The following is a 142,947-nucleotide window of genomic DNA, read 5'->3' as shown; positions in this document are numbered from 1 at the left end:
GTGACGAGCACCATGGAGCCGACGGGGGGGAGGGGGAGTTCCATTTCTAAAGCGCAGCCACGCTCCGATGTCTTAAAGGCTGGTTAAAAAAAGAACAACCTGAAAAAAGAGAGAAATTCTCAGTGGAGACTGTGGGAGGGCTTTGGCCCGGCTGGGGCTGAAATGGCAGCTCATACAAACACATGCTTGCGCCTGTAAAATGGCTTCATAAACTGCAATTAAAACCCCGGGCACTAATTTAGTGGAAATGGCAGCCTATAAAAGCTGAAAGTGAGAGAAGGAGGGACTGAGAGATGGAGAGGAGGAGGAGGGAGGGCCCCTAACTTAAACTGACTTCATCTACTTCTTCTCCCTCCATCACACTCTCCCTGGCTTTTGTTTCTCCCATCTCTTCCCTGTCTTCTCGCTCTCTCCTTTTCCTGCAACCCCTCAGACATCCCACGTCCTCATTAGCCGCTCGCTCACTTTTCATTTCCCCTCCTCTCCCTTTTCTCTCCTCTCTTTTTTCCAGTCCCTTCTTTTCAGCGCTGTGCCTTGGCCCCCACGCGAGGCCGTCGTCTGAGCAGGGGAAACGGTGACAGACACGCCGCCTGACGAAAGGCGTTTTCCGAGCCGCCTGTCAGAGCAGAGGATGACAGCCACCTGTCGGCGTTCGGCTGAGTGACACCCCGTGTGCACCCCCACCCCACGCCTTTCATTTAACTTTGCAACCTTTGTCTCTGCCTGGAGGGTGGTTGTGTCAACGAAGTGGCGATTCTGACCAGTGATTACACTGAAAGTGCCAGCGTTCTTCTGTTCCAGGTGACAAGGTGAGGGCACGGCTCACACCCCACACTCAACACCTCCTGCGCTTGAATAATACAGCACGGCGCTGGGGGTTCCTGCTGATTGTTAAAATGCGCTCCTGGCTTAGCGGAGCGATGACGTACCTGGTGTACATGAATCATTCCCTCAGCTGACTCTGCTCTATTTCATTCAGATTTGTCTTATGAAAAATGATACAGTTTAAAAGAAAGGCCTCTGGCATGCACAATTGCGACTTGGCCTCCAGAAAATGTACCTTTAAAATATATTAAAGTGCTCAGTGGGGATATGTGGTTTCAGGGCCTGGGCTTGGAAACATATTTTACCATTTAAGAGCAGGGCCTAGAATGGGACCAAGAGGCACACCTTTCCATTCATCTGACAAATGCAATGTTGGCAGCTGCTCTCTCTTACAGACCCTGCCAGTGGACGTCTCCCATACATTCTTTGCTGTCTCATTAAGAGGATGAATGTCAGAAGAGAGCATTTTCTGCCTCAATATTTGAGTTTTTTTCCAAAAGCCTCTCGATATTCTGGAGATTTAGTTATACCTCCTGATTTTCTCTGCTTTCTCCACCACACACACAAAGGCACTGCAGTTCCCCAGCTTGTGCTGATATACTGTAGCTTCTACCCCTACAGGGGAACACACTATGCTTTGGGTACCACTAGGCTGGAAACTCCCCAGGTCATGCTTTTGTGGTTCCTAAACTTTTTCAGCCAGGTCCTCTTTTGGTAATAGGAAATTATTTTGTCTCTGTTGTCACTGTTGTCTCTCTGACCCTGGGGGGGGGCACACCCCCACCTTGGGACCCACTGGTATAGCTAATTTTGTATCAGCCAGTGGGACTCCTAGCCACAATCAGAATCAGGATTTGTCTCCAAACTTGCGGTGGACCTGCTAACAGACCTCTCAGCCATCTTCTCACGCACAAGGAAAAAGACCTGAGTCTTCCACCCTTTAATCCTGGATGCTTTCAATCCCAGAAGCCAAGCTGTTTAACTTTCACCATTTTTAATTGCATATCGATCACAGTCGTAGGTGGAGAAGTCTGAGGACCAGAAAGATAAGGGGGCCACGGGCACCAGGAGTTTAAAATGCAACGGGGGCGGTTGTCACTGGCCAATAGACAAGGCTGGGAGATAATTGGGCCGAGAAGCAGGAGTGCAACCAATCAGGAGCTCGCTGGTGGAGCTGCAGCCGATATCCGTTATCCGCCTGTCACTGTGTTCGGTTCAGAGAAATCATGAGAAAAGTGTGACCAACAGGGAAAAAAAACATCTCCAGCTTCCCGTTACCACTTCTACCGAGTGTCCGCCTCCCTGTGAGTTTCTGCCATAACACATCAGATTACTCCACCAGCCGGAGAGAAATAATACATCACCACTGTGCCCGATGATGATCAAACTATGCTCCTCTAAGGGAAGAGAGGGTGAGAGCCATGCAGGAGATACTGAAAATAGACTCTATTTATGGCCTGTGTTTTTATTGGGGTTTTCTTTCTGTCAAACGCACTGGGGATAACGGTCCAATCAAGTGACAGCATTTAATTTAACGATATTTGTGATATAACATTTTCGACAGCGTATAATAGTCATAATAACAGAATGAATGAGACAAACCGAAGTAACAAATTAAACCTTAAAGGCCTCAAGGCATCTTGGGCAAGTGCAGCTATTCGGCAAATTAAAGATATACATCACGTATAAAAAGCAGTTGTGTAATGGAATCGTAGCATGCAGCTCCTGTGTGCGCCTCCTGAGTTTAACTGCTGAGGTCGGGTGAATTCTGACAAGGTCGTCACGTGCCGAGTATCAGCCAAAAAACATAAGGAGGAAGCAGGCACTCGAGAGCCATCCATTACGGAGGGTGAACAGGAAGTGAAACCTGACTTTTTTCGTGATGGAAGTGTGAGAGGCACAGGCTTTTTGCAGCCAAAATGGGGACTAATCTTGTTGCCATTATATTTGTGTTTCCTGCACCATTAGGACTCTCATTAAATCAACCCCTATGCCCACCCCAAAACTCCCCCCCCCCATACCCATCCACTGCTTTGTAAGACTGCTGTACCAAAGAAGTCACAAAAGCACTGTCCTACAAGCTAAGCAGTGTTGTCAACTTAAAGCATCACCTTATGTCATAATCTTATGATGGATACTGTTTGCTGTTCATTTTTTCATTCGCAAGAATGCTGGACACTGGAAAATGCCTGATGGGAATTTAACAGGTAGGAAAGACGGTCTGAGGGAGAAGTTAATTTAAGGAGTTGATGGCAACTGCCTCAGTGTTAAAATTAATGGACAAAGTATTCAGGAAATTATTACCTGAATTTTTGGGGGTTGGACTTGGCCTTGATGTTGCTTGCGATCATCTCACGATTTAAGACAAGTCTTCCTCTTCCGTGAAGAATAAAAGAAAGGTATTTCAAAAAGCCTTTTTCTCCTTGGTCTCAAAAATAGCTTTTTCCTCCTCTAACCGACAGGAGTTTTCAGGAAGTAATGTTTTCTCCTGTGCAGAATATCCAATGGGTGGCATCTCCATTAGATGCACCACAAGCTGCTGGATAGTGCAAGGCAATAAATCATTGTCAATGGGATGGTATCCCTGGCTTTCAAAGGTACATGTAAGCCACTTGTTTATACTTCTTTTTGGCTTGGGGCCACACCACTCCGCTCAAACTGTTTATGGCATTACTGTGAATTATGTTGTTTTTTTTACCAGCATACCTCTGTTCAATTTTAGGACTACCATATCTGACAATTCTAACATATTTCTTAACTTACTGATGCACCTAAAACATTGTGTGGTCCATGGTTTCAAAAAAGGACACCGGAAGATTCAGAACCTTGACAAATTGTACTTTGAAATACAATTACAAAGCAAAATGTGATGTTCAGAGAATACTGACAGGCAGGCTCGTTACCATTTACATAATATTTATTCAACACAGCAAGTGTACACTACTCTCCTACTGGCATGCAAACACTGGCATGTTTTTATAGGGAAACAGCAATTCTGGAATTCAGGTTTTTATACATGAAGAAACTCTCTTACTCAGGCCTTACAACTCTACATATCTGTGCACTAAATGTGCAGAAGTTAGCTTAGCCTACACATAGCAAAGCACATTGTGAAGCCCTGCGGCATTGTATTTTAGTTATTCATTCTATAATATATTCTGGTGCTTTGTAAAAAGTTGTGAAGGCTGTCATGTTGGAAATGGAGAAAAGGAGAAACAGTTCTTGTGTGTAAAGATATCTCAGTGAGAGGCGGTGATTTTAGCAAAGTAATGTTTCTGACATCTAGAATTATTTGGCGGTGGGAGAGAAACGAGACGACATACAACAATGCTGCTCTGCAGACTGCAGTATGGCTACAGGAAGATCTATCACTCACCACTGCTACAGGAAGGCTAATCTCTCGTCACGGCTACAGGAAGGCTAATCTCTCGTCACTGCTACAGGAAGGCTAATCTCTCGTCACTGCTACAGGAAGGCTAATCTCTCGTCACTGCTACAGGAAGGCTAATCTCTCGTCACTGCTACAGGAAGGCTAATCTCTCCCCACTGCTACAGGAAAGCTAATCTCTCCTCACTGCTACAAAAAGGCTAATCCCTCCCAATGATCACCTTAATAAAACCAATACAGTTATTAGTTAAACAGGTGTAAGGATATGCAACCTTTCTTTCCCATTGGTGATGGTCAATTCATATGGTTGCCATAGTATTGGTATATTACAATATACAGCATTTATATATTATGTGTGTCCCAATACACGCTGATATATTCACAAGAGTATTACCTTACCCTAATAATGCAGGTCTACGCAGCCCCTTGGTCACCTTACATTACACAGTCAGATTAATTTCTGTATTTGTTTTATATTATATTTCACAGCACTATCTGTTCTAGTAATGAATGCGCACAGGTGTTTTCAGGCTGTATAAACAGTGTTTTTTGCTTCTGCCGAGAGGGAAAAAAAACATGTATTGAATTGCTTGATGCTGGCTGGCATCCAGAATGACTAAGCGGGTCAATTGATAATGATTACAAACACACGAGTAGAGATTTACACCGTACGGCCTGCTGTAAGTTTAGCAAGCATTTGGGCTTCAGTAGTGAATGCATTTATTTAGGAGCACTCCTCTCAGGACTCAGTTAACTCTTGTCTGATCGTTTTTTTTTGCTTGTTTGTTTATGTGACCAAGACACAAAATGCTTAAAATGATAGATTTGATGTATCCTTGATTTGAAATATCAGCCTTCAATATAAGTGGGTTTGCCAATGGGTTTTTGGATTGGGGTTATTTGTCTGGGATCCCCGGTGAAATCCTCACCCTTCTGTCAGTTAGGCAGCTGACCCACATGGATAGGGGAAGGTCTTTAGACGAGGCGAACATACGGACAGACAGAGCACACTGGACAGTGACAAGAAAGGCTACAAAATCAAGGACCTCCCTTACAGAAAAACTGGGAATTTGCTAATAGAAAATTCCTACTGTACTCTGGCATAATTAAATGAAACATGTGAGCCAAGTGTAGCAGTTTATTAGAAGCGAAGGATGTTTTGCAGGCTCCAGATGAGGCGGCAAGAGATTAAGGCTGCGGCGGCTCGCATTTAATTGGTTGGAAAGGTGCCACCAGCAAGCAGAGGGAACGAAACTACAAACAGCAAGAAGAGATAGAATGGTGAAGTGAACAAAGAATTATTATTACACTCAACCTCATACACATACACACACACACACACACACACACACACACACACAAAGTATCCAGCAGCCTACTGAATGCAAAGGGAGGCCGCTGACTTGGTGTATCGCAGGAAAAAGGAGAAAGTAAACGCTTTTAATGAACACAGGTTTGAACAGCCAGGTTTCATGACCCAAGTGGGCGGGGCCATGAGGTGAATGAGGAGGGGGGGGGGGGTTGGAATCCTCTCCACCTGCAGACACCTCTGCTGAGGGGGCCTCTCTGGAGACATCGAGTCACAGGAAGTCCACTCAAGGTGCCCCCTTGGCCTCAGCAGGGACAGCTTTCAAAGCCACAGGGTGCAGAACCATTTCTGCTTAACCTCGCTTCCACAGCAATCGCACTGATCAACCCAGGCCCCATATAGACCTGGACAGGTGTCACTGACAGGTGTTTACATGCGGAAGGACCATTGTGACCAGACTGGGATCTATTCTGCCTGACCACCTTCACAGGTGAACAGGGAGGAGTCAAGTTCACATTTCTTTGAGGTGTCAACACAATCAAAGTGACAGTTGTTTGGGAGTCAGTGAAACGGATTGTTGCTCTGAGTCCACACTTACCAGTGAGAAATACCACAAGAGAAATCCCTCAAAAGGGGACACGGTTGTGATCTACTGTGAATCCAAAAACCCATTCCCTAAATTCTCTCATGGGAGCATTTATGAGCGGAATCAAGGTTTCATTCCATAGGAAGCACCCCAAAAATGGGGACAGCCGCCAATTCCCCGCAGACTCTCCTCCTGCCATTTGACAAAACTCAAAGTTTTTTTGTTTTGTTTTCTTTTTGTGTTTTTAGCGCACGCTCCCCCCCCCCACCCCATCCCCCCCCCCCACCCCCCCACTCACTCCAATATTTAGACTGCAGCTCACTGAAGCATGAAGCCATGAAGGTTGGCTGTCATCTTGCATTACGGTGAGCGGACTGCAGCGACATTTGGGTGGAAAGACCCAGAAGGAGGGCAGAAAAGGTTGTTCTGCAGCCTCTCCAGAAAATGGACCAGGGGTTGCTGGTAGGGGGGTGGCAGGGGGCTGCTGGGGGGGGGGGGGTTGTCCTTCTTCACCTCAGTGAACCAAAAGTAACATGATCGACTGCACCAAATGAAAAAGTTTTGTGAAGCCAACCAAGGACAGGACAGAACGGAGGACATTTCAAGGGCCCATATTATCATATATGCTCTGTTACTTTTTTCTGTTTCTTCTTTCTTTCTTTTCCAGTGCCCCCCCCCCCCCCCCAACCTCAATTCGTGTTATTCTCTTTTGGTTTTACATCTTTCTTCCCTTTTTTGACGACTTGTCACCACCTGCGAGAGCCATGATTTCTGCATTTTCTCTCTTTTGTTCGGGACAGATTCCCAGGGCATTTTCCATGACAAAACATTCAAAGCTGAAACGCAGGCACAAGCGGAGCCTCTGAAATTCTCAAACACGACCCTTTAAATGTGGCTTTTCACCCCGGAGAGGCTATAAAAAAAGGCAAGCAGGCAGCCATCCATGTCCTTAAAATACAGGAACATCCAATTTTAATCAGCTGGGGGAAATATTCTCACGCCATACGCTTGCCTTTGAAGTCATAATTTGTTAATTTGACTTAAATGAGAGAGCAGTTTTTTTGAGCCATCAAACAGGGCTTTGTGCCTGTCCATTCTCAGATTGGGACCGTTAATTTCACCGGTAATCTCCAGGTCCTTCTGTCTCCAAGACCAACATGGCGTTAGCGGTTCCTCCCACGCTCCCCCCACCCCCCACTCCCTCCCAAATTCCCTCCACCCACTCCAACCCCCCCCCCCCACACACACACACACACACACATACACACACACACAACGTCAGCCCACTTCCCTCCACCTCTCACGCAATGTTGAGTCTCAGCGCTCCGACTGCGGTCGTTCCTTCCTGATGTGTGATTGGTGCTGAGCCGCGGCTGTCGCTGAAGGGAAGTGAAACCCGGGAGGTCCCTTTAGGTCTGACAGGAACACGCTGCCTGGGGCCCTGGCCTGGCCGCTCGGAGCACGTTTGCCCCGCTGGGGAGGGCATCAGGGGGGGAGCACAGAACAGGACTCCCATTAATGTACAGCTGCATTCGGCTCTCCCGTCACGGCCTTGCTGAAGAGGAGTGGGCACGTGGAAGTCTTTTCAGGTAAGGGGCTGACGTCCGCTGGTAAGGGAGAGAGAAATGTTCCGTCTTTATCTGCAGCCTACAGGCTCGAAGGGAGTACTGCAACAGGGAACATTCAAAACGTCAAATGGTTTAAGGACGATTCCTCAGTGTTTATCACAGTGGAGGGCGTAGAAAGTAATTCTACTGCACATGCAAAATCAACTGTCATCTTACAAATATCTAGTATAGTTCATCAACTGAAGACAGCTATTCTGAGCTGGCAAGGGCAACGATGGCATAGATTCAACGAACATTTCACTCCAAAAAAGGGACATTTTTGCTTTATCGTCACAACCATCAAAAATAAATAAACCCACCAAACTGCTTTAAAGAAAAATTCTATTTTTTCTTTTATTTGTCAGTCAAAAGTATGGACAAATGTTGATTGAATCCAGGCCATGGGTTTGTGACGTATTGAGAGCAAGTCATGGCCCATGCAGATCTTTTAGAGATCAGCCAGATCAGCAAAGGCTTCGTCTCGCAGTGAAGGCACACACGGTTTCAACTCAGCCATTACAACAGGTGAAAATAAAATTACAAACTGCACTGTGGCTGCAGTTCAAATATTTACATCTTTGATTTTTTTTCTGTTTGGCGCTACCTTGCCTCATGAAAACTGCTTGACCCGGTTTTCACACGTTCACACTTCCTCCGCAAGTCTTGCTGTTTAAAATTACATGTCGCTGCATAACAATCCTTTGTTGTTGTGTTATCTTGTACCTTTCTGTTGCCCTGTTTGCCTCCAGAAGTCATTACCATTGTGGTTTAATACTCAGTTTTACTTCCCTACGGTACACCATTACAGTACTGCCACAAGACATACATTCAAAATAATATGATTCTCACACTGACACGGAAGATAGATATAAACTTGAAAATATGTGCACCCACCCACGCGTGGACACACACACACACACACACACTAAAATGTTCAGCGTTAAATCAACTCTTACAGAGTACATACGGCCCCTGTTGGACTCAAATGTACTCTGTTAGAGTTGAAATAGCACTGGACATTCTAGTGCCCCTGAGGGACTGCAGAATAATCAGAGGGTAGAGCTTGTCTCTTCTCGGTGTGATTAACCTCAGCCATCACTGCGTCCGGCCAATCGATCGGAGCGAGCAGAGGCTGAGAGAAAAGCTACCAGCTCCAGGCCTGATCAATCCGACATATTGATCTAACACGGTGTGTGTGTGTGTGTGTGCATGTGTGTGCGTGTGTGTGTATGTGTGTGTGTGCGTGTGTGTGTGTCTGCGTGTGTGTGTGTGTGTGTGTGTGTAGAGGGATGACCGGACTGTGCAGTCCAATCACAGACCTCGATGCGTTACTTTGCTCTAAGGCAGATGGAAAGCTACCCTGTGCTCAGCGCTGTCAGAATGTCACATCTGCGCTGCAGCCATGTTACAGTGTCACCACAACACCACGGCCTGTCATCAGCGTAAGGACGGTCGTCTTGTTTTAACTGGCAACCTGCTCTGGCATGTGGACCCGCCGCCCTCCCCTCCCTTCAAATCTGCTAATTAAGGGTTGCTAGTGTTCCTCTTTACACCTTATTAGCTGTAGCGAAAAAGAGAGAGAGAGAGAGAGAGAGAGAGAGAGAGCGCAAAAGAGAGAAAGAGAGCGAGAGAAGGAGAAAGAGACAGCTAGAGAGAGTGCAAGAGTGGGAGAGAGAGGCAGAAAGACAGAAAGCCTGAGAGATAATGAAAGCGAGAGAGGGAAAAACAGAAAGAGAGAGAGAGAGAGAGCACATGGCTGCGCAGAAACCTCAGGAGCGGTCAATTACACTGTCACGAATGGGAAATGTTGTAAGATGCTCTCTTTTATGGGTTTAAGGAAGAACAATCAAAAGCACATGAGGCTTCTCCTTCCTGTAATATCCCACTGATCTCCTCTAATGTGGGGTACGGATGACATCACTCTTTAGATAAAACAAAGAGCCGTTAGCAGCTTTCCCAAAAGAACTTTGGTTAACTCCCAAACTCTCAAAAACAGATGCAATGGTAAGTAGAATAGTCACTGGCGTCCAAATGTGGCCTTCTGAGCTGTTTTCATGTGGCCACTCATATAATTAAAAAAAAATATTCCAGAGCACCTTATATATTAAACATTGTATAATTTCGCTTTTCAGAAAATTGTGTGTTATAGCAAAATGCAATGTAATGCAATTCAACTTGGAATGCCTTACAAACCTATATTACTTTTCTCCTATTTTGTTTTTTTTTCATAAATTTTATTTGCATTATACATTGCCATAAAATCTATAAGGTGCCTGTCAGTATAAACTCAATAACCTGTTGAGACTCATAGACGAGAATTTCAGAAATTCAGTCCAGGAAGTAAATATTGCCCAAATGGCCAATCAAATACAGAAGAGAGCCTTTTGGCCCAAAAAGCTATTTAAGACTATTATAATATTCTTAGACATTCTGCCAATACAATAAAGGCTTATAATTATAATATTTGGATAATCCTCCAAATTGCGCATGTTATGGAGAAAGGAAATTATCCAGTTGAGCAGGCGAAATTATGACATTCGTTTGTCAAAGTTTGTATTTTCGCACAACCACATAGAGTTTCCTGATACGGAGGGGCGCCGACAAGAGACCAAAGAAAAACTACGGTGCGGGATTATGCGGTTGAAATGAGCGCAGTTGGTCCCAGCGCAGGAAGTGACACTTTGACCTAGTTGCAGCCGCAGAGAGCGGCGGCGGTTTGGAGGGTGGTCAGCATTTGGTGACCTTCCAGCGGAGAGCGTTAGCGCATTGGGGCCGCCGCGGGCCAACGCCGGGGAAGAGGAAGCCGTCGGCCCCCTCTGAGAGACCCTGCCTGCCGGGATGGCCGGTCCGGATGGGACACCTCGCATCCTCTCCCTTCTTCCTGGAGCCTTGTGTAATAATAATTTAAAAAAAACATTTTTCAAACGTGAGGTCAAAGTTCACCGAGGGGGATTTCCTTGAAAACTTAAACTGGCTGGGCTGGATGGACTCGGCTATCCCAGGGCAGATATCCTGGACGAGGCTTATAAATGTTTGGGACATCGATCTAAAATCTTTCCCTGGGTTCGGTTTTCAGGGAAATGCCCTGGGCGTCATTTAAGTGGACTTGTGAGATGGAAGACATAAAGGTCACGTCTACGCAGGGGGGGTATCTAAGGGAGAGAGTGAAACTCAAAACCAGCCTGGCTCCTTAAAAAAAAAAACATACGCAACTGTGGGCAGAAGCCCTGGGTCAGGAGTTGGGCCTGGGCCTGGGCCAGGTCAGATTTAATGTGGAGAAGCCTTGGGATGGAGTGATGCGTAGAGGAACATGCATGGACTTTCTAAAAAAGCACAAACATTCAAATGTATTCAAAAATATATGAATTAATTGCTGAATTTCATGCCAGAATTTGATCAATACTGGGCTGTGTTAATTGTGTGTTATGTCCACAATACTGCAAACCATTACTAAGTTAGATAACTCACATAGGTACATTTTATTTGAGCATAAGCATGAACGCAGCCAAGTTGGGAAAACTAGACCAGGTCAAAACCTAGTATATGGCTAGACCGGGCAACAATGGTGTAACTTCATAACTAGGCCGACCAATGGTGTAACTTCATCACTCAGTCACTCAGTCAGTCACAGACATTCGTGTTTATAGGGCTGGCCCTGCTGTTGCGGTCCAGCCAAAAATAGATAACAGTAAAATTGTCATGCATTTTAATATTTTTGCTGTGCATGTGTACCTGCATACCATTTATGTCAACCCCTGTTCCTGTATCAGAAGTGGGGAGAGGCAACAAAGACATACTATAGTGGAATAGAGTCCACAAGTGAAATTATTCCCCTGGTGACACAGCCCTTACTGCAGTAGTCTGAGTGCACGGGTGAAATTATTCCCCGGGTGACATGGCCCTTACTGCAGTAGTCTGAGTGCGCAGGTGAAATTATTCCCCCGGTGACACGGCCCTTACTGCAGTAGACTGAGTGCGCAGGTGAAATCATTCCCCCGGTGACACGGCCCTTACTGCAGTAGTCTGAGTGCGCAGGTGAAATCATTCCCCCGGTGACACGGCACTGTGTACGGTAAAAAAACAGCGGTGAGCAGTGACTCATTACATACATCTGCTCAGATAGCAGAGAAACAGATGTCTGACTACAACGTGGAGGTAGAGGGGAACAGAATCTAGAGAAATGAGTGTGTAGAATGAGAAAGGAAAGAGAGGGACAGAGATCGAGAGAGGTATAGCGCACCGTTGAAAGGATATCCCTGATTTTATCCATCTGGTGGGGGAAAAAAGCGAAAAAAAAACAAACAGACCGCAGGGATAGAGACATAACATAAAATCGGTGGGGAGGAGAGGGACAATGCGACTGAACCTTGAGCCGTGGCACTTTATGATCAACGTCCAGCGTCTTCCTACAGACTATGAAACTGCAAACTCCCACTTTTCCTCCAGGTCCTCCCCCCTCCCCAAACTCCCACCCAGCTCCCCACATTAGACTTAAAAGGGCAGGGGGGCTGGTGAATGTGTTTTTTATGTGGGGGGTGCGTGGGGGAGGGGGACGAGGTAAGATTTATTTGCTGCTGTAGGAAAGCTCTGGCCCCAGAGCAATAAATCTGTCAAAGGAGTCTAGCCAGTCCAACAGGAAACATGCAAAAGAAAGTGAGAGAGAGAGAGAAAGAGAGAGAGAGAGCAAGAGAAAGCGGGACAGGGAGAGAGAGAGAGAGAGAGAGAGAGAGAAAGAAAGAAAGAAAGAAAGAAAGAAAGAAAGAAAGAAAGCAGATTCATAGTTTGGATATAGTTTGAGCATTGACATTGGGCTGAGGAGGCAGTTTAAGGTCCTGCTGTAATCTGTTGACCATTTGTTGCTGCGGCAATACAGGTCCACCTATCACCACCCCCGACTTCCCCCCCGTCCAGCCCCCAGCACCCAGCCCCCATACAGAGCACCCAGCCCCCATACAGAGCCCCTCTCTTCAGCTCGAAACAGGCATGAGGCGAGACCTGCTCCCTGACTGTTTTGTGCCTTCCTTCACCTCTCCAGTGGACAGGACGGGATAAACCTCACACAGTCATGTACGCGCACACGCACCCCCGGGCGCCAACACGCTCATGAATACACAGATATCAGCTACTCTGGAAGAATGGCTTACTGTCAAAGTGCGTACGAGAGTAAGAGCAGCTCAACAGTTTCTAGGTCACGCTTGTGCGTTGCGTTAGCAGCAAATTCCAGTGAACGCGTTCCTGTCGGAAGTGTTTATTCTCGTGCACACGCGCGTGCAGTGTTATGGATGCAGTTTCGTGGTGGGACAGCTAGTGAATGCGAGCCCAATACTGGCAAGGGGGAGTCGCGCATGCATGTAGACAGTGGGGTAGCTTTGTGTTGGATGTAAGCTATATGCTCCTTTTTAAACAAGCTTGTGACCAAATCCCACAGCTCCTGCAAGCTCTGGGGTGGGGGCTGTTGCGGGGATTGTGAGTGCTAGCCCCACCCCCCCCCCGCCCAGTACAGGGCTATACATTGGCTTGTCCGCTTACAGGACCACACAGCGTGGTAGCCCCAAAACAACAGCGCACATCCCTCGCTAGGGATGTCAACGCACCCTGCCACCCCTCAAACGCCCACTCCCTCCATTTCCTGTTGTTTTTCAGTTCCCATCCCCACCTCCAAACACCAAATGGAGCCCCAAGCCGACGGAGGCCCCTTCTCCGCCACGCCCGATTACCGACGCGCGTCGCGCTCGTCCTCGCTGCCCTGGCCCACATCTCGCCGAAAGTGGACCGTGGCACCGTTTCAGCAGGCCCCCCCGAGGGGGGGGTAGGGGCTAATTGAAAAGTGTGGTTGGGGAGGAGGAGGAGCCTGGGGCCTTTTTCTAAGTGGAGCGAAGCAGAGGGAACGGAGGCCTTTTTAAAAATTCCCCAGGGCGCAATGTCATAGCGCTACACACGCAAGCAAGCTTCCAGCCTGGGCTCCTCGACGAGGTTATGTGAGGTTATGACGAGGATTGACAGGATGTCAGAGTTGTGGGCAGAATGTGACAGGAAGTGGTGGATAATGCAGAAGGGGTGTAGGTTACAGTCTGCTGCAAGTGACTGGTAGTACGCTGGCACTTTGCTTTGAGAGGGAAATGAACACAACACCCTCTAGTTAACAGATTACTGTCACTGTTTCTCAGTTTCAAACTGAGCAGTAAGACAGCAAAAAAAGCCAATCAGCTGGCTTCAGGCAAGCAAGTCTGCTCCCATCCCTGCTGTCTGGAAGCTTAAAAAAAAAGTGTGTATGTGTATATGTGTGTGTGTGTGTGCATGTGTGTACATGTGTACCTGTGCATGGGTATGTGTGTGTACGTGTGTATGTACGTGCATGTGTGTGTGTGTGTGTGTGTGTGCATGTGTGTGAGTACGTCAGGAAGAGAGATCATGAGTCATAACCACCATTTCATGATATTTTTTTCAATTTGCAATAGGCTCCTCAGAATTTTGAAATCCACATGAATGAATGCTGTTCCTTTTGTCATTGAATATCCCGGTTAATTGTGTCCAAAGTAATTTCTCCCTGAAAAAAATGCTTTTATGCTGTGAATATTGAGAATATCAGCCACTTGGGTGGTGTTGGGAGAGGCAACAGCCTTTAAATCACTCACTCCTGCCCTCTTCCTCGTGTAGAAATGAATTTATTCAGTATGTAGAGGGCACAGCAGGTAAGCACTTTAATAGAGCGAAGAAACTGTTTAGAAGTGAAAGAAGCTGGTGCTAAATTGACATCCAATGTTCACAACATACCGGCTCTCACCATAACGCGAACTGAAAACACAGCCATGCAGGATGGTTCTGTGTGAATGAGGTTAGTAACACCACACTTGTGACCTTCACTAACCCCTTGAATGCCGGGTTGTGCCATGACTTGGCACAGCTCACTTCTCAGAGGGTGGAGTGAGAAGCCCAGACTCAACGTTGGCCCCGCGGACTGTAGGGTAAATCGGGGGCAAATGTCACAACTCCCCGATGTTCAAAACCTGCCTTTGTTTAACTCCGCATAGCATTTCTGTTAACGTGGGCAGGGGGATGCAATGGAGGGGTGGGGGTGGGGGTGGGGGGTTGTGTTTTAGGAGCGCACGCACGTTTTTTGTACAGGGGAACTTGTTGTGGTGACGAACGCGAGCACGGTTTTCGACAGAAGAGGGAAGCGAAACTTGGAAGCCGCGGCCCGTCTGAGAGCTAGCAGGGCTCCCGCCCACGCCGTCAGCTCGACAGGGATCTGACGCCAGAGGGGGGCCAGCGGAGGGCCACAGGGGCGACGCCCGCCGTCGGTTAAGCAAGAGCCACATCGGCCCGTCAACGGCGACGCCGTGCCCCGGCACGGAGGCTCTTACGCAACGCGCCAGACGGCAGCGATGAGAACAAACAGGAAGAAGGCCTACCAAAGCCTGACAAAAACATGGTGCACTGTATTTCCTGTGCTGTCCGGAGTAACATGGAAGACCAACATGCCCCTCCTGGCTGTGGGTCAAACTGCGCACGTCGGAGGTCAAAAGAAGGCACGTCGCGTGAGACGGGTCCTGACTTGGCTGTCGAGCCGCAAAGCTTGAGCTACACGTCTGCCCTGCTTAGAAGCTTTCTGGTGGGCAGGATGGATGTGAAAATGTCCTCCCCCCCAGTCCGTGCTGGGACAGGGTAATGGTCCTAACAGGAACACGGTTACAATGGGACAGGTGTTTACGCCCATAAAGCCAATAAAGATACAATAAAGAGGCCGACTGGCAAACAGAAGGTTTGTGGTTCGATCCCTCACGTAGTCCGATGGCTGTATTCCAGTTGTGGGCTATTAACCGAAGTTGGTGACTGGTGTTACACCTACGGTGCCCCCCCAACACTGTCGAAGTGCCCTTGAGCAAGTCACCGAACCCCATAACCACTCCAGGGGCGCTGCAGTCTGAGCTCTCTGATAATACTGTGCAAGTATGCAAGGGGACTATGAATGAAGGGGGGTCATGCATGTGTGTGTATCTAGGAGAGATATGCAGGGGAAATAATTCCAGTTACCTTGTGTCAACAGGCAATAACGTGATCTTAATCATTCCTTACTGTAAACTTGATCATTTAACAGGATAAATGATTCTTATGTTAATATGGTTATTTGTACAAGTTCCAATGTGATTTGTGTAGCATTAAAACACATGCACATGCATGCCTATGCCCATATGCTGAATAATCATAAGGCAAATATTTAATACTCAAAAAGGCAAGTGTTTAATATTCACTCATTACCCACTTATGACTCATTTGCACTTGACCTCAGGAGCACTGCCTCTCCCTCCCCCTCCCCCGATGTTCTCTCAACAGTGACACAGAGACAGGAAGGAAGGGTGACACACAAATTCGCACACAGTCACACTCGCACTCAGTGCCAAACAAGACAGGAAAGGGCTCCAAAATAAACCACTGTCATCCTCTCACCCACTCAGTCCCATAATTCCCCTCTCTGCCTGCTCTGAGCCACGGTGCAAGACTGACACCATCCAGCAGGACATGAAAGATCAACAAACCGGGTACAGAGGAGTAAGAGGAGGAGGAGGAGGTCAGGTACAGAGGAGGAAGAGGGGGAGGAGGAGGTCGGATACAGAGGAGAAAGAGGAAGCTGGGTGCAGATCAGGAAGAGGAGGGTGGGTACAGAGGAGACCGGGTATGTAGGAGGAAGAGGAGATTGGGTACAGAGGTGAAAGAAGAGGCCGGGTATGTAGAAGGAAGAGGAGGAAGAGGAGGCCGGGTATGTAGAAGGAAGAGGAGGAAGAGGAATGAAGCGGTCGGACTGTCTTTTCCGCACTGGACTCGAGACTCGCCTCCCCCTCAGGCTCCCTCTCATCTCTGAGGGAGCCCCTCCCAAAAAAAATACGCCCTGTTTCACAACCTTCCTGTGACACCACGGCAACCTTATCGCATTACGACAACACTGAGATGAGAACAGCCTGTGTTAGCAGGACTGGGCGTAGAAGATCTGCTCGATAAGGCTCAGGGAAGCACTTTCACATCACATACATATAGTTCCTTAACAGCCTCTTCTGTGAGCCTTTCAAAGGTCATTATAGAAAACGACACCAAGTGCAAATGACAAGGACTGTTACCAAGCTGGCACACAATGTCATTGCTTTTGTGTTTTTACAATGCTGCACCATGGTTGGTGGTGAATAAAAATATGGTAGTAAAGTTTTTTAAGTTTTTTTTAAATTTTTTTTACAACATTTCCTTTCGAGCACTTCACACCACTTAACAACTAAGTCGTAAATGAATTCTGCAGGAAAATGTTTTAAGGATGTGTTTGCGACCTGACGAAATGAAGCAAACTCGACAGATTCCTTAACTTGCAATAAAGACGCCTCAGGGGCAGAAGCACCAGAACAGAGCCCGCGGTAACACTGCTGATGTTTAGCACAAAGCTGCTCAGACACAGAGCTCACTCACACTCCAAAATATACAAACACGCAGAGGACCGATCCTCCCTTCACTGCACTAATACCCTCCCCTCACAAACAGACAAGAGCTTGGACAGCCTGATTAAATCCCTGGCCTTTAATCTTCAATCACAAATAAATTGTCCAAGTCGTCTTGCTCTTCCCAAGCAGATTTGGGAAATTGCTGAGCAAGACAAACACACACACACACACATTACATTACATTACATTACATTACATTACAGGCATTTGGCAGACGCTCTTATCCAGAGCGACGTACAACAAAGTGTATAACCATAACCAGGAACAAGTATGACGAAAACCCTAGAGAGAAGTACCGGTCCAAGTACAGGGAACAACCGCATAGTTCAACTTGGACCCTGATGGTTAAACTGATTAACACTAACAACGAGAACGGCAACAACGCAATCTATGGAAAAATAAAAAATAAATAAAAATACAATTAGTCGTTAAGACAGGCGCATCGACTAAGTCACACACGCGCATGCATGCATGCTCACACACACGCACGCACGCACGCACACACACACACTCCATTAAAATGTCCTTTATATTACTGAGAAGGACTGACATGTAACATGTGTTGCAGTCAGCAGCTGTCTTTAATAGGTGGGGTGAGGGGGGGTTAGCGATGGGAGATATCGTTAGCCTGCTGCACTGGCTCCTCGGAGCTAATGGGTCGATTTCTCCCAGCCTGGCATGAGTCAGTTCAGGTTGGGAGACATAGGGAGGATGCCTGTAGCAGGATGACAGATATGGATGTACGGATTATGTGGAGGGGGGTGTGGGAGAAAGGAATGCACTCTGTCCACATTACAGTGAGCACAATTGTTTTTGGCAGAAGGTTGGCCATCAGATCAAATTCCCCACAGTCAGCCTCTCATCTTATAGACACAGTCCAAGTGAGCCAGGCCTCAATCAGGTTGCCGTCTTCTTTGTGTGGGTGTGTTGCCCCTTTTTTATTTTCTGAATTTTTAAAATCAATTTCTATCCCATTTCCTTTTAGAAGGACAAATGTGCGTTTGTGGGCCTGTCCCATTCCCGTTTCTGGAGACAACTAGCATATAAGTTCCACACTACCCATGTAAGCTGCAAAGGCTGAATTTTAAGCGTATCACAACAAAAAGAACATTGTGGACTGTGCAGCTTTTTTTTTTTTTTTCAAGGAAACATAAACTGGGAAAAGACCCAGACAATGGAAGCCAAAGAAAACTTTAGCAAAAGAGGCCGATGTTCAGGGTTTTTCAGAGGTCTGGTGAACCTCCCAGTGCTGGTTGAATGTGGAGCGAGGAACGTGAACGCAGACCAAAGCGACAGTCACAGTGAAGGTCTGCAGGGACTTGAGCTACAGACCGCAGGCACATGGGCCACTGCTTCTGTAATTTCAAAACTCCCGGTATAAGGAAGATCCCTTCACCCAGAGAGAGACAACACCTTTCACCAAGACTCCTGATACATGTGCGGGGGGGGGGGGGGGGGGGGTGACTGTGCTGTGGGACATTGACACAATAAACGCTCACAAAAACAGAGAGAGAGAAAGAGAGACAGACAGACAGAGGCAGAGAAAGGAGGGAAATACAAAGAGAGACAGAGAGACTGTTGATGTTCCTTTATTGAAAGGCAAAAACTTTTTTTCTTTTTCTTTTTTTACCTTAAATTACCTTAAAACCTACCCAAATCTACTCTAATTTACAAACCCAAAACCCACCACCCGCCAAAAACAGTAAAGGAAAAAATAGAAAGCGGTGTCACAGAGAGATGTTTTTTGTTTTTATGTAGCCGCTGAGGGGGTGGGGGGGGGGGGGGCACAGTGGTGGCTGTCTGCTGTGTCTCCCACTTCCTGCTTTCAGACATTCACACGCAACGACGTCTGTCCAGTGGCTTTCCTTTCCTCTCTCACTGTCTCTCCTTCTCTTTCTCTCTCAACTCTTTCTCTCTGTCTCTTCCAGCAACCCTCACTTTTCCCTCATCCCCCCATTCTCTGTCCCATATTGTGACAGATTGTGTTTCTATAAAAGTTCTAACAGATTTTTGATCTTATAAATATATCCCCTTGACCTTTCCAACAATTTCCATGCACACTTGCCAACTGCAAAGAGCCAAGTCACAGATTAAAATATTAGGCAAGAGTTTGTTGGGAGGATAGCCTTATTGTAAAATAAAAGAAATCTCTTAAGAACATAGATGTCACAGACTGTTAAAGAAAACTGCAAACTGCAATCGCGCAGACTCAAAGGCAAACCCAAACTCCAGCACGAAGGCGCACACGCAGTTTGTTAACGTGGAAACGCGATAAAGCGCCACGTCTTTGTGCGTCTAAATCAATATACAAGTGAGGAGAAGCACAGAGCTCCCATTCACACTCTCTCCAGTCTGGAGGAAGCGCCCCATCCACATGCACAGACAGGCCTTTGAATGGTGTGATCTACGACTTTGGCCTCTGCCCCTGCAAGGTACAGAAACATCAACCGGCGGAAACAGAAATGGGAGTTTTGAGTTTTTATTCAGCTTTTTTCTGACTGGTCAGCTCTCACAGATCACCCAGCACCCCCCCTCCCAGCCACTCTGATTTTCGCTAATCCCCCGTGCCTCCCGGGGAGGCGGGGGCTGAGCTGTGGTGCTTTCTGGGAGAGATGTCAGACTAATAGATTTCTCTTTCCCGTTCTCCTCTCCTCGATCCGAGCACAGCTAAATATCTCCCTGTTGGAGGGCGCACTTTGGGCTAAAAGCAAAGTTTTCTGGCAGTAGGGGGGAAGGGGGGGGGGCAGGGGACAAATGTCCCCCCAGGTTTCTCTTTATGGTGTCTACAGCCTGTATACCCCCCAGCAGCGGCAAACCCACCACCTGTGTGTGTGTGTGTGTGTGTGTGTGTGTATGCACGTACGAATGCCTGTGCTGAAATATCCAAAGCTGCATGTGTGTGTGTATGAGACAGTGCTGACACCTCAAACTGTGCGGGTACATCTGTGGAACCCCTCTCAGTGTGTGACACTGCTGATTTCTACAGCTCTGAGTGCGTGTCTGTGTGTAAGCCTCTCAAACTATGTGTGAGACAGAGCTGATATCTACAGCTGTGTGTCTGTGTGCACAGGCCGACCAATGGCTGTTGCTTGGAAACATTCAGAGCAACTTGGCTAAGCAGGACAAAGTCACTTATCATACTTAACCTGATCTGTACAGCATCCAAACCGGGGATTCCATCACAGATTAAGCCATCCACCTCAGCTCATCTACAGTCAGTGAAAACCGCCAGGGTGGGCTTATACGGTATTTCAGCCATATTTCCACACAAGACCCATCTGGCAAATCTCGTAGGCCGATTTTGTGTTATTTTGCCTGTTGATCATTTATTTTTACTTATTTGTTCCACTGTTGCCAAGAAACCTGTCGTAATTTCTTCACCCTTTTGAATGGCATATGCTTCAGCACAGGTCCTCACAAATATATGTGCAACTGACAAGAGAGGTGTAAGTTGCCTTAGATAGAAGTGTCTGTCAAATGAATAACATTGTGACATAATGCACTCAAGGTGCAATGCATCAGAAGCAAGAGCATTGTGGGTTTTGCATGGACTGCAGGTAGGCAGTGCTAAGTAGTGGTCCTGGATCGGTTTGAGCTACTGCACAAAATGGCTGAGTTGAGCATGAGCTGAACCCGGACCAAAGCAGCGCTCCTAACAAGAACTTTGGTCCTCACTTTGTGGGGAACTATTGGCCAGAGGAGGTGGTGTGTTTGTGACTGCCCGGTATGAATGGCTATATTGATGATGTCTCACCTAGTTTTTTTTTTTTGGGGGGGGGGGGGGGGGGGCATGGTGTGCATTGGGGGTGGGCAGGCTTGTGGACTACAGGCCACCTCCCTTCCCTCAGTGTCATTTCGCACTTCCCAGAATGCCCTGGGACCTGCTCCAGGCGCTCTACGCACATGGCATCTGGGAGACCGCGCTCTCCGGGCAGAAACACACGTCATCCAGGCCGCACGGGCGGCTGTTAATTAAGGCTCGTCAGTTGAGCCCTGTGGCACCGAATCCTGGTCAACATGAAGCCGACGCAGAGATCTGAGAACATGAGGAGGCCAACAGCACCACCTAGTGGCACATGGGTGACAGAAGAAGAAGCTGGGTAAAACTGCATTATGATTTCTGCATTATCAGTTTTCCCCATTTTGAGCATTAACATCATTTTTTCCTGGGGTTTTTAGTGCACTTTCCCCTAAGCTCCTTTTCTGAAACATAAGAGAACCTCAGAGACTGCAGTAGTGGTCGTACTTGGCAATAAATGATCTAAATCACTCATCCCAAAGGGACTATTAGAGGTACACTCAGTGAAAATTGTTTCTGTTATTAAATAGAAAAAAGGTTCATCCTGGCATCTACAAACAGTACATCAGCTTGAGTGAATGGGTGTGAGCCAGCAGATGTGAGGTTTCTTCTCTAGACTGTTATTTCAGCAGGAAATTATACTTTTTTAGAGTCAGTTTGGAAAATAATCTTTTGTGCAACCATGCATTTTTGACATCTGCCCTTCTCCCATCACAAGGTTATTTCCTATTTTAAAAACATCTTAATGACACAAAGCCTCTATTTCTCCGCAGACATGGTTCTAAAGGGATTGTTCACTTTTATGGAGGTTCTTAAATATCTTAAAATCATTAATAAGCAGTGGTGTAGGAATTCAAGCCAGAGCATTGACCCCCAAGTCAAGACTATATGAGTAATTACATACAACCACAATCGTTACATTCATTCATATACGCATGCAGACATATGATAGAGAGAAAGGTGACATTAAATTACAACACAGTTTTGCTGAATGAGCATGCCACTACTGCAACAGTATGTTAGGGAAAAGGTGATTGGGGTACAGAGGGCAGGGATGTCATCTATTATACTGAATGTACAACATGGCCCTGCAGTCCACGTACAGCCTGCAAGTACCAAGCAGTTCCTGTGAGACTGTACTTCCAGCTCGGCGTGGAATAGCTGGAGTAATGGGACATCACATTCTCCACGGAACTGCTTCAAAAGCCAAGAGCCCTCCATTGATGGACTCCGTGTTAAACGTGTCTGGGGGCCAACCCTGGTCCTGGAAAGCCACAGAATCTACTGGTATTCACTCTTCAGTGTTCAATGAGAGCAATCGCAGACTGTAAACGCACCTCACCTGGTGTATTGGCCCAAATTGGCTGCTGCTGGTAAAGCCCAATTAAAAGCCAGCAGACTCTGTGGCACTACAGGACCAGGGGTAGGCCAAGCAGTCTAGAGCAGAGCCTTCTAAAGCCCACAGCCCATTTAAAGAGAGAACAAATTTCCTGTGGCCCATTCCTAACCCTAATAAAAAAATACATCCAAATAAGCCAAATATACATACAGTATTTGGAAATAAAATGATCTTAATATGTCAAAACAACTGCATGAATGCTGTAAAAAGCAAAGTTACATAAGCATGGTTCTCATTTGGCTTCTATAAATGGTAATGGGAAGCGCATTGTATACACGGAGTTATTTCCGTAGTTCATCTCGTGACCCTGCCTAAACCCCTCTCACGCCACGACTACATGCTACAACCCAAACTGGCAACCTTCGCACTGGAGTCTCTTGTGAACTACGGCCCAAAATGCCCCCCGGAGACCAACGGCGACCAGAGGGGGGCAGAATAAAAGCCCCCGGGAGGTGGGGTGGGAACAGAGGCGGATCTAATACTTAGAAAATCACTCGCACGGATGACCCACATTCCCCTCGACTGCTCCAAACCACATGCGCCAGAGGACGACAGAAAGGAGGTAACTCCAGGCTGTTCATCTGGGAGCTGCTCGGTAAAGGACGCCCATATATTTGTACCCCATCCTTGATGAACCAATGGCGTGCAGGGTTCCAGAAACAGGCCTTAATATTATTGTTTTATTGATGGTTTCAAATGAATGGCATATTTTAGACATTAAAGCAGCATTTTTTGGATTTGCACATGCTTGGAGTTATCACTTAATCAGTATTTATACAGCACTAAATACGCCCAACACTGACGGTATCCAGTGTTCCATTTTATACACATCCATGTGCTAGAGCGTCAGCTCCAGTGCCTTCCAGCCTGCAGGGCTGGATAAACGTGTTAACCCAACATTAAGCAGCGCACACGCGGGGGTCCATAGCCACAGGGTGCTCATATCTGGGATGGAGAAAGCTTGGGAAGCCCTGCTTTCCATTAAAGGGAGCACAGGGAGGACACTGCACATACTGTACCTGCAGTAAAGACAGCGGGAGGTTGGCCTCCCAAGCAGACGGCCGCAGACACACTCCATGTGGCGGGCGGCTACGCGAAGCATCAAAGCTTCGCTCAGCCGGCCACTCGATCCTGTCCTCCTCGAGGGCCCGCAGGAGCTTCTGTGTGAGCGCACACCCCTCAGCGAATTTTTAAAAATGAAGGACGGCCTGTTTGCAGCGATTCCCCTTAAAACGTCTGATCCCTTTACTCCCAATCTCCCTTCAAGCAGCTGTGGACTCGCTTATAAGGAACACCGATACCAGGCTGCCCTCTGCTGTCACAACAGAACACTGCAGCCTGAGAACAGAGACGCTGCATGTCTTAAACCCGATGCAATTAGTTTAAACTGGCCTTTTACAACTATCACAGAGAAATAAACTTTGTTTCTCCAATATCAGCTGTGCTTTACATGGGTTAAAGTATTTCACTGAAATTAAATGCATATCAGGATCAGTGTATTTAAAAAATATATATATTATCATCATTTTGTTTCTACTATAAAGACATCATCTTGGTCGTTGTATTCCTTAACCAACATGGCACATAACTACAATTATGCAGACATCTAAGAATTTAAATGAGGATTTACATATTTATTCAGAATGATACCATTTTTGAATTTAATACTAACACAAATAGTGTAACAACTGCTTTTAAAGTACAAGCCATGTTAGTATGCGTGAGAACACAACAGAGAATGGCTTTATTCAGCTCTAGTAAGTTTGCCACCATACGATGGCCCAATGTTCCAGGCCATTACGTCAGTGTCGATCTGAAGTGACAAGTGTGTAAAAACTATAGAAATCGGAGTTTAAAGGATTATTAATGAAGGACAAGGCTAAGCACAAATGGACTCGAAAACCAAGTTTATTTTAAACAGAACTAGACGTAAAAAGAAGGCAACGGGGGAATATTTACAAGACAAGACAACACTGAAAACGACATAGAAAACGGGCAAAATACAAGCTGGGGGTAACTATTACAATGCCAGTGCAATGCTCAAAACGTGGTCCGAAAATTTCTGCCAGCCAATGTTTTTTTACATCTCTAAAAACAATATAATTATTTTTATTTTATTTTTATTTTTTTTTACATAAAAGTGGTTAAACGTCTCATGGTGAAGTCTAATACAACACAGCGGACTGTGTTTCTAAATGATTAGTAACCCCATCTCGGGTCAGTATCGGTCTCGAAATTGTGAATGAATGACACACAGTGACACAGAAACGCCGACGCAAGCCGCTGTGCCGCTGATAGCGCGGATGCCTCGGATTGGCCGGAACGGACCGGCGAAACCGGCGGGGGAGCGCATGCAGCCTGCATCGCTCAGCGCGGCGAGCAGCTCGACACTACAATGAAGCAGAGGCCAAGCGGATGAGTGCAATAAAGAGAGCCCCACCGGCGCGGCCGAGCAGGCGCCCCTCTCGACGCCGGCGCGCCCCGCTAAAGTAAGGCCGCGCGGCCCGCGTATCAAAAAAAAACCGCCGCGGGACACATCTGAGGGCTGCTTTTCCCGGGACGCGCCGGGGGTGAACGATTAGTAGATTTGCTTAAATGCATGTGGTGTGAGAAGCGGAACGCGGGCTGCGGGGGAGGGGGAGGGGGAAGGCCGCGAGCCGTCCCCGTACGCACCCCGCGCCCCGGGAGCCCCCTCAGTAGTCCGAGTCCGAGTCCGAGTCCAGCCTGTACGTGACCGGCTTCCTGACGCGCCCCTTCGTGGCTCGGGGGGCCACCGCGGAGGACCCGCCCTCTTCGGGCAGCTGGAAGCTCTCGTCCTCGTCCGGTTTCTTCATTTTCTACCAGACAGGAAGAGCGTAAGGGAAGCAGGCCTGAAAGCCCTGAGGCTGTTCCTACTCAACGGACTTAACCAAATGCGGAGACATTACTGGCCTCCTGCAGGGTTTGGTAGGGTGAATAACAGGGCAGTAACAGGGTTTGGTAGGGTGAATAACAGGGCAGTAACAGGGTTTGGTAGGGTGAATAACAGGGCAGTAACAGGGTTTGGTAGGGTGAATAACATGGCAGTAACAGGGTTTGGTAGGGTGAAAAACAGGGAAGTAAGACTAACTGGGCCTCACTCACCTTGCCAGCGGTCTTGCCCTTGATGCGGGACATGAGGTCATCGGAGCTGCTGTCCGAATCCTCACTGTCCAGCACCGGCTTCCTCTTGAGGCCGACCTTGCGCTTGGGGCCCGGCTTCTCCTTGGCGGGCGGGGCAGGCTGGGAGCCCTCCGAGTCGCTGGAGAACACCCAGGCCGCCTTCTTGGGGTCTTCGGTAGAGGGAGATTTAGGGACGGCTTTGGAGGCCCCCGTCACGGTAGATTTGGAAGGTCCTTTAGGGGCTGGTTTGGGTTTGGGTTTTGACTTGGTCAGGGCATCCAGAATGGACGGCTGCTTGTTTTCTATTTTGTTTTGGAGGGGAGGGGGAGGAAGGGGGTAATGGTGAGAAAACATTACCTTATTCTGTTCTCGGCCAACAGTATTTCTCCCCGAGTTCTCCCTGTCCAAGTATATCCACAGAGCAGAATACGCAACCCAAACTTCATCCAATATTTAATGAACTATTTCTCCTCACACAACATGTTAACTTCTTTGATTAACCAAACAAACCGCAAATATTGGAATTAGTCTGCGTGTGTGCTCGCGTGCGGCTGGCAGTTACCCGACAGTTTCTTCTTGCCTGCATTGGCAGGTTTTTTAGCGGCGGCCTGCTTGGGTTTGGGCTTGGCTGAAACGTCAGAGGTCATGGTGACGGTCATCTCGTCCGGGCTGGACTGGGCTGTACGGGGAGAATGAGCTCTTTGAATGTTTTTTTCCCCCCATTCAACACCGCAGGTGGTTTCAGTCTCCAGGAAAAAAGGGCTAGGCTAACCTCAGGGGACATACTTACAGTCAGGATTGCTTTTCACCGTTTCCTTTTCAGTGGTCTTCTTTGGTTTGGCCTTTATGTCCTTCTTTCTGTGAAAGGTAACAGGCATCATTTCAGCTCAAACGTTCTCCTCGGCTAAACCCCAGAGGACCACTACAGCCAAGACAAAATAAAGATCATTTTTTACCAATGTAAAATACGGAATATTAAGATTTGTGCAGTGTTTGTATTTTCAGCCATATATGAACGCCCGGAGTGGTCCGTTCTCTGGCATGGGTGCCTAATGGCTTGTGTACACTAGGGCTTGTGCTGGCGCCAGGAAGAACAACAAACAGCATCTTTCAACGAGTGAAAGACTCTCCAGACAGAAGTGGACTGACTGGCGTTCAGTGCATCTGGGGACGTTAGCCTGGCACCAAACTGATCTGCTGAGATCAGCGGTCACTTCCTCCCACTTCAGGAGAAACGCACACGTTTGGTTGACGGAAAATTCCCTCTGATATCAACGTACAGTACGAGGCATGAAAACATTTAAATCTGAATTGCGGTTAATATTTGAAATAAAATACATTATTGGGAAGGAAATAAACCAGAGACTATCACGGTCAATACAGAAGTGACTGCCATTTACAAATTCTCGAAGGTCCTACATCTGAAATCCTCAGCATACATTTTAATACAACTTCCTGCAAATACAATTACCATTTAAAGAATGAATTTTCATATTTACATATTCACACCAACCACAGCAGTATTTCACAGGTCTTTGAAACGCAGACAGACAGACTGACGGTCAGGCGAAAGGCGCGACTCACTTGGGCGAGGGTGACGGCATGACTTCATCCTCTGATTCGCTAGAGTGTAGCGTAAACGCCTCGCTGTCACTTTCTAGAACCTTCTTCTTCTTGGGCCCACTGTCCTGGAACTCGTCCTCGCTGCTGGACATGCTGTACTTCTTATCCGATGCTACGAGGAAAAAAAAAAACCCCACAGACTTTATACTGGCTCAGCTGTGTTAGACCAGATACCAGCCCAGCTGTGTAAAACCCGATTCTGCCTCAGCTGTGTAAAACCCGATTCCGCCTCAGCTGTGTTAGACCAGATACCAGCCCAGCTGTGTAAAACCCGATTCTGCCTCAGCTGTGTAAAACCCGATTCCGCCTCAGCTGTGTTAGACCCGATACCGGCTCAGCTGTGTTAAACCCGATTCCGCCTCAGCTGTGTTAAACCCGATTCCGCCTCAGCTGTGTTAGACCCGATACCGGCTCAGCTGTGTAAAACCAGATTCCGCCTCAGCTGTGTTAGACCCGATACCAGCTCAGCTGTGTTAGACCTGATACCGGCTCAGCTGTGTTAAACCCGATACCGCCTCAGCTGTGTTAGACCCGATACCGGCTCAGCTGTGTTAGACCCGATACCGCCTCAGCTGTGTTAGACCCGATACCAGCTCAGCTGCATTAAACACGATACCGGCTCAGCTGTGTTAGAACCGATACCACCTCAGCTGTGTTAGACCCGATACCGGCTCAGCTGTGTTAGACCCGATACCGGCTCAGCTGTGTTAAACCCGATACCGCCTCAGCTGTGTTAGACCCGATACCGGCTCAGCTGTGTTAAACCCGATACCCTCAGCTGTGTTAGACCCGATACCAGCTCAGCTGCATTAAACACGATACCGGCTCAGCTGTTAGACCCGATACCACCTCAGCTGTGTTAGACCCGATACCGGCTCAGCTGTGTTAGACCTGATACCGGCTCAGCTGTGTTAGACCCGATACCGGCTCAGCTGTGTTAGACCTGATACCGGCTCAGCTGCATTAAACACGATACCGGCTCAGCTGTGTTAGACCTGATACCGGCTCAGCTGTGTTAGACCCGATACCGGCTCAGCTGTGTTAGACCCGATACCGCCTCAGCTGTGTTAGACCCGACAGCAGCTTAGCTGTGTTAGACCCGATACCACCTCAGCTGTGTTAAACCTGATATCGGCTCAGCTGTGTTAAACCTGATACCAGCCTCTCACCTTTGGCACTGCGCTGCGGCCTCTCTCTGGGAGGCACCTCCACCTCCATCACCATGTCGTCGTCATCAGAGGCTTCATCGTCTGACCACGGGTTCCGCTTCTTTACCGGCTGGAACTGCAGGGTGGTCTGCTTTCCACTCTTTGATGCTGCGCAAGAACACGTGTCCATGTGTCACGAGTGAGTGAGAGAGAGAGAGTGTGTGTGTGTGTGTGCGCGTGCACGAGTCTGTATGTGTATGGGTGTGTGTTTGTGCACGTGCCTGTCTGTGTATGGGTGTATGTGTGTGTGTGTGTGTGTGTGTATGTGGGTGCGTGCACGTATGTGTGTGTGTTTGTACGTGTGTGTTTGTGTGTGTGTGTTTGTGTATGTGTGCATGTATTTGTATGTGTGTGTGTGTTTGTATGTGTGTGTTTGTGTGTGTGTGTGTGCACGTGTGTGTGTGTGTTTGTATGTGTGTGTTTGTGTGTGTGTGTGTGTGCGCACGTGTGTGTGTACTCTTGTGTTCAGCGTTACCTTTCTCCTTGCTTTGGGCCTTCCTGCCCTTAGCCAGCCGGGCAGCCAGGCTACCACTGTGCCCTTCCTCCTCATCGAAGGATATCGCCACGGCCAGTCCATCACTCTCATTCTGTGCAAAAACATTTTTCAAAAGTTACAGAGCACAGTTTGTACCCTGGTGACATCCGCAATGCGCAATGTGGCCTGCCGTCTGAAACGTGAGGTGCAATCGATCGCCTAAATAAGTCTGTGCAACGTTTCCGCTGGTAAGGTTTTGCCGGAAGGCTTGCAGCGCGCAAAGGTCGCACTGTCTGTCAAAAGCGTCACTTTTTCTTCTTCAGCGACCGAAGGACAATGAAAAGGTAGGTAGTGACGCTTCAAATATTACAAAAATACCATAGTGTTAACCACTGTTTGAATTGGACCAAAATATGTGCCGGTACCTACTCCTCAAAATACAGACCAGTGTTTCCTGTGGAACTGACCTCTTGGTGTGGTGGTGGGTGTCTGGGGGGGGGGGGGGGGGGGGGGGGGGGTGTAGCGTGTAGCAAAGGCGAAAAAGTTTAAGACTATGAAAACAACCTCTTGAGACTTCTTAAAGGTTTTTAAAATATCTAAATCTATCTTTCAGCTCTGACGAGCTCTTAATACAAGGAATAGCAGTTTGCAAGAGCTAAAAAGTTGTTTTAGATGTACTTTAAAACCATAAAAGGTTTGTTAACCCTTGTATTGTTTGTAAATATTGAAGAAAAATAGGCCTGTATTCTGAGTTATGGTGGGGTGAGAACAACTAAAAGAGCACATGGTCCATCTAGAAGTTCTGTCTTCAAGAATAATGTGCTCTTTTAACTGTTCTCACCCCACCATAACTCAGAATACAGGCCTATTTTTCTTCAATATTTACAAACAGTTAACAAAGGGTTAACAAACGTTTTATGGTTTTAAAGTGCATCTAAAACCACTTTTTAGCTCTTGCAAACTGCTATTAAAAAAAAAAAAAACCTTTAAAAAGTCTCAAGAGGTTTTCATAGTCTTAAACTTTTTCGCCTTTGCTACACGCTACACCCCCCCCCGCCCCTTCAGACACCCACCACCACACCAAGAGATCAGTTCCACAGGAAACACTGGTCTGTGACTATTTCCAATCAACAGAGCTTGATTTGACTAGACTTGCAAATTAGAACTTGGTTTCCCCAAATAGTTTCTGAACCAAGAGCTGATCCAGAATTAGCATACAACTAATAAATCGCCACCAAGCAAAAAGCAAATGGGCGACTCACGAACAGTACTCCTGGACACTTTGCACCAGAAATCAGCGCAAGTGCAGTGTCTTGCTTTTCAATACAACCTACTACACACACACAGCAGGGGGAGCTGTAGGAGTAAAAACAGGGCGAGGGCCTGTAGAGAAACGCACCTTGACTCTTTTGGCCTTGCCGCCAGCTTTGCGGTTGGCATCGGCCTTCATGGCGCTGGTGACGCGCGGGACAACGCGGCGGCCCTGCGGGGTGGGCATGGTCTCCTCCTTCACCTTCACCGTCTTGACCCGCCCCGACTTGCCCTTGGCCGGCTTCACCTCCACTGTGGAGTTTTCCTTCTCCTTCTGCTCCACGCGCTAGCCAGGGCCAGAGAACAGCCGCGTTACACGCTGGGGAGCTGCGCCGTTTTAGCGGCTTACGCTCCGGGCTGCGGGCGATAGTTTGCAGACGGTCCCCGGCTTACCTCCAGCTCCTCGGTGAAGGCGGCCAGATCCTCCTTCCACAGGTCAGTTGGGCTTTTCATCTTCAGGGTGTTCAGCTCTGTCAACTGCACAGGGGCAACGAGCACAGACACATTAACATACGCCGCATAACCTCTTCATGCTGAATTCACCTGAGAGCAGTCTATACGGGGTCCAATTAACAGAACTGTATTACAAGTCGTCCTTTGCCGATATATCCTCTTCTGAACGATAATGACAGGCAAGGACAGCATTCTGACAGGTTAGGCCAGCGTTCTGACAGGTTAGGACAGCATTCTGACAGGTTAGGACAGCGTTCTGACAGGTAAGGACAGCATACTGAGAGGTAAGGACAGCATACTGACCTTGTCGTCTCTCTGCTTGCACAGTTCGTCCTTCTTCTCTTTGGTCAGGAACCACATGGGCATGCTCAGCAGGTAGTTGTAGTCTGGGCCCGAGGTATCTTCCTCCTTGTCCTCCTTGTCCTCCTCCTCGGTCGAGTCGTCCATCTCTGCTGCCTGAGACACAGAGAAGTCTGACTGGTCAGATCCCACCCTCCTGCTCATAACCCTCAATTTCACCAATTCCCCAAATAACCATGCTGAGTGGCAAACAGGGAATCCACAACGTGTAGCAAAACCAGCACATTTCCAGCTGAGCAGGAGTGCAGTTTAAATACAGTAAGACAAATTTAAGCGCTTCCCTCCTGTCAGGGAAGTGGGTGAACTATCACAGAGATGTGGGGGATTGTGAGACGTGCTCACCTTCTCCTGGGATTTCTTCCAGGCCTTGACAGGGTCTGAATCGTACCCCATCTCCTGCAGCATCCGGATCAGTTGTTTCTTGGGCTTATTTTCTGTTTGGGGGAAGAAATAACTTAAGATGCCCAATCAAATGCATGGTACAAGTAACCATATAGCCACCACGTTACCTGCTCTCTACAGGAAACTGTAAAGAGTGCATGCTCATCACCTTAAAGGAGTTTACTCTAGTCAACAAGAGGAAAGCTCGTAACCACATTAAAAGGTCATTTTGTTTTTGCTCGTCAGGAGCAAAACATACACGTTTGTATGTGTACACATAGAAAGCTTGAATCTCTAGAACTAGACATTGCTAAATGAACAGCGCAGTGCATGGTGGGTGTTGCTCGGGGCAGTCGGAGTGTCACTCGGGGCAGTGCAGGCCACGCTCGAGGCAGCAGGACTCACCGATAACCAGGGTGCCCTGGATCTTCTCCAGGATGAAGCGGGCCTGGTTGCTGAGTTTGGCACTCTCCGCCCCCAGCATTCCCAACAGCCAATCCTTACGCAGGACGTAGTACTTCATCCGCAGCTCAAAGAAGTCCTTCAGGATGTCCTGCACCATCTCGTACTTCTTCAAGCCGCCCGCATGGTCAAACAGCACCTACGGGTACAAAGCACGATCGCTGGCATCCTTATGCATATGCAAGTAAAATGGCTGCACTCGAGCCTTCAGACCAGTGCAGCACGTCAAATCACACTGGCCAAATACTGGCCTCATACTTTTAGAAGCGCTGCGCACACTAGCGTGTGTACTTTACTCTGCAGTGCGAAAGGAGCAGCAGATGTGTTGCCATGGCGGCAGACGCATTACCATGGAGTTGCAGGTGAGAGGGTTCTGCAGCTTGAAGACCTTGTGCAGCCCCGCGGCCTCGGCCTCCCGCAGACGCTCCTCGGTCATCTTGACCACGAAGCGGACGGTGGTGTCGGTGTGGTACTCCTTGTAGTCGGTGATGAGGGGGGGCACCTTCTCGGTGCCATTCAGCATCACTTCCAGAACATTCTCTTTGTAGGTCTGAGGAAGGGAGACAGGAAATAACAGGAAGTGAGAAATCGTGACGTCTCCGTGCGAGTTCCTGTGGGAACCGTGACATGGAAAATGCATTGCGAGGACACAAGCGTGACACACGCGCGTCACGGGAACAAGTCCTCTGTCTCAACTGGTGACGGAGCCACAGGCAGCCGGAGTCGCGTTATGAGTGAAGGAGACGGACAGAAACCCAGCGGCTGCACTCGGCGGACACTGACCTGCGTCCAGGTCTTAACAGGCAGCTCAGAGATCTCTATGGTGGTGGAATCGATGATGGCCACCTCTCCGTTGACGATGTACTGGTTGTTCAGCACTTGCTCGATGGTGCCTTTGAAGTTCTTGTAGTTTGGAAGCTATCGGATGAAAAGCAGTAGTTTGAGGTCACATAGTCAGGCAACTGGTCACATTTCCCCTAAATAACAGCTGGTAAAGCGATTTACCTTTTTATAAATTCTAGAGCAAGGTCAAATAACGTTCAGTTGCCTCCCAAAATTGCAGCAAAATGTAAGGAAATGGTCAAAGGGTCCTAAATAAATAAATGCAAACCATATCCATTTTTTAGTGGATCCACATCAGAAAAACATGACGCAGGTCAGATTTCTGTTTTAAAGGTGGATAGCCGTAGCGTGGCCTTCTATCCGGGTCAGAACCAAGCGAGCGTGCCACGTTCCGGTTAGACTCCCCGGCTCACCATGGGCAGCGGCTCGTCCCCGTCCAGCATGCGCTGCAGGTTGTGGACGATCTCGCGCACGTCGAAGTTGGGGAGGCGGCTGGCCCAGCCGGTGCCGATGCCGTCTGCGCCGTTCACCAGCACCATGGGCAGGATGGGCATGTACCACTCGGGCTCCACCCGCAGGTTATCGTCAAAGTTGTACTTGAGCAGGTTGTCGTCCACAGCGGGGAAGATCAGTCGGGTGAGCGAGCTGTGGCGGGGGAGGGGGAGAGAGACAGGGGCAGCTCCAGTCATCGTTCGGCACAAGCACATGCTTGCCAAGAGCTCCGAGAGCCCAGTATTTCAAATGAATGACCATTACAGCAAAATTGTGCGTCCAGGTCCATTTTCCAGACAAAAAAATGAAAAGTTGCAACGTCTCCCAGTTTCTCACGTCCAGCTGAAAAACGTGCTGGTCTGGGAGGAGGGGCCCCTCAGGAGGGGGGCGGGCGCTCACCTGAGCATGGTGAAGATGTATCGAGGGCTGGCCGAGTCCTTGCCTCCATGCAGCCGGGTGCCGAACTGGCCCAGCGGCTGCAGCAGGTTCAGGTTGTTGCTGCCCACAAAGTTCTGCGCCAGGCCAACGATGGTCATCATGAGAGAAATCTGAGGGGGACAGGGAGAGAGAGACAGCAGGGCTAAGGGTTGCGCATCCCATATCATCAGCCAAGAGTGTGCTAGCAGGCTAGCTGACAGCAGCTAACTCACCAGCTCATCCTTTATTGTCAGTCAGGAGTGTGCTAAGAGCCTAGCTAACAGCTAACCAGCAAGCTCATTCTGTATCGCACAACCTTTGTTGACCTATTTTCAACGGGAAAAAGTGTTGCACTACTTTTTTTCAGGGTCAAGCACCTCTAGAATTTTGTTATGTTGCGAGCTTCATACTTCGTCACACAGTGTTGATTGGAAAGTCAAACGGAACACCGAAATTCATTGTCATGGTTTATCTAAGTGACAGACACCTCCTTTTTCTCCATTTGCATCATTTTGTAAAACAAAAGTAAATATAAACCTGGTTTTTCCAGCAGTTTTGGATGGTAAGTCAACCTTAACCAAGCCAACAGTATTATTTGTAATAAGTCTACGCATTTTATTTTCCAATATTGCCAATATTGCAGTGAGCTCACCGCTCCATGGTGATTGGAGGAAAGTGGCTGTGTAAGGCATTCGCAAGCTCACCTCTCCATGGTGATAGGCAGACATCTCTGCCACGGAGCCAGCCAGCTGAGCGACCTTCACCTCCCTCTTATCGTTCCTCTTGAAGCAGCAGAACAGGACCTTCCTCTGGCCTGGTTTCAGTCCTGAAGTAAGGAGGCAGGTGGGAAAGATGAGCTCAAAATCACCATCCTCCCTCATCAATTATGGTTAACCAACAGACTTTTTTTTTTCTTCACATTTACTCTTGAATCAAACAGGTTTATTACAAAAACAAAAAAACAAACTCTGAGTAAACGGACAGCTACTAGCAAACAAAAAGTGAGCATTTCACATCACAGACTAACACTCAAATTCAGTTAGGAAAATGGCGAGCATTGCTGGGCTGAATGGCCTGTTCTTGTCATCATGTTATGGTATGCTATTTTAATGTGCCTGAATTGCATAACACAAAGGAACACACCTTGATGGACAAAATCTATTGGAGCTACCGCGGTCAATCAAATGTCGTTGGCTGATTAATCGACAGGTGAGTATTCAGAGTAACCACCATGACAACTGAACGATGACCCTGAACAGAGCTCCGCACTCCGCTGCAGAACTACGGGGAGAACGCTCACCGTCCACCAGGCAGGGAAGGGACCTCTCGTTGTCCGAGTTGGAGTACAGCACCAGCTCCTTGTTCACAAAGTCGTTGTAGGAGAGGAACTTGGTGGACGTGCTGTAGAGGTAGTCCTGGGGGGTAAAGGGAAAAGGACGGGGTTAGCGTGGTGGGAGTGGCCGGGGAGGGGGGTGGGGGGCGGGGGGTCGGGGTCGAAGGTCGGCTCACCTCGGGCAGGTTGTGTTCCCGGCGCTGGCGCCGATTGGTCATGAAGTTGGTTAGCCACTCCTTTCTCTCTTCAATCTTCTTCTTACTGAAGGCCTGGTGGGAAAACGGGAGCAAAATGTCCACAAAACAGGAGCTTGTTAAATGGCTTCTAGTCAGAGCTGTTTGACTCCCGCTGCATTTGTACCCTTGACCAAGGTACTTAAGCTGAATTGCTGAATGGATACTATGTAAAACGTTGCTCTGAATGTGAGAATTTGCTATATGCCAGTAATAATGGAACATCTTTTGAGGGTGCTTTTTTCTAAATTACGGTCACGTCACGGGGGGACCTGCTCACCAGGGTAATGGCCTCGTCATCCTCGGGACCCCTGTACTTGAAGGGGATGCGATGGCGGGCCATGTCGGAGAAGTACTCCTTCGCCTCCTTCGACGTGCTGGTACCCAGACCTGCCGAGGGAGGGGGGGAGGTAGGGGGAGAGGGGGGAGGGAAGCACTGAGCGCTGTGGAGGTGTTTTGTCCTAACGTTCACTCCCTTTAATGCATCGTAGCTCATTTCAGCTCAAAGAGGCTGCTTACTTGGCTGGCCGCACTACCACAGGGTTTTGGGACAAACCTTTGTAGTACTTTATTTTCCATGATTTGTAGTTGGGCTGGTTGTCCTTCCACTCATTGAACTCCGGGATGCTGTAGAACGGCAGCTCCTGCTTCTTGTTAGAGACCTGAGAGGACAGGGAATCTGATTGGGTAATCTGAGGCGAGGTTCGTTTCCGCTCCCAGAAGCGTAAAATAATGAACAGCCCCCAGGAGATGAGACGCCTCCATCGCTAGCGGAAAGCCCAACTGTTCCAGCCCACAAACTCTTAAGATTCAACCACAGATTCTCATTTGTGGTTTCGGTCATCCTGAAAAATCCTCTCAATACAGCACAGCAACCACACCCAAATAATGTGCAATATACACCAGAGGAATACCTGTACACTTCTGCCTACTGTGCACACACGCGCACGCATGCATGCATGCACGCACACACACCTTGATGATGGGTGTGATGAACTCCTCCAGGAAGTTGTGTCGCAGAAGTGAGGGCCAGTTGTGGTGGATGAAGTTGATGAGCAGCCCTTTGATGTGGGAGCCATCTTGATCCTGTCCACAAGGGGAAGACACAGAACACATCAACAGCCTGCAGCCTGAGTGGTGCTGCTGCACCATGGTCAGCTCGCAGCACATCACTATCAAACAACTGAAGAGGTCCTACCAACCGAATAGTCAAATAGTCACCCGGCTAAGATTCTCAACAAAATGCTACATTTGGCCTTCTCTGAACATGGCGGGGCACAGTAAATTTGCACTGGAGCCGGGTGCTCGTAGAGGAGCGTAAAGCGTGGGGGGCCGGGCGGGCCAGCGGACCTGGTCGGTCATGATCATCAGCTTGCCGTAGCGCAGGCTCTTCAGGGACTCTGGATCGCCGTAGTTCTTCTTGTACTGCAGGCCCAGGATCTTGATGATGTTGTTGATCTCGGCGTTCTCCATGATCTGCGGGGGGGGGGGGAGAGACAGCTGTGGTCAGGGCTTACTGCATCAGTGTACTCGTTCAGCTTCAGTACGAGTGCACTGCTTCAGGCATTCCGGGCAGCTTCAGCTTCACAGAGGGAAAACACCAGTGTGCAGCATACACTGCCTTTCATACACATTTCAGCCATACCGTTTATTCACAAGGGACCGTGTACAATTTTCTACATAAATCAGACTCATCTACGGCAGCAGGTTAAATCAAGGATAATTTAATATCTGCAGGTATACTAACCAGATATTTGGCACGGGTATTAAAGTCTAAACAGAATACCTTTCAAGCCTGAGGTTACTTCAAAATGTAATTGTCAGAGTTTTAAATGTTAGAACTGTGTACAGACTTGTTAGGCATACAGAGGCCTGTATCTACCGCTGTGGGCCTGAATCCAGTCCAGACTGAGTCAGTGAACAATAAGAGCGTGTGTGGAGTAAACAGGACTGAATCCAGTCCAGACTGAGTCAGTGAACAGTAAGAGCGTGTGTGAAGCCTATGGGACTGAAACCAGTCCAGACTGAGTCAGTGAACAATAAGAGCGTGTGTGGAGTAAACAGGACTGAAACCAGTCCAGACTGAGTCAGTGAACAATAAGAGTGTGTGTGGAGTAAACAGGACTGAAACCAGTCCAGACTGAGTCAGTGAACAATAAGAGTGTGTGTGGAGTAAACAGGACTGAATCCAGTCCAGACTGAGTCAGTGAACAGTAAGAGCATGTGTGTGGAGCATATGGGACTGAATCCAGTCCAGACTGACTCAGTGAACAGTAAGAGCGTGTGTGAAGCCTATGGGACTGAATCCAGTCCAGACTGAGTCAGTGAACAATAAGAGTGTGTGTGGAGTAAACAGGACGGAAACCAGTCCAGACTGAGTCAGTGAACAGTAAGAGCGTGTGTGGAGCATATGGGACTGAATCCAGTCCAGACTGAGTCAGTGAACAGTAAGAGCGTGTGTGAAGCCTATGGGACTGAATCCAGTCCAGACTGAGTCAGTGAACAGTAAGAGCGTGTGTGGAGCATATGGGAATGAATCCAGTCCAGACTGAGTCAGTGAACAGTAGGAGCGTGTGTGGAGCCTATGGGACTGAATCCAGTCCAGACTGAGTCAGTGAACAGTAAGAGCGTGTGTGGAGCATATGGGACTGAATCCAGTCCAGACTGAGTCAGTGAACAGTAAGAGCGTGTGTGGAGCATATGGGAATGAATCCAGTCCAGACTGACTCAGTGAACAGTAAGAGCCTGTGTGAAGCATATGGGAATGAATCCAGTCCAGACTGAGTCAGTGAACAGTAAGAGTGCGTGTGCGGCAGGGAGGGGGCTAACCTGTTTGTGTGAGGCCTCCCGCACGTTGAGCATTTTACCGCGCAGGGGGAAGACTCCGTAGCGGTCTCGGCCGATCACGCCCAGCCCGGACACGGCCAGGGTTTTGGCCGAATCCCCCTCTGTGAGGATGAGGGTGCAGGAGCCGGAGTTTTTACCCCCTGTGGAGGGAGAGGGTGCATCACGACTCTGCTGGGGCCGGTAAAATGGAGGCAAACAGAACGGTGGTAATCTCTGAAGGCACAGGCCTGTAAAAGCCTCAGACAGCTGAGTGGGTAACTCTCTTCAGTTACATCCTGTGCTACATTTACGGAGCGCAAACTAGCGCTGTGCTGCCACAGTAATGGTTAAATGCAATAACGGCTGACACCACCATGTGGCGCGCTGCGTTTCTCCTTTTACCTTTAATTATGCCTGACGTGGTAGTAAACAACTGCGCTTCACGAGCCGCGTGAAACGCTTCCAGAAAAAATGTATAAAAAATGCCAATTTGTTCTACTGGACGACCATAAGACAGCCAATCAGCAGCAAGACCTGGTCGTTGCCATGTGATTGACAAGAACACATCACATGATCACATAGGAGCAGCACGACCTTGCAGCCGATTGGCTGTCTTTACACCCAATAGATAACATACGTTACTTTTTTTTCCCTCCTGCATTTCACATCCTCTTTAAGTTTGGTTATTCACTAGCACATCAGGTATAAATAAAAAGAAGAAGAGGAACAGAAAGGTACTCAGACCTGCCAACCTCAGGAAAATATTTTGAGTACCACAATAGTCAGTGTAACGCTTAGTTCACATGCTTTCGCACCACTTTGCTTTACACGCACACACAAGCGAATCTTCATAATTCTAGTTTTGACTGTTAAAGTGATCAGGCAAAATTGTATCATTTGACTTGATTCAAAAATATCACTTGCACTGCACTGGGCTATATTATGATATACTTGCAAGTAAAAAGTTTGAGTACAAAAAACTTATGTTGCAATGTAACACACTGTCAATTATGAATAAAACCAAATTTCTGTTCATGATTTCCATTTTTATTTAATAATTAAATGATTGAATCAGCTTATATAGGCACACATCATATAGGCCTAATGAAAAAAAAGCATTTAATTGAAAAATTATCTAGAAATGTAGGCTTTTGTAACTAGAGGTTTAGCTAAATTATTACCTGAAGCTCCTTGGTGGCTAATGTCAAAATCATAATTGCAATGTGCAAAATGCATGGTGCGGAAGTTTTAAGGGGTGGAGGCATGGCCATTGCTCCTGATATTTTGCGAGGAACTTCTGGGGGGCATGGACTCGCTTCTTTTTAGTAGGTCTGCTTCTCTCTCTCTCTCTCTCTCTCTCTCTCTCTCTCTCTCTCTCTCTCTCTCTCTCTCTCTCTCTCTCTCTCTCTCTCTCTCTCTCTCTCTCTCTCTCTCTCTCTCTCTCTCTCTCTCTCTCTCTCTCTCTCTCTCTCTCTCTCTCTCTCTCTCTCTCTCTCTCTCTCTCTCTCTCTCTCTCTCTCTCTCTCTCTCTCTCTCTCTCTCTCTCTCTCTCTCTCTCTCTCTCTCTCTCTCTCTCTCTCTCTCTCTCTCTCTCTCTCTCTCTCTCTCTCTCTCTCTCTCTCTCTCTCTCTCTCTCTCTCTCCTTGTTAGTATTCTCGTCATCTGACGTCATTATTTTCTAACTGCAAGGCTGGTCGGGTGACTGGCTGCAATAATAGGAATTATTTGCTACGTTAGCAGTCTTTAGGGAAGGAAGGAAGCGGAATCTGTATTAACGCCCTAAAGGCTAGCCCCTGCCAGCTGTTCGTAACACTGCCCAATGATATGCACTTATGGCTTCCCAGGGCTGAATGGGAAATGGATGCAGCAGCTCCCCATTGGCTGTGCGCACTGCGCTCCTCCACAGGGCCACAGTGGGCAGGGCTTACCTGCGTCGTTGGCGTCGTCCAGCTTGGGGACGCCTTTGATCTTGGTGTGTTTGACGGCAGAGCACTTCTTGTTGAGCTGGGTCTGGGCCTTGAACTTGACCCAGTTCATGATGCTCTCCACAATCCCACAGTTTATGGTCTGGAAGAGGAGGGGTAAGATGTCAGCGAGGCCCAGAACTTCAGCGCCTGGTGGGGGAGGGGGGGTGCTACACAGCGTTCACTCACGCTCTTGATGAACTTCTCGCTGAGCAGGCAGGTGGAGCCAAAGTTCTTCTGCTGCAGGGTCATGTTCTCCTTAGTCTGGGAGTCGAACGTGGGGTTCTCGATCAGGCAGTTCACAAACACCCACAGGTGGCTCTTCACCTGTGAAAGGACAGGGAGGGGCGGGGTCAACGCCGCTGGCCAAGGGAGTGGCCCGTGAGCCTGGTGGTGTCGGACCGCAGAGACTCACCTGAAAGGGTTTGACGGTCACCCCGGCCTTGTTCTTCTTCTTCACCACGTCGATGAGCTTCGTCACCACCTGGTCCACCACGTAGTCCGTGTGCCGTCCACCCTGGCAGAGAGAGACCAGCATCACTAAGACACCAACATAACCTGGACGGTATTACGTAATCTATGGTTCTCTGACACAAAGAACAACTGCAACTGAATGAATATGAGCCATGTGGACGTAGCGTGTAGTGACTGAGTACGAGCCGTGTGGACGTAGCGTGTAGTGACTGAGTACAGCCATGTGGATGTAGCGTGTAGTGACTGAGTACGAGCCATGTGAATGTAGCGTGTAGTGACTGAGTACGAGCCGTGTGGACGTAGCGTGTAGTGACTGAGTACGAGCCGTGTGGACGTAGCGTGTAGTGACTGAGTACGAGCTGTGTGGATGTAGCGTGTAGTGACTGAGTACGAGCTGTGTGGATGTAGCGTGTAGTGACTGAGTACGAGCTGTGTGGATGTAGCGTGTAGTGACTGAGTACGAGCCGTGTGGACGTAGCATGTAGTGACTGAGTACAGCCATGTGGATGTAGCGTGTAGTGACTGAGTACGAGCCATGTGAATGTAGCGTGTAGTGACTGAGTACGAGCCGTGTGGATGTAGCGTGTAGTGGCTGAGTACGAGCTGTGTGGATGTAGCGTGTAGTGACTGAGTACGAGCCGTGTGGATGTAGCGTGTAGTGGCTGAGTACGAGCTGTGTGGATGTAGCGTGTAGTGACTGAGTACGAGCCGTGTGGACGTAGCATGTAGTGACTGAGTACGAGCCGTGTGGATGTAGCGTGTAGTGGCTGAGTACGAGCCATGTGGATGTAGCGTGTAGTGAATGAATACAAGCCGTGTGGATGTAGCGTGTAGTGGCTGAGTACGAGCTGTGTGGACGTAGCAGCTGGAGCGTTGGGTACCTTGGTGGTGGCGATGCTGTTGACAAAGCTGACTTGCTGGAAGCCCTTCTCGCTCATGGTCAGACAGACCTCCCAGCGGGGGTTCACCACCTCGTGGGCCACGGTCAGCGGGGCGCCCAGCTCGTCCACCCGATCCTTCACGTAGAGATCCACGTAGCTGCGGAATCCTGTCACCTGTGTGGCAGGAGAACAGTGTTACTCCGGTGGGAGGAGGACAGTGATACTCTGGCAGGAGGAGGACAGTGATACTCCAGTGGGAGGAGGACAGTGATACTCCGGTGGGAGGAGGACAGTGATACTCCAGTGGGAGGAGGACAGTGATACTCCAGTGGGAGGAGGACAGTGATACTCCAGTGGGAGGAGGACAGTGATACTCTCGCAGGAGGAGGACAGTGATACTCTGGTGGGAGGAGGACAGTGATACTCTGGTGGGAGGAGGACAGTGATACTCTGGTGGGAGGAGGACAGTGATACTCTGGTGGGAGGAGGACAGTGATACTCTGGTGGGAGGAGGACAGTGATACTCTGGTGGGAGGAGGACAGTGATACTCTGGTGGGAGGAGGACAGTGATACTCTGGTGGGAGGAGGACAGTGATACTCTGGCAGGAGGAGGACAGTGATACTCTGATGGGAGGAGGACAGTGATACTCTAACAAGTTTTTGCCCCCTAAATCATGAAACGTGAAAGCTCTAAATTCTTAAGAGGTTAAACATATACACTTGCAGGCAGCAAAACACTATTTGGCAGCATACTGTCCCTACCTGAAAAGAAACAACTGAACATTATCAATAAGGAAAACAAACAGCTTCCATCTTGGCACATAAAATATTTTGTGTTGCCCTCAGACCAAAGAAGTTTCTCCAATAGTGCGGTTTAATGGTGTTTTTGATTTTGCACTCCAGGAAATTAATGTACTGTATAAACATAATGAACCGCAAGGCTCAGAGCTGCGGGTGCTGCAACAAATGAGACTGGCAAAAAGAGCACCTGGATCACTGGAAAACCAGGGACAGAAACAAAGGGTTACAGTTTCCGTACATTTGAATATTAATCAGCCCAGGCAGCCTAATAGCAGCATGAGCTAGCAGAAAATTTCATTTGCTCATTAAGGCAAAGCTCTCTTGTACCGATTGCATGCACGGTTTAATTAAGTTTGGCTATGCATGTGTGCTTTCGTAGGCAGATTATTAAATCGGCAGTGACAAAAAAGGGTAGTTCTAAAACCATGGTGAATTAGCACTTTGGCCACAAAAAAGGCAAGCTCCTTAGTAGAATTGTTTAAAAGCCATTTTGAGAGAGATCATTCAGATAGGGCAAAGATTTCACACATTACTAACCACATCTTCATCGCTTCAAAAAATTATTATTTATTTACTACTAATATGCTTGCAAGTTCGAGTAAAAAACAGTTTGGGGGGGGGGGGGGGAGGGGCATTCAAAAAATAAAAGTTGAGTGAGATGACGCCTGTATTCTTCAAGCGAAGTTGTATTGTAAGCAAACTGAAGTTGTTGAATTTGGTAATTTTCATGAATCTAAACACCAGCGACGGTGCCTTACAGATTAGTGAACGGGCTCATCCAGCAGCTCCTGCTACAGATCTAACTCCAGACCCCGCCCCGCTGGTGTACTCACGGGCAGCTTCTTGCCGTTGAGGATGACCTTGACGCCCTTGGCGGCCCCGGCGATGTCGTAGGCCCTGCGGGTCATGAGGGCCACCGTGTCCTTGTCCAGGCTCCGCATCTTGAACTTGGACAGGTCAGGCTGGAAGGTGATGCAGGTGAACTCCTCCCCCTCGAAGGCCCTGATCTTACACTCGCCCGCCCGGCCCATGTTATCGTACCAGGTCTGCGAGGACAGAACAGGGGGTGACGAGTGCGCTCACAGTCCCACGCAACACCCAACTCGCATTCAGCGGCCCGTAAAATTAAGATGAGATGACGTCACCTTACTGGTAGAAAGCAGAGAAGAGCTCAACCAATCACTAAGTATGATGGTAATAATTAAGGCTGCTGCGATTAGTCGACGTAATCAATGACGTCGACGCTGAAAATGCGTCGACATCAATATTTTAAACCGACGCATGGTTTTTTTTATTTTTTTATGAATCGTCTAAGACATTTGATTCCAATATTTGAGCTGAACACCATTGTCTCTTACACTCTAAACAGGTTGCACTTTCTTTAATATACAGCAGACCTAACTTTTTTACTTTGATAAGGGGATTAATAGAAACTTGGATTTATTTTGGAGTTGCACTACCGACATAAAAAATAAATAAAATAAAGGGCTTATTATGTTGGAGTTGCCAGTTTAAACCTAAAGTTTTGCACTTTAATATGTAAACCTTTGTTTACATTTCGTTTTGTGCTGCATTATACAATGACACATACAGTTTGTTGTCAAAATAAAATGAACTTAATTAAATGGTCAATTAGATTTTTTTGGAAGATTAATCGTTTAGATTAATCTACTAATCGGTAAAATAGTTGATAGATTAATCGATAGAAAAACAGTCGTTAGTGGCAGCCCTAGTAATAATGAACACAACAGTTATGGCGATTGGTGGATACTACTTCCAGGATACCCACAAGGCGCCTAGAAGTACATTAACTAAGCAGTCATCATTGGCTTTCTTCTATTGGCCATTACCAATGTACTCTGTGATTGGTGGTGCTCCTCTTGGTTCTTTCTACAAGTAGCCATCACAGTCATATTGCCCTATTTTCACATCTCTGTACGTATTACACTGCACCACTTCACATATCCTCAAGAAACATGAAAACAGGCTCTTGTGGCCGTTGCAACAGCTTTGGCCAAGATGACCAACTCTAGGCCAATAACTGCACTTACCTAATGTTCAAATTAATGTCGCTTCGGTGAGATAAATTAACACACAATGAATGATTTGGACGTTGCTGCCGCACTTATGTTTCGGAAAGGTCAGTATCTAAGTGATGCCCTGTTGCTGTGTCCTACCTGCTTGAAGGACTTCCTGGATTCCCGACAGGCCGTTTCCACGGTGAACTTGGTGCTGAAGATATTGCAGAGCTTGGCTCCATAGCCGTTGCGCCCACCTGACAGAAAGGAAACGACAACTCCGCTTTCATACCCTCAATCAGGAATTTTTCAAATCGTGTTCATGTTACTGACACATAGGACAGTCCAAATGACATGTACCATTGCAGGTTTGAGGCAAGAACGTCACCCCAGCATTGAAATTCTTCATGGAACTGCCAGAATGCAATACAACAATAGGTGGGCTGTACCAACTAGAGTGCAACAATAGGCGGGGGAGTAACTACAGGGCAACAGTAGGTGGGGACTAAGTACAAACATACGTGGCCATAGGCCTATCAGACGGCTGGCCATTCAGAACCAAATCCTGAGCATGACCCCGGGGGGGGGGGGGGGGGGGGGGGTCTGGTCGACAGGGCTTCCCCACCAGGCCGGCACATTTCAAATTCCAAACTCAGTATTCTCCCAAAACTACAGAGCAAAGGGGCAGACCAACAACGGTGCCCGAACATTTCAAACTGAGAGACGATCTAAAAGGCGATAAACCGAAAAAATAAACGATGTGGACATCTGTAAAACTATAAAAACATAGGAGCAAGGCTCGCTGACTTGGGTAGACCCAATTATACGCAGGGAGTTCAATTAAAATAGGCGATCTAACAACGCAGAATTGTTAAAAGCAGGCTTTGCCTGTCGCTCCCATAACAGCCCCTGGGGTCTCTCAATCTTAACCCCACACTGTCGGCTGCGTTGTGTGCGAGCGCGGTACGCAAAGCCTGGTCCCGTCTTTGGTGTCTCACCGGTGACCTTCTTCTCGTCATCGTCATAGTTGCTGGACGTAAGGAGCTGGCCGAAGATGAGGGCGGGCACGTACACCTTCTCCACCTTGTGCTCCACCACGGGAATTCCCTTCCCGTTGTTCCACACACTGATGACGTTGTTCTCTCTGTTCAGAACAAGAGCAGGTGCCCACATGCTTCATCACATATTCTCCATATTCTGAGCTGTAGAGTCACTCAGTCACCTTATGCTTACAAGTATAGACCATTTGTTACCACAAGTTTGTTCTAGATACAAAACCCTTCACCTAATTTCCCCATTGAGCACCTGAAGGCTTAGTTATTAGGAAGGTTTCGCCAGGGATTCCAATAGGTTTACATTTCTACAATTTCACAGCTTTGAAAGTGATTACTCCAGATTAATTTATAAAAACAGAATCAGTCTTTGAGAACACTATTTAAATCTTCTCGGTATGGTGAAACACCCATTTTGAGCCCAGCGTGAACAGCTATGCAATAATATCAGACATAGACGGTAAGGAAACATTCTTCCTGTGACCGAAACCTCTCGTGACCGCTAGCGGTCCCATGGGAGACGGTATTCGGCACGTGGCCCTCCCCCCAGGACGGACACTCACGCGTCAATGTTGACCTTGATGCAGGACATGTTTTTATCCCTCTGCTTGTTGTCCGCAGCATTCACTGGAGAGACAGAAATTCCACGAGATTCAGGATGCGAATACTTTCCCCATCTCTGCCACCTCGTACCGAAACACACCGAGGTTATTCAGCATCCATAGGAGGGGCTCAGCTTACCTGCAGCAACGGATGCTCAGACTTCCACACGCATCACATAAGTGCTGTAACTATGCGGAAGAGCAGTCCAAAGCAACTTCCTGCCACAGCACCATGCCTAACTATGCTATTAATGTTAGAAAAGCTTGCCATTTCTTACAGAACACACCGACTGACAGGAGTCACAGTGACTGACTGACTCACATACTCACCCAGGATTTCATCAAAGATCTTATAAAGGCCAGGGACGAAGGTGACCTCTCTGCAGTTCATCCCGACTTCATCGTCAAAAACCCACATTTGCTGTAAACAGAAAAACAGCGATCCAATTTATTATATAAATACACGTATATCACCGAGAATGCAACCTACAGAATGATCACCTCAGAGCGTACTTAAGGAGGATGGAAAGAGCACAGCACCGATGGTTGTAACGGTCAGAGTTAACGGTGGGCTGCACAATAGCACAAGCTAAACATAGGACACATAAGTATCCTTAAACAAGGGTGTTGGCTAACAGAAAAATTGCAAACAGAGCACCTGTACACATCTGGATCTTGTAAAAGCATGTCATACCTCAGCCTGATTATTCCCATAATGCCAGAGAGCACGCCCACCTGAGTGAGAGGCTCCACCGAGCCGACGTAGGTGTCGGGCCGGAGCAGAATGTGCTCCAGCTGGGTCTTCTTCTGGTAGATCCTCTCCACAGACAGCCGCTTGTCATCCTTCTTGGTCTTGCTCACGGCCTTGTTCTCGATCAGCGCCTGAAGCAAGGGAGAGCACAAGCCAACAGGCCGTCAATGTCAAACATTAATACAGTGCTCTGTTTATGTCTCTGTACAGTTCTGAAGATTTCCACACATAGGAATAGCCACCATAAAAACAACTGGAGAATGCATCAACATTTTCAAATTGCTTTGATAGTTTTTGAACCACCGTTATTACATTTTTATTTATCTTCCCAAACTGGAGTGAAATGGTGTCTGTCGGCTCACGGCACTGCGGCCAAGTTTGGGAAAGGCAGCTGCTGCTGCTCAGTACAGACCAGCATCTGAGCCCAAAGGACCTGCCCTGCTGGCAAACAACCAATCAGGATATACGCATGTACAATAAAATCTGGAATACACTGGCCACTGACCTGACCCCCCCCCCCCCCCTTTCTCCCCACCTCTCAGTGCACACATCAGCCAACATTTAACCACATCAAAGCACCTCCCATAAGGCTTTGTTGTTTAGGACTCTCTCCTAGGGACTATTGCTTTGGCCAGACAAATCGCAAAGCACTTGCCTTGCCCGGTATTTATAAGCTAACATGTATTTTGCCTCTAATGACCCAGGATCACCAATGGGAAATAACGATTGCCCTTGTGTTAACTGGATGTTGTAGCTCGTCGTCATGTCTCCTAGTTTGACTTATAAATTTCTGACCTAGCCTATGCTTAATGTGTGAACTGGGCTTAATGAGTTAATGGCTATAGATAACCGTTACATACTGAGTATTGTACCCTATCGAACCTGTGTGTTGTAGTTCCAATGACCTTCGGTATGTATCCTACTTATTATACGTCGCTTTGGATAAAAGCGTCTGCCAAATAAATCTAATGTAATGGGAGAGCGTGCTTTCACGCCCTTACCAAGTCCTGCAATGCATTTAACCATTCAAATTATTTATCAGCTATTTTGTGGCTATTCTGCAGTGGTTATTTATTTATTTTTATTTTTTTTTTGGGGGGGGGGGGGGGGAGATTGGTCTCGCTATTATTAATGAATGCATTTCTAACAGAACTTCCCTTGAATTGTCATTCGGCAAATGTCCGGCCTAGGTGAAGCGTTTCCGGAAAACAAAACGACCAACAACAACAACAACAAAAAAAAACACGCAGGCAAAACACTTGGCTATAACGATAACCAGTTTCCAATTGTAAGCCGTCAACAACGCTAGCTATTGATAAGGCTATATCTAAGCAAGCCAATGTTAAATAAATTCCAGTTTCATGTGAATTAGAAAGTTCTGATTAATTTCCATTAATATAAAAAATGACTCAAAGCCACATCCTACTGAGGCATTTTCTCAAGTTATTTCTCCATAGACTTAGCTAACTATTACAGTCAGTCAACGTGGTGGAAGCAGCTTATGTTCTTAATTACGGACCATCATTCCCTCCAAAACGCCGGTGCCATTACTACTTCCTGTTGCTTTAAAGTTTACCATCTCTCGTAAAGGTAAACACCAATAAACTACATATACATACAGTTCAGTGGTGAACACATTTCAACAGACAATTACTTAAGCTTTCCTAACCAATTACCATTTATGGTATCTTTAAAGAATCTATTTAAATAATTAATTTACTTCAATGTCTATCATAGCTAGTTAGCTATCGAATATGACCGATTTCGCCAGATCCAGATAAATAATAATATGCGCTGTCAAATTAGTATTTACGTTATATTACGATAGGTATCTAGCTAGCTATGATAGACATTTAAGTAAATTAATTCTCCAGATTGCCAAAAATGCATGCATTGTATGCAGCATTCTACGAATGAAGTAATTGCCTAAAACCAGCAAAACTGGCTGGCATAACTAGTCAACACTAATATTCCAAACTAATATCAAATAAAAATGCCCAATGAGACTAATATCATACATTTGATTTAGAGAATCTGATTCATCTAATTTTACCTATCGCCGACTCTTTAGATCGAGCCAACTCATGCGGCTAATATTAGTTTGTTAGTTAATGTTTATCACAAGGCATCATTATCGAACTAAATAAGAAATGTTAGCTACAATAGATGGCCAACTCGTGTTTAGCGATAATAACGTCAGTTAACGTTAACTTAAACTACATGACTTCGTAAAATGTTTACCTTAAGTGGTCCTTCGGTTCCAGCCGCCATTTTCTATAGTCTAATATTACTGCACAAATTGATTCGAAACAAGTCACCAGATTTCAAGTAAGTGGGAACAATAATCGCTTTATTTATTAAAATAAAACTGACGGAAGCTACAGAAAAGAGAATATGTATATTAAGTCAGCGACGTTTGCTGCCTAACCACCGGAGCCCTCTATCACAACCGACACATTTGACCGAAGAAGAGTGCGGGGTTTTTTCAAATTTTTGAAAATTACATTTCCCTCCACCAACTGAAACGATTTGCATCACAGTGAAGGAGGTACCTAAAAAAGTAACCAATACCGTTCGAATGTAGACACTTCTGCAGGTATAATCCCACCCATTGTGAGTCTTCGACCAATCACAAAATGAGTGTATGAGTGATGACGTCTTTTTGTAGGCCAACCTCGGCAGATTTACAATGCTTTTTTCCCCATTGGGATTTCGTTTTTTGCCAAAACTAAGGTCTGTGCTTAACGTAAGTTTAAAGACTTTTGAGTTTTATTCTACGAGATAAATTACACGCATTACTTTCTCAACCGAGCATTGTGAAGCCGTTAGATGCTTTTAAAAAGTAAGTTGCTAACGAGTTGCTGTATTGAAACTACAACAACGTTCCCATTTCTGGTAACCGCCGGTCAAGTTTCCATACTAGCCGCCTGCACGCGACAGCCGTTGCAGTTTCAGCAACTTACTTTTTAAACACATAACAGCTCCGAAATCCACGGTTGAGATATCCTCGTAGAAAACCGTGAAAAGCTTAGGCTTACATTAAACACAGACCTTTCGGCAGAAAACGAAATCCCTATGGGAAAAATAATTGGAAATCTGACAAGGGAACCCATTAAATACGAACGTACTTACGAGTTTTATTACTACAAACCGTAACACTCTATTCCATACGTTTACTGCTGGGATGGGGACATAAGATACAGTTTTGATGCCACAAACTGCCATATTTTGCGGTTCAGATCATTTATTTATTAGCAACGCAATGATTAAATTTTGTTGTTTGTTTTGTGTTGATCCCCCCAATGCATCAGGACACATACAGTAAGGTGAGGGTGTGTGGGCTGAAGTCAATGCAATGAATGAGCTTTGCCGGTGTTTTACACCGAAATCTGTGACCGCAGAGGCCGCTGTTGCACATTTTCTGCATGCGTGTGTTGTCGAAAACGGGCATGAAGAAGAGCGTTTACGTAGACGGCGTATACTACTCCTAAACATTGGATTGCCATCGCTCCCTGTCCAGTGCATGTAATCGCTGATTGTTATTGCTTCCTATGGAGAAAGAGCAACATTGGTGGATCATACTAACCACCCCACACATGGTATCTGTCAGTAGAAAGTAAATTAAGTTAAAAAAAGTTTTAGAAACAACGGTTTTATTTTAATTATTGCTACATTTTATGAAATTAACTATAAATTGTTTCTAAAAATGTATTTGTGCCTGCATGCACAGTGTAACATTTAGTGATTTAGTTATATCCGCGGTCACAGATTTCGATGTAACACCGGCCTTCTCAAACAATTTCTCCAGGCATTTTGATTGAAAAGCTGCATGATTGACGGTTATCTGTTGTTAAATTACGGTGAAATAGATGTGTAAGGAGTGGTGCCATCTTGCATCAGGCAGGTCATGCCATATATTACAGAGCTAAGCAGATACTGGTGAACATGTGCAGGCTATTGTTCCTAGCTTACAATAATAAAAGCTATGTAATGATATTTTTAAAAATTATCTACACGCACCACCCCACAGTTACAGCTAGCTCTAATGAAATGCAACTGTGTTCCCCGGAATGCCACTTCATTGCTTCACAAGTGGTTTCAGACAGACGAAACCTGTCTGAATTTTATACGAAACCATGGGGACTATCCATGTACTGAAACATTACTTTATCAAGACAAGCGACTAAGCAGCTCATTAGTGTACTGTTCTTGCACGTGGATGGGCCACACAGTCTAGTATTGAATGCAGACTGTGCCAGGGTGTGCCACTAGTTCCATCACAACAGAGCAATAAGGTTGTGCGTTTATCCTCCCAGGGTCACTCAGAGAGATATGGTCTGCCACCTCCACTTCTGGATTTTTCATCAGCCTTTCAAATTGTGCATATGATAAAAGGGTTTTTAATCAATCCTTTAATTCTCCATACAGAAACTGTTTTTTTTCTGTTAAGGAAAAGGAGCTACAAGTGTTAAGGCCTATATATGTGGATATATGTTTTTATGTTACTGCATTTCTTTCAGGATTTATTCCTTATCTTTTCCAGTAGTCTTACTGCATCCTGGACAGTGTAAGTGTGGAAGGGAAGGTAACAGATAGTCTAGCACTAAGACCCAGGCATGGGGGCAGAGTTTATAAAAAAAAGGGGCAGGAAGCTCAGCTGGGCCTTTCTTCCTGCACTGAGACACACCTGAGAGAGCAGCTGAGGCCAGCCTTTGTCTGGTGTTTGATTTGGTAAGCTCCCTTTTGAAAAATGTTTAAAAGCATGATTTTAATAGTGAAACTGTAGAACCATGAAATATTTCTTTTAGCTCATAGTATGGAAATGAAAGATTTGTTAAATAATTGTTAAAAATGTGTTGTTTTTCATATTTGGTGAGGGACTAAAACTTGGAGTGATTGCCTAGGCATATCAGCCAAGAAACAAGGTATGCTCAAGCAGAACGGAGATGTTTATAAATAGGTTTTTAGTCCCTTTAATACAATATTAACATGGTTCTTTATGAATATAGATTCTAGTCACCTGCATGTCTCCGACTGGGGGAGGGTACGGTGTTCCAGTCTAGCAAGGTATATTATTTACTTTCATAAAGAGAAACGGGAGTGCGCACTCTCATATAACGAAAGTGATCAAAAAATGAATCCCTTGGCAACTTAAGACTTCTTCATACTTGTTTAGATTTTATTTGCGAACATGAAAATAGACAGACATGTTTCGGCCTAAGTCGTCTTCAGTGTCTAATATTATTTACTTTTACATTGCATATGTTTTGTAAAATGTTTCTTGTAAAGTTTCCTTTTGTATATTAATGTGCTTATGTTTCTTTTAGTTTTAAACAAAGACATTACTAGAGCAGCCAACCACTGTTTTTCCCAGAACAGTTACATTAACTATTTTATAATAAGCTATTTGTATGAAAAGAGCTTTCATTTCTACATGGTGAAACAAAAATGTTTAAATGATACCCTTTAATAAAAAGCTGAGAATCTTTAACCATATGCAAATTTGATCACAAATATAAAATCTGTTTGTGTAAAACAATTGTGTATCCTGCTACAACACTAGTGTATAGGCAAGTGGCTACAGTATGCAGATATCCTGCTATGTGAGTTCTATGTGTATGTTAGGACCTTAAAACTGCTGGGTGTACAGTGTTAAGAGTCAAAGAGGAATGTCAGGTTGAAATGAATGCAGTTTATTATTCTGTGTATTCATTAATAATGACAATATACAATGGTGCAACACATGAGTGGTGAAATGGCTATACGCATAAATGGCGTAAATACGTGCAGGAGACCGTGTTGATGAGTCTCCCCAAACTAATGCACGTTTCCCCTTATATACAAAATGATTAATGCAAAAGACAAAATCATCGAATAAAGACACAATCATGGCAAAACAGTATAGATCAATGATCCTGCTTGCACCACTTCTGTAAGCATTTCACACTGGGTTAACCTCTGCATCTAGCTGGGTGCTGACTCATAGGCATCAAGCTCTTTAGTCAGCAGCCCACCACCAAAGACACCAACTTGTTCGCCATGACATCAGTTTTCCAATAATACAAAACATGGTCACATTGTATTATGGAGAACCTAAAGTTCACAATGCTGATCCAATCGGCTGTTTTGCAAATGAGCATCGTCTCTTCATCACAATTTCTGACTCCCTGTCAGCACAATAAACGGTCTGTTTTACTTTGAGGGTCTGAAAAGAGGCAGACTTCTGTGAACTGCCCTACAACAGGACTACCCTCCCTTACAGCAACACGTTGAGTCCAAAGAATATAGAATATCCTCAGATTTCTAGAGCAGTCACAGGCTACATTCAGACTGCAATTCTGATATTTTCCCTCATATGTGACACGGTTTGCATGGTTATGGAACAGTGAGAACAGCAAAAAAGTTCCAGTTTGTGCATGTGAAATAAATCGGATACTGCATGTAGCCATGCGACTTGCATATGACTCATGTGCGCCACTCAAATGGGAATGGATCAAAGACAGGAATGGTACTGATGAGCATCTCCTGCCCATCTGGAGGTACATCGGCAAAGTTAGTTTTACGTCTCTCACCAAGCCACAGGTTCATTTCATAATGGGTTGCTTACATAAATGAAAATGAACAGTCAGTTTGAAAAATTAGAATCTGATAAACAAATTCGGAATTGTAAATGGACTGCATTTTTATAGCGCTTTTATCCAAAGCGCTTTACAATTGATGCCTTTCATTCACCAGAGCAGTTAGGGGTCAGGGGTTAGGTGTCTTGCTCAAGGACACTTCGACACGCCCAGGGCGGGGTTTGAACCGGCAACCCTCCAACTGCCAGACAATCGGTCTTACCTCCTGAGCTATGTCGCCCCATAGAATTGGGCATTCACTCTCCAGTTCTCATTTGAGTAGGTCGACTATATAATGTGACTGCGCAGATATAGCACAGCATACTCATGTAATATTTTGTATCCTCATAATTCTACTTAAAGGTGACACCTTACCAACAATCAATGTAATCTACAAGGGCATCATCAGTAATGAAAAATCCATCATCTAAGTAATGAATTACCCAACAAACGGTGAGTTACACTGCAAGAAATTTTTTTTTTTTAAAGATGAGGCATTTGTATGTACAAAAGAAATCATTTTAGCCTTTTAGCATACATTTACATTTCTCTCTCTTTAGTTAACATAAATGTATTTACTGTCACTAAAACATGCCCCTAAAACCTCTCATGAGTTGGGTTCTCATGGGGAGTGTGGTTTCCTCTTCCTTTACATTGTGCTCTGTCACTCACTCCCCGACCTCCCTCACTCAAAGGCAATTGCGGAAATAAAACTATTACCTAAAAATACATCAAGAGAACAAGCATATGCAACTCTCCCGTTCTTTTTCTTTTAAAAGACCGTGCTCTCTTATGCTTCATTTTTTGTGCTCCTTTGTGCATTGATTCAGTTTATATTGTGACGTTCCTTTGGGAGATACCGTAAAGGCCAGGATGCTGGGAATTGTTCTCATGGCATTTGGTGAGTTTCATTTCCTTTCCTACAATGTGTGAGAACTTTACTTCTGGGAAATACCGTATGCACAACAGGCATTAGCCGCTTTAACACTCAAGTACATTTATGTTTAATTTACATGTAATTTATCATTGGTCTTCAATAATGATCTAAAGTTAGCAGAATCCTTAAACACTGCACAAAATGAGGATTTTGCTATTATCAGCAAAATAAATGGTAAATGGACTGCATTTATATAGCGCTTTTATCCAAAGCGCTTTACAATTGATGCCTCTCATTCGCCTGAGCAGTTAGGGGTTAGGGGATAGGTGTCTTGCTCAAGGACACTTCGACATGCCCAGGGCGGGGTTTGAACCGGCAACCCTTCGACTGCCAGACAATCGGTCTTACCTCCTGAGCTATGTCGCCCCATAAATAAATATCTCATATGGCACAGAAGAATTACAGCATCAAGCTGCAGTTTTCAGTAGTTCTACTCAGCCTGCTCTGCACATGTAAACTGATATTTGTAGATCCTGATATTAGGCACTGTCAGTGTGTTGTCGGACCTCATTCCATGAAGTCGGCCCAGGCAAATTTCACTGAATCCTCACTACTGGTTATCGTGAACTGAAACTAAAACAAAAAGTTAACTGTGAAAAAAAACATTTTCATGTACTGAAATTAAACTAAACATGAGACTAAAAATGAGAAAACTGTCTTTGAGTTTTAAAACTGTCTTGTCATGGTTTTAGCTGATACCACCATTTCTTTTCTTCATATTGCGCCTTTTCTTCAGTTATTACGGCCATTGGTTTTTCTGCGCCTTTTCTTTAGTTATTACGGCCATTTAGTTTTCTTCTTTTCCTTGATTGAATTATACGCGTGCAAATCCCCTTTAAGTAGTTGCACCTGTTGGCTCTCTATTTAAACCCTTAGCAAGCTGACAAGCTTTGCTTTAGTGTCACTTGCGTTACACGAAAGCTGGTAACGTGGTCTGTTTGGTAAGTGGTTTAGTTTTGTTCAGTACTAGATCAGTTCCTCTTCTGCGTCCTTTGTTTTACGTGAAGAGTTACTGCGGAACTGAACTTAGAGGTTAGTGGATTGTGGGCTACAAGTTAGTACTACGTCCTTGCTGATTTCTACTACTCTCGCTAGTGATTCTTTTGACAGTCCTCTGTGTGAGGGCTTCTTGAAGTTCTCGTTCTCCAACTTTTTCAGACCGTTTTTGTTATACTCTTACTCCTTAAGCTTTTGTTTGTTACCCAGTACGTGGGTTGCTTAGAGCTTTTCTTTGGGATACTCTCCCTGAGGAGTATTTTTCTTTTCGTTCTTTTTTCCCCCCTGTCCTTTTGTCTCTTGAGACTTTGTGGTTATTTACCTCTGGTGAATAGCTTAAAGAACCCTGTTCGTTCGCGGTTGGTCTCCCAAAACCCCCACTCCGTCACATGTCTGAGTTTTATTGGTTATATTTTAAGATGTACATTAAATGACATTTTACATATTCTGGACTGAGTTTTTGATGAAGTTCTTTTAACCAGTCTGCAAATGTATTATGTGCATGATGTTATTGTCTGCTTTATCTATGTTCATCAGGTTTAACATTCATTAAAATGTAATGAATCTGAAAATGGCTATTGTGAGAATGCACTACAAGTGTGTGAATTTCGTTTTCATATGAGAACAGTTCATTTTGCACATTTCAAGAAAAGAGGAACCTTTTAAGTGCCAATGTATGATAAATAGAAAATGAATCATCCCACAGCAACACACCATAGCAACATATAAGGATATAGATAGACTATTAAAACCTAGCAGATAGGGTTGACCAGATCAACTGCTAATATCTTTTTATCACAGAAGGAAGGTTCGGATCCAGAGCAAATAAAAACCAGGCCAATACTTTTCTGTGGAATTGGCAAAAACTGTAGTTGGTTGAGATGAATTGGTTGAGATTCTAATCACATTTTTAAAAAATAACAGAGGAGGCCAATAACACAGTAATACCTAATTATATTGAAGAATATTTGTTCTCACTGTTGGTTTCCATTCAGTGAAGCCTTAAATTGACGCTCTCAATTCCCCTTGTTTAAATCCACAACGATAAATCCACAGGACCACGCTGTAAAAAATCAAAATGTTCAATAAAACAAACTGTCAAAACAATGATTCTTCATATGTACAGATCGATTGTGCATTCCAATTAAATTCACGAGAGAGAATTCTCAAAATGAGAGAGAAAAACAGAGAGAGAGGTCAAAAGACCGTATGACTCTACTCTCTCCTTGGATTTGACTAACCGGAAATTACTGCCCCAAAAACTTTTTTCATGCAAGACGCGCCAAAAAACAATTAAATATGCAAATAGCTACTTGGATGCAACGGTCTCAATATCCCATCTCCAAATGTTGCAAAAGTAATTGTAAATGAGCTTTTATGCATTTTAAATTATCCACACACATTTTAAGCACAACAAATCAAATTAACTTATTGCATCATTGTAAATATGAACTGTGTAAATACATCAACACGTAAATACTAAATCAAAATATTTTCTGAATCAACCAATCATAAATTACTGTAGTTTTACATACAAACTTAAATTATTCTGTGCTAATTAGTCAGATCATTTACTGCATTTAGGCTCCTACACTCACCAAAATATAAGTATATAAGAAAAGAAAAGGCTTGTTGCATTATTATTCAATTGAAGAGATCAGAATTCATGTAAAAAAAAATAATGAAAAAATTCTCTCTCTCTCTATATATATATATATATATATATTGCTGCAATTTTCCTTGTTTCATTCCAACAGGTCAATTTCTGCATGTCAGTTTGCCAGCAGGTAAGTGGAGTCTCTTTACTTATAAAGAATTTAAAGTTGCAGCCTCATTTTGTTAAATTAATTAGATCTCACCTGAAGATGTCCAATTTTCCTGATTATTGGCAGTCAGTTGCTCTGTTCCTCTCTGTGACTTTTAGATGGAGTTCAGATCAGACTGGTCGGTGGGAATGGCAATTGCTCTGGAAGAGTGGAGGTCTATCACGAACAACAGTGGGGAACCGTGTGTGATGATGCCTGGGATATGAATGATGCTGCAGTGGTGTGCAGAGAGCTGGGCTGTGGTACAGCTCTGTCTGCTCCAAGTAAAGCCCAGTTTGGCCAGGGGACTGGAACAATTTGGATGGACGATGTTGGCTGTTCAGGCAGTGAATCTTCACTCTCACAGTGCTCACACAGAGGGTTGGGAAAACACGACTGTAATCACGGGGAGGATGCAGGTGCTGTCTGCTCTGGTGAGGGACTTACTATGTCTTAGACTGAAATACTTGTTTGGAGGATGACATCACTAAATTCAGACCAATTAATAGTGCTGATATCAAGTTTATTAATTCCCAATAATAATATTTTAAACTCTCAGGAATAAAGGTACAGTAGAGGTGTATGTTTGTTTTTTAAGGAACAAACTTCCCAAGCGTACCCTAAAAGGTATAATGGTCCTTTGTTTGGGTACAAATAAGCACCTTTTACTAGCAAAAAAGGTATATGAATGATTAAAGCCATGGGCAGGGCTTACCTCTCGAGTACCACCCCAGTGAAAAGCATTGTTTATTCACTGGGGTGGTATCTTTTTAGGAACTTTTTTGTACAGTTTAATTATTACATTGCCATTGTACCATAACAGTTGATACATTTTTAGCATCTTCCTTTGATATTTTAATATATTGTGGGTTTACTACCTCACATAGACTGTGGCTTGTATTCAATCAAAATGTATCCTTAACTTTGGCTTAAAAATGAATGCAAGTGTTTGTTTCTTCAATTCAATTGATTTTGGTCATTGCTGAACTTGCTGAACTGTTTTTATGAAGAAATTGTTAACCTGCATTTAATTCAGACTCAAAGTTAAGGATAAATGGTGATTGAATCCATGCCAGTATATTTCCTTTGCAATTTACAAATTTGTCAGGTAAGTACCATTGTTAAATATCTGATAAATTTAACGAGATGGCACTCAAAGAAATGTCACAGGAACTATAAGTGTTTTTCTCTGAATAGCAATCAAGGACAGCTTCATTTAAAAAAAAAAAAGTCTTACTGAGGTACAGATTACCCTTTTACTGAACAGAATCTGTGAAGTATATTTAAGAGATAGAATGGCACCCTAAGGAATGTTTGCTTCAAAATACATTTATCACTAATTACTTTTACATAAATAAATCTGAATAAATAAAGGACTGTATATGAAATTTACATATAGACTGCATGTTTTTCCAGTCAACTGGATTAACTCAAAATTCATGGCTGACTGTAATATGTTGACATGCTGACATGACATTTAATTTTTTTTAAAGCACTACATGAACTCATCAGTCAATGAGTTCACACAAACACACACACAGACACGTACCAGATGCATGCCACTACATTACAATTGAGTTAATATGACTGAATATATCAAAAGCCATTGTGTATCAAGAGTCTGGTTCTTGAATGAAATAAAAAGGAAGAAATGCTAATTTCATGCAAAGTATTGGAAATTAACATTACATATTAAAATGGACTGAATTGCTTCTCGTTCAAATCTTTGATGCGATAATTAAAACTGAGGAGACAAACTGAGTCATGATCAATATTTTCTTCTCCGCTATTAGGTCTCCCGATCAGACTGGTCGGTGGGCGATGCAAGTGCTCTGGAAGAGTGGAGGTCTATCACAAAAACCAGTGGGGAACCGTGTGTGATGATGCCTGGGATAAGAATGATGCTGCAGTGGTGTGCAGAGAGCTGGGCTGTGGTACAGCTCTGTCTGCTCCAGGTGTAGCCCAGTTTGGCCAGGGGAATGGAACAATTTGGATGGACGATGTTGGCTGTTCAGGCAGTGAATCTTCACTCTCACAGTGCTCACACAGAGGGTTCAGAAATCACTACTGTGGTCACTGGGAGGATGCAGGTGCTGTCTGCTCTGGTGAGGGAAACGCATGTTCTACAGTACATCTGGAAGACTAAGACAAATGTGTGACATCACTAGTAAACTAACCTTTGAAGTGGTAACAGTAAACATTTTGCACACTGCGTGGGAAATGTACATTCAGATAAAAGATAAGGGTAAAAGTTAAGGGTAACAGTTTCCAGGTTTTTAGGTATTTATTCATTTTGTTTGATACCAATTCAATGTGGAGGCAGCTTTAATCATTTTAGGCCTGAAATGTAAGTAGATTTTCAGGGGTCCAGTGGCGGTATTGAAAACTTAGTAAATATACACACATACGGTACCAAATATATTTGCCCTTTATCTCTCAGTAATGTAATTGTTAGAAACAATATGGAGTCCGTGCCGTATAAACATTCTTTGCATAGTTGCTTGTGCCAGTGAAGTAGCTACTTGAGGATTTAAAATGCTATTTAATCTTTTTTTGATACACTAGATACACTAGGTGGCATGTCCCAGCCCACCCTGTCCCTAAGCTCTCCTCATTCAGCACTCTCGTCTGGAGAGGAGGTTCGTTTTCGCTGCGTCGCCCCGGCTGACCTCTGCGCTCCTGTTGAGTTTCGCTTACACAGAGGGGGCGCTGGGAGTCCCCTGGCCCGCAAATCAGAGTCCAGAGGGACCAGTGTGGAAATGGGCGTGAACAACGTGGACTCCTCCCACCAGGGCAGCTACACCTGCCTGTACGCAGTCCAGGGCAACCAGACCCTCCGCTCTTCCCACAGTAACTCCATTGCCATCAGCGTCGGTGAGTGATGTCTTTTACATGTTCAGTAAAATATCCAGTGTTAATTCAGCACAAACAGGAAGGAAAGGAAATATCTCTACCTATGTGTTTATTGTATAGGAAGACTTAATGGAAGACAGAACAAATAAAAGAAAACACAATCACTTGAAGCGATCATAATTGTAGGTTTGCACACACATTTTCATGTTGATGCATTTCTCTCGGAATTCCTATTCTTTTCCAGTGGTCCTACAGCAACCTGCCATCGTCCTCAGCTCTCCTACAGGGGAGGTGACCGGGGGCCCCCAGGGGCCAGAGGTGATCGAGGGCCACAGCTTCACCATCACCTGCTCCACTGTGCCACAGTACCCAGGAGGCTCCTTCCACCTCAGCTTCACAGGGTCCAATCTGACTGAGGCTCAGGCTGCTGCCAATCATTCTGCCTCCTTCATATTTTCTGCTGCAGAGCTTTCCCACCAGGGGAACTACAGCTGTGTTTATGAGACCACAGTGTCTGGACGCAAATTCAGCTCTCCTGCCAGCCCGCTGCTGCCTCTCACCGTCACAGGTAAGGGGCCAAAGGTGTCAATGTGTCATCTTCCTGTATATTTAAATGAACATAATTGAGCGAGAGCCTATCCGTGCAATTACAAAAAATTACTTGATCTGTATTGTCCAACTGGGACAATATGTGCACTATTAGTATCTTTAGTATACTCTGTTGGAATATATTTTTTGATCGATTTGCTGTTTAACACTGGGGATTTTCTTTGCAGTGCCCTTCTGGATTTCGATAATAAAACACCTGAAATGAACGCTATATGCTAAAACATAGACGTGGTACAAATGAGTGCCGTCATATGGGAATTCTAACGGGATACGATCCTCAAGAACAGCCCCGTGATTCACATGGGTTCTCCTCTTCCTCAGCTTCCCTGATCCTGCCAATCGTGTTAGGAGCGTCAGGAGGACTGCTGCTGGTACTGGTGCCACTCGTCCTCTTCCTGCTGTTCTGGAAGAGAAGACACAGCTCAGGACGCACCCAAGTTGCGAAGACAGCGAGCAATGCACGTCAGTACCTCATTACAGAGCAACACGTACATCTAACCTACATTTGGCTCTGTAGTCCCCAATTTTATATTTGTGTTCAAATTTGCATATGCTTAAAGATTCTCAGCTTCTTATTGAAGGGTATCATTTAAACATTTTTGTTTCACCATGTAGAAATGAAAGCTCTTTTCATATAAATAGCTTAATATAAAATAATTTATATAACTGTTCAATCACATTCCCATTATCATTAACATCTTGTAATGCTTACTTGAACATAGATTGTATCACTTTGCATCATGAAAGTGGCAATAAGGAATCAAACTAATTTGTGTGTGATCTGTGATTCCAGCCCATCTCATTGATTGCATTGAGTATGAGTAACTAACTGGTCTACATTATACAGAGTCTAACGCACATTTTGCTTCAGGTCCAATGAATCCCTACTTTCCCAAAGGAAAGGCCAGTGAGGAAGAGGATGAGCAAGACTACGAGAATGTAGAAACACTCACCGGAAATGATTATGAAGATGGGATAGGGGATGAAGACTCTGGAAGTGAAGCTGACTATGTGAATTGCAGGGAGCCTACTGAAAACGAATACTCTGAGGATGAAAATATATATCAAAACTCTTAGATATATGATCAAAACTTGGCAGACCAAGGGCGTAACTTTAGTTTGAATATTGGGGGGTGTTGAAATACATAAATCTCCAGAATTGCAACCCTGGGGGATCCAGGGACATGCTACCCTGGAAGAAATTTTTTAAGGAACAGCTGTGAAATTATTGGTTTTGGCAAATTCTAAGGGGAAAATACTTCAGATTACTGTCCTTGAGGCAGACCTGACGAAAAGACTTCCTTGTTGAATGTAATATTAAGAGCAGGTTGTGAAATGCATTTTGTGACTGGATAAAGACAAAGGTGGAGATGCACGTTGGATTGCATGTATTCATTATTAAAGGAAAGCATGAAAAGCTGTTTCTTAAAGAGCATCTAAGTGATGAAAAGCTTATTTATAAGGGCAAAGGTATAACTTATATTTCGATGGCAATTTATTTAAAGACTTAAAAAAGTTTACTAAGTTTTTAAATGTACAGTTTTTTTATTCGTTTAATGTAATAAGGTTTTAATACTGTTAACTGTTGTTTTAAAAAATGCTATTTTAAATGATATCCTACTGCATAACTAACGTCAAATGACTTATCTTGCTCCTTAACTAACATTAAGGCAGTGAGTGAGCCACATGAGCAGCAGTGTCTGTTTTAATGGTGTTTAGAAGATGTGTATGAAGCAGCTAGTAGGGCCTAAGTTCGTAATGTTATTCTTGAAAAAGTGACTCAGCACATTTCCAAAAGAAAATGACAACCCACGGTGGGGAAAGTGGGAAAATGGGGAAAATGCTAAATTGTTTTATTCAAATAACGGCAAAGCGCATCGTTCATATCTATAGCTCATTTATGCTGACTGTTCCTGACTGTGGTGTTCTTAATAAAGGATTAATTACAACCAAATTATGTCAATTTCCTTCTCCTCTTTCAGCTACAAGTGCAGTATCTGTATAAACTAGATAACAGAATTGACACAGCTAGCAACCAGCTGTAGTGCTTGCTAGTTTGCTAGCTTACTAGAAAAGGCATATTATCTATGCTTGCAAGAATAACTGCAATTAAAAATAATACCTAGCCTGCCAGTCTGCTAACAAGGTAGTTAGAATGTTGCAAAGATTTTGAAAAAAATATTCAGTTGAAATTACTTGAAGGAATCTTAAAGACCCTGTCACACAAGTTACCTAACTAAATCTTAGGAGTATAATGTCTGTAGCTAACACTTGATTCCAAGGACAAGAGCCCCCTTTCATGCAACTGTGCAATGTGTGTGTGTGTGTGTGTGTGTGTGTGTTGTTTTATGTCAAAGCTATATACATTGCTTATTCTGCATTGTTCCAACCATGTGCATATTCTTCATGCTGCAGAATCAGATCTTAAGCAAAACATCTTTATGTTATGTCAGGGCAAAACAATTGTATCTAACTTTTGAAGAATGAAATATAAAGAAAAAATAAAATAAGCAAAGCTAGTTGAAGCCAAGATTGAAAATGAATCCGGTTCCTCAGTACTTTGTCTATATTACCCAGAGGTGGGGGCTGGTCTGGGCTGTGGCGGGAGATTCGGCTAGGACATGTAAGCAAATTATGCATCCCTCTGACACCCAGATTATATTGCGTATTTTCGGCTTTATTTGCATCTAACTCACGTTTCCAACATTGAAGTCCTTATCCTGGAGTGCCCTCTTGTGGACTGAATATATTCATGATATGAGGGTAAGGTCTCACCACAATCCTTCTGAAGAGAGCGTCACCCTCTTGGGGGGGGGAGGGGGGGGGTGTGTGGTATCTGTGTGTCTTTGGGAGAAAGCCGGAGTACCCGGAGGAAACCTACACGGACACAAGGAGACCGTGGAAACTCCACAACAGAAAGGCCCTCGATTGGGATTCGAACTCTGTACCTTCTCGCTGGGATGCGACAGCATTATTCACTGCACCACCCTGCCGCACTTCATAACCTTTATATTAAACAAAACAACTGACCAGTGGGTGGTGCCATTTGGCTGGGAAATAAATGCTGGATCCTGAGAAGATGGCTCATGTGTGTCAGTGCTGACTGTGGCAGGTAGCTCCACAGGACGACGCGCAATTGGCAATTGCATCACCAAGGGTTTGGGAGGGTCCAGTCCGTTCTTTTAGCTCATAGTATGGAAATTAAAGATTTGTTAAATAATTGTCAAAAAGGTGTTGTTAGATTCTTCATGTTTGGTGAGGGACTAAAACTTGAAGTGATTGCTTAGGCATATCAGCCAACAAATAAGGTATGCTCAAGCAGAACGGAGATGTTTATAAATAGGTTTTTAGTCCCTTTAATACAATATTAACATGGTTCTTTATAAATATAGATTATTATTATTAAGACTTCTTCATACTTGTTTAGATTTTATTTGCGAACATGAAAATAGACAGACATGTTTCTGTCAGGAGTGGGTACGGGATGGACCCAAAAGCAGAGTAAAAACAGAGGTTCCAAAAATGGGGAAACAAGACTTTAATAAAACAGAGAACAGGGAAACAAAAGGGACTTGCAGGGCAAAAATCACAAACAGAAATCCTCAAAAATATACAAGAAAACAAAAATACAAAAATACAAAAACGAGGGAAAACAGGGCAGGCAGGGAACAGGCAACAGGCGACAAACAAACAGGCAGGCAGGCAGGCAGGTAGCAAACAGGTAACAGCAAAACAGGTACAGAAACAAACAGGCAGGCAGGTAACAAACCAAACGGGTAGCAAACCAAAAGAATCCAGCGCCTGAGTCTGGGGAGAGGGAGACTTAAATAGAAAGACGCAGACGAGACACAGGAGGGCACGATGAACAATCAAGCCACAGAGAGGGAGGGGAGCACGAGACAAAACGCAACTAATAATTAGATAATAAGAACCAATAAAACAATTAACAGAACAAAAAGCAGAGGTGCCGCCATCTGGCGGCCCAACAGAGAACAACAAGGGGGGGGAGACACAGAACCCTGACAGTTTCGGCCTAAGTCGTCTTCAGTGTCTAATATTATTTACTTTTACATTGCATATGTTTTGTAAAATGTTTCTTGTAAAGTTTCCTTTTGTGTATTAATGTGCTTATGTTTCTTTTAGTTTTAAACAAAGACATTACTAGAGGAGCCAACCACTGTTTTTCCCAGATTTATTAGATTTTAACGTGCTTTTAACTAATCAATTGAATGGGCCATTTTCTGTTTTATTTTTCTTGTGGGGCTTTCTGCTGTGTTAAAGGGGGGACTGAGTCGTAGAGTAGCCATCTTGCATGTGTGCTTTGTCTGGTTTGAGCCACCTTAGCTTGCTGTGAGTAGGTACATTTGAGTGTTGTAGAACAGTTTTGATTTAGTTCGAATTGGTTTGTGTGTAGTGGTGGTTTATTCATAATTTGCCTTCATATTTTGTGACAATTTCCTCTTTTTACGCATATCTCTACACTAACCTCCCTGATAGTGCAGTCTAGCCCCACATTGTTTATTTTCTTTGCTTGTTCATTTATTGTTGATTTGATTTATGTATTAAGTGTACAATTTACTCCATCTCTCCTTTATTATGGCCTGCATTTACGCCTTCTATTGAAACCACCTTGCTGCCACCTAGTTGAATGAGACAAGTCTTTTATTTCATACACTGTCAACAAAATTTGTATTTTTGGTATAGCAGTCTCTGGCTCCAGTTTATTCTGGGTCTTGTGTATTGAATATCACCTGGTCACATAAGAAACCCCTCAGATACACCAAATGGTACACCGAGGTCACCAACGGCAAGAAACCTCTCCACAAACCAAATAGTGGAAGTATATGAGTGGCAAAGGAACGCATATAGTCCTACCCTGTGCTACTGGATTAATGTTATCTGTTATCTGACTCCAAAATAGTGTTTTAACCTTTCCGTCATGCTAACAGTTATGCATAGACGGTGCAGACTGCTGTAGTGTGGCTTTATACAAATTGCTGTCTAGCTTGGTAGATGCAGACATGTCTTTGGCTTGTTTAGCTTGCATAAATACAATTGTGCATCCTGCTACAACACTAGTGTATAGGCAAGTGGCTACAGTATGCAGATATCCTACTATGTGAGTTCTATGTGTATGTTAGGACCTTAAAACTGCTGGGTGTACAGTGTTAAGAGTCAAAGAGGAATGTCAGGTTAAAATGAATGCAGTTTATTATTCTGTGTGTTCATTAATAATGACAATATACAACTTGATCTACCCACCCTTATCCACACCTCAGGAATTCACTGTCACAGGTGGATTATGGAACTGCCAGTCAGCCGTCCAGAAAGCTGACTTCATTACTGCCTTTGCCAAGACGAAGTCTCTTGACTTCCTGGCTCTCACGGAAACCTGGATCACTCCCGATAACACCGCCACCCCAGCTGCACTGTCTGCGGGATACTCCTTCTCGCACACCCCCAGGGCCTCTGGCCGAGGCGGGGGTACCGGTCTACTCATTTCCTTGTCCTGGAAGTTCTGTGCCCTCCCCAGTCCTAACCCTACTTTCTCCTCCTTTGAATTTCACGCGATTACTGTAACTCATCCCTTTACATTTCACGTTATTGTTCTGTACCGCCCTCCAGGTCCACTCGGCTCATTTCTGGACGAGCTGGACACTCTCCTGAGCTCCCTCCCTGAGGATGGCACTCCTGCTATTCTACTGGGAGACTTCAACCTCCCACCAGAAACCTCCCAACTGTCCAGGGTTGCCTCACTCCTCCAGTCTTTCGCCCTATCCCTGTCCTCCTCCCCCCCCACACACAAGGCTGGTAACCAACTAGACCTTCTATTCACCAGAGGCTGCTCCATTCCCCAACTTGCAGTGACTCCCCTCCATGTCTCGGACCACTTCTTTCTTTCTTTCTCCCTCTCCTATTTACTCCCTCTCAATTCATCCAATAGCTCACCCACAGTAACTTTCAGGAGAAATCTCCCTACTCTGTCACAATCCTCCCTCGTCTCCACTGCTCTGTCTACACTTCCCCCTCCTGCGTCTTTCTCTAACCTGCCAGTTGACCTTGCCACCTCCACCCTCAACTCCTGCCTCTCTCAGTCCCTCGACTCACTTTGTCCTCTTGTCTCCAAACAAGCACGCTCCTCACCCCCCTGTCCATGGCTGACCGAGTCACTACGCTCCAGCAGAACATCACTGCGGGCTGCAGAGAGAAAGTGGAGAAAATCCCGATCCTCTGATGACCTGACCGCATACCATACCCTGCTGGCGACTTTTACATCTGCCCTTACGTCTGCAAAAGCCTCTTTTTTCCAATCCAAGATCAGCGCACGTGTCTCTAATCCACGTAAACTATTCTCCACCTTCTCTTCCCTCCTCATTCCTCCTCCACCCCCACCTCCCTCTTCCCTCTCCGCAGATGACTTTCTGGCCGCCTTTGAAGGAAAGGTGGCTACAATCCGGAACTCCTTCACCCATCCAGTGAGCCCCCCAACCCCCCAGGACAACCCCACAGCCACACTGACCTCCTTTGAAATGCTGGAGGACTCCGATGTATTACAACTCATCACCTCTCATCGCGCAACCACCTGTCCACTTGACCCCATCCCATCTAAAGTTCTCCAATCTATCTCCAGCCAGCTCCTTCCCTATCTGTCTTCCATTGTTAATTCCTCTCTCTCCTCTGGTCATGTTCCCTCTGTTTTTAAGACGGCTCGTGTTACCCCACTACTCAAAAAACCCACCTTAGACCCCTCCGATGTAGCAAATTATCGACCCGTATCCCTTCTACCCTTTCTGTCCAAAACCCTCGAACGAGCAGTTCTTAAACAATTAACCTCTTTTCTCCATCAGAACAACCTGCTAGACCCTCACCAGTCTGGCTTCCGATCTGGGCACTCAACAGAGACTGCACTCCTAGCTGTGACGGAGGCACTTGCCACTGCAAGAGCCTCACGCCTTTCCTCTGTCCTGATCCTTCTTGACCTGTCTGCAGCTTTTGACACGGTCAACCATAAAATACTCCTCTCCACCTTGGCTGGGATGGGAATTGCCGGGACTGCCCTGTCTTGGTTCACTTCCTATCTTGCAGATAGGACCTACCAGGTCACCTGGAAGGGGTCTACCTCTGCTTCTCATCCACTTGTTACGGGAGTGCCGCAGGGATCTGTACTGGGTCCTCTGCTGTTCTCCTTATACACCAGATCTCTTGGTTCAGTCATTAATTCACATGGTTTTTCCTATCATTGTTATGCAGATGACACACAACTCTTCTTTTCTTTCCCCCCCTCGGCCACACTGGTCAATGATAAGATCTCTTCCTTCCTGGCTGACATCTCCACCTGGATGGCCAGCCACCATCTGAAGCTCAACCTCAACAAAACTGAGCTGCTCTTCTTCCCGTACAAGACCTCCTTGCTTCGTGAACTCTCAATCACGGTTGATGGCACCACAGTGACTGCCTCTCACTCTGCCAAGAGCTTGGGGGTGGTCCTGGATGACCAACTGGACCTCAAGGAGCACATCAAGGCAACATCAAGGTCCTGCAGATTCCTCCTATACAACATCAGGAGGATTCGACCATACCTGACGACGCACTCCACCCAGCTGCTCGTCCAGGCTACGGTGACCTCTCGCCTTGATTACTGCAACTCTCTCCTTGCAAACCTGCCAGCTTGTGCCATACAGCCACTACAGATGATTCAGAATGCCGCTGCCCGGCTCATCTACAACCTCTCCAAATTCTCCCACGTCACTCCTCTGCTGCGATCACTTCACTGGCTACCGGTCGCTGCCAGGATCCGATTCAAAACCCTGACCCTTGCCTACACTGCCGCCAACAGGACAGCCCCCATCTACTTGCAGGACATGACTCAATTCTATGTGCCTGCTCGACCACTCCGCTCTGCAGCAGCAGGGCGTCTTGTAACCCCTCCCACCCGCCCAAAGGGATCACAGAGCTTCTCCACCCTAGCTCCCCAGTGGTGGAACGAACTCCCCGTCCCTCTCCGAACCTCCCCCTCACTATCCATCTTCCGCCGTGGCCTGAAGACTCATCTCTTCAGACTATACCTAGAATAACCGCCACCATGCTGTGTATATATATATTTAAAAAAAAAAAAATAAAAAAAAAAAAACCTTTTTCCTGTCACTTGTTACATGTTGCCCCATCCCTGCAGTTCTTGGTAAATTGTATTTGTCCTAATACTCTAGCTTAATCTTCTGCCTAGTTTGGCTTTGCAGATGTTAGACCAGGATAGTGTTCATTGTTCTCGGCTAGAAATAGCTGTACAAAATAAGTAATTGTACCTTACTGAACCCGTGTTCAGCAGTTGTCTACGATCATGAAAATGCACTTCTTGTACGTCGCTTTGGATAAAAGCGTCTGCCAAATGAATGTAATGTAATGTAATGTAATACAATGGTTACAACACATGAGTGGTGAAATGGCTATAGGCATAAATGGCGTAAATACGTGCAGGAGACCGTGTTGATGAGTCTCCCCAAACTAATGCACGTTTCCCCTTGTATACAAAATGATTAATGCAAAAGACAAAATCATCAAATAAAGACACAATCATGGCAAAACAGTATGGATCAATGATCCTGCTTGCACCACCTATGTAAGCATTTAACACTGGGTTAACCTCTGCATCTAGCTGGGTGCTGACCCATAGGCATCAAGTTCTTTAGTCAGCAGCCCACCACGAAAGACATCAACTTGTTCGCCATGACATCAGTTTTCCAATAATACAAAACATGGTCACATTGTATTATGGAGAACCTAAAGTTCACAATGCTGATCCAATCGGCTGTTTTGCAAATGAGCATCGTCTCTTCATCACAATTTCTGACTCCCTGTCAGCACAATAAACGGTCTGATTTACTTTGAGGGTCTGATACGAGGCAGACTTCTGTGAACTGCCCTACAACAGGACTGCCCTCCCTTACAGCAACACGTTGAGTCCAAAGGCTACAGAATATCCTCAGATTTTTACAGCAGTCACAGGCTACATTCAGACTGCAATTCTGATATTTTCCCTCATGTGACACGGTTTGGATGGTTATGGAACAGTGTGAACAGCAAAAAAAGTTTGTGCATGTGAAATAAATTGGATACTGCATGTAGCCATGCGACTTGCATATGACTCATGTGCGCCACTCAAATGGGAATGGATCAAAGACAGGAATGGTATTGATGAGCATCTCCTGCCCATCTGGAGGTACATCGGCAAAGTTAGTTTTACGTCTCTCACCAAGCCACAGGTTCATTTCATAATGGGTTGCTTACATAAATGAAAATGAACAGTCAGTCTGAAAAATTAGAATCTGATAAACAAATTCGGAATTCAGAATTGAGCGTTCACTCTCCAGTTCTCATTTGAGTAGGTCAACTATATAATGTGAATGCGCAGATATAGCACAGCAAACTCATGTAATATTTTGTATCCTCATAATTCTACTTAAAGGTGACACCTTACTAACAATCAATGTAATCTACAAGGGCATCATCAGTAATGAGAAATCCATCATCTAAGTAATGAATTACCCAACAAACAGTGAGTTACACTGCCAGAATTTTTTTTTTTAAAGATGAGGCATTTGTATGTACAAAAGCAACCATTTTAGCCTTTTAGCATACATTTACATTGCTCTCTCTTTAGTTAACATAAGTGCATTTACTGTAGCTAAAACATATGCCCCTAAAACCTCTCATGAGTTTGGTTCTCACGGGGAGTGTGGCTTCCTCTTCCTTTACATTGTGATCTGTCACTCACTCCCCGACCTCCTTCACTCAAAAGCAATTGCGGAAGTAAAACTATTACCTAAAAATACATCAAGAGAACAAGCATATGCAACTCTCCCCTGTTCTTTTTCTTTTAAAAGACAGTGCTCTCTTATGCTTCATTTTTTGTGCTCCTTTGTGTATTGGTTCAATTTATATTGTGACGTTCCTTTGGGAGATACCGTAAAGGCCAGGATGCTGGGAATTGTTCTCATGGCATTTGGTGAGTGTGGCAGTGAGTGCCACCCCTCCTGCCTTCCAACACACTCACGTGAGACAACCGTTTTAGTTTTTAGCACTTCCGTGCTCTTTATTAAAGCCCACGGCTTTTTCTTGGAAACAACGTAACACAGGGTTTTTCTTTTGTTTCTTTTAACACTTCGTCCTTCTCTCCGGCGTCCGCTTCCGAAGACTCCCGGTCTCCGCTTTTAAAAACCCCAGGCTCACTGTTGAAAACAATCAGAGGCAATCAGCGCAATTAAACAATTTATAATTATCGGCGCTGATTACCTCCACCTGACAGTTGTGACGATGGATCCGAGAGCCCCTCCTCTCACTCTCTCTCTCTCTGCAGCCGACGCTCAAACCACGCCCACCCCACCACAGTGAGTTTCTTACAATGTGTGAGAACTTTACTTCTGGGAAATATTGTATGCACAACAGGCATTAGCCGCTTTAACACACTAGTACATTTATGTTTAATTTACATGTAATTTATCATTGGTCTTCAATAATGTTCTAAAGTTAGCAGAATCCTTAAACACTGCACAAAATGAGGATTTTGCTATTTTCAGCAAAATAAATAAATATCTCATATGGCACAGAAGAATTACAGCATCAAGCTGCAGTTTTCAGTACTTCTACTCAGCCTGCTCTGCACATGTAAACTGATATTTGTAGATCCTGATATTAGGCACTGTTAGTGTGTTGTCGGACCTCATTCCATGAAGTAGGCCCAGGCAAATTTCACTGAATCCTCACTCCTGGTTATCGTGAACTGAAACGAAAACAAAAAGTTAACTGTGAAAAAAAACAATTTTCATGTACTGAAATTAAACTAAAAATGAGACTAAAAATGAGAAAACTGTCTTTGAGTTTTAAAACTGTCTTGTCATGGTTTTAGCTGATACCACCATTTCTTGTCTTCATATTTACGCCTTTTCTTTAGTTATTACGGCCATTGGTTTTTTTCTGCGCCTTTTCTTTAGTTATTACGGCCATTTAGTTTTCTTCTTTTCCTTGATTGAATTATACGTGTGCAAATCCCCTTTAACTAGTTGCACCTGTTGGCTCTCTATTTAAACCCTTAGCAAGCTGACAAGCTTTGCTTCAGTGTCACTTGCGTTACACGGAAGCTGGTAACTTGGTCTGTTTGGTAAGTGGTTTAGTTTTGTTCAGTTCTAGATCAGTTCCTCTTTTGCGTCCTTTGTTTTACGTGAAGAGTTACTGTGGAACTGAACTTAGAGGTTAGTGGATTGTGGGCTACAAGTTAGCACTACTGTCCCTGCTGATTTATACCACTCTCGCTAGTGATTCTTTTGACAGTCCTCTGTGTGAGGGCTTCTTGAAGTTCTCATGTTCTCCAATTTTTTCAGACCGTTGTTTTTGTTATACTCTTACTCCTTAAGCTTTTGTTTGTTACCCAGTACGTGGGTTGTTTAGAGCTTTTCTTTGGGATACTCTCCCTGAGGAGTATTTATTTTCGTTCTTTTTTCCCCCTGTCCTTTTGTCTCTTGAGACTCTGTGGTTATTCTACCTCTGGTGAATAGCTTAAAGAACCCCTGTTCGGTCGCGGTTGGTCTCCCAAAACCCCCACTCTGTCACATGTCTGAGTTTTATTCGTTATTTTTTAAGATGTACATTAAAAATGACATTTTACATATTCTGGACTGAGTTTTTGAAGTTCTTGTTTTAACCAGTCTACAAATGTATTATGTGCATGATGTTATTTTGTCTGCCTTATCTATGTTTATCAAATTTAACATTCATTAAAAATGTAATGGCTGTGAAAATGGCTATTGTGTGAATGCATGTGTGAATTTCGTTTTCATATGAGCGAACAGATCATTTTGCACATTTCAAGAAAAGACGAACCTTAAGTGCCACTGTGTGATAAATAGAAAATGAATCATCCTAAAGCAACACACCATAGCAACATATAAGGATATAGATAGACTATTAAAACTTAGCAGATAGGGTTGACCAAATCAATTACTAATATCTTTTTATCACAGAAGGAAAGTTCAGGTCCAGAGCAAATAAAAACCAGGCCAATGCTTTTCTGTGGAATTGGCAAAAACTGTACTTGGTTGAGATGAATTGGTTGAGATTCTAATCACATTTTTTTTTAAATAACAGAGGAGGCCAATAACACAGTAATACCTAATTATATTGAAGAATATTTATTCTCACTGTAGGTTTCCATTTAGTGAAGCCTTAAGTTGATGCTCTCAATTCCCCTTGTTTAAATCCACAATGATAAATCCACAGGACCACGCTGTAAAAAATCAAAATGTTTAATAAAACAAACTGTCAAAACAATGATTCTTCATATGTACAGATCGATTGTCCATTCCAATTAAATTAACGAGAGAGAGAGAAAAAGAGATGTCAAAAGATCGTGTGGCTCCACTCTCTCCTTGGATTTGACTAACCGGAAATTACTGCCCCAAAATCTTTTTTCGTGCGCCAAAAAACAATTCAATATGCAAATAGCTACTTGGATGCAACGGTCACAATATCCCATCTCCAAATGTTACAAAAGTAATTGTAAATGAGCTTTTATGCATTTTAAATGATCCACACACATTTTCAGCACAATAAATCAAATTAACTTATTGCATCATTGTAAATATGAACTGTGTAAATATGTCAACATGTAAATACTGTAAATACTGAATCAAAATATATTCTGAATCAACCAATCATGTAAATTACTGCAGTTTTATATACAAACTTAAATTATTCTGTGCTAATTAGTCAGATCATTTACTGTCTATCAACAAAGTATATAAGAAAAGAAAAGGCTTGTTGCATTATTATTCAATTGAAAGGATCAGAATACGTGTAAAAGAAAAATAAATAAAAAATTCTCTCTCTCTCTCTCTCTCTCTCTCTCTCTCTCTCTATATATATATATATATATATATATATATATATATATATATATATATATATATATATATGCAATTTTCCTTGTTTCATTCCAACAGGTCAACTTCTGCATGTCAGTTTGCCAGCAGGTAAGTGGGGAGTCTCTTTACTTATAAAGAATTTAAAGTTGCAGCCTCATGTTGTTATATTAATTAGATCTCGCCTAAAGATGTCCAATTTTCTTGATTATTGGCAGTCAGTTGCTCTGTTCCTCTCTGTGACTTTTAGATGGAGTTCAGATCAGACTGGTCGGTGGGAATGGCAGTTGCTCTGGAAGAGTGGAGGTCTATCACGAACAACAGTGGGGAACCGTGTGTGATGATGGCTGGGATATGAATGATGCTGCAGTGGTGTGCAGAGAGCTGGGCTGTGGTACAGCTCTGTCTGCTCCAGGTGCAGCCAAGTTTGGCCAGGGGACTGGAAAAATTTGGATGGACGATGTTGGCTGTTCAGGCAGTGAATCTTCACTCTCACAGTGCTCACACAGAGAGTTGGGAGAACACAACTGTAATCACGGGGAGGACGCAGGTGCTGTCTGCTCTGGTGAGGGACTTACTATGTCTTAGACTGGAATACTCGTTTGGAGGATGACATCACTAAATTCAAACCAATTAATAGTGCTGACATCAAGTTTATTAATTCCCAATAATAATATTTTAATCTCTCAGGAATAAAGGTACAGTAGAGGTATATGTTTGTTTTTTAAGGAACAAATTTCCCAAGTGTACCGTAAAAGGTATAATGGTGCTTTATTTGGGTGCTAATAAGCACCTTTTACTAGCAACAAAGGTATATGAATGATTAAAGCCATGGGCAGGGCTTACCTCTCGAGTACCACCCCAGTGAAAAGCATTGTTTATTCACTGGGGTGGTATCTTTTTAGGAACTTTTTTGATCCAGATTGTACAGTTTAGTTATTACATTGCCCTTGTACCATAATAGTTGTTACATTTTTTGCATCTTCCTTTGATATTTCAATATATTGTGGGTTTACTACCTGATATATACTGTGGCTTGTATTCAATCAAAATGCATCCTTAACTTTGGCTTAAAAATGAATGCAAGTGTTTGTTTCTTTACTGTTTGGTCAATTGATTTTGGTCATTGCTGAACTTGCTGAACTGTTTTTATGAAGAAATCGTTCACCTGCATTTAATTCAGACTCAAAGGTAAGGATAAATGGTGATTGAATCCATGCCAGTATATTTCCTTTGCAATTTACAAATTTGTCAGGTAAGTACCATTGTTAAATATCTGATAAATTTAACAAGATGGCACTCAAATGTCATAGGAACTATAAGTGTTTTTCTCTGAATAGCAATCAAGGACAGCTTCATTTTAAAAAAAAGACTTACTGAGGTACAGATTACCCTTTTGCTGAACAGAATCTGTAAAGTATATTTGAGAGACATAATGGGACCCTAAGGAATGTTTGCTTCAAAATACATCTATTACTAATTACTTTTACATAAATAAATCTGAATAAATAAAGGACTGTATATGAAATTTACATATTGACTGCATGTTTTTCCAGTCAACTGGATTAACTCAAAATTCATGACTGACTGTGATACGTTGACATGAATCAATTTTTTTAAAGCACTCCATGAACTCATCAGTCAAAGAGCACATCACAAACACACACACAGACACGTACCAGATGCATGCCACTACATTACAATTGAGTTAATATGACTGAATATATCAAAAGCCATTGTGTATCAAGGGTCTGGTTTTTGAATGAAATAAAAAGGAAGAAATGCTAATTTCATGCAATGTATTGGAAATTAACATTACATATTAAAATGGACTGAATTGCTTTTCGTTCAAATCTTTGATGCGATAATTAAAACCGAGGAGACAAACTGAGTCATGATCAATATTTTCTTCTCCGCTATTAGGTCCCCTGATCAGACTGGTCGGTGGGCAATGCAGGTGCTCTGGAAGAGTGGAGGTCAATCACAAAAACCAGTGGGGAACCGTGTGTGATGATGACTGGGATATGAATGATGCTGCAGTGGTGTGCAGAGAGCTGGGCTGTGGTACAGCTCTGTCTACTCTCGGTGTAGCCCAGTTTGGCCAGGGGACTGGAGAAATTTGGATGGACGATGTTGGCTGTTCAGGCAGTGAATCTTCACTCTCACAGTGCTCACACAGAGGGTTCGGAAAACACAACTGTAATCACGGGGAGGACGCAGGTGCTGTCTGCTCAGGTAAGGGAAACACATGTTCTACAGTCAATCTGGAAGACTAAGACAAATGTGTGACATCACTAGTAAACTAACCTTTGGAGTGGCAACAGTAAACATTTTGCACACTGCGTGGGAAATGTACATTCAGATAAAAGAAAAGGGTAAAAGTTAAGGGTAACAATTTCCAAGTTTTTGGGTATTTATTCATTTCGTTTGATACCAATTTAATGTGGAGGCAGCTTTAATCATTTTAGGCCTGAAATGTTAGTAGATTTTCAGGGGTCCAGTGGCGGTATTGCAAACTTAGTAAATATACACATACGGTACCAAATATATTTGCCCTTTATCTCTCAGTAATGTAATTTTTAGAAATTATATGGATTCCGTGCCGTATAAACATTCTTTGCATAGTTGCTTGTGCCAGTGAAGTAGCTACTTGAGGATTTAAAATGCTATTTAATCTTTTTTTGACACACTAGGTGGCATGTCCCAGCCCACCCTGTCCCTAAGCTCTCCTCATTCAGTACTCTCGTCTGGAGAGGAGGTTCGTTTTCGCTGCGTCGCCCCGGCTGACCTCTGCACTCCTGTTGAGTTTCGCTTACACAGAGGGGGCGCTGGGAGTCCCCTGGCCCGCAAATCAGAGTCCAGAGGGACCAGTGTGGAAATGGGCGTGAACAACGTGGACTCCTCCCACCAGGGCAGCTACACCTGCCTGTACGCAGTCCAGGGCAGCCAGACCCTCCGCTTTTCCCACAGTAACTCCATTGCCATCAGCGTCGGTGAGTGATGTCTTTTACATGTTCAGTAATTAATTGTTAATTGTTGTTGTCCAGTGTTAATTCAGCACAAACAGGAAGGAAAGGAAATATCTCTACCTATGTGTTTATTGTATAGGAAGACCTAATGGAAGACAGAACAAATAAAAGAAAACACAATCACTTGAAGCGATCATAATTGTAGGTTTGCACACACATTTTCGTGTTGATGCATTTCTCTCGGAATTCCTATTCTTTTCCAGTGGTCCTACAGCAACCTGCCATCGTCTTCAGCTCTCCAACAGGGGAGGTGACCGGGGGCCGCCAGGGGCCAGAGGTGATCGAGGGCCACAGCTTCACCATCACCTGCTCCACTGTGCCACAGTACACAGGAGGCTCCTTCTACCTCAGCTTCACAGGGTCCAGTGTGACTGAGGCTCAGGCTGCTGTCAGTCATTCTGCCGCCTTCATATTTTCTGCTGCAGAGCTTTCCCACCAGGGGAACTACAGCTGTGTTTATGAGACCACAGTGTCTGGACGCAAATTCAGCTCTCCTGCCAGCCCCCTGCTGCCTCTCACCGTCACAGGTAAGGAGCCAATAGTGGCAAGGTGTCATCTTCCTGTGTATTTAAATGAACTTATACTCCATGACAAAAAGGATCTGGACACCCCTTAGTCTGGGGCTGTTTTTTCACGGTTTCAGTAGTTCCAGTGAAGGCAAATCTTAATTCTACAGCATACAATGACATTCTCAACGATTCTGTCCTTCCCCAAAAGTGGGAAAGGCCCTTTCCTGTTTCGGTATGACAATGGCCCTGGGCACACAGCGAGGTCTATATAGAAATGGTTTTGTCAAGGATGGTGTGGAAGAAATCGACTGCCCTGCACAAAGCCCTGATCTCAACCCCATCCAATTGGATCAATTCAAAAGCTGACTACAAGCCAGGCATGAACACCTAATCAGTGCTTGCTCTCACTAATGCTCTTCTGACTGAATGGAAGCAAATCCCTGCATCAATGCTCCAACATTTAAATCCTTCATGGAAGAGTGGAGGTTGTTGTTGCAGCAAAGGGTGGACCAACTCCATGTTAATTCCCATAATTTTGGATGAGATGTTGGATGTCAGGTGTCTATATATTTTGTCCAGGTTGTGTAGTCAGAGCCTATCAGAGCAATTCTAAAAAGGATTTCACCTATGTTGTTCCAAGAATAAACCAATATTTAAAAATTTTAAAAAATATGTTTGAACTCACACAAGAGATGGGGTCTTGAGGTGTCCCAGGGTCACGTTCAGCCAAAGCTCCGGCTCCAGCTTTCTGCAGTGAGGCTGTGGAATTAAATACCGACCGTGTCAGTGCCACCTGTGGCTGAGAGTCCTGCAAAGTAAATTCCTGGGAGGGAGGGGCTTAAGGCATTCCCCGCCTCATTGTCCATTAGCCACTCCTGGTTGGCTGAGTGCGTGTTGCCTGCCTGCATCAGCTGTTGAAGTTGTGTAGCCATCTGGCCAATGACTGCAGCTATGCTGATGGATTGAAAACAAGAAGATAAACCTGCCGAATGAACAAAGAGCACTTGAAGTGTCTGTTTCCTATTCGAAGAATGATAATGACCTTCTTGCTAACTTACCCAAATTAAAAATGCTAGGCCTAATCGTTGTTTCCTGGAAGCTGTTTCTAGTGGTTCTATTGTTGTCTGAGGGATATTAACCGTAAGTGTGCACTGTACATCTGTTGATGCCCTTTACCTGGTGCTAAGGTCTATTTCCATTTTCCAAAGACATTACAATTAAATTTACAATCCATTTTCAGATTCAGTCCAATGGCATGCTTCTCAGCTCAATTCAAACTCTTATTTTGTAACTGCAGAGAAAGACATAATTAACCTGAAGCTACTGTAACTTTGAGCTGGAATTTTTTTTATTGTTCCCTGAAGACCCCCCCCCTTTTCTTTTCACAAAAGAAAGAAATTACAATATAAAGGGAGTGAATCTTTCTGTGAGGGTAGGGAAGTGGTAACGACCACATGCAAAAACAGTGAATTCAAAAGGGGTTTCTTAAAGTTTACCCACCAAAGTGGAATAACCACTAGGTCTCTGAAAGAGACTTAATGAGGGGGATAACGAAAAGAAGACTCAAATCCTCAGGGAGAATATCCCAACACAAATAAATGTCTCGGCAGGAGAACGAAACTACGGGGTAAGGAGTGAGTGAACTTTAGGAAGACTGCAGTGAGGTCTGAAGAAAAACCAAAGAAAAGGGTGCCTCGTAAATGAGGAAGGAAAAAGGCATTTAAGGAAAACAAAGAATTAAAGCTAGGTGACTAGTAGGACAGGTGTCTTACTACTAGTCAAAACAAAAGCTAACTTCAAAAATCTTCTACCTTTTTCTTACCACAGTTTCTCTAAGAGAGCTTTTCTCTGTACCGGCTTTCGTGTACGTAAGTAGACACTAAAGTGAAGAACAGATCTCACACAAGCATATATAAGCTCTCTCAATCAGGTGCAAACAATCGGTCGTAATCAAAAGGAATCACGGAGCGCCCTCAGGCGGTCCTGAAGATCACCACACTCAGTTACCTGAAACAGCACTCAGTTTCCTCAACAAGGATAGTGAGTAGCTGATTAGCACGGAACGGCATCGATTAGCATAACCCACGACGCTGCACAGCAAACGGAATAAGGAACCATGACACTTTCATGGTAAAATTTGAATTTTTGTGCAAAGTGCAAGAACAAAGGTTTGCACCGACTGTGTCAGTGACTTATGATTTAAACGTCTCTGTCCCTCATCAGTCTTAACATAAATGGTAAAAGATCTTCTAATAAAGACTTCCCATAATTAGTCCAATGCTTGGTGATCAGCCAATGACATCAACACAACCTTTACATAAGAATTCACCATTATTTAAGTGTAGAGAAGTGGAAAGAATTCACAGTGTTTCTAAATATATACAATGTAAAGAACATCAATTCAAACGTAAAATTCATGAAAACATTGACCATCACATTACAGTTATCATACATCATAAATAACTATAAGAAATTAAAAGTAAGCCCATCTGTCTAATGGCCTAATTAGCCACTTTGAGTAATCCAATTAAAAATAAATAAAGCATGCCATTTAAATGTAATTCATCATGGCGTTAATGTTTGTAACATAACTATCCAAAAGGCCTCACGTTGTTTAAAAATTGCAAGACAAGTTCGGCAGCAGATTTATCCATTTTGGAGCCTCAAACAAAGCTCTGTTTTGGGGTCCCCAAAACTTCTCCTGACAATGTGCTGACAAAGATATTCACTTTAAAAACCACAGACCATAAAGTAAAATTCAGCACTTTTTTTACAAACCGTTAGTTTCTAAAAAAAACCAGCTCTCATACTTCCCTGCTTGTGGTAAGAGGTTTGCATGGTGCTGAAGTCTGCTTCTTCCTCTTTTAAAAACAACAAGCAGCAGATATTCAAACTCAACAGACCAAGCTGGATCAAATGACGATAAATACCAATTGTTCTCAATAAGCTACTTTGAATTATATGAGTCAGTTGTGTATGTAAAATTGAGATTCTAAAAATATTCTGTGACAAGGGGTGTTTTATTTTCATTACTTGATCATAGATCTTTGAATAAATGTACGAACATGCACAAATGCCCCCCGCCATACACAAACACGCACACACGCCCAGAGGCGTCACTAGGGGGGTGTGGGGGGTGCAGACCACACCGGGTGACACCATCAGAGGGGGGTGAAACCGAATTGACTTGCATTAAATTTTTTGTGCAGTGTTTTGTGTTGCGACGGGTTGAACAGCTAATTTCTCTGATGCAGCTTACTGCCGTTTGATTAAATGTGAGGTATTAATGTGATGAGAAGCGCTTTGTCTTATGTATGCATAACACACAATTCCTTGCGCCCACACCTGCCAGCACCCCACCTCCCCCTGGTCGACAAAATCCAACAGCACCCCCCCCCCCCCACCCCCCTCACCCCCCCACCCCCGTAGACAACATCGAGTGACACCAACGGCCGACCACACCGGGTGTCACCAACCCTAGTGACACCACAGCACAACCCACACACACACACTCACACATATGAGCACACACACAGATATGCATTCAAAGCGATCATAATTAATTCAGGTGTGTAAGTTTGCACACACATGTCCGTGTTGATGCAGTTATCTCGGAATTCCTATTCTTTTCCAGTGGTCCTACAGCATCCTGCCATCGTCCTCAGCTCTCCAACAGGGGAGATGACCAGGGGGCCCCAGGGGTCAGAGGTGATCGAGGGCCACAGCTTCACCATCACCTGCTCCACTGTGCCACAGTACCCAGGAGGCTCCTTCCACCTCAGCTTCACAGGGTCCAATCTGACTGAGGCTCAGGCTGCTGCCAATCATTCTGCCTCCTTCATATTTTCTGCTGCAGAGCTTTCCCACCAGGGGAACTACAGCTGTGTTTATGAGACCACAGTGTCTGGACGCAAATTCAGCTCTCCTGCCAGCCCGCTGCTGCCTCTCACCGTCACAGGTAAGGGGCCAAAGGTGTCAATGTGTCATCTTCCTGTATATTTAAATGAACATAATTGAGTGAGAGCCTATCCATGCAATTACAAAAAATTATTTGATCTATATTGTCCAACTGGGACAATATGTGCACTACTGGTATCTTTAGCATACTCTGTTGTAATAGATTTTTTGATCGATTTGCTGTTTAACACTGGGGATGTTCTTTGCAGTGCCCTTCTGGATTTCGATAATAAAACACCTGAAATGAACGCTAAATGCTAAAACATAGACGTGGTACAAATGAATGCCGTCATATGGGAATTCTAACGGGATACAATCCTCAAGAACAACCCCGTGATTCACATGGGTTCTCCTCTTCCTCAGCCTCCCTGATCCTGCCAATCGCGTTAGGAGCGTCGGAGGACTGCTGCTGGTACTGGTGCCACTCGTCCTCTTCCTGCTGTTCTGGAAGAGAAGACACAGCTCAGGACGCACCCAAGTTGCGAAGACAGCGAGCAATGCACGTCAGTACCTCATTACAGAGCAACACGTACATCTAACCTACATTTGGCTCTGTAGTCCCCAATTTTATATTTGTGATCATATTTGCATATGCTTAAAGATTCTCAGCTTCTTATTGAAGGGTATCATTTAAACATTTTTGTTTCACCATGTAGAAATGAAAGCTCTTTTCATATAAATAGCTTAATATAAAATAATTTATATAACTGTTCAATCACATTCCCATTATCATTAACATCTTGTAATGCTTACTTGAACATAGATTGTATCACTTTGCATCTTGAAAGTAGCAATAAGGAATCAAACTAATTTGTGTGTGATCTGTGATTCCAGCCCATCTCATTGATTGCACTGAGTATGAGTAACTAACTGGTCTACATCATACAGAGTCTAACGCACATTTTGCTTCAGGTACAATGAATGCCTACTTTGCCAGAGGAAAGGCCAGTGAGGAAGAGGATGAGCAAGACTACGAGAATGTAGAAACACTCACCGGAAATGATAATGAAGAGGAGATAGGGGATGAAGACTCTGGAAGTGAAGCTGACTATGTGAATTACAGGGAGCCTACTGAAAACGAATACTCTGAGGATGAAAATATATATCAAAACTCTTAGATATATGACCAAAACTTGGCAGACCAAGGGCATGAATTTAGTTTGAATATTGGGGGGTGTTGAAATACATAAATCTCCAGAATTGCAACCCTGCAGGGGGATCCAGGGACATGCTACCCTGGAAGAAATTTTTTAAAGAACAGCTGTGAAATTATCGGTTTTGGCAAATTCTAAGGGGAAAATACTTCAGATTACTGTCCTTGAGGCAGACCTGACAAAAAGACTTCCTTGTTGAATGTAATATTAAGAGCAGGTTGTGAAATGCATTTTGTGACTGGATAAAGACAAAGGTGGAGATGCACGTTGGATTGCATGTATTCATTATTAAAGGAAAGCATGAGAAGCTGTTTCTTAAAGAGAATCTAAGTGATGAAAAGCTTATTTATAAGGGCAAAGGTGTAACTTATATTTCGATGGCAATTTATTTAAAGACTTTTAAAAAGTTTACTAAGTTTTTAAATGTACAGTTTTTTTATTTGTTTAATGTAATAAGGTTTTGATACTGTTAACTGTTGTTTTTAATAATGTTATTTTAAATGATATCCTACTGCATAACTAATGTCAAATGACTTATCTTGCTCCTTAACTAACATTAAGGCAGTGAGCCCGCCACAAGAGCAGCAGTGTCTGTTTTAATGGTGTTTAGAATTATTATTTTTCTTGTGGGGCTTTCTGCTCTGTTAATGGGGGGACTGAGTCGTAGAGTAGCCATCTTGCATGTGTGCTTTGTGTGGTTTAACGTTTCCCCTTATATACAAAATGATTAATGCAAAAGACAAAGTCATCAAATAAAGACACAATCATGGCAACAGTATAGATCAATGATCCTGCTTGCACCACCTCTGTAAGCATTTAACACAGGGTTAACCTCTGCATCTAGCTGGGTGCTGACCCATAGGCATCAAGCTCTTTAGTCAGCAGCCCACCACCAAAGACACCAACTTGTTCGCCGTGACATCAGTTTTAATAATACAAAACATGGTCACATTGTATTATGGAGAACCTAAAGTTCACAATGCTGATCCAATCGGCTGTTTTGCAAATGAGCATCGTCTCTTCATCACAATTTCTGACTCCCTGTCAGCACAATAAACGGTCTGATTTACTTTGAGGGTCTGATACGAGGCAGACTTCTGTGAACTGCCCTACAACAGGACTACTCTCCCTTACAGCAACACGTTGAGTCCAAAGGCTACAGAATATCCTCCGATTTTTACAGCAGTCACAGGCTACATTCAGACTGCAATTCTGATATTTTCCCTCATATGTGACACGGTTTGCATGGTTATGGAACAGTGAGAACAGCAAGAAAGTTCCAGTTTGTGCATGTGAAATAAATCGGATACTGCATGTAGCCATGCGATAGGGGCGATATAGCTCAGGAGGTAAGACCGATGGTCTGGCAGTCGGAGGGTTGCCGGTTCAAACCCCGCCCCGGGCATGTCGAAGTGTCCTTGAGCAAGACACCTAATCCCTAACCCTGAACTGCTCTGGCGAATGAGATGCATCAATTGTAAAGCGCTTTGGATAAAAGCGCTATATAAATGCAGTCCATTTACCATTTACCATGCGACTTGCATATGACTCATGTGCGCCACTCAAATGGGAATGGATCAAATACAGGAATGGTACTGATGAGCATCTCCTGCCCATCTGGAGGTACATCGGCAAAGTTAGTTTTACGTCTCTCACCAAGCCACAGGTTCATTTCATAATGGGTTGCTTACATAAATGAAAATGAACAGTCAGTCTGAAAAATTAGAATCTGATAAACAAATTCAGAATTCAGAATTGAGCATTCACTCTCCAGTTCTCATTTGAGTAGGTCGACTGTATAATGTGAATGCGCAGATATAACACAGCAAACTCAAGTGATATTTTGTATCCTCATAATTCTACTTAAAGGTGACACCTTACTAACAATCAATGTAATCTACAAGGGCATCATCAGTAATGAAAAATCCATAATCTAAGGAATGAATTACCCAACAGTGAGTTACACTGCCAGAAAAGATGAGGCATTTGTATGTACAAAATAAATCATTTTAGCCTTTTAGCATACATTTACATTTCTCTCTCTTTAGTTAACATAAGTGCATTTACTGTAGCTAAAACATATGCCCCTAAAACCTCTCATGAGTTTGGTTCTCACGGGGAGTGTGGCTTCCTCTTCCTTTACATTGTGATCTGTCACTCACTCCCCGACCTCCCTCCACTCAAAGGCAATTGCGGAAGTAAAACTATTACCTAAAAATACATCAAGAAAACAAGCATATGCAAATCTCCCCTGTTCTTTTTCTTTTAAAAGACAGTGCTCTCTTATGCTTCATTTTTTGTGCTCCTTTGTGCATTGATTCAATTTTTATTGTGACGTTCCTTTGGGAGATACCATAAAGGTCAGGATGCTGGGAATTGTTCTCATGGCATTTGGTGAGTTTGATTTCCTTTCCTACAATGTGTGAGAACTTTACTTCTGGGAAATACCGTATGCACAACAGGCATTAGCAGCTTTAACACACAAGTACATTTATGTTTAATTTACATGTAATTTATCATTGGTCTTCAATAATGATCTAAAGTTAGCAGAATCCTTAAACACTGCACAAAATGAGGATTTTGCTATTTTCAGCAAAATAAATATCTCATATGGCACAGAAGAATTACAACATCAAGCTGCAGATTCCAGTACTTCTACTCAGCCTGCTCTGCACATGTAAACTGATATTTGTAGATCCTGATATTAGGCACTGTCAGTGTGTTGTCGGACCTCATTCCATTAAGTCGGCCCAGGCAAATTTCACTGAATCCTCACTACTGGTTATTGTGAACTGAAACTAAAACAAAAAGTTAACTGTGAAAAAAAAAAACATTTTCATGTACTGAAATTCAACTAAAAATGAGACTAAAAATGAGAAAACTGTCTTTGAGTTTCAAAACTGTCTTGTCATGGTTTTAGCTGATACCACCATTTCTTTTCCTCATTTCTGCGCCTTTTCTTCAGTTATTACGGCCATTTAGTTTTCTTCTTTTCCTTGATTGAATTATACGCGTGCAAATCCCCTTTAACTAGTTGCACCTGTTGGCTCTCTATTTAAACCCTTAGCAAGCTGACAAGCTTTGCTTCAGTGTCACTTGCGTTACACGAAAGCTGGTAATGCGGTCTGTTTGGTAAGTGGTTTAGTTTTGTTCAGTACTAGATCAGTTCCTCTTCTGCGTCCTTTGTTTTATGTGAAGAGTTACTGTGGAACTGAATTTAGAGGTTAGTGGATTGTGGGCTACAAGTTAGCACTACTGTCCTTGCTGATTTCTACTATCGCTAGTGATTCTTTTGACAGTCCTCTTTGTGAGGGCTTCTTGAAGTTCTCATGTTCTCCAATTTTTTCAGACCATTGTTTTTGTTATACTCTTACCCCTTAAGCTTTTGTTTGTTACCCAGTACGTGGGTTGTTTAGAGCTTTTCTTTGGGATACTCTCCCTGAGGAGTTTCTTTTCGTTCTTTTTCCCCCCTGTCGTTTTGTCTCTTGAGACTTTGTGGTTATTCTACCTCTGGTGAATAGCTTAAAGAACCCCTGTTCGGTCGCGGTTGGTCTCCCAAAACCCCCACTCCATCACATGTCTGAGTTTTATTCGTTATTTTTTAAGATGTACATTAAATGACATTTTACATATTCTGGACTGAGTTTTTGAAGTTCTTGTTTTAACCAGTCTGCAAATGTATTACGTGCATGATGTTATTGTCTGCTTTCTGTTTATCAGGTTTAACATTCATTAAAAATGTGATGACTGAAAATGGCTATTGTGAGAATGCACTACAAGTGTGTGAATTTCGTTTTCATATGAGCGAACAGATCATTTTGCACATTTCAAGAAAAGAGGAACCTTTTAAGTGCTAATGTATGATAAATAGAAAATTAATCATCCCTCAGCCACACACCATTGCAACATATAAGGATAGAGAGACTATTAAAACCTAGCAGATAGGGTTGACCAGATCAACTGCTAATATCTTTTTATCATAGAAGGAAGGTTCAGATCCAGAGCAAATAAAAACCAGGCCAATGCTTTTCTGTGGAATTGGCAAAAACTGTACTTGGTTGAGATGAATTGGTTGAGATTCTAATCACATTCTTTAAAAATAACAGAGGAGGCCAATAACACAGTACGTAATTATATTGAAGAATATTTATTCTCACTGTAGGTTTCCATTCAGTGAAGCCTTAAATTGACGCTCTCAATTCCCCTTGTTTAAATCCACAACGATAAATCCACAGGACCACGCTGTAAAAAATCAAAATGTTCAATAAAACAAACTGTCAAAACAATGATTCTTCATATGTACAGATCGATTGTCCATTCCAATTAAATTCACGAGAGAGAATTATCAAAATGAGAGAGAAAAACAGAGAGAGAGGTCCCAAAGATCGTGTGGCTCCACTCTCTCCTTGGATTTGACTAACCGGAAATTACTGCCCCAAAAACTTTTTTCATGCAAGACGCGCCAAAAAACAATTAAATATGCAAATAGCTACTTGGATGCAACGGTCACAATATCCCATCTCCGAATGTTACAAAAGTAATTGTAAATGAGCTTTTATGCATTTTAAATTATCCACACACATTTTAAGCACAATAAATCAAATTAACTTATTGCATCATTGTAAATATGAACTGTGTAAATATATCAACATGTAAATACTCAATCAAAATAACTTCTGAATCAACCAATCATGTAAATTACTGTAGTTTTACATACAAACTTAAATTATTCTGTGCTAATTGGTCAGATCATTTACTGTCTATCAACAAACTGCATTAAGGCTCCTGCACTCACCAAAATATAAGTATATAAAAAAAGAAAAGGCTTGTTGCATTATTATTCAATTGAAGGGATCAGAATACATGTAAAAAAAATAATTTAAATAAAATTCTATATATATATATATATATATATATATATATATATATATATATCTGCAATTTTCCTTGTTTCATTCCAACAGGTCAACTTCTGCATGTCAGTTTGCCAGCAGGTAAGTGGAGTTTCTTTACTTATAAAGATTTTAAAGTAGCAGCCTCATGTTGTTATATTAATTAGATCTCGCCTGAAGATGTCCAATCTTCCTGATTATTGGCAGTCAGTTGCGCTGTTCCTCTATGTGACTTTTAGATGGAGTTCAGGTCAGACTGGTCGGTGGGAATGGCAGTTGCTCTGGAAGAGTGGAGGTCTATCACGGACAACAGTGGGGAACCGTGTGTGATGATGACTGGGATATGAATGATGCTGCAGTGGTGTGCAGAGAGCTGGGCTGTGGTACAGCTCTGTCTGTTCCAGGTGCAGCCCAGTTTGGCCAGGGGACTGGAGAAATTTGGATGGACGAGGTTGGCTGTTCAGGCAGTGAATCTTCACTCTCACAGTGCTCACACAGAGGGTTGGGAGAACACAACTGTGGTCACGGGCAGGATGCAGGTGCTGTCTGCTCTGGTGAGGGACTTACTATGTCTTAGACTGGAATACTCGTTTGGAGGATGACATCACTAAATTCAGACCAATTAATAGTGCTAATATCAAATTTATTAATTCTCAATAATAATATTTTAAACTCTCAGGAATAAAGGTACAGTAGAGGTATATGTTTGTATTTTAAAAAGCAAACTTCCCAAGTGTTCCCTAAAAGGTATAATGGTGCTTTTTTTGGGTACTAATAAGCTCCTTTTACTAGCAAAAAAGGTGTATGAATGATTAAAGCCATGGGCAGGGCTTACCTCTCGAGTACCACCCCAGTGAAATGCATTGTTTTTTCACTGGGGTGGTATCTTTTTAGGAACATTTTTGATCCAGATTGTACAGTTTAATTATTACATTGCCCTTGTATCATAATAGTTGATACATTTTTAGCATCTTCCTTTGATATTTTAATACATTGTGTGTTTACTACCAGATATAGACTGTGGCTTGTATTCAATCAAAATGTATCCTTAACTTTGGCTTATGAATGAATGCAAGTGTTTGTTTCTTTTCTGTTTGGTCAATTGATTTTGTTCATTGCTAAACTTGCTGAATTGTTTTTATGAAGAAATCGTTAACCTGCATTTAATTCAGACGCAAAGTTAAGGATAAATGGTGATTGAATCCATGCCAGTATATTTCCTTTGCAATTTCCAAATTTGTCAGGTAAGTACCATTGTTAAATATCTGATAAATTTAACGAGATGGCACTCAAAGAAATGTCACAGGAGCTATAAGTGTTTTTCTCTGAATAGCAATCAAGGACAGCTTCATTTAAAAAAAAAAGAATTACTGAGGTACAGATTACCCTGCTGCTGAACAGAGTCTGTAAAGTTTATTTAAGAGATAGAATGGCACCCTAAGGAATGTTTGCTTCAAAATACATTTATCACTAATTACTTTTACATAAATAAATCTGAATAAATAAAGGACTGTATATGAAATGTACATATTGACTGAATGCTTTTCCAGTCAACCTGATTAACTCAAATTCATGACTGATTGTGATACGTTGACATGAATCAATTTTTTTTAAAGCACTACATGAACTCATCAGTCAAAGAGCACATCACACACAAACACACACACAGATGTGTACCAGATGCATGCCACTACATTACAATTGAGTTAATACGACTGAATATATCAAAATCCATTTTGTATCAAGGGTCTGGTTCTTGAATGAAATAAAAAGGAAGAAAAGCTAATTTCATGCAATGTATTGATAATTAACATTACATATTAAAATGGACTGAATTGCTTTTCGTTCAAATCTTTGATGCGATAATTAAAGCCGAGGAGACAAACTGAGTCATGATCAATATTTTCTTCTCCGCAATTAGGTCTCCCGATTAGACTGGTCAGTGGGCAATGCAGGTGCTCTGGAAGAGTGGAGGTCTATCACAAATACCAGTGGGGAACCGTGTGTGATGATGACTGGGGTATGAATGATGCTGCAGTGGTGTGCAGAGAACTGGGCTGTGGTACAGCTCTGTCTGCTCCAGGTGTAGCCCAGTTTGGCCAGGGGACTGGAGAAATTTGGATGGACAATGTTGGCTGTTCAGGCAGTGAATCTTCACTCTCACAGTGCTCACACAGAGGTTTGGGAAAACACAACTGTAATCACGGGGAGGATGCAGGTGCTGTCTGCTCAGGTGAGGAAAACACATGTTCTACAGTCAATCTGACATCACTAGTAAACTAACCTTTGAAGTGGTAACAGTAAACATTTTGCACACTGTATGGGAAATGTACATTCAGATAAAAGAAAAGGGTAAAAGTTAAGCGTAACAATTTCCAGGTTTTTGGGTATTTATTCATTTCGTTTGATACCAATTTAATGTGGAGGCAGCTTTAATCATTTTAGGTCTGAAATGTAAGTCCAGTGGCGGTATTACAAACTTAGGAAATATACACATACGGTAACATATATATTTGCCCTTTATCTCTCAGTAATGTAATTGTTAGAAACAATATAGATTCCGTGCCGTATAAACATTCTTTGCATAGTTGCTTGTGCCAGTGAAGTAGCTACTTGAGGATTTAAAATGCTATTCAATCTTTTTTTGATACACTAGGTGGCATGTCCCAGCCCACCCTGTCCCTAAGCTCTCCTCATTCAGTACTCTCGTCTGGAGAGGAGATTCGTTTTCGCTGCGTCGCCCCGGCTGACCTCTGCGCTCCTGTTGAGTTTCGCTTACACAGAGGGGGCGCTGGGAGTCCCCTGGCCCGCAAATCAGAGTCCAGAGGGACCAGCGTGGAAATGGGCGTGAACAACGTGGACTCCTCCCACCAGAGCAGCTACACCTGCCTGTACGCAGTCCAGGGCAACCAGACCCTCCACTCTTCCCACAGTAACTCCATTGCCATCAGCGTCGGTGAGTGATGTCTTTTACATGTTCAGTAAAATATCCAGTGTTAATTCAGCACAAACAGGAAGGAAAGGAAATATCTCTAACTATGTATTTATTGTATTACAAGACTTAATGGAAGACAGAACAAATAAAAGAAAACACAATCATTTGAAGCGATCATAATTGTAGGGTTGCACACACATTTTCGTGTTGATGCATTTCTCTCTGAATTCCTATTCTTTTTCAGTGGTCCTACAGCAACCTGCCATTGTCCTCAGCTCTCCTACAGGGGAGATGACCAGGAGGCCCCAGGGGTCAGAGGTGATTGAGGGCCACAGATTCACCATCACCTGCTCCACTGTGCCACAGTACCCAGGAGGCTCCTTCAACCTCAGCTTCACAGGGTCCAGTGTGACTGAGGCTCAGGCTGCTGTCAGTCATTCTGCCTCCTTCATATTTTCTGCTGCAGAGCTTTCCCACCAGGGGAACTACAGCTGTGTTTATGAGACCACAGTGTCTGGACGCAAATTCAGCTCTCCTGCCAGCCCGCTGCTGCCTCTCACCGTCACAGGTAAGGAGCCAACTGTGGCAATGTGTCATCTTCCTGTGTATTTAAATTAACTTAGACTACATGACCAAAAGGATCTGGACACTCCTTAGTCTGGGGCTGTTTTTTCATGATTTCAATAGTTCCAGTGAAGGCAAATCTTAATTCTACAGCACACAATGACATTCTAGATGATTCTGTCCTTCCCCAAAAGTTTGGGAAAGGCCCTTTCCTGTTTCGGTATGACAATGACCCTGGGCACACAGCGAGGTCTATGTAGAAATGGTTTTGTCAAGGATGGTGTGGAAGAAATTGACTGCCCTGCACAAAGCCCTAATCTCAACCCCATCCATTTGGATCAATTCGAAAGCTGACTACAAGCCAGGCATAAACACCTAATCAGTGCTTGCTCTCACTAATGCTCTTCTGACTGAATGGAAGCAAATCCCTGCATCAATGCTCCAACATTTAAATCCTTCCCGGACAAATGGAGGATGTTGTTGCAGCAAAGGGTAGTACAACTCCATGTTAATGCCCATAATTTTGCATGAGATGTTGGATGTCAGGTGTCCATATATTTTGGCCATGTTGTGTAGTAAGAGCCTATCAGAGCAATTCTAAAAAGGATTTCACCTATGTTGTTCCAAGAATAAACCAATATTTAAAAATATTAGCCACTTTGAGTAATCCAATTAAAAATAAATAAATAAAGCATGCCATTTAAAAGTAATTCATCATGGCGTTAATGTTTGTAACATAACTATCCAAAAGGCCTCACGTTGTTTAAAAATTGCAAGACAAGTTCAGTAGCAGATTTATCCATTGTTGATCCTTAAACAAAGCTCTGTTTTGGGGTCCCCAAAACTTCTGACAATGTGCTGACAAAGACGTTCACTTTAAAAACCACAGACCATAAAGTAAAATTCTGCACTTTTTTACAAACCGTTAGTTTCTAAACAAACCAGCTCTCCTACTTCCCTGCTTGTGGTAAGAGGTTTGCATGGTGCCAAAGTCTGCTTCTTCCTCTTCAAAAGCAAAAAGCAGCAGATATTCAAACTCAACAGACCAAGCTGGATTAAATGACAATAAATACCAATTGTTCTTAATAAGCTACTTTGAATTATATGAGTTAGGTGTGTATGTAAAATTGAGATTTTAAAAATATTCTGTGACAAGGGGTGTATTATTTTCATTACTTGATCATAGATCTTTCAATAAATGTACGAACAAGCACAAATGCCCCCCGCCATACACAAACACGCACACACACCCAGAGGCGTCACTAGGGGGGTGTGGGGGGTGCGGACCACACCGGGTGACACCATCAGAGGGGGGCGATACCGAATTTCCTTGCATTCAATTTTTTGTGCAGTGTTTTGTGTTGCGACGGGTTGAACAGCTAATTTTTCTGATGCAGCTTACTGCCGTTTGATTAAAATTGAGGTATTAATGTGATGAGAAGCGCTTTGTCGTATGTATGCATAACACACAATTCCTTGCGCCCACACCCGCCAGCACCCCGCCCTCCCCCTGGTCGAGAACATCCAACAGCACCCCCCCCCCACACCCCCGTCGACAAAATCGAGTGACACCAACGGTCGACTGCACCGGGTGTCACCAACCCTAGTGACGCCACAGCACAAACCCACACACACACACTCACGCATATGAGCACACACACACAGATATGCATTCAAAGCGATCATAATTATTTCAGGTGCGTAAGTTTGCACACACATGTCCGTGTTGATGCATTTCTCTCGGAATTCCTATTCTTTTCCAGTGGTCCTACAGCAACCTGCCATCGTCCTCAGCTCTCCTACAGGGGAGATGACCGGGGGCCCCCAGGGGTCAGAGGTGATTGAGGGCCACAACTTCACCATCACCTGCTCCACTGTGCCACAGTACCCAGGAGGCTCCTTCAAACTCATCTTCACATGGTCCAGTGTGACTGAGGCTCAGGCTGCTGTCAGTCATTCTGCCTCCTTCATATTTTCTGCTGCAGAGCTTTCCCACCAGGGAAACTACAGCTGTGTTTATGAGACCGCAGTGTCTGGACGCAAATTCAGCTCTCCTGCCAGCCCGCTGCTGCCTCTCACCATCACAGGTAAGGAGCCAACTGTGGCAATGTGTCATCTTCCTGTGTATTTAAATTAACTTAGACTACATGACCAAAAGGATCTGGACACTCCTTACTCTGGGGCTGTTTTATCATGGTTTCAATAGTTCCAGTGAAGGCAAATCTTAATTCTACAGCACACAATGACATTCTAGACGATTCTGTCCTTCCCCAAAAGTTTGGGAAAGGCCCTTTCCTGTTTCGGTATGACAATGGCCCTGGGCACACAGCAAGGTCTATGTAGAAATGGTTTTGTCAAGGATGGTGTGGAAGAAATTGACTGCCCTGCACAAAGCCCTAATCTCAACCCCATCCATTTGGATCAATTCGAAAGCTGACTACAAGCCAGGCATAAACACCTAATCAGTGCTTGCTCTCACTAATGCTCTTCTGACTGAATGGAAGCAAATCCCTGCATCAATGCTACAACATTTAAATCCTTCCCGGACAAATGGAGGATGTTGTTGCAGCAAAGGGTAGAACAACTCCATGTTAATGCCCATAATTTTGGATGAGATGTTGGATGTCAGGTGTCCATATATTTTGGCCATGTTGTGTAGTCAGAGCCTATCAGAGCAATTCTAAAAAGGATTTCACCTATGTTGTTCCAAGAATAAACCAATATTTAAAAATATTAGCCACTTTGAGTAATCCAATTAAAAATAAATAAATAAAGCATGCCATTTAAAAGTAATTCATCATGGCGTTAATGTTTGTAACATAACTATCCAAAAGGCCTCACGTTGTTTAAAAATTGCAAGACAAGTTCAGTAGCAGATTTATCCATTGTTGATCCTTAAACAAAGCTCTGTTTTGGGGTCCCCAAAACTTCTGACAATGTGCTGACAAAGATGTTCACTTTAAAAACCACAGACCATAAAGTAAAATTCTGCACTTTTTTACAATCCGTTAGTTTCTAAACAAACCAGCTCTCCTACTTCCCTGCTTGTGGTAAGAGGTTTGCATGGTGCCAAAGTCTGCTTCTTCCTCTTCAAAAGCAACAAGCAGCAGATATTCAAACTCAACAGACCAAGCTGGATTAAATGACAATAAATACCAATTGTTCTTAATAAGCTACTTTGAATTATATGAGTTAGGTGTGTATGTAAAATTGAGATTTTAAAAATATTCTGTGACAAGGGGTGTATTATTTTCATTACTTGATCATAGATCTTTCAATAAATGTACGAACATGCACAAATGCCCCCCGCCATACACAAACACGCACACACACCCAGAGGCGTCACTAGGGGGGTGTGGGGGGTGCGGACCACACCGGGTGACACCATCAGAGGGGGGCGATACCGAATTTCCTTGCATTCAATTTTTTGTGCAGTGTTTTGTGTTGCGACGGGTTGAACAGCTAATTTTTCTGATGCAGCTTACTGCCGTTTGATTAAAATTGAGGTATTAATGTGATGAGAAGCGCTTTGTCGTATGTATGCATAACACACAATTCCTTGCGCCCACACCCGCCAGCACCCCGCCCTCCCCCTGGTCGAGAACATCCAACAGCACCCCCCCCCCACACCCCCGTCGACAAAATCGAGTGACACCAACGGTCGACTGCACCGGGTGTCACCAACCCTAGTGACGCCACAGCACAAACCCACACACACACACTCACGCATATGAGCACACACACACAGATATGCATTCAAAGCGATCATAATTAATTCAGGTGCGTAAGTTTGCACACACATGTCCGTGTTGATGCATTTCTCTCGGAATTCCTATTCTTTTCCAGTGGTCCTACAGCAACCTGCCATCGTCCTCAGCTCTCCTACAGGGGAGATGACCGGGGGCCCCCAGGGGTCAGAGGTGATTGAGGGCCACAACTTCACCATCACCTGCTCCACTGTGCCACAGTACCCAGGAGGCTCCTTCAAACTCATCTTCACATGGTCCAGTGTGACTGAGGCTCAGGCTGCTGTCAGTCATTCTGCCTCCTTCATATTTTCTGCTGCAGAGCTTTCCCACCAGGGAAACTACAGCTGTGTTTATGAGACCGCAGTGTCTGGACGCAAATTCAGCTCTCCTGCCAGCCCGCTGCTGCCTCTCACCGTCACAGGTAAGGAGCCAACTGTGGCAATGTGTCATCTTCCTGTGTATTTAAATTAACTTAGACTACATGACCAAAAGGATCTGGACACTCCTTACTCTGGGGCTGTTTTATCATGGTTTCAATAGTTCCAGTGAAGGCAAATCTTAATTCTACAGCACACAATGACATTCTAGACGATTCTGTCCTTCCCCAAAAGTTTGGGAAAGGCCCTTTCCTGTTTCGGTATGACAATGGCCCTGGGCACACAGCGAGGTCTATGTAGAAATGGTTTTGTCAAGGATGGTGTGGAAGAAACTGACTGCCCTGCACAAAGCCCTAATCTCAACCCCATCCATTTGGATCAATTCGAAAGCTGACTACAAGCCAGGCATAAACACCTAATCAGTGCTTGCTCTCACTAATGCTCTTCTGACTGAATGGAAGCAAATCCCTGCATCAATGCTACAACATTTAAATCCTTCCCGGACAAATGGAGGATGTTGTTGCAGCAAAGGGTAGAACAACTCCATGTTAATGCCCATAATTTTGGATGAGATGTTGGATGTCAGGTGTCCATATATTTTGGCCATGTTGTGTAGTCAGAGCCTATCAGAGCAATTCTAAAAAGGATTTCACCTATGTTGTTCCAAGAATAAACCAATATTTAAAAATATTAGCCACTTTGAGTAATCCAATTAAAAATAAATAAATAAAGCATGCCATTTAAAAGTAATTCATCATGGCGTTAATGTTTGTAACATAACTATCCAAAAGGCCTCACGTTGTTTAAAAATTGCAAGACAAGTTCAGTAGCAGATTTATCCATTGTTGATCCTTAAACAAAGCTCTGTTTTGGGGTCCCCAAAACTTCTGACAATGTGCTGACAAAGATGTTCACTTTAAAAACCACAGACCATAAAGTAAAATTCTGCACTTTTTTACAAACCGTTAGTTTCTAAATAAACCAGCTCTCCTACTTCCCTGCTTGTGGTAAGAGGTTTGCATGGTGCCAAAGTCTGCTTCTTCCTCTTCAAAAGCAACAAGCAGCAGATATTCAAACTCAACAGACCAAGCTGGATTAAATGACAATAAATACCAATTGTTCTTAATAAGCTACTTTGAATTATATGAGTTAGGTGTGTATGTAAAATTGAGATTTTAAAAATATTCTGTGACAAGGGGTGTATTATTTTCATTACTTGATCATAGATCTTTCAATAAATGTACGAACATGCACAAATTCCCCCCGCCATACACAAACACGCACACACACCCAGAGTCGTCACTAGGGGGGTGTGGGCGGTGCGGACCGCACCGGGTGACACCATCAGAGGGGGGCGATACCGAATTTCCTTGCATTCAATTTTTTGTGCAGTGTTTTGTGTTGCGACGGGTTGAACAGCTAATTTCTCTGATGCAGCTTACTGCCGTTTGATTAAATTTGAGGTATTAATGTGATGAGAAGCGCTTTGTCGTATGTATGCATAACACACAATTCTTTGCGCCCACACCCGCCAGCACCCCGCCCTCCCCCTGGTCGAGAACATCCAACAGAACACCCGCCCCCCACACCCCCGTCGACAAAATCGAGTGACACCAACGGTCGACTGCACCGGGTGTCACCAACCCTAGTGACGCCACAGCACAAACCCACACACACACACTCACGCATATGAGCACACACACACAGATATGCATTCAAAGCGATCATAATTAATTCAGGTGCGTAAGTTTGCACACACATGTCCGTGTTGATGCATTTCTCTCGGAATTCCTATTCTTTTCCAGTGGTCCTACAGCAACCTGCCATCGTCCTCAGCTCTCCTACAGGGGAGATGACCGGGGGCCCCCAGGGGTCAGAGGTGATTGAGGGCCACAACTTCACCATCACCTGCTCCACTGTGCCACAGTACCCAGGAGGCTCCTTCAAACTCATCTTCACAGGGTCCAGTGTGACTGAGGCTCAGGCTGCTGTCAGTCATTCTGCCTCCTTCATATTTTCTGCTGCAGAGCTTTCCCACCAGGGAAACTACAGCTGTGTTTATGAGACCACAGTGTCTGGACGCAAATTCAGCTCTCCTGCCAGCCCGCTGCTGCCTCTCACCGTCACAGGTAAGGAGCCAACTGTGGCAATGTGTCATCTTCCTGTGTATTTAAATTAACTTAGACTACATGACCAAAAGGATCTGGACACTCCTTATTCTGAGGCTGTTTTATCATGGTTTCAATAGTTCCAGTGAAGGCAAATCTTAATTCTACAGCACACAATGACATTCTAGACGATTCTGTCCTTCCCCAAAAGTTTGGGAAAGGCCCTTTCCTGTTTCGGTATGACAATGGCCCTGGGCACACAGCGAGGTCTATGTAGAAATGGTTTTGTCAAGGATGGTGTGGAAGAAATTGACTGCCCTGCACAAAGCCCTAATCTCAACCCCATCCATTTGGATCAATTCGAAAGCTGACTACAAGCCAGGCATAAACACCTAATCAGTGCTTGCTCTCACTAATGCTCTTCTGACTGAATGGAAGCAAATCCCTGCATCAATGCTCCAACATTTAAATCCTTCCCGGACAAATGGAGGATGTTGTTGCAGCAAAGGGTAGAACAACTCCATGTTAATGCCCATAATTTTGCATGAGATGTTGGATGTCAGGTGTCCATATATTTTGGCCATGTTGTGTAGTAAGAGCCTATCAGAGAATTTCTAAAAAGGATTTCACCTATGTTGTTCCAAGAATAAACCAATATTTAAAAATATTAGCCACTTTGAGTAATCCAATTAAAAATAAATAAATAAAGCATGCCATTTACAAGTAATTCATCATGGCGTTAATGTTTGTAACATAACTATCCAAAAGGCCTCACGTTGTTCAAAAATTGCAAGACAAGTGCAGTAGCAGATTTATCCATTGTTGATCCTTAAACAAAGCTCTGTTTTGGGGTCCCCAAAACTTCTGACAATGTGCTGACAAAGATGTTCACTTTAAAAACCACAGACCATAAAGTAAAATTCTGCACTTTTTTACAAACCGTTAGTTTCTAAACAAACCAGCTCTCCTACTTCCCTGCTTGTGGTAAGAGGTTTGCATGGTGCCAAAGTCTGCTTCTTCCTCTTCAAAAGCAACAAGCAGCAGATATTCAAACTCAACAGACCAAGCTGGATTAAATGACAATAAATACCAATTGTTCTTAATAAGCTACTTTGAATTATATGAGTTAGGTGTGTATGTAAAATTGAGATTTTAAAAATATTCTGTGACAAGGGGTGTATTATTTTCATTACTTGATCATAGATCTTTCAATAAATGTACGAACAAGCACAAATGCCCCCCGCCATACACAAACACGCACACACACCCAGAGGCGTCACTAGGGGGGTGTGGGCGGTGCGGACCGCACCGGGTGACACCATCAGAGGGGGGCGATACCGAATTTCCTTGCATTCAATTTTTTGTGCAGTGTTTTGTGTTGCGACGGGTTGAACAGCTAATTTCTCTGATGCAGCTTACTGCCGTTTGATTAAATTTGAGGTATTAATGTGATGAGAAGCGCTTGGTCGTATGTATGCATAACACACAATTCCTTGCGCCCACACCCGCCAGCACCCCGCCCTCCCCCTGGTCGAGAACATCCAACAGCACCCCCCCCACACCCCCGTCGACAACATCGAGTGACACCAACGGTCGACCGCACCGGGTGTCACCAACCCTAGTGACGCCACAGCACAAACCCACACACACACACTCACGCATATGAGCACACACACACAGATATGCATTCAAAGCGATCATAATTAATTCAGGTGCGTAAGTTTGCACACACATGTCCGTGTTGATGCATTTCTCTCGGAATTCCTATTCTTTTCCAGTGGTCCTACAGCAACCTGCCATCGTCCTCAGCTCTCCTACAGGGGAGATGACCGGGGGCCCCCAGGGGTCAGAGGTGATTGAGGGCCACAACGTCACCATCACCTGCTCCACTGTGCCACAGTACCCAGGAGGCTCCTTCAAACTCATCTTCACAGGGTCCAGTGTGACTGAGGCTCAGGCTGCTGTCAGTCATTCTGCCTCCTTCATATTTTCTGCTGCAGAGCTTTCCCACCAGGGAAACTACAGCTGTGTTTATGAGACCACAGTGTCTGGACGCAAATTCAGCTCTCCTGCCAGCCCGCTGCTGCCTCTCACCGTCACAGGTAAGGAGCCAACTGTGGCAATGTGTCATCTTCCTGTGTATTTAAATTAACTTAGACTACATGACCAAAAGGATCTGGACACTCCTTATTCTGAGGCTGTTTTTTCATGGTTTCAATAGTTCCAGTGAAGGCAAATCTTAATTCTACAGCACACAATGACATTCTAGATGATTCTGTCCTTCCCCAAAAGTTTGGGAAAGGCCCTTTCCTGTTTCGGTATGACAATGGCCCTGGGCACACAGCGAGGTCTATGTAGAAATGGTTTTGTCAAGGATGGTGTGGAAGAAATTGACTGCCCTGCACAAAGCCCTAATCTCAACCCCATCCATTTGGATCAATTCGAAAGCTGACTACAAGCCAGGCATAAACACCTAATCAGTGCTTGCTCTCACTAATGCTCTTCTGACTGAATGGAAGCAAATCCCTGCATCAATGCTCCAACATTTAAATCCTTCCCGGACAAATGGAGGATGTTGTTGCAGCAAAGGGTAGAACAACTCCATGTTAATGCCCATAATTTTGCATGAGATGTTGGATGTCAGGTGTCCATATATTTTGGCCATGTTGTGTAGTAAGAGCCTATCAGAGCAATTCTAAAAAGGATTTCACCTATGTTGTTCCAAGAATAAACCAATATTTAAAAATATTAGCCACTTTGAGTAATCCAATTAAAAATAAATAAATAAAGCATGCCATTTAAAAGTAATTCATCATGGCGTTAATGTTTGTAACATAACTATCCAAAAGGCCTCACGTTGTTTAAAAATTGCAAGACAAGTTCAGTAGCAGATTTATCCATTGTTGATCCTTAAACAAAGCTCTGTTTTGGGGTCCCCAAAACTTCTGACAATGTGCTGACAAAGATGTTCACTTTAAAAACCACAGACCATAAAGTAAAATTCTGCACTTTTTTACAAACCGTTAGTTTCTAAACAAACCAGCTCTCCTACTTCCCTGCTTGTGGTAAGAGGTTTGCATGGTGCCAAAGTCTGCTTCTTCCTCTTCAAAAGCAACAAGCAGCAGATATTCAAACTCAACAGACCAAGCTGGATTAAATGACAATAAATACCAATTGTTCTTAATAAGCTACTTTGAATTATATGAGTTAGGTGTGTATGTAAAATTGAGATTTTAAAAATATTCTGTGACAAGGGGTGTATTATTTTCATTACTTGATCATAGATCTTTCAATAAATGTACGAACAAGCACAAATGCCCCCCGCCATACACAAACACGCACACACACCCAGAGGCGTCACTAGGGGGGTGTGGGCGGTGCGGACCGCACCGGGTGACACCATCAGAGGGGGGCGATATCGAATTTCCTTGCATTCAATTTTTTGTGCAGTGTTTTGTGTTGCGACGGGTTGAACAGCTAATTTCTCTGATGCAGCTTACTGCCGTTTGATTAAATTTGAGGTATTAATGTGATGAGAAGCGCTTTGTCGTATGTATGCATAACACACAATTCTTTGCGCCCACACCCGCCAGCACCCCGCCCTCCCCCTGGTCGAGAACATCCAACAGCACCCCCCCCCCACCCCCGTCGACAACATCGAGTGACACCAACGGTCGACCGCACCGGGTGTCACCAACCCTAGTGACGCCACAGCACAAACCCACACACACACACTCACGCATATGAGCACACACACACGGATATGCATTCAAAGCGATCATAATTAATTCAGGTGCGTAAGTTTGCACACACATGTCCGTGTTGATGCATTTCTCTCGGAATTCCTATTCTTTTCCAGTGGTCCTACAGCAACCTGCCATCGTCCTCAGCTCTCCTACAGGGGAGATGACCGGGGGCCCCCAGGGGTCAGAGGTGATTGAGGGCCACAACTTCACCATCACCTGCTCCACTGTGCCACAGTACCCAGGAGGCTCCTTCAAACTCATCTTCACAGGGTCCAGTGTGACTGAGGCTCAGGCTGCTGTCAGTCATTCTGCCTCCTTCATATTTTCTGCTGCAGAGCTTTCCCACCAGGGAAACTACAGCTGTGTTTATGAGACCACAGTGTCTGGACGCAAATTCAGCTCTCCTGCCAGCCCGCTGCTGCCTCTCACCGTCACAGGTAAGGAGCCAACTGTGGCAATGTGTCATCTTCCTGTGTATTTAAATTAACTTAGACTACATGACCAAAAGGATCTGGACACTCCTTATTCTGAGGCTGTTTTTTCATGGTTTCAATAGTTCCAGTGAAGGCAAATCTTAATTCTACAGCACACAATGACATTCTAGATGATTCTGTCCTTCCCCAAAAGTTTGGGAAAGGCCCTTTCCTGTTTCGGTATGACAATGGCCCTGGGCACACAGCGAGGTCTATGTAGAAATGGTTTTGTCAAGGATGGTGTGGAAGAAATTGACTGCCCTGCACAAAGCCCTAATCTCAACCCCATCCATTTGGATCAATTCGAAAGCTGACTACAAGCCAGGCATAAACACCTAATCAGTGCTTGCTCTCACTAATGCTCTTCTGACTGAATGGAAGCAAATCCCTGCATCAATGCTCCAACATTTAAATCCTTCCCGGACAAATGGAGGATGTTGTTGCAGCAAAGGGTAGAACAACTCCATGTTAATGCCCATAATTTTGCATGAGATGTTGGATGTCAGGTGTCCATATATTTTGGCCATGTTGTGTAGTAAGAGCCTATCAGAGCAATTCTAAAAAGGATTTCACCTATGTTGTTCCAAGAATAAACCAATATTTAAAAATATTAGCCACTTTGAGTAATCCAATTAAAAATAAATAAATAAAGCATGCCATTTAAAAGTAATTCATCATGGCGTTAATGTTTGTAACATAACTATCCAAAAGGCCTCACGTTGTTCAAAAATTGCAAGACAAGTTCAGTAGCAGATTTATCCATTGTTGATCCTTAAACAAAGCTCTGTTTTGGGGTCCCCAAAACTTCTGACAATGTGCTGACAAAGATGTTCACTTTAAAAACCACAGACCATAAAGTAAAATTCTGCACTTTTTTACAAACCGTTAGTTTCTAAACAAACCAGCTCTCCTACTTCCCTGCTTGTGGTAAGAGGTTTGCATGGTGCCAAAGTCTGCTTCTTCCTCTTCAAAAGCAACAAGCAGCAGATATTCAAACTCAACAGACCAAGCTGGATTAAATGACAATAAATACCAATTGTTCTTAATAAGCTACTTTGAATTATATGAGTTAGGTGTGTATGTAAAATTGAGATTTTAAAAATATTCTGTGACAAGGGGTGTATTATTTTCATTACTTGATCATAGATCTTTCAATAAATGTACGAACAAGCACAAATGCCCCCCGCCATACACAAACACGCACACACACCCAGAGGCGTCACTAGGGGGGTGTGGGGGGTGCGGACCGCACCGGGTGACACCATCAGAGGGGGGCGATATCGAATTTCCTTGCATTCAATTTTTTGTGCAGTGTTTTGTGTTGCGACGGGTTGAACAGCTAATTTCTCTGATGCAGCTTACTGCCGTTTGATTAAATTTGAGGTATTAATGTGATGAGAAGCGCTTTGTCGTATGTATGCATAACACACAATTCTTTGCGCCCACACCCGCCAGCACCCCGCCCTCCCCCTGGTCGAGAACATCCAACAGCACCCCCCCCACACCCCCGTCGACAACATCGAGTGACACCAACGGTCGACCGCACCGGGTGTCACCAACCCTAGTGACGCCACAGCACAAACCCACACACACACACTCACGCATATGAGCACACACACACAGATATGCATTCAAAGCGATCATAATTAATTCAGGTGCGTAAGTTTGCACACACATGTCCGTGTTGATGCATTTCTCTCGGAATTCCTATTCTTTTCCAGTGGTCCTACAGCAACCTGCCATCGTCCTCAGCTCTCCTACAGGGGAGATGACCGGGGGCCCCCAGGGGTCAGAGGTGATTGAGGGCCACAACTTCACCATCACCTGCTCCACTGTGCCACAGTACCCAGGAGGCTCCTTCAAACTCATCTTCACAGGGTCCAGTGTGACTGAGGCTCAGGCTGCTGTCAGTCATTCTGCCTCCTTCATATTTTCTGCTGCAGAGCTTTCCCACCAGGGAAACTACAGCTGTGTTTATGAGACCACAGTGTCTGGACGCAAATTCAGCTCTCCTGCCAGCCCGCTGCTGCCTCTCACCGTCACAGGTAAGGAGCCAACAGTGGCAATGTGTCATCTTCCTGTGTATTTAAATTAACTTAGACTACATGACTAAAAGGATCTGGACACTCCTTACTCTGGGGCTGTTTTTTCATGGTTTCAATAGTTCCAGTGAAGGCAAATCTTAATTCTACAGCACACAATGACATTCTAGACGATTCTGTCCTTCCCCAAAAGTTTGGGAAAGGCCCTTTCCTGTTTCGGTATGACAATGGCCCTGGGCACACAGCGAGGTCTATGTAGAAATGCTTTTGTCAAGGATGGTGTGGAAGAAATTGACTGCCCTGCACAAAGCCCTAATCTCAACCCCATCCATTTGGATCAATTCGAAAGCTGACTACAAGCCAGGCATAAACACCTAATCAGTGCTTGCTCTCACTAATGCTCTTCTGACTGAATGGAAGCAAATCCCTGCATCAATGCTCCAACATTTAAATCCTTCCCGGACAAATGGAGGATGTTGTTGCAGCAAAGGGTAGAACAACTCCATGTTAATGCCCATAATTTTGCATGAGATGTTGGATGTCAGGTGTCCATATATTTTGGCCATGTTGTGTAGTAAGAGCCTATCAGAGCAATTCTAAAAAGGATTTCACCTATGTTGTTCCAAGAATAAACCAATATTTAAAAATATTAGCCACTTTGAGTAATCCAATTAAAAATAAATAAATAAAGCATGCCATTTAAAAGTAATTCATCATGGCGTTAATGTTTGTAACATAACTATCCAAAAGGCCTCACGTTGTTCAAAAATTGCAAGACAAGTTCAGTAGCAGATTTATCCATTGTTGATCCTTAAACAAAGCTCTGTTTTGGGGTCCCCAAAACTTCTGACAATGTGCTGACAAAGATGTTCACTTTAAAAACCACAGACCATAAAGTAAAATTCTGCACTTTTTTACAAACCGTTAGTTTCTAAACAAACCAGCTCTCCTACTTCCCTGCTTGTGGTAAGAGGTTTGCATGGTGCCAAAGTCTGCTTCTTCCTCTTCAAAAGCAACAAGCAGCAGATATTCAAACTCAACAGACCAAGCTGGATTAAATGACAATAAATACCAATTGTTCTTAATAAGCTACTTTGAATTATATGAGTTAGGTGTGTATGTAAAATTGAGATTTTAAAAATATTCTGTGACAAGGGGTGTATTATTTTCATTACTTGATCATAGATCTTTCAATAAATGTACGAACAAGCACAAATGCCCCCCGCCATACACAAACACGCACACACACCCAGAGGCGTCACTAGGGGGGTGTGGGCGGTGCGGACCGCACCGGGTGACACCATCAGAGGGGGGCGATATCGAATTTCCTTGCATTCAATTTTTTGTGCAGTGTTTTGTGTTGCGACGGGTTGAACAGCTAATTTCTCTGATGCAGCTTACTGCCGTTTGATTAAATTTGAGGTATTAATGTGATGAGAAGCGCTTTGTCGTATGTATGCATAACACACAATTCTTTGCGCCCACACCCGCCAGCACCCCGCCCTCCCCCTGGTCGAGAACATCCAACAGCACCCCCCCCACACCCCCGTCGACAACATCGAGTGACACCAACGGTCGACCGCACCGGGTGTCACCAACCCTAGTGACGCCACAGCACAAACCCACACACACACACTCACGCATATGAGCACACACACACAGATATGCATTCAAAGCGATCATAATTAATTCAGGTGCGTAAGTTTGCACACACATGTCCGTGTTGATGCATTTCTCTCGGAATTCCTATTCTTTTCCAGTGGTCCTACAGCAACCTGCCATCGTCCTCAGCTCTCCTACGGGGAAGATGACCGGGGGCCCCCAGGGGTCAGAGGTGATTGAGGGCCACAACTTCACCATCACCTGCTCCACTGTGTCACAGTACCCAGGAGGCTCCTTCAACCTCATCTTCACAGGGTCCAGTGTGACTGAGGCTCAGGCTGCTGTCAGTCATTCTGCCTCCTTCATATTTTCTGCTGCAGAGCTTTCCCACCAGGGAAACTACAGCTGTGTTTATGAGACCACAGTGTCTGGACGCAAATTCAGCTCTCCTGCCAGCCCGCTGCTGCCTCTCACCGTCACAGGTAAGGAGCCAACTGTGGCAATGTGTCATCTTCCTGTGTATTTAAATTAACTTAGACTACATGACCAAAAGTATCTGGACACTCCTTAGTCTGGGGCTGTTTTTTCATGGTTTCAATAGTTCCAGTGAAGGCAAATCTTAATTCTACAGCACACAATGACATTCTAGACGATTCTGTCCTTCCCCAAAAGTTTGGGAAAGGCCCTTTCCTGTTTCGGTATGACAATGGCCCTGGGCACACAGCGAGGTCTATGTAGAAATGGTTTTGTCAAGGATGGTGTGGAAGAAATTGACTGCCCTGCACAAAGCCCTGATCTCAACCCCATCCATTTGGATCAATTCGAAAGCTGACTACAAGCCAGGCATAAACACCTAATCAGTGCTTGCTCTCACTAATGCTCTTCTGACTGAATGGAAGCAAATCCCTGCATCAATGCTCCAACATTTAAATCCTTCCCGGACAAATGGAGGATGTTGTTGCAGCAAAGGGTGGACCAACTCCATGTTAATGCCCATAATTTTGGATGAGATGTTGGATGTCAGGTGTCCATATATTTTGGCCATGTTGTGTAGTCAGAGCCTATCAGAGCAATTCTAAAAAGGATTTCACCTATGTTGTTCCAAGAATAAACCAATATTTAAAAATATTAGCCACTTTGAGTAATCCAATTAAAAATAAATAAATAAAGCATGCCATTTAAAAGTAATTCATCATGGCGTTAATGTTTGTAACATAACTATCCAAAAGGCCTCACGTTGTTTAAAAATTGCAAGACAAGTTCAGTAGCAGATTTATCCATTGTTGATCCTTAAACAAAGCTCTGTTTTGGGGTCCCCAAAACTTCTCCTGACAATGTGCTGACAAAGATGTTCACTTTAAAAACCACAGACCATAAAGTAAAATTCTGCACTTTTTTACAAACCGTTAGTTTCTAAACAAACCAGCCCTCCTACTTCCCTGCTTGTGGTAAGAGGTTTGCATGGTGCCAAAGTCTGCTTCTTCCTCTTCAAAAGCAACAAGCAGCAGATATTCAAACTCAACAGACCAAGCTGGACCAAATAACAATAAATACCAATTGTTCTCAATAAGCTACTTTGAATTATATGAGTTAGGTGTGTATGTAAAATTGAGATTTTAAAAATATTCTGTGACAAAGGGTGTATTATTTTCATTACTTGATCATAGATCTTTCAATAAATGTACGAACATGCACAAATGCCCCCCGCCATATACAAACATGCACACACACCCAGAGGCGTCACTAGGGGGGTGTGGGGGGTGCGGACCGCACCGGGTGACACCATCAGAGGGGGGCGATACCGAATTTCCTTGCATTCAATTTTTTGTGCAGTGTTTTGTGTTGCGACGGGTTGAACAGCTAATTTCTCTGATGCAGCTTACTGCCGTTTGATTAAATTCGAGGTATTAATGTGATGAGAAGCGCTTTGTCGTATGTATGCATAACACACAATTCCTTGCGCCCACACCCGCCAGCACCCCGCCCTCCCCCTGGTCGACAACATCCAACAGCACCCCCCCCACACCCCCGTCGACAACATCGAGTGACACCAACGGTCGACCGCACCGGGTGTCACCAACCCTAGTGACGCCACAGCACAAACCCACACACACACACTCACGCATATGAGCACACACACACAGATATGCATTCAAAGCGATCATAATTAATTCAGGTGCGTAAGTTTGCACACACATGTCCGTGTTGATGCATTTCTCTCGGAATTCCTATTCTTTTCCAGTGGTCCTACAGCAACCTGCCATCGTCCTCAGCTCTCCTACGGGGAAGATGACCGGGGGCCCCCAGGGGTCAGAGGTGATTGAGGGCCACAACTTCACCATCACCTGCTCCACTGTGTCACAGTACCCAGGAGGCTCCTTCAACCTCATCTTCACAGGGTCCAGTGTGACTGAGGCTCAGGCTGCTGTCAGTCATTCTGCCTCCTTCATATTTTCTGCTGCAGAGCTTTCCCACCAGGGAAACTACAGCTGTGTTTATGAGACCACAGTGTCTGGACGCAAATTCAGCTCTCCTGCCAGCCCGCTGCTGCCTCTCACCGTCACAGGTAAGGAGCCAACTGTGGCAATGTGTCATCTTCCTGTGTATTTAAATTAACTTAGACTACATGACCAAAAGTATCTGGACACTCCTTAGTCTGGGGCTGTTTTTTCATGGTTTCAATAGTTCCAGTGAAGGCAAATCTTAATTCTACAGCACACAATGACATTCTAGACGATTCTGTCCTTCCCCAAAAGTTTGGGAAAGGCCCTTTCCTGTTTCGGTATGACAATGGCCCTGGGCACACAGCGAGGTCTATGTAGAAATGGTTTTGTCAAGGATGGTGTGGAAGAAATTGACTGCCCTGCACAAAGCCCTGATCTCAACCCCATCCATTTGGATCAATTCGAAAGCTGACTACAAGCCAGGCATAAACACCTAATCAGTGCTTGCTCTCACTAATGCTCTTCTGACTGAATGGAAGCAAATCCCTGCATCAATGCTCCAACATTTAAATCCTTCCCGGACAAATGGAGGATGTTGTTGCAGCAAAGGGTGGACCAACTCCATGTTAATGCCCATAATTTTGGATGAGATGTTGGATGTCAGGTGTCCATATATTTTGGCCATGTTGTGTAGTCAGAGCCTATCAGAGCAATTCTAAAAAGGATTTCACCTATGTTGTTCCAAGAATAAACCAATATTTAAAAATATTAGCCACTTTGAGTAATCCAATTAAAAATAAATAAATAAAGCATGCCATTTAAAAGTAATTCATCATGGCGTTAATGTTTGTAACATAACTATCCAAAAGGCCTCACGTTGTTTAAAAATTGCAAGACAAGTTCAGTAGCAGATTTATCCATTGTTGATCCTTAAACAAAGCTCTGTTTTGGGGTCCCCAAAACTTCTCCTGACAATGTGCTGACAAAGATGTTCACTTTAAAAACCACAGACCATAAAGTAAAATTCTGCACTTTTTTACAAACCGTTAGTTTCTAAACAAACCAGCCCTCCTACTTCCCTGCTTGTGGTAAGAGGTCTACATGGTGCCGAAGTCTGCTTCTTCCTCTTCAAAAGCAACAAGCAGCAGATATTCAAACTCAACAAACCAAGCTGGATCAAATAACAATAAATACCAATTGTTCTCAATAAGCTACTTTGAATTATATGAGTTAGGTGTGTATGTAAAATTAAGATTTTAAAAATATTCTGTGACAAGGGGTGTATTATTTTCATTACTTGATCATAGATCTTTCAATAAATGTACGAACATGCACAAATGCCCCCCGCCATACACAAACATGCACACACACCCAGAGGCGTCACTAGGGGGGGTGTGGGGGGTGCGGACCGCACCGGGTGACACCATCAGAGGGGGGCGATACCGAATTGACTTGCATTACATTTTTTGTGCAGTGTTTTGTGTTGCGACGGGTTGAACAGCTAATTTCTCTGATGCAGCTTACTGCCGTTTGATTAAATTTGCGGTATTAATGTGATGAGAAGTGCTTTGTCGTATGTATGCATAACACACAATTCCTTGCGCCCACACCCGCCAGCACCTCGCCCTCCCCCTGGTCGACAACATCCAACAGCACCCCCCACCCCCCACACTCCCCCACCCACCCCCGTCGACAACATCGGGTGACACCAATGGTCGACCGCACCGGGTGTCACCAACCCTAGTGACGCCACAGCACAAACCCACACACACACACTCACGCATATAAGCACACACACACAGATATGCATTCAAAGCGATCATAATTAATTCAGGTGCGTAAGTTTGCACACACATGTCTGTGTTGATGCATTTCTCTCGGAATTCCTGTTCTTTTCCAGTGGTCCTACAGCAACCTGCCATCATCCTCAGCTCTCCTACAGGGGAGATGACCGGGGGCCCCCAGGGGTCAGAGGTGATCGAGGGCCACAGCTTCACCATCACCTGCTCCACTGTGCCACAGTACCCAGGAGGCTCCTTCAACCTCACCTTCACAGGGTCCAGTGTGACTGAGGCTCAGGCTGCTGTCAGTCATTCTGCCTCCTTCATATTTTCTGCTGCAGAGCTTTCCCACCAGGGGAACTACAGCTGTGTTTATGAGACCACAGTGTCTGGACGCAAATTCAGCTCTCCTGCCAGCCCGCTGCTGCCTCTCACCGTCACAGGTAAGGAGCCAACAGTGGCAATGTGTCACGTTCCTGTATATTTAAATGAACATAATTGAGTGAGCCCGTATCCGTGCAATTACAAAAAATTATTTGATCTGTATTGTCCAACTGGGACAATATGTGCACTATTAGTATCTTTAGTATACTCTGTTGGAATAGATTTTTTGATCGATTTTCTGTTTAACACTGGGGATGTTCTTTGCAGTGCCCTTCTGGATTTCGATAATAAAACCCCTGAAATGAACGCTATATGCTAAAACATAGACGTGGTACAAATGAATGCCGTCATATGGGAATTCTAACAGGATATGATCCTCAAGAACAGCCCCGTGATTCACATGGGTTCTCCTCTTCCTCAGCCTCCCTGATCCTGCCAATCGCATTAGGAGCGTCAGAAGGACTGCTGCTGGTACTGGTGCCACTCGTCCTCTTCCTGCTGTTCTGGAAGAGAAGACACAGCTCAGGACGCACCCAAGTTGCGAAGACAGCAAGCAATGCACGTCAGTACCTCATTACAGAGCAACACGTACATCTGACCTACATTTGGCTCTGTAGTCCCCAATTTTATATTTGTGATCAAATTTGCATATGGTTAAAGATTCTCAGCTTTTTATTAAAGGGTATCATTTTAACATTTTTGTTTCACCATGTAGAAATTAAAGCTCTTTTCATATAAATATCTTATTATAAAATAGTTTATGTAACTGTTCAATCATATTCCCATTATCATTATCATTAGTGATTGTATCACTTTGCATCATGAAAGTGGCAATGAGGAATCAAACTAATTTGTGTGTGATCTGTGATTCCAGCCCATCTCATTGATTGCATTGAGTATGAGTAACTAATTGGTCTACATTATACAGAGTCTAACGCACATTTTGCTTCAGGTCCAATGAATCCCTCCTTTGCCAAAGGAAAGGCCAGTGAGGAAGAGGATGAGCCTGACTATGTGACTTACAGAGATCCTACTGAAAACGAATACTCTGAGGATGAAAATATATATCAAATCTCTTAGATATATGACCAAAACTTGGCAGACCAAGGGCATAACTTTAGTTTGAATATTGGGGGGTGTTGAAATACATAAATCTCCAGAATTGCAACCCTGCAGCCCCCCTCCAGGGACATGCTACCCTGGAAGAAATTTTTTTAAAGAACAGCTGTGAAATGATCAGTTCTGGCAAATTCTAAGGGGAAAATACTTCAGATTACTGTCCTTGAGGCAGACCTGACGAAAAGACTTCCTTGTTGAATGTAATATTAAGAGCAGGTTGTGAAATGCATTTTGTGACTGGATAAAGACAAAGGTGGAGATGCACGTTGGATTGCATGTATTCATTATTAAAGGAAAGCATGAAAAGCTGTTTCTTAAAGAGCATCTAAGTTATGAAAAGTTTATTTATAAGGGCAAAGGTGTAACTTATATTTTGATGGCAATTTATTTAAAAAAGTTTACTAAGTTTTTAAATGTACAGTTTTTTTATTTGTTTAATGTAATAAGGTTTTAATACTGTTAACTGTTGTTTTTAAAAATGCTATTTTAAATGATATCCTACTGCATAACTAACGTCAAATGACTTATCTTGCTCCTTAACTAACATTAAGGCAGTGAGCGAGCCACAAGAGTAGCAGTGTCTGTTTTAATGGTGTTTAGAAGATGTGTATGAAGCAGATAGTAGGGCCTAAGTTCGTAATGTTATTTTCTTGAAAAAGTGACTCAGCACATTTCCAAATTTAGAAAATGACAACCCACAGTGGGGAAATGGGGAAAGTGGGGAAAATGCTAAATTGTTTTATTCAAATAATGGCAAAGCGAATCGTTCATATCTATAGCTCATTTATGCTGATTGTGGTGTTCTTAATAAAGGATTAATTACAACCAAATGATGTCAATTTCCTTCTCTTTCAGCTACAAGTGCAGTATCTGTATGAACTAGGGAACAGAATTGACACAGCTAGTAACTAGCTGTAGTGCTCGCTAGTTTGCTAGCTTACTAGTAAAGGCATATCTATGCTTGCAAGAATAACTGCAATTAAAAATAATACCTAGCCTGCCAGTCTGCTAACAAGGTAGTTAGAATGTTGCAAAGATTTTGAAAAAAATATTCAATTGAAATTACTTGAAGGAATCTTAAAGACCCTGTCACACAAGTTACCTAACTAAATCTTAGGAGTATAATGTCTGTAGCTAACACTTGATTCCAAGGACAAGAGCCCCCTTCCATGCAACTGTGCAATGTGTGTGTGTGCGTGTGTGTATGTTGTTTTATGTCAGAGCTATATACATTGCTTATTCTACATTGTTCCAACCATGTGCATATTCTTCTTCATCCTGCAGAATCAGATCTTAAGCAAAACATATTTATGTTATGTCAGGGCAAAACAATTGTATCTAAGTTTTGAAGAATGAATAGATACACACTAAAATATGATCACTAAAAATGATCCCTTAAGTGTACACAATGTTCCACACTCCCCCCCCCCCCCCCCCCCCCCAATTCAGCTCAAAGTGCTTTCCAAACCACAAAATACCATAAAACATGTTAAAACGTGTAAGCATAGAATGACAAGATGAGATAGAACAGTAAGCATAGAATGACAAAAAATAAAATACTGAAGAAAAGAATATTAAAATAAAAGCATACGTGATTAAAATGGTAAAACTGAAGAGAAATAAAAAGAAAAAAGAAAATAAGCAAAGCTAGTTGAAGCCAAGATTAAAAATAAATCCAGTTCCTCAGTACTTTGTCTATATTACCCAGAGGTGGGGGCTGGTCTGGGCTGTGGTGGGAGATTTGGCTAGGATATGTAAGCAAATTATGCATCCCTCTGACACCCAGATTATATTGCGTATTTTCGGTTTTATTTGCATCTAACTCACGATACCAACATTGGAGTAAGTACTTCATGAAGTCCTTATCCTGGAGTGCCCTCCTGTGTGTCTTTGGGAGGAAGCCGGAGTACCCAGAGGAAACCTACATGGACACAAGGAGACCGCGGAAACTCCACAACAGAAAGGCCCTCGATTGGGATTCGAACTCTGTACCTTCTCGCTGGGATGCGACAGCATTATTCACTGCACCACCCTGCCGCACTTTACAACCTTTATATTAAACAAAACAACTGACCAGTGGGTGGTGCCATTTGGCTGGGAAATAAATGCTGGATCCTGAGAAGATGGTTCATGTATGCTGACTGTGGCAGGTAGCTCCACAGGACGACGCGCAATTGGCGATTGCATCGCCAAGGGTTTGGGAGGGTCCAGTCCGTTAGGGGTCTGCATTTCATTTGTCTCCAGCAACCCCTGCTGGTCAATCAGGCAACTCATGGACTGCGTGTTAAAGCCACACATGAAAGGTCTTCCACTGACTCTTTGCAAGCTTAGCTGCATTGAAAAAATCAGGCTGGTGACATCGCATGTTTTGGAGGAGAGCTGCAAATTTCTACTCTCCCGAATCGGCTGTGGGGTTCGCACATGAAGGTGGCTACAATTCCCTGTTTGAAAACATACATAATGTCTCAGTCCCGTCTCCTCTGATTCTACAGTACAGTCCACTTATATGTTGTGTCTCAGTTCACCCACACGTCATTGTCAAAAATAGTTATTTGTGTGGTATTCTTGAGTAAAGTGTGTTTGCCATTTTTTCAACAAATTACTAGTCTCAGTCAGCTAATATGGGGGTGCAGGAGGTAGAGTGGTTGTCTGGCAACTGGAAGGTTGTCGGTTGTCGATTGCCGGTTCGATCATCGGTCTTTTGAGTGTGTCGAAGTGTCCTTGAGCAAGACACCTAACCCCACATTGCTTCCAATGAGCTGGTTTGCGCCTTGCATGGCTGCCTTGATCGCCTTTGGTGTGTGGGTGGGTGTGTGTGAATGGGTGAATGAGAGCCATTCATTGTAAAGTGCTTTGTACAGTTGTTTCTGGAAAATGCAGTCCATTTACCATATTCAACAAGAGGCAGATATATCACATGGGGTACAAGAAAATCATCAGCTGTCGTTCATGAGCTTATAAAGAAAGTAATCTAAAATTTTGGATTGCAAAAATGGCTAAATAATGACGAAACATGAAATTCAGGAACACATATGGCTTTCCCTACCCACCTCTGTTTTAAGGGGAGTCTTTGGGGTGAAGTTCTTATTTTCTCTGCACTACTGTAAGAATGGGGTGAGGGTGGAACACCACCTACTCGCAGTCACTTACAGCATCTCAGGTTTGTCAATTTCAGTCATGCAGACTAGAGCAAGTGCAGAACAAACCAACCCTGCGCTGTAGATAATCTAATTTAAGGAAATCCCAGAGAGATTTTGACCCCAGATGTGAGGCCAGGATTATCACACCAGATACTTTCAAAGGACACTCAAAGTGAGACTTTGTGGTGGGCGACTGAAGCAGAACCCTGTAGTGCACAAGGGCACTGGGCTTCAATAGCCTCCTTTCTCACCCTCTTGGTCTGCCGCTAATGGACACATAATCCCATTTTATGCTTTTTTTTCTAAATCTGGAGATACTTTCATTCCGCATCAGATCTCCCAAGAAACCTACACACCCTTTCCGACAAAGCAGGAATGCCTGCAAGATGCATTTGAAGAAGAATGAAGGCGACATGGGGCGACATAGCTCAAGAGGTAAGACCGATTGTCTGGCAGTTGGAGGGTTGCCGGTTCAAACCCTGCCCTGGGCGTGTCAAAGTGTCCTTGAGCAAGAAACCTAACCCCTAACTGCTCTGGCGAATGAGAGGCATCATTTGTAAAGCGCTTTGGATAAAAGCGCTATATAAATGCAGTCCATTTACCATGAAGACATTTAGACGTGATTTCTAAAAGAACGGTACCAGTTGCATAGTCAGCGTTTCATTTAAATTCATGCGTAGAATCGAAAGTGTTGAAACACTGTTTCAGACTGTACGTATCTTACCTAAGCCAAAGACAGAACTGCATGCAGTTTGTGGAAATGGGCATATTGTGGGAATTACATATTGAAAGTATAACCGCAGGAGAGGACTTTCACTTTTAGAACAGCATAACTACTAGCACTGCTCGATTTTGTTGTGCCAACATTGCTAGGTATGGTGCACATTAGACCTTAATTACCAAAAGGTTGATATAACTCATCGTCCAATGGTTTATTGATTGGCATGGCAGACTGTCCCAATAACTGAAGATATTCATGTATTGGTGCGACCGATGCACATCATTATGTACCAGGAAATTACTGATATGTTTCACAATTATTTGGAGGCATCCACCAGAAGATGTCAGGCATTGCCAGAAGCTGTTCTCTAAGCCCCCATCAGTACTGCTCTTGGGGGTTCTTATGTGATTTTGCCTCTCGGGTTACCAGAGTAAAATTTATAGCAGTTTAACAGGGGATAAAAGTTTTAGTCACATGCATGGGCAGAAAGTCTTGACAATTTTCACAGGAGTCAGTGTACGATGGAGAAAACAACCGTTTTGAGGAAGAATTACAAAATCATTAGGAACATTGCTTTGCATGGTCAGATATTTTGATCCTGTTTTATTTTTGAGTGGTTGAATTTGACAAACCCTTGTCTTGTATTATTAGCCTCTATTTAAATGAGAATAAAGAGCATATGTACAGAAAGAGCAGAATTTCCCATGAACAACACGTGCAATTTAACCACTACAAAAACTAGCAGCCAGGTGCACAGATCAGCTGTTTAAGTCAAACAATGAGACAATACTCCAAAACAGTCTTTCAACAATTCATCCAATCACCTGAATGGACAGCCCGTGAATAATTTTGTGCATTCCCCCCTAAATTGAGCAAAAGATTGCTTTTTCTTTTAAAAACGTCGTGAGGAAACCACGGTGGTCAACAGTTTATGTTGTGCTCTGGGCACTAGGTCTGGGCTTCATTCCCAATAGGCTGCACCCACAGTACCCATAAGCACTGCGCCATAACCAAGCGTTAGTGGTAAAAATAAAATGTAAATTATTTTTTACAGTTCCCTATAAGTATTCACGAGGCAAATAATAACCCCGAGTGGACAGAACAGTAGGTTGCATTGATCTGCCACTGCCATATTGACATATTGGTTCACAAATCACAGATTGAATTTTGGACTAATTTACCTTCAAACTCAGAATAAAATCTTTCAGGGTAATCAAGGCCGCAAGAGATCCAACAGGACTTACACGCCCACAATTTAACGGAATACATTATTGCACTAAGTGATTAACTGGGCTTCGCTAATGGATTTCCGCGTAACGCTATCGACAGAATGTTAAAACAATCACATCAGTTATGTTCTGGACATTAGAGTCCCCACGGGTGAGGAGGCTATATACACACGAGGTTAGTTTACCAATGGATTTATTGATAAAATAATTTCCTGTGATAAAACAGTCATCTATTTGGTCCGCAACTAGATGCTGGTTTTCTTCTTCCCCGACATGCTACCATTTCTACTAACCCTATGCAAATGTAGAAAATGTATTCGCTGTCTAACGTGTCCCACATCGTTGTCAAGCTGTTTGACACAACTTGAATGATCGTATTATGTGGAGGATTCCGATACAGAGGAAAAGCGATTATACCATATTCATGGAAACAAGGGACAGGATACAGCGACCAGTTCCACTGCGTCGCTTACAGGGTTGTTGGGATATTATCATCTGAGGGTTGAAAGTTGAGACAGCACGCTCGGTACCTACCCCGAGCTGCTGCAGCAGCGATAGAACGCAAGGCTACGGGAAATATCGCCTTGGTCCATCTCTCATCGCCGTTTTTACTGGGTGATGTATGGAGAATGCTTTCTTAATTCGTTTTTCTTCTCCAATACGTAAATGGCATTGAAATTACAATGCAAGTTGAAGCCGTCCTAAATGCAAAGACCCGCGTAACAGAATTGGGAGGAACGTACTTTATTTATCATAGACGAGACGTGCTTTTGACCTCCTGCATTTATTCTTGCATTACATTCCTGAAATTGTTATGGGAAAACATTACATTAGATGAGTTAATCGGAGAGACAAGTTAATGTGGTCGTATGAGCTGTAGATATATTTGGCAAGAGTGTTTCCAAGGGATCTTACTGGCACCGAATCAAGCTGAAAACGCGCTCTTGCTGTAGGCTACATACGTTTCTGCAAATGGAGAGATTTCCCATCTGAAATGAAATTTATCGTCTGCAGCTCCACCTAATATTATACATATTGCCCGAAATCCGTTTTTCTACTATTTTAATGAGGATTTACTGGAATACGGAGTTAATTGCATTGGGTGGACATTCGAGAAAGGCAACTACACTGCTGCAGTGCATTTTGGGTAAGGAAGAACGCACAAACTTCACTTTACTGTGTGTAATGTGTAGCAGATATTAATAAAAGTGTAAGACCGTCTCTAACAGATTTGATGACTACCAAATTAGAGTTATTGTTGTTATTTATTTTTCGAGGAAAAAAACGTTGGGATTGGTGTACGATAACATTTTACTTAAGAGTGTATTTAATTTATTGAGGCTTTAATATTACATTAAACCGAAGGTAATTATAATTTTTAACCGGCAGCCCCACGGCTTGTCGGATTGACTAACTACAAAAATTAATAATCAAAGTCAACTGAACTTCAAGTCGTCAATAAGCCTATTGTTATATGGGGAATATACACGTCAAACATCTTCAGTAATTCAATTACTCCCTAGAATGATTTACTTTATCGACCTTGAAAAGCCGCGTTCGTGCAGGTAGGCTATAGTCTAGTTTTAATTGTGCAGGTTTAATATTAATCCTACTTAAGATCTGCTTGACCTTTGCATGCATAATTTTGAGGTAGAGGTGTTTTAATGAATATATTTGGCTAATGTTCAAGCATTAAGCAGGGAATTTTAAAAAATGTGTTTCAAGCATTAAGCAGGGGATTAAAAAAAAAAATATATATATATTTAACTTTTTTTTTAATGATCAAATATGCTCCTATATTGGCTTTTATGCGCTATTGAAAACAGAAATTGATTCCCCCCCCCCCACCCATCCTCAACTTTCACAATCCTGAAAAGCAGTAATATAAGTCAAAGCGGACAGAGGATTGCTGTAACAGAAGCCCCATGCTCTACAGCCTAGGGAGCTACCTCCGACTAAGAGAGGAGAAAAATCGATCTACAGTCACACTGTATCCAAGATTTAACCGTTAGTGCTTCATGACTGTACTCCCCCCAACTTTGCAAATACCTAACCTGCGCACAGTGTTCTAAGCTTTGCTATGGCAGCAATACTTTCTTAAGTGGGAGGCCTGTGGACCTCATTTATAATCACATTAACTACAGATAATATAATCCCTCTCCTTTGGATCCCTTATGCCAAATGATTTGGACGTCTCAGTTGTCTCTTCCATGTAGCTTCAAACGTCACGTTAGAGTCAGTCTGAGCTGAAGAGCATTGGACCTGGAAACAAATTCTCCCAGCATGCATGTGAACCTAGCACTCTCCAAACCACTGCATGAGCTGTCTCGGGAACCTCTGTGTTATCCTCTGCTATACAACTGTGGTTGTTTGCACAGTAAAAGCACAATACAGGTTTTGTTGAAAATATTCTTAGGGGAAGCATTTATATGAACAACACATTTTTCTGATTAAAGTTGAATTGTTTTCTTTTATCACCTATCAACCCAAACAGTTCGGTGAATTCAGCGGTTGTTAGCTTCTCACTACGTTTTGGGCATAGACACAATGATGAAATCTCATAATTACGAGCTTTCGTTCTTAATTGATGTTTTGGTGTATTGCTGGTGTGGGTATTTAGAATTTTGCTGAAAGGTCATTGAAAGCATAAATTCATTTCTGTCTCTCCAAAGGCCGTTCACCACTGCTGTGTTTGCTGTATTAGTGTGAACGAAACCCTCACTGAAGTTTGAGTTTACAATCAATCAATCAAATTTACAGATGGTAATGGCACACCCACTCCTTAACAACACAGACTCTGGCAGTGCCTTTGCAGACACCAAATGTCTTTTCTCAGCCTGAATTGAAATCCAGGGCTCTTTAAGGCGGAAAAGTGGACAGGAATTGAGGCAGAGAAGGACCGTCTTTAGCCAGTAATGCTCCTGGGGGGGAATGGCCCCACAGTGAGTGAAGTACCCCATGAGCAGCCTCTCCACTTCCCTGCTGTTGCTGTGTCTGTGGCACCTCCCTATTTCATCCGTCTCCCAGTACTCAAGTCTCTGTGCCTCATTGGTCCTCCATCTTGTGTGTAGCCCAGCTGCTTAAACAATCCTTTTAAAAACTTTTTACGTTTTTGGAATGTTAAGAGTGTACGCTCATGCCATGTTTGTTGGAATGTTAAGAGTGTACGCTCTTGCCATGTTTGTTGGAACTTTAAAAACAGGGAAAGTGTGAGTTATCGTGCTGTAATAATAGCTGGGGAAGTTGCGGTCTGAATTGGGTTAAAAGGATGCTGTACACAACATTGTAAATCATTGATGTTCACCACAACCTTACTTCAGAGTTTCAGTAATGTTTGTGCTAGCTGGGAAGGTTTGGTAACCCATGACTCCTCAAGGGCTTTTTAAAAAATGTACAGGCTCATACCAAAATCAGTCTTGTGTGGGATTTAAAAGACAGAACTCAATTAAATTACATAGCTAACTTGCTAAACAATAATCAGGTGTCTTCAGAAATGTGATGCTGTTATTGTGGCTGGTTAGCTAGCAAGTCAGTTAAAGGCCTTCAGTGTGCATATAGATCAGGGGTTGTCAACCCTGATCCTGCAGGGTTTGCAGATTTGCATTGTCACTCAACACTGAATTTGTTTAAGAAGTTTCTTATAAAGTTAACTCGCAGGCTTTTTTGGGCCTACTTGACTGATTTTAAGCTGAAATCAAAAACTGTCAGACCCTGAGGCCCTCCAGGATCAGGAATGAGAACCCTTGACATACAGGAGATCATTGTGTGTTGGTTTCACCTCCCCTTTGTGCACTGAATTGTGGGATATTGCCCATGGGTTTAATTTTCTATTCATGTTCATAAACTTATGGAAGACCAAGGTATTTGTAAACACAGCATTACCTGTGATAAAATAAGTCCGTTTTCTGGGTCTGCATATCTTTGGAGACAGATGTTTTCAAACTTGAATGTTATCTCAGGTAAACTGAGAGCTCAAATGAACAATACAAGTCTTCAGTCCTGTTTGAAACTAAATGTGGAACATGGAGCACACCCACTGAACATCAAAGGATTCTGTTCTGCCGTGGGGACAAGTGAGTTTGAAAAATCACAAATAATTAAATTGCATTCTGTATTTCCCTGCTGTTTTTACCCCCACATTGTTTTTGTTTGAATCAGCAGTGAGCTGTTACAGCATGCTAGTCAGGGAGCTAGCAGGGTTTCATGGCATTCTCTGATATTTTCTCTGGTGTAAATTTTCCGGTGTATTCTAGACAGCAGCTTTTATGGAAGGAAGAGAGGAAAGGGGCATGAGACAGTTGTAAAATAATTCCAGAAATGCCAGTGTGTGTGTGTGTGTGTGTGCGTGTGAAAAGAAACATACAGTTTATCGCTGTTATTTATTTAATCATTGCCAGATTTGTCACAGTGGAAACTGAACATCACTAAGCACATGCAGGCCTGAATCTCCCTTCCTTTTTTTGTAGTCATCATCATTTATGTTGTCATGATGTTTGTAAATCTGAAAACTGTGTGCAATAGCTTCCTGTTCACCTCTTGAAATGACCTGATTTTTTTTTTACTGAAGATAAAATTCTGGCTTTTATGTTGCGATCTAGTGCCTGTGGTCCGATCGAAATGCAGTACTCCCTTTTCTCCTCCTCTTCTTGACTCTCTACTCCTTTCCCATCATTCTCTGTCCCTCTTTCCTTAACTGCACGTCTTTATTGCATACCCCCTCCCTTCCCCTACCAAGAATAAACACCAAGAAGGCCATTTCTGTCATGGACACCCCTGGGAGCAAGAACATCCTGACACATGTTAATAGGCTCACATCTCTTCAATTGTATCTCAATCCCCAATCACACAAGCCTTTCCATGTGCTGTGTGAGTGAACATTTCACATGAACCTACCCCGTCCTCATGGTGGACTTTAACCTGTCTTGATGTGGAAGTTTTAATGTCACAGCAGTTGAGTCTTGGTTTGATTGCCCCATCCCATAAGCTAATTTTAATAAAATGTTGCTCCCTGGCTTTCCATTAGTGGTGAATCATAATCAGTCTTACTAACGTGCTCAGCTGGGGCAGTTCCCCGTTGTTCAATACTAAGAGCTTCTTTGATATTGATTTCACTTGCAATTCTCGCAAGTGATTCCCCCTGTCAGACCTCATTTTTCACAAATGCAAACTTTTTTTCCATTTGGAATGGCTGCCTGTTATAATACAAAGGAGGCATATGGAGGTTTGGAGTGTATCTGTCGTCAGGTTTTAAAGCAACCTACGTTTTTTGTTTGCGCCTTGTGTTGGACGAGGTTGCCAACATCATAACACTTCAAAAGTGTTAAGAGGATCAGTAACTCCATAGTCGGATGTTTTCTGTCTGTACTGTTCAGGAATTAATTAACTGCTGTACAGCCTGGTGGAAAGAGATTAACTACTTTTTAGGGGATTGCGTGCAAAATAAATAAGTAAAATACAGTAAGCCCACAAAAAAGTATATTTTTCTTATACTTTCTTATTTTTATTATGTCAGTGTGAAAAGTGTAGAAGCTCCCAGACTGAACCATTTTTCCCAACAAAGAACCCTTGCACTAACTAGATAAGGTTTTTCTATGGAGACACAGAGGAGCCTTTTAGAACCTTTTCTTCTGAGAGTGTTGAGACAGAAACAAAGAAAGATATCCATGGTCTTAATATGACTGTTATTTTCTCTGTTGGAGTGTCTGTGACCAAAGTATTCAGTGCAGATCCCCTGACATGCTGAATCAAAACTGGGTTTATTTTAATTTGCTATAGCTCTGCACTGAAATGGGACAGAGCTGCGAATGTGACAGCAATAATGTGTTCACAGAGGGTATGTGGGTCTTTAGATGGTTTTAACATTATTCAAAAAGACAGTTAGCCTGAAGCAAACCAGGGCACGTCTCAAGATGTCATTTGTACTGTACCAATCGGCGGTTGTCCTCCCCTCTCCAGTTGTCATCTAGACTGGCCGGTGAAGACAGCCTGACCCATGCCTCGCCCCTCACTCTGATGGTCAGGAGTTTGGTCCTCCAAGGGGGAATGCCCGTATACCATAATGCCGCTGCCAGGCAACTGGCTCCTGCGACACTCAGCGGCCACGCGCTTGCTGTTGCTCAGCCTGGTCCTGATGACCTTCTGCATCCACCGCGTGACCGCCAACTGCTCCAGGAGCTGCTACTGCTCGGAGAGCCCCGAGGGAGGCCTGGCGGTACGCTGCAGCGGCTTGCACCTTCCCGAAGTGCCCCGGGACCTCCCCAACGACACCCGTCACCTCTACCTGGACTACAACCGCCTCACCACCATCCCTACTGACGCCTTCCTTGGGCTGAGCCTGCTCAGCGAGCTGGACCTCTCCCACAACGACCTGGCCCAGCTGGAGCCGGGGGCTTTCCGGGGCCTGGCTGAGTCTCTGGAGTTCCTGGACCTCTCCTCCAACAGGCTGATGGCCCTCAACCCCCTGGCCTTTGAAGGTCTGCGGTCTCGGGCCAACCTCACCCACAACCCCTGGCACTGCGACTGCAACCTGCAAACCGCCATGACCCTGCTGGACCTGGAGCCCGCCTCGCTGGCCGGCGTAGTGTGCCGGACCTCCGAGCCCGAGGAGGCAGGTGTCCAGGGTCTGCCCTTCCTCCTGGCGGCCGGCGCGGACCTCTGTGTGGCCGTGAAGAAGACCACCGACGTGGCCATGCTGGTGACCATGTTCGGGTGGTTCGCCATGGTCATCTCCTACCTGGTCTACTACGTCCGGCACAACCAGGAGGACGCGCGACGCCACATGGAGTACCTCAAGTCTCTGCCCAGCAGGCAGGGCAGGTCGGAGCACTCCTCCACCCTCAGCACTGTGGTGTGAGGACCCGTCTGCCCGGGTTCAGGGCTTGGGGTCACCTTCTGGGGCCCAGAGCCACGTCCAGGGGAACGAATCTAAATAAAAACCAAATCTATTTATTTTGTATAGAGCTTTATACGGAGAAATGTCACAAAGATGCTTTTCAGAACGCAAGGCTTAGGGGATACAGCTTTGCTACCTCAGTGCGGATTCAGTAGAGCCGGGTGACAAACAGAACGAGCTCCCGCAAAGTACTGGGTGGTCAGGTCCAGTTTAATAATTCATCCGGGAGAGCTCCACTAAAAGCATGAGTGGGTCCGCTTATGGAAAGCACCGCTGTGGAAAAGCAAGGCCCTCAATCTGATGGCACTTCCTCTCCCATGATGCATCGCACACAGCCTAACAAGAACAAGCAGAGACAGCAATAAGGTCACGTAAGTTTTGGGGGGAGGCGTTTTTTCCAGGTAAAGACATTGCATCATCTGTGCTTTAAAAAGCCACGCATGTGAACTGTATAAACAAGTCCAGTCTTTGATCTACATGTATGTGGCTAAGGCAAAACCAAACTCTTGTCCTACTAATAAATTAGTATTCATTTATGTCATTTTAGTCTTGGATTTGTTTGGATGCTTTGAGTCCAGTTTATTGTACATTTCACGTGAGTAAATTAATAAAACAATAGAAAATCAGATCCCCTCTTTGTCAATAAAGTATAAATAGTGAGAAATGCACATTGGCTGTTCAGAATACATATTGTTAAAAGTTTTTTAAAAAACCTGCTCTACTTCCTCAAAAAAAAAAACAGCTTGAGTGGGTGCTGGATCCTGGTTTAATGAAAATGTATAAATGAAAAGGACGGCACTCACATTCTTCTAAAGATTTTTGTTCTATTCAGAATACAAAAATAGATATGGGTCAGCAGATTTCATCATCAGCATATGCACAGGCTAAACCCATTTGTTCCAGTTTGGCATTTCCATGCTGGCTGTATGTCAAATCAGAACACATTCGGTTTTCAATTACTTTTTTAAGTCTCTTCATGTTCGATGTTCTCTGTTGAAATGAAAAGCTTTTGCTCTCTTCCTTTAAAAGTGATGATTAATCAGCTCAGGGCCAAGTCCTGCAGAGTGGTTGCCAGGTCTCTAGATTCACAAAATAGCTTCACTGGACGTACCATCCCCTGAATGCATTGGTGTAATAAGGCTGGAGTTCTGTTTCTCTGGCTCTCAGCACTGTTCATGAATTTGGTTCCAGCCAGTCTTGAAGGAGTTACTGCTGGCTTTGAGAGCCAATAAATATATAATGTGTTCGCCCCATTCCCGCGGATAAAATAAAACCGACTTTTATGGGCCTTACCTTAAAACTGTGTGTTTGTCTTACGTGCTTAAGCTGGAATGACAAGCTTCTACAGGAAGCTCCTCACAGACCTGTGTGGAGATGGAGGCACTGAGGAATGCTGTGATAATATTCATATTGTGATACACACACCGCACTACTGTGTATGAACACGGTGAGGGCTGATTCCTGTCATTTGAAGGTCTTAGCTCTCATTCTGTCATAGTTTTGCTTTCTTCTGATCTCTTCTTCTGTCAGTAATATAGTCATGTTGACTCACAGTGATAGAAGAACTCATGTGCACACACAAACACTTGTTCTTTCTCTTTCTGATAGTAATCTAGTCCTGTTGGCTGGCGGGGAGAGATGAACTCAAGTGCAGGTAATCACACACACACACAGGTCGATGGGGAAAATGTACATATCTGCTCTGGAGAATGTACACACCTGTCCAGGATGTATACTATTGTATCTGGGTGGAGGGCACACCAGAGGCCAGGTTCCCGCAGTGGACCGGTGTCTGACAGCACCACTGTCACTGCTGTCATTCTGAAACTGGAGACGCGCTCTGGAATTACTCTCTGGCAGACTGCAGCGTATCTGTCCCTCTCATTCTGAAAACCTCATGGAACTCTAAGAGGCTAAAGTCAATTAACACAGGGGGTAACAATTACCATGGCCAATTAACCCATATATTAAAAAAAAGAAAACATTAGCTACATTTCTGTAGCCACCCACAAGTAGTAATTCCCAAGTTGTCAATATTGCAGGTACCTTAACCGTGATGCATGAAGGTCTTAGGGTGGAAACGCTGTTGCTGTCTTCTTGATAAATCATTTAAAAATCACCTTGTCTGGAAGACAGTGACTGTCCTTCAAGTCCTCATTCGTTTGTACTGCGCAACACACCTGCAGCCTTAGTAGAGGTTCTGTTCCTGTCCACAGGCTCATCTGCAGCCTTAGTAGAGGTTCTGTTCCTGTCCACAAGCTTGTCTGCAGCCTTAGTAGAGGTTTTGTTCCTGTCCACAGGCTCGTCTGCAGCCTTAGTAGAGGTTCTGTTCCTGTCCACAGGCTCGTCTGCAGCCTTAGTAGAGGTTTTGTTCCTGTCCACTGGCTCGTCTGCAGCCTTAGTAGAGGTTCTGTTCATGTCCGCAGGCTCGTCTGCAGCCTTAGTAGAGGTTCTGTTCCTGTCCACTGGCTCGTCTGCAGCCTTAGTAGAGGTTCTGTTCCTGTCCACAGGCTCGTCTGCAGCCTTAGTAGAGGTTCTGTTCCTGTCCACAGGCTTGTCTGCAGCCTTAGTAGAGGTTTTGTTCCTGTCCACAGGCTCGTCTGCAGCCTTAGTAGAGGTTTTGTTCCTGTCCACAGGCTCGTCTGCAGCCTTAGTAGAGGTTCTGTTCCTGTCCACAGGCTCGTCTGCAGCCTTAGTAGAGGTTTTGTTCCTGTCCACAGGCTCGTCTGCAGCCTTAGTAGAGGTTCTGTTCCTGTCCACAGGCTCGTCTGCAGCCTTAGTAGAGGTTCTGTTCCTGTCCACAGGCTCGTCTGCAGCCTTAGTAGAGGTTCTGTTCCTGTCCACAGGCTCGTCTGCAGCCTTAGTAGAGGTTCTGTTCCTGTCCACAGGCTCGTCTGCAGCCTTAGTAGAGGTTCTGTTCCTGTCCACAGGCTCGTCTGCAGCCTTAGTAGAGGTTCTGTTCCTGTCCACAGGCTCGTCTGCAGCCTTAGTAGAGGTTCTGTTCCTGTCCATATCGCGCCTGTAAACGATACTGCTTTTGGGTCCCCTGCCGAGCTGTCAAAGCTGATGAGTGGCGTCCGCTCGCAGTCGAGTCACGAGCGGTGCCACAGGAGCCTGGCGAACAGCATCGCCAAACTTTCGGCATGTGTGTGCCCCTAATCCTTGCGCTCAGTTTGGGTCAAATTGACTCGTATTAAACTTAATAAAAGGTGGAATGCCACTTTTGAGAGATGTATTTCACTACCAGTGACTAATTAAACCAGTTGTTCTTGTTTTGTGTTTCTGTTTGTTATTCATCATCTGTATTTGCTTTGTCTTTTTTCCTTATGGTTTCTTTGAATATGATAAGATAAAGATGAAAAATAATCAAGAATGTCAGTTCAAAATAACAAATATCAATAGTCTACTGAAAATCTTATTCTTTAAATCATGTTTATTTTCCACAGATAAACATGATTTATGCTGTCATTATAGTCGATTATATATTAAAAATATAGATCACATCATTATCACAAACAAATGACAGTTTCATTGTTAAATGTGATCTAGTAGTGATAAACGGCAACCATTAACCGTGTATATTGGTTATATTGTTTGGAATTGCGAAGAAGATAAAATATATTGCGTATTTTCGCATAATTTTTTTTTTCTGTATTGCTTTAAAATCCCAATACTGTCCTGGGTATATTTGATCCTGGCCAACAATTTGACAGGTGCTAATACAAAAAACAGAACATAATGGTTAAAGAAATGGAATCTGCTGAAAATTAATGCTTACATTTCAGCATTGAGTAGATGCTCTTATCCAGAGCAACTTACACAGATGAAGTTTTAATGTACAATCCATTTCGACCATTGGATATTTTACTGAGTCAATTCAGGTTAAGTACTAAACCCAAGTACCCAGGCATTTAAAGGTCTACGTCAGGACCCTGGCCTGAATTCAATCAATATTCTTCCCTTAATGTTGACTCGTGATTGAGTGCAAGTGCAAGTTTGTATCTTCACAAACACGCACGTTTACAAGGCCTTAGCCATTATACTACACTGCCGCCCTTGGGTGTGTCACTACACTAAACCACTAAAACACCTTAGAGCAAGGATCTGCAGCCCTGGTCCTGGAGAGCCACAGGGGGATGCTGGAATTTGTCTCCACCTTAAAACCAGCAACCTGTTTAGATCCAAGAAACCAGGTGAGGTGAGTCAACTGTGCAATGCGCTGCCTAAATAGATCAATTAATTGCTGAGTAACAACAAAATCCTGCCCATTCAGTGGCTCTCTGGGACCATAGCTGCAGACTACTGCTTTAGCAGAATAAGTCACTCAACAGCCCATTAAGCACTATTTTTAAAAATGTATTTCTCTTATTTTCTATAGAACCATTCCAAATTCCCAAGTTTAACAACTGAGTTAGTGCTGATTTACTTTAAAAATCATTGCATTAAAAGTTAGGCATGTTTGCACTACACCAATCACATAGTTATTATTTGTCAGATGGTCAACACATCTTATTAAGCTGCAACTCAGAGTTTACCAAGATCTTTACCCCATGCCCCCCCCCCCCCCCCCCCCCCACACCAAGCTTGAAATTCAAGCACCAACTGTGTAGCTTGATTCAAAGTCTGCAAACTAGAACGTTATTGTTTTTTTCTTCTTCCCTGAAACAGTCATAAGTTCCCTGTAGGCACAGCTTTCAAAGCCAATTATCTCAGCTCCACAGCATTCGGCCCCGCCTCAGTGATCAGCCTCCCTGCTGTCTCTGATTGTGCCGAGGGGGACTCCCCAAAAAACACCTGCGACCGTCCAGTGCCCAGCGGGGACGTGGCGGGCTGCTCGACTGGCATAACCTTACCGTGGGGGGACGGCAGCGGGAGCCCCCTAATCTCTGCTGCTGGGATGGGGGGGGGGTCACTGAGGATCTCACATGCCGAATCCCCTCTTCTGCTGCACCCTCTCCCAAATCCCGACCCCCCCAACCCCTCCCCCTTGTCTCTACTCTCCAGTGGGTCCTTAAATAGCAGCTTATGATTAGCCCCAGCCGCATGCACAAGGACACTTATTACACAAATCAAGGTCGATATGAATGAAAAGCCATTCCAGAGATGTATAAAAGGAATCTGCAGCTGACTTGCCATATGCAAACACTTTTAACATGACACGCTGGCAATAGCAGGGTCTATAACAGCTCACCAACACAGTTTAACTGATACTGAAGGTGGATCAGCATAGAAATGTATGTATCCTTACAGTTATACGATCCCACGGCACTAGCAGTAAACTTTGGGAATCTTACTACGCAATTATTTTTCACATGACCTACATAATGAAAAACAATTTAGTACAAATGTTGGCATTATAGAACAGGAAATCAGGTGTGTTAAATGTAAAAGTAAGCCAAGATCTTTCCTAAATATTTATCCACAGTAATCTAGTGACTCCATAGTTTATCACAAATCTCTCTGAATCTGGAGATCAAGTTTGATCACATGATTTTAATTTAGTCAAAAGTAAATGGCAAAAGACTACATTATTATTATTGTTATTATTATGATTATTATTATTATTTTTACAACAATATGTAGCAGTTAAAGACTGCCAACAAGCCAGAACCTAAACAGTAAAAAAAAAAAAAAAAAAAGAAAGAAGAAGAAAAGCTGTGATACTCTCATGTTTTGGGAATAATGTGGTGGCATGGTTATCCGCCATTACAACTGCTTAAATGTCGAAGAAAAAAAATAGAAAAGCATTCAGTCAAACAGCGGTTTCACTGGTAACCTAACCTCATTGTCCCCCCATCACTTAGCTGCAATTAATTCAAATGTCAAAGCAGCTCACGTTGCACCAGGTGCAATAGCGGATATGTCCCCGCCCTCCCCCGAACACGCTGGACTGTTGTGAGTGTTACCGTCACTCGGTAATGGGACACAACGCAGCAGATAGGGTGGCTCTAGCAGAGCGTGACAAACGCCCGGGTAAGGTTGCGGATTAACATACCTCCAGATAGATCACGTTTTGGCGGGGAACCATTATGTTCTGTCTGGGACCGAGAGCTTCCTGGGTGGTGTGGGCTTTGCTCATAGCAGTCTTGTGTTTTAATTGGAGCGAGTAAGCGCCGCGTACCACAGGGAGCCGTCGCAGCTTGGGATCACGATTACCCCTATCGCGGCAACCTCTGATCTGCTCCGTTCATCTCGCCTTTTCAAATGCTTCTCACATGCCAATGCCCCCCGTTTCCTTGGTAACAAATCCCCCAAAACCTATCTGCCTCATGTTTAACAGTAAATGTAGCGCTCTTCTTATTACGTAACAGTATCTCAGTTCTTTTAAAATATTATTTTACTTTGGTATAATTGCTGGAGGAATTACACGGAAACATGTGAAGAAATGTCTCCAACGGAAATCTTATTGTAATTAATGAAGAGATGAGATGAGCATTTCAATTGCTGTCTTGTGTGACATTAATTGTTAATGGGACTACAGGAATAATTGCAACATGCACCTCAGCCTCTAACCAACTTCAGCACATTCATATGTTGGATACAGGGTCGCAATAGGGACTAATGTAAACATTTAAACATGTCTACCTGTTGTGCTATCTAGCTGTTAATAAAATTGCCACAAAATCTGTGTGTACGGTAATTAGAAACTGTTCAGGGTGTGTGCGGTAGGCTCCAATCTAACAATGCTTACCAATGTTTTCATACTGTAGCTAGACTCCCAGACTTCTGGAAGTTGTTACATTAATTTCAAAAGAGTATATTTTCATTGTGATAGAGCCGGTTCTATCCAGTTTTAATTAATTCCAAACATGCAGTCATCTGGTTTTGCTTTACAAAGCTAAAATATGACTGTATTGGTTCTGCCCAATGACAGAGGGCGTTAGGTAATGTTCATTTGGCAAAGTTTGCCCCATTGAAAATATGCCATGTGATTATCTTTATCCTGAGGGAATTCTGTAAGGTATGAGGCCATACACACACTCTCAGCAAGGACGCGTTAATATCCAATGTGGTACAACTTTTCTGTTTCTTTCAACATATTGCATCAAAGTTACTACTTTTGTGTTACAAATGTACAATTGATGTGTTGTGAAAGTGGACTTTTTAGCATAGGCTTTGCTGAAAGTAACACAAAATGTGTTGTCCATAACTTGACATGGAGGTGTGTTATAAAAATGATACATTGTGCAATGTTTTTAACATCTGTTCTGAGAGTGCACATCCATGGTGAATGCTGAATGCACAGATTACCAGTACATCACAAGGTCCTTCTCTTGCCAGCAGGGTGAAGGTTAGACTCCAAAGGAGAAATCATTTCTGACTAACAGACAGAAGATTTGTAATCATGCATGTGACCTACACTCTCAAAACTGATGAGTTAAAAACAGCACATAGCAGGTAATTTTCACACAACTCTGTGTCTAGTTAACAACCACATATTGTGTCATTTTCAACACAGTAACACAAAATCTTCCTTTTTAACATACAAGCTGCATAATTTGACACGAAATGCATCGGAAGTACCACAAAAGTAGCCACACTAGAAGCGTGTTGGATATTAACGCATCCCTTGAGAGTTATGTTATATAAAATCATTGTACTGTCACATTCTAGGCTGCTGATACGACTAACATGGTCTCGACTCCTCTATCCATTTTTTCTCTCAGTGTGAATTTCTGCTCTCGCATATGCAAGATCTCTTTTGGGAATGAGCTGGTACTTGAAATCTGTGTAATTCTGCAAGATACATGTGCAGGCTTAATTGAACTGAATGTGCTCATCACAGCGGGACATTCATGAATTTCATAAGCTCTAGAAGCTCTACACCATCAATGTATGGTTCTCTATGCTCTGGGTAATAAATACTGATGATGCTAGGTACCTTTTAGATGAGCATGTTCTTAAAGTGCTATTAAAAATGCACGCAAAGCTTTGGCTTTGTTTGTTTTCTGATCATCAGTGAATTATAAGAAATATGAATATAAGGATCCATGAATACCAGAAGTCACATGTGGTAGAAACATATTTCTGTCCACTTTAGCATTCATATAATAGCAGAATACTAAAATACCAGATATTAATATAATTATTAGCTGTATTATAACAGCCTCAATTAGTGAACCTTGAGAAGTTTTTATAGGAACGAGATCATTCACAGTTGATCATTTTAGTTTTGTCTGCTTTTAAAACCAATTTCAGCAGTTGCAGTTGGAATTCTAGTATTTTAAAAGAAACTTGTAGGTTCTCCAAAGCTTTTGCCAAATTGGAAGCACCACAGTAAACTACAGTATCATCAGCATAAAGATGCATGTTTGCAGAAGGACGATTTTGTCCTAAATTATTTACGCATATAGAAGGACCCAACAATGAGCCTTGTGGCACCCCCTTGTGGATAAATAAAACATCAGAAAAAGACCATCTCCCTGAACACATTGAGTTCTCTGTGTAAGACAGGAACAAAACCATCCAATTACATGGTCAGACAATCCAGTACTGAAATCACTTAATGGTATTGCACCAACCCTATTCAGCAGATATGCTTTTAAAGTATGTGCCCGGCAGATCCCTGAGGTCCTCTGGTACTGTCCTTCTGACTGTTCCATAGGGTTGGGGCCAAGAGAAGTGAGGGGGAATTCAGTTTGGCCCTAGCCTTTGGAACAGATTGCCAGAGGGACTGTAGGGTTCTGCATCTGTGGACACTTTCAGAAATATTTTCAAGACTTACCTTTTTAGCATTGCTTTTAGTTAGTCCATCCATATTCTTTTGTAATCATATTTTTAAATCATTATATTAATTTTTTTATCTTATCTTTTATGAACTTTTATGGATCACCTGATTTTTAAGTTCTTTATTTTCATTTTTGTGTTCAGCACATTGTGTTGCAAATTTGTATGAAATGTTCTAAATAAAGGCTGATTGATTGATACTGATCCGTTTCTCTGTCATCATTTCATGGTCTACAGTGTGGGGAAAAAAGGCTTTAAATAAATCAATGAAACATGAAATACATTGCCACTTTTTATCAGACGCATCAATGATACCATTCACTACCTCGTCAGCTGCAGTGGTGGTGCTGATATATTTTCTGAAACCAAATTGAAATGTTGATTAAATAGTATTGCTGTATCAGAACTCATTTTGTTGGTTGCTTACTGGTGTCTCCAAACCTTATAGCTGATAGTTGTGCTATTGGCCTCTAATTATTTAGATGTGATGGTTTTCCCCCTTTTAACAGGAGAAGAACACAAGCTTTTTCCTAATTTTTGGGATTTTATTGCAAATCAGAGTAAGATTCAAATATGGGTCAGAGGTTCTGCAATAAAATCAGCTGAGAATAAAAATAGGGTTCCAGACTGTCATGCCCTGCACATTTTCTTTTATTTAGATCTTACACATTACGCATTTCATCAACAGAGAAAGGTGTGAAGTTAAACTCGTGATCAGTTTTAATAGGTTTGACATCCTGATAATCCTAAAATACCAAAGCGTCTGTAACTTGACCAAATAGAAAACCTGATGAAACAAAATGTTTGTTAAAACAATTCAACATCTCTGTTTTCTCATACACAGTGGATGAGCTATTTACAATACATAAAGGTAAACCAGTGGAGCTGTTTTGGTTTATTGATATTGTTTTTTTTTTTTTTTTTTTTGTTTTTGTTACGCCTAATTGCAGTTAGCATGTAACGTTCTTATTCATTGACTGTAAGTCAGTTTTATTCCAAATATAGAGTGCGATCTTTAATGGGAGGCAGTATTTATTATCCAATTGAATTTTAGTGCCGTGCAAATCTATGCAGTATATCCGCCATCTTGCACTCTGGCCTAGCTGAGAATGATCCCTTACCTCGGCTAGTATTGCCTAGTCCCCACAATGCCCTGCGAATCAAAGATAGTTGCCAGTCATTGTAGTAAGTGAGTTTCACAAAACAAAACAAACATTGACGTTAGCTATCAATAGCTAACAATTATATATTAACATTAAAGTTTAACAGTATATTTAACCGAATAAGCAGCATGAAGGAAACCGCAGCGAAGCGCCGCGAAAAACCAAGGGATTCAAAGCCTGAGAAGCAAAAAGAGTCGGGCCCCGAGCCGCAGGATGTGGAGATGCCGGAGGAGGACGCAGCTACTGCGGGAAAGCCGCACAAGGAGCTGGACACGCTCACACTTGAAGGTAATTTGACGTGAAATGGCTGCATACATTCTCAGACTGAATTAGCTAGCTGTTGTTGTGACTTTCAAGCCAGTCGCTTGTTTGATAACGTCACATATATCAGTTAATTTACTAGTATGATCGATCTGTCAACACAAAATGACACTTGAGCGAAAGCGTGCAGCCAGCTAATTACTACTAGTTATCTAACTAAATGTGATCTAGAATTGCTACAGCATAGTAATTATCTCCCTGATTTGCCTCGCTAACTATTCAGTACCTGCATTATATCGTGGAAAGTGTGCAAGTGATGTATGGTCACTGTATCGTATAGCTAAGTTAAATTTACTTGAATAAACTTCAGATTTAAAAGCAAACAGCTAACTAGTGTTGTCTGAGCAGCTCACCGTAAAATTATAAGAATGGCAGATAAAGGAATGTCTTTAGAACGACGAAAAATGAATTAAAATGGGCTATATTAACGGTGACTTTCGAGCTACTGATCTCTCGAATTGAAAACCATAGATACTCATTTAACTCTTGCATTTAAAACTACGGAAGATGGCTAGCGGAGCGGTGTAAAGTTGCGAGTCGGTGCTTCTCTCCTCTGTTGCAGATATCAAAGAGCATGTGAAGCAGATCGAGAAGGCGGTGTCAGGGAAGGAGCCCCGGTTCGTGCTGCGTGCTCTCCGTGCGCTGCCCTCTACCAGCCGCAGACTCAATCTCAACGTGCTGCACAAGGCCATCTCCGGATTCTACACGTCCAACGCCGCGGGCAAGGAGTTCCTGCTCGGCTTCTTAGAAGAGGTGAGTCTCCTCCTGCAGCAACAGTCAGAGCCAAACCACGTCATTGAGCATCGAGCTGGTCTATCACATTCAGGCACTTACTGTAGCAGGCTTGCTTGTGTGATTACGCAACAAACAGTGCTGATGCTAAGTCATGGCGATCCTAGCTCAAACAGTAGTAAATACATAATACAGTATAATACTGTTTTTACCAGGAGTGCTCCGAGCCCTAAGTTAGCAAAGTTTTGGGAGAACTGAAGATCTGCTTGGTAGTCTCTGTCAGTGACTTGTTTTGCCATCAAGACTGGGGCTTTGTGCAGGAGATGTGAAGATTAGCTTCAGTTATTCACAGACATCCTCATTTCGACCCAGAGCAGTCCAGTTTTTTTCAGCCTGGCAGGATAGCCTGTTCACTCACACGACAAGTGAAAAGGGCAGTTAGTCAATATGACTAACATGCTCACACAGGTATCTCAATTTCTCAAAATATTGCCTTTGATCCCAGTACATCTGAGTACTTTCAGTCTGAAATTAGTTTGTGGACACATCTGGCATAGCATGTTTCTGAAAGCGGTTTCAATGGTAGAATTTCAGTCGAAGCATTTGGATAGTGCGCATGGGCAGCTGTTAGGAAATGCCTCTTGTTTGTCGGACACATTTCGCTGTTCGTGTTGGAGCATCACTTAGCATCCTGGTCACCACCTCTTGTCCCTCCCCCAGCCAATGGACGCGGACGGTGACGTGCAGTTCCGCCCCCGGACGGGGAAGGCCGCCGCCACCCCGCTGCTGCCTGAGGTGGAGGCCTACCTGCAGCTCCTCCTGCTGGTCTACCTCACGAACAACAAGCGCTACACGGAGGTGAGCGTCGGAGAGAGGGATCTGCTCATCTGGCCTGAAACGACTGAGGCTGGTCCTCCTGCTATTCAGGAACCCAAGCTGGAGATTAAAAATAAAATAAAAATTGCACCCAGTACATCATCAAGAACACTTTCACTTTCCAAGTCATGACGTGGTCAAGAGGTGTGGTTACTAAAAGATGTGACCGACAGTAGAATTTTGTAATGACACTACATTCAATAATATTGACATGTGCACATATAGTGCATGTATGGAATAAATCAACACAAAATAGTATTTGCAACTGCCACTGATATGAAGGTTGCATTAAATTAGATTTGGGGCACCAAAATTTAATTTGTAATTTCAGCAGGCACCTCACATTTGGTGCATCATTATAAGCACTCCTGTGTATATAAATATATAATATATACTTTCAGCCATTCCGCGTCTTAGAAAAAAGTGAATGTAAGGACTTGAACTCACCTGTTGGAGGCTTCTATCCACCACGCTCATCTGATTTCCGTAAAACCCGGACTGGATCAAACTGCTTTACATCTGGAGTGTTATTTCTGAGAGTCTTTCTACGCTATCTGTAATAAGGCCAAGAACAGATTGAGATAAATGGATGTGTGTGTTTGTTCCTCCTTCCCCCCCATGCCCCCCCCAGGCTCAGAAGGTGTCGGATGACCTCCTGCAGAAGATCAGCTCCCAGAACCGTCGGGCCCTGGACCTGGTGGCTGCCAAGTGTTACTACTACCACTCCCGCGTCTACGAGTTCCTCAACCAACTGGACACAGTGCGCAGGTAGGCTGCTGTCAGCTGCTGTGATGGCTTATTGGGTCATTACATTACATTACACTTCATTACATTACATTACCTTACATTACGCAACATTACATGACACTACATTACACTAGACTACAGTAGACTACACTACATTATATTACACTACACTAGCTAGATTGCATTACAGGTGTTTAGGAGATGCTCTTTTCCAGAGCTTTTGAAAGAGAACAGTTAGGAGTTTCATTGATGTAGTGGATTTCAGGATAGTGGATATTGGTGCGTGGCGTAAATCTCCCAGCATCCACCTCTCCCTCAGCTTCTTGCACACCCGCCTGCGGACCGCCACCCTGCGGCACGATGCGGACGGCCAGGCCACGCTGCTCAACCTGCTGCTGCGGAACTACCTGCAGTTCAACCTGTACGACCAGGCCGAGAAGCTGGTGTCCAAGTCCATCTTCCCAGAGCTGGCCAACAACAACGAGTGGGCCCGCTACCTCTACTACACAGGTGAGTAAAACAGTGCTGCACAGGTGAGAAAAACAGTACTGCACAGGTGAGAAAAACAGTGCTGCACAGGTGGGAAACACAATACTGCACAGGTTAGTAAAACAGTACTGCACGGGTGAGAGAAACAGTACTACACAGGTGAGAAACACAGTACTGCACAAGTGAGAAAAACGGTACTGCATGGGTGAGAGAATTTTCTGCCAAAACAGTGGGTGTTTGGTTTGAGTGATATTAACATGTAATTGTTTGTCCTTTCTTGCTCTCCTTCTCCCCCCCTCTCTCCCTCTCCCTCTCCCTCTCCCTCTCTCTCTCTCTCTCTCCCCCCCTCAGGTCGCATTAAGGCCATCCAGCTGGAATACTCGGAGGCGAGGAGGACTCTGACTAACGCCCTGAGGAAGGCTCCTCAGCACACCGCTGTGGGCTTCAAACAGACGGTCAGCCTCCAAATCCACAAGGAGCACATAAGCATTACCTGCATTACATTACAATACATTACAATACATTAATTTGGCAGCCGATTTTTTCCAAACCGACTTACAGTAAGTGCATAACTTAAGTGCATAACCTGCAGATAGATGTGTACACAGTGTCGTTCCTGATTGTTTTATGTGTTATCTTTAATAAAATGCCAACTGCGATGACGCTTTCTCTCGTCCATCTGGGGGTCCCCGCAGGTTCACAAGCTCCTGATCGTGGTGGAGCTGCTGCTGGGAGAGATCCCGGACCGTCTGCAGTTCCGCCAGCCCTCACTGAAGAGGTCGCTCATGCCCTACTTCCTGCTGACCCAGGGTACTGCTCTCTCCTCCCTGCGCCGCTCGCTCCGACGCTCGGGGAACGAGCTGCTCCTTAACACTGTCCTCCGTTCCTCTTTCCCCCTCTGCAGCGGTGAGAACTGGCAACCTGGCCAAGTTCAACCAGGTCCTGGAGCAGTTCGGCGAGAAGTTCCAGACCGACGGCACCTACACCCTCATCATCCGCCTCAGACACAATGTCATCAAAACAGGTGAACAGCAGTCAGTATAGCTACTGGGTACAGGTTAACAGCAGTCAGTATAGACACAGGTTACAAGTGAACAGCAGTTTGTATAGACATAGGTAACGGTTGAACAACACGTAAAAACTTGCACGTGAGACAAAACACACTAGAAATGATTTGTAAAGGGAAACTATCCAGTCGCTTGTAGCAGAGACAACCGAATGGGATTGTGCTAATAGCTGCTGTTGAGTTTTGCTGCCCTACCACAGCAGTTCTCCACTACTGTAGGCTTTGTCTATGAAAAGATTGCTAGCTACTTACCACCCTCGTGCCACCCCCTCTCAATACCCAAATGTGAACAGGAGTGGCAAGTCATATTTTCCCGTCTGCTGTTGTATTGGACGTCCTGTATTGGGGGCATTAATCCACAGACATGTTGGAGCGCAGTTATTATCAGCAGAGAGTACAGGGTGGAGTCTGAGGAAGACCTTTATATGCAGCTTTAATATGCAGTCATTGGGTGCCCATTCAACCAGCAGGGGGTGCTATATAGCAATGACCGCAGACCCCTAACCGACTAAACCCTCCCGTACTCGCACATCACCCTATGGCGCTACCGGCCCCGGTCCACACGGGCACGGTTTGGTTTGGACCTGAGAAGGTGCGGCTTATCTAAGTAGCCGCTGTCCTGGAGCAGGAAATGGGGCGCTTTGGTTAGTAACGGGCGGGCGGCGGGTGACGGCTTCCTTCCTTTCCGTTCGCAGGCGTACGGATGATCAGCCTGTCATACTCGCGCATCTCGCTGGCGGACATCGCCCAGAAGCTGCAGCTGGACAGCCCGGAGGATGCCGAGTTCATCGTCGCCAAGGTAACGGGAAGGGTCTCCCCCTCCGCGAAGTGCCCTCCCCGGCCCATCCACAGAACAAGCTCACCCCAGCCCCGCCCCCTCTTTCCACACAGGCAATCCGCGATGGCGTGATTGAAGCTAGCATCAACCACGAGAAAGGCTACGTCCAGTCCAAAGAGACCATGGACATCTATGGTACCAGAGAACCACAACTGGCCTTCCACCAGAGAATCTCCTTCTGCTTGGATATTCACAACATGTCTGTCAAGGTAAATAGCCGATTGTGTGCAGACCTGGGTCAGATACGTATTTGTTTTGGATTCAAATACTTTTCTACGCTTTACTGATCTTGCCTGGTGTATTGGAACCAATGAAATACTCTCAAAAAGTGCAGACCCCGCCTTTTGGTCATATTGGCAGGCTCAATTACACCAGGCAAGATCAACAGAGGACAGAAAAGTATTTGAATCAAAAACAAATACACATTTGTCTGCTTGTGTGTCTTAACGTGACAGGCCCACTAGTTTTACTTCTATTGCCATTCAAAAGATGTGGAGTGGAATCTGTCATTCTGTTGTACAGAAATGTATTTGCTCATGGATCAAATGTGAATGAGTGTTCAGCATAGCTCTTTATTAATTCTGCTGTGCACAAGGAGATTTCTTCAAGCACCTGTTATTTGTTTATCCTCAGTATGTGTGAGGGTTTCAGGATTAAGTTGTGAGCTAATAAATTATTTTAACTCTGCTCTGGTCACGAATGTGACATTTTGAAGGTGGAACTTGGGCCTCTGAGTTGTCATTTTGGTTTTAGTTCTGAATTTGTTTGATGGATCATTTTGTTAGATCGTACCAAAATGTGTAGTTCCTGTAAAAGGAATGCATTTCTGGCCCTTCCTTATTGCCAGATTATAATGTACTGGTTATATGCGTGAATAGAATCACATTATCAATTTCTGTGCTACCAAGAGAAAGATGCTTTTGGGGGAGAACCCCCGTACTCCTATTGTTTGTGAGATCACTACTCATAAACATGCTAAACCAGTGCCAGACCAGTGACGTTTGTCAGCAGGCTGTTGTGTGTAATATTGATTGTATTGGAAAACCTGAGCAGGCTGTTGTGTGTAATATTCAGGCTGTTGTGTGTAATATTGATTGTATTGGAAAACCTGAGCAGGCTGTTGTGTGTAATATTGATTGTATTGGAAAACCTGAGCAGGCTGTTGTGTGTAATATTGATTGTATTGGAAAACCTGAGCAGGCTGTTGTGTGTAATATTGATTGTATTGGAAAACCTGAGCAGGCTGTTGTGTGTAATATTCAGGCTGTTGTGTGTAATATTGATTGTATTGGAAAACCTGAGCAGGCTGTTGTGTGTAATATTGATTGTACAGGAGAAGCACTTAAACTGAGAAAAACACAGTAACCACTGCCATTGTGCTTTTCCTACCATAGGCGATGAGATTTCCACCAAAATCCTACAATAAGGACCTTGAATCTGCAGAGGTATGTTCCTAAGCTTTTACACAGTACAAAAAGCGACTCTTGTAAAGACACAGTTCTGTACATTAGTGCTTTGTGAAGTTTCCAGCTGTCTTTTTTGGAGAATTTCCACTAAATTGAGTGTTTAGATGCAGCTGTTGGAGCAAACCACAAGATGGCAGTATTGCAAAGAAGATAATATGAATCACAGGTTGTATGCTTAGTTGACTGGCAATCCAAGTTCCCACAGTCCTTTGAAAATGTGAGTGGTGGAATGGCTATACGCATGTGATGTACAGGAAACCCTGTTGACGAGTCTCCCCGTACCATTGTACGCTTCCCCTCATATGCAAAAAGATCAAACCAAAACACCAAGTCATCAAAGTAAGACACAATTATGATAAAACAGATCAATGATCCTGCTTGTATCAATGATCTTGGTAAGCATATCACACCAGGTTAACCTTTGTAACTGGCTGGGCACTGACCAATAGGTATCAAGATCTGTAGTCAGCACCCCACCACCAAAGACACCTCCTTGTTCCCCATGGCATCAGCTTTCCAACAATACAAAACATGATTACACTGATTACACTGTTCCCTTGACTATCAAGCACAATTTACTGAACTGCCCTACCTTTAATGCCACAAGGCAACTGTTTTTATCAGGAAGTTCCATGAATGTTTTTAACAAGGTGTCCCCTGAAAGAATTTTAGAGCTGTTATCACAAATACATTTGAAACATCTTATGTAGGTTTTATTTAATTTTCTGGTTTTCTATTGATCAATTTCTACTTTTTATATATTAAAATGTTATCATTACCATGTTCTTGCCATGAAATGGCCTTAGATGCCAACATGGCTCTAAATAAAAAAAATTAAAAAAATTAAAAAAACTGATTACACTGTATTGTTTAGAACCTAAGTTTTACATAGTGCTGATCCAGTAGGATGTTTTGTAACTGAGCACTGTCTCTTTATCACACCTGCTGACTCCCTGTCAGCACAGTAAAGTCTGGTTTCTTTTGGAGGTCTAGTAAGTAGCACACTTCTCTAAACCGCCTTACAGGTATACCACTAACCCTGTGAAGTCAAAGGAAATAGCATACACCCCCCCCACCCCCGCTTGAAATGCCGTGTGCGTTTTTCTCCATAGGAACGTCGGGAGAGAGAGCAGCAGGACCTGGAATTTGCCAAGGAGATGGCTGAGGATGACGATGACAGCTTTCCTTGAACAACGGAAGAGCAGCAAGATGGGCACCACCCCCCCACCCCACCCCACGTACCTGGTTATCATCTTTGTCATCACACTGTGGAGGTTGCCTGCAGTGACAGCTGTCATTCTTCAGAATACAAGCCGATTTATTAACTATCATTTATTAATTAAAAGAAAGTGAAACGGACAGATGATTTGGCTTCTGAAATGTGAAGATGCAGTAGTCCAGCAGACAGCTACCTGTTACAGAGTGGTTTCTGGCCCTGACGGTGTATTCTGCATCTTGCATAAGACACTTTCAGAGTGACTTGTGCTGAGTGACTTCTCAATTTCATGGTTTTGGTAAAGTATTTTTTAAATGGCTGATTCTGTATTTACATTTGCAAACCACATCCTCCACATTTGCACAAGATGATTATTAAAAGGCCTTTCCCACTACTGTTTGGTTCAAGTCTTCATGTCTAAACACTTTTTCACACTCGGGACTCTGACTTTTATTTTTTGGAATTAACCGAATAGCACAATTGCGAAAAATTAAGTTGCGATTAAGCCAAAAAATGTTTCCTGTTGTGGAAGTGGACTTCTGTAAATCTGTTACTATAGAAAAATGACTCTGCAAATCTGCCAACTTTCACCCATCAAGAAACGGTGGCATGTTGTGGGTCGGAGGAGCAACACATTTTTATATTCAGAAAAAACGTCTTGGCAGTTGGATCTGTTTAGCTAAAGGGACATACTTGCACATGCACACTGCGTCGATGTTTTGCACCCTGATTGGTCTGCTCATCCTCATGAATATTACCTATATAGCCTGATATAGATGCAGAATTGTCTATATTACTACCTTAATTTTTTCTTAATTTTTCCCATTTTTAATGGCTCATGCCTTAACAAAATTCAGCAGAGTTATGAAGCCGTAATAAAATTGGATGGAGTACAATTTATTAGTTTTTAGTTTGTTTAGTATTTATTTTAGTCTGTGCAAATTGCTGTCAGCTAGCTTGACAGAGTATTACTCTAACATGAGTAATTTGCAGGTGTTGAGCGTGATTTGTTTTAGAATTATGTATTGCTAGAAATTCAAATGAAATAATGAAATCTTACAGTTCGCAAGGACTATTTAAGAATTTGACAAAATATTCAAAATGGCTGAGAATGTTTAATATGATTATTCCAATACAGCTTATGGCCCTTTAAAATTGATCTATAGCAATCTTTATAATACACCGGTGATTGCGAAATGAGAAAAAATAATTATGGAAATGAAAATATGTGACAGCATACTGGGAATTCAACATGGCAGATCACAGCAGACTTTCTGTAATCAAAAGAAAAATGTGTATTATAGCGATTATAGTATATTATATTATAGTATATATTTAAGCCAGTTTCAGACCTCTTTGTTCTGCTTTATTAGTAAAATAATTAAAATTTTAATAGCCCAGTGTGGGCGTTGGAGTAATGTGGAAGTAAAGATTCATATTCTTCACAACAATCTTGTGCTTCTAGAAGATTCTGTCAGCTTTTGCCAGTGAATACCCTCAAAAGCTCTCAAAGTCATCAGAAAGACCTATATATGCTTACGAAAGGGTCAACTTAAGATTGGAAGCAACTTGTCGTTTGCAGAATATATTTTCTAGAATGTTTGGAAATCCCAGTTTGAAAAATACATCCCAAATTGTTTTGAACCTAGGAATACCCAACACCAGAGTGTATTTAGTGTACTTTGTAATATTTTGTATTGTCTTTCACATGCTAAATTGTAAGGCCTGACATCCATTCCATTGCAATCTAGGTATTTCACTGACAAATTGATGTCAGTGGTCACGGGAAATCATTCACAGTCAAGGAAAAAGTATTTTGCAAGCGTGAACGAGAACAGTGAGTTATAGGAGCGACAAATCATCACTTGTGTAATATTCACAGAAATATTGGTTGCAGCTCACAAACTTTCAGTCCAGATCAAGTAAAATACTTGATAATCACATTTCTAATATGCCCAGTAGATTCAGCATTGTTATTTCCGTTGAAGAAATTGTGAAGAAAAAGTGAAGCTACACCAACAAATCAATTCAGGAAAGTCTTTCCTCTTTCAAAGCCAATACACTAAACTGCCACTGTGCGTTGCTTAACAGGAAACTGATTCAACTGTCACAACTGCATGATTTTTCTGTCATTGATTCCAAAGATGCTGACAAAGAGATGCCTCAAAAGACAACTTTTTTCCCCCGTTTATTTATCCTAGTGAATCTCATTGATATGTGAGTTTATTTTTCATGGGAGCCCTTGCCAGTCATCGGGTTGTAAATGGCCTAGTACAGGATCCATTGGATTGTTCAATAGCTTTGAAAGCAGACCGTCACCGTTACATTGTGGTGAGGTCATGCTGGCTTGTTCCAAGATTAGAGAATGGTGTCAGACACTTTTAGCAAATGTGGACAGAAAACCAGAAAAACATATTTTGTTCCCACATCTATGCATGGACTACGTGGAAAATTTGAATGAAATCAAGATTGATCTCCGTTATTGTAACACATCTAAAGAGTTACATTACATACAGAAACATCACAATACATAAATCAGAAACAATTAGCCTACTGTCACTTCTTCAAAATTGATATTAACACTATTTGGTCAGAATAAATCTTGATTGTACAAATACTCAAAAATAATACAAACACATTAACCCATTAATGCCCAAATGTTTCAAACAATGTTATGAATTGATGCATCTGCAGCAATCACATATACAGTGTATAATGTTTGGGATAATTGGACATTTTTTTCTTGATTTGGCTCTGTATTCCAAAATTTTCGATTTGTAATCAAACAATTCACATGTGGTTACATTCTCAGCTTTGACTTAAGGGTCATTTATGCACTTGATTTCACCATGTAGAAATTACAGCGCAAAGTCCCCCCCCCCCCCCCCCCCCCAATTTTTAGGGCACTGTATTGTTTGGAACAAATTTCTTCCCAGGTGTTTTTGATTAATCAGGTGTGCCCAACGTATTAAATGTTCTGTAATTTAAATTATTACAGAACTTGAGGAGATTGGATTCGTGAAAAGCATTTATAATAGAGAACAACTGGAAATCGATTTCATTATTTGTTTTTGACATGCTATCCAATGTGATAACGTAGATTAACCCCCCACCCCTCTAATGAATAAATAAATAAATAAATAAATAAATAAATAATGTGAAGGCTCTAAATAAATCCATAAATTTACGCTGCTATATCCACATGAATCCAGTGATATCACAGTAACGACACCG

General features: G+C 43.8%; 5 protein-coding genes across 5 annotated transcripts in view; 4 read left to right on the top strand and 1 right to left on the bottom strand.

Moving 5' to 3' along the window:
• Window positions 1-24,285: 24,285 nt before the first annotated feature.
• On the bottom strand, window positions 24,286-48,984 carry top2a (DNA topoisomerase II alpha). Its single transcript, XM_035399191.1, has 35 exons — window positions 48,739-48,984; window positions 46,482-46,628; window positions 46,077-46,167; window positions 45,708-45,771; window positions 45,091-45,236; window positions 44,252-44,349; window positions 42,908-43,120; window positions 41,273-41,446; window positions 40,333-40,434; window positions 40,107-40,244; window positions 39,882-40,020; window positions 37,957-38,114; window positions 36,478-36,603; window positions 36,103-36,213; window positions 35,684-35,789; window positions 35,408-35,517; window positions 35,071-35,163; window positions 34,862-34,976; window positions 34,266-34,387; window positions 33,544-33,692; window positions 33,066-33,297; window positions 32,593-32,727; window positions 32,159-32,359; window positions 31,753-31,948; window positions 31,309-31,400; window positions 30,910-31,062; window positions 30,547-30,630; window positions 30,242-30,439; window positions 28,843-28,954; window positions 28,329-28,475; window positions 27,121-27,271; window positions 26,327-26,394; window positions 26,099-26,215; window positions 25,519-25,838; window positions 24,286-25,232 (listed from the first exon to the last, which is right to left on the bottom strand). The coding sequence occupies exons 1-35, from the start codon at window positions 48,766-48,768 to the stop codon at window positions 25,089-25,091; spliced, it is 4,782 nt and encodes a 1,593-aa protein (XP_035255082.1). The 5' UTR covers window positions 48,769-48,984; the 3' UTR covers window positions 24,286-25,088.
• Window positions 48,985-51,352: 2,368 nt separating this feature from the next.
• On the top strand, window positions 51,353-110,400 carry LOC118217115 (flocculation protein FLO11-like). Its single transcript, XM_035398924.1, has 20 exons — window positions 51,353-51,564; window positions 53,945-54,015; window positions 56,805-56,834; window positions 56,972-57,286; window positions 59,418-59,726; window positions 59,950-60,273; window positions 76,458-76,781; window positions 80,398-80,721; window positions 89,946-90,269; window positions 92,029-92,352; window positions 94,112-94,435; window positions 96,197-96,520; window positions 98,278-98,601; window positions 100,359-100,682; window positions 102,440-102,763; window positions 104,521-104,844; window positions 106,605-106,928; window positions 108,707-109,030; window positions 109,393-109,533; window positions 109,924-110,400. Exons 1-20 carry the CDS (start codon window positions 51,497-51,499, stop codon window positions 110,049-110,051), a joined length of 5,274 nt encoding a protein of 1,757 aa, XP_035254815.1. The 5' UTR covers window positions 51,353-51,496; the 3' UTR covers window positions 110,052-110,400.
• A 5,141-nt stretch (window positions 110,401-115,541) lies between these two features.
• On the top strand, window positions 115,542-122,267 carry LOC118216238 (leucine-rich repeat-containing protein 3B-like). The gene is made up of 2 exons (XM_035397311.1): window positions 115,542-116,327; window positions 121,136-122,267. The coding sequence occupies exon 2, from the start codon at window positions 121,239-121,241 to the stop codon at window positions 122,031-122,033; it is 795 nt and encodes a 264-aa protein (XP_035253202.1). The 5' UTR covers window positions 115,542-116,327; window positions 121,136-121,238; the 3' UTR covers window positions 122,034-122,267.
• Window positions 122,268-131,919: 9,652 nt separating this feature from the next.
• LOC118217415 (26S proteasome non-ATPase regulatory subunit 3-like) lies at window positions 131,920-140,107 on the top strand. Its single transcript, XM_035399381.1, has 12 exons — window positions 131,920-132,250; window positions 132,846-133,036; window positions 133,736-133,873; window positions 134,523-134,659; window positions 134,958-135,148; window positions 135,479-135,582; window positions 135,823-135,937; window positions 136,032-136,151; window positions 136,889-136,992; window positions 137,085-137,240; window positions 138,426-138,476; window positions 139,610-140,107. The coding sequence occupies exons 1-12, from the start codon at window positions 132,091-132,093 to the stop codon at window positions 139,685-139,687; spliced, it is 1,545 nt and encodes a 514-aa protein (XP_035255272.1). The 5' UTR covers window positions 131,920-132,090; the 3' UTR covers window positions 139,688-140,107.
• Window positions 140,108-142,768: 2,661 nt separating this feature from the next.
• The window catches only part of LOC118217223 (granulocyte colony-stimulating factor-like), a 4,346-nt gene continuing 4,167 nt past the window's right edge, over window positions 142,769-142,947 (top strand). The window contains exon 1 of the mRNA XM_035399075.1: window positions 142,769-142,947. This exon is cut by the window's right edge and continues 357 nt beyond it. The gene's annotated coding sequence lies outside the window, so the exon portion shown is untranslated.

This window comes from Anguilla anguilla, chromosome 17, assembly GCF_013347855.1.
Source record: "Anguilla anguilla isolate fAngAng1 chromosome 17, fAngAng1.pri, whole genome shotgun sequence".
NCBI lineage: Eukaryota > Metazoa > Chordata > Actinopteri > Anguilliformes > Anguillidae > Anguilla > Anguilla anguilla.
Note: the sequence above shows the minus strand (reverse complement) of the source record. Positions and strands in the feature narration are given on the sequence as shown.

Bases quoted from the DNA above. Each gene is read 5' to 3' on its own strand.
- top2a (XM_035399191.1), bottom strand. From the start codon at position 48,768: ATGGCGGCTGGAACCGAAGGACCACTTAAG. The intron at 41,447-42,907 runs GTGAGTACACCA...CCTGCCACACAG, and splicing joins TCAACGGCAAGAAGCTGCCC to GTGACAGGATTCCGCAGCTA. The intron at 36,604-37,956 runs GTTAGCCCCCTC...CCCCCCCCGCAG, and splicing joins GGGAGGCCTCACACAAACAG to ATCATGGAGAACGCCGAGAT.
- LOC118217115 (XM_035398924.1), top strand. From the start codon at position 51,497: ATGAATATAGATTCTAGTCACCTGCATGTCTCCGACTGGGGGAGGGTA. The intron at 54,016-56,804 runs GTGAGTTTCATT...TCATTCCAACAG, and splicing joins AATTGTTCTCATGGCATTTG to GTCAATTTCTGCATGTCAGT. The intron at 90,270-92,028 runs GTAAGGAGCCAA...ATTCTTTTCCAG, and splicing joins GCTGCCTCTCACCGTCACAG to TGGTCCTACAGCAACCTGCC.
- LOC118216238 (XM_035397311.1), top strand. From the start codon at position 121,239: ATGCCGCTGCCAGGCAACTGGCTCCTGCGACACTCAGCGGCCACGCGC.
- LOC118217415 (XM_035399381.1), top strand. From the start codon at position 132,091: ATGAAGGAAACCGCAGCGAAGCGCCGCGAAAAACCAAGGGATTCAAAG. The intron at 132,251-132,845 runs GTAATTTGACGT...CCTCTGTTGCAG, and splicing joins GGACACGCTCACACTTGAAG to ATATCAAAGAGCATGTGAAG. The intron at 137,241-138,425 runs GTAAATAGCCGA...TTCCTACCATAG, and splicing joins TTCACAACATGTCTGTCAAG to GCGATGAGATTTCCACCAAA.